Genomic DNA, 144,179 nt, shown 5'->3' with positions numbered 1-144,179 from the left:
AAATTCAAATTAAGAGATAAAAGGTTAATACTGGCAGCCCAAGATAATGGGCTGCATACATGCTGGTTTCCAAAGTCCATTGAACATGTGGGAGAAACAGACAAATGTAGGTTTTGTAAAACCAAATTGGAAACAGTTTCACACCTCATTGCTGGTTGTGACATACTAATGGCAGAAGGACTGTATACTGAAAGGCATAATAATGTACCAAGACTGTTGCACTGGGGATTGTGTAAACATTATGGTATTGAAGTGACTGAAAAATACTGGAAACGAGCCTCAAAGCATCATAGAAAATGATGAAGTTTACATCACATGGAATCATCTATTACCAACAGTTCAAAAGATAGATGCTAGAAAACCGGATATAGTGGTCCATGAAAAGAAGACAAAAATAGCATTGACCATTGAAATCGCCACACCCGGTGACTACAGTGTCTTGAATACAGAGGGACACAAAGTCATAAAATATCAGGATTTGCAGGCAGAAATGAGAGCAATGTGGAAGAAAGATATCCAGACAGTCCCAATAGTAGTAGGAGCAATGGGTCTTATAAAAAAGAATCTACAATCATATTTAGATATGTTACCAATACATGTAACTCCGTACGAATTGCAGAAGGAGTCATTACTGGACACATTCCGGGTGCTGCGAACAGCACTTCTAGATTACATCAAAGATTGAAACAATACTAATTTCATGAACTTTAATTGTACTTTGACTTAGGAATGCGGTCCATTCCCAGCATGGTATTAGAAACCCAAAAGATTAGGAAAATTAAAAAAGAGAGATACCATTACATCTATTATTTACTTAAGCAATAACCCATGCCTGGGTGTGGGTAATGCTGGATTTACCCACGGTTGGTGTGGTTTGGTCACGAGGGCAAAGCCCAAGTGGCCAAACAAAGACAACCATGGGTAAATCCAGCATTATCCACACCCAGAAGTGGGTTATTGCTATTATACAATGACATTATTTAAGAAAAAAAATACTTACTTTTCTTAAATAATGGCATTGAATAATGCCCCTTTGCTGGCCTTCCTCAGCTGTCCAGTATTCTGTGGCAGTTGTGATGTATGGTTATGCAGTACATCAGAACTGTGTGTGTGGAAGCAATGGAGAAAGGAAGATCTCCGTTGCTTTTAAAGACTTGTCTTGCCATGTTAAGAAAGTTTAACATAACGAGATAGCTTTAAAAAAGCAACAGAGAAAGGAAGATCTCCGTTGCTTTTTTTAAGATATCTTGCTATGTTAAACTCATTTAACATAGCGAGATAACAGCAACTCCCCATATTCAAAAAAATTCTTGAAATTCAAATCACGTCTATAAGTGAACTGCAAAGGCCCCACTAATGTTGAATCAATATCAGTTATTTGTTGGAATTTTTCACATTCACGGTTCACAACCCTTCTTATAACATTCGAATCCCCATTGTAGTCCAGTATATATGAATCTTTCCTTTCTTTTAGCTCATTACTTGAACTCAACGTTCCAGTTTGTGGGGCATCCACCTGGTCTTGACCTCAAATGGGTGCAAACCTACCATTTCTCCCTTCACTAACCTCCCTTATGATTCGAATTTCAAGAATTTTTTTGAATATGGGGGTTCAAAAGGGTACACTGGTTCCAGCTTGAGAAATGGTACATATAAGTGTGGGGCATGTTCCCAATGCAATTATATTGTTAATGCTCCTTCTATTGAGATTCCTAGTAGGAAAAGAGAAATTAGGAGTAAGGTTTATGCCAATTGTAATAGTAAGGGTCTAGTTTACTTAGCCATATGTGAAGAATGTAGTTCTTTTTACATTGGGAAAACTGAACGTAAACTTAAGACCAGGATCTATGAACACTATTATGAGATCAGTAGGGCTAATTCTAGGAATGCATTATTCCGTCACAAGTTAATATGTTCACAAGCTAATTATTCCTTTTTTGTTCTTGAAATTGTGCCAAAAGAAATTCAGGGGGTATGTGGGAGGCAAAATTAGAGTACCGGGAACTGTTTTGGCAAATCATTTTAGAAGCCAACAGGGAACCCGGTTTAAATGATATGTTGTCCATCACATCAGTTTTAAAACTGAGATCAGCTAAGCTGTAAGGGCAGCTTTGAATGTCATTTTGTGTAATTCCACTAGAGGGCAGTGGTATATTTGTGAATTAATTTATTTTAAAATCATTTTATTTATCATATTTTTTATAACATATGTATTTCATATTCAAGTTTCATGTTTTTTAATGATTTTATATATTGGTATTGGACAGGAATTAAATATTAAAATTGATGTTATTCAGTTTATGTCTAATATACAGATTACAATAAGTATTTTGAGTTTTTTTATATACACATTAGTATTTTAATGACTGGATCATCCAATAGTATTCCGTTTTGGAATAGTGTCATAGTATTTAAATGGAATTTGTGTTTTGCAGTAGTATCTGAGGAAGTGATTTATACGAAAACGCAAACGTGTATTAGCAGCGTTAATTTGTATTAATAAACTGTGTCTGGTGATTTTCCGGCTCTCATTTGGCTGCTCGAGTAGATTGTGGCTGTTTTAAGTATTATACAGCAATTGGGCAGGTAAAAATCTTGGTTATAGTCAGGGTGTCCAACAGGGCTCTCTCCTAGGCCCTTACTTGTTTAGCTTATCCCCTGGATTCAGCAAACCCTGCATGGTGTGCAGGACTAGTGCAGGAGCTCCAGCAGGCAATATGTCTGCTGTGCGATCCAGGAATAAGCTATAGGGACGTGCATGAGCGCTCCTGCACTAGTCCTGCATGGACTCAGGCCCTGTATGCAAATTACCCCATTTGCAGGTGAAATCCATGCAAATGAGGTGAATTTGCGATGCTGGAAGCCGGCTATGCAGGACTAGTGTAATCTGCAGAAATGTACTCGGCCAGTAACCAAGTACATTTCTGCAAACTACAAAATGGAGCCATGACAGCTCCAAATAAAGGTGGATATTAAGTAGAAAGCATGCCAATGGCCAAATATATGGCCACCGGCATGGAAAACAGTTGCAAAAATAAAAAAATTAACTTTTGATTTTTTTAGTCGGTTTCGGCTGTTTAAGTGTAGGGCAGTGGCGGCCAAATGGGATCGGGCGAAAAATTAAAAAAAAAAACTAAAATAAGCATTCTAACCAAAATCACTATTTTGCCATTATACTCAATGGCCGGCAGAAGACAACATGGCCATTGAATAGTGGTTACTTAGGGGAGAGTCTCGGTGTGGGACCTATAACTATGCATCAACAGGCAATCCTATGCAAATGAGTGGAATGATACTGAATCCTAGATTTCCCCTGCATGCTAGTCAGCACCCAACAGTGTAAGAGCAGGAATAGCTTGGTGCAAGCCTAGGAGTTAGCTGACATCATAGGGGGGTTTGTCAGGTATACTGTAAGCGGACTGGAGCCCTGTGGCTCGGGTTTGCCCTTAGCATAGCAGAGCTAAGCAAGGGGGTATGTCTGAGGCTGCCTAGCACTCTTTACATTGCCTAAGTGGGTGTGCGTGCTGCGCACCGGGTTTTAAAGGAAAAAAAAAGTAAACCAGAAAATAGCAGCTCTGTGAACATTTGAGCACTGTGTTTGCGCGGCAAGCCCCAGGCTTAAACAGGAAGGCAATGGGAAGGGAAAGCAGTAGGAAGGTAATCAAGGAGAACTAGTATAGCTGGCAGGTGAAATGTATCAGAATCAGCCAATTACACAGGCAGCAGACCAGCCCGGCCCAGCCCAGAACACTACTATAAACTATGCAAACACCTTTCCATCTGTTTTTTCCCACATACTCTACACCACCGGTGTATACAAGTGGGGAATTTTTAACAAACAAAAGCAACAAAGCAATAGGGGCTGCAGTAGTTATCATACAACAACATGTGGAAGAGGCTGAGGGTGATGAGGATGAGAATGCTGTCGACCAACCCACAGTGAGGAGACGGAGAAGAGTGTACAGACCCAGGGTAACCTACCAGGGGCTGCATGAGCTGGAGATATTGGAGCACTATAGGGTGGACAGGGACCTCCTACAGCAAATTGTTAAGCTGTGTCGGCCATGCCTCACACACAGAACTAACAGAGGGAACTCATCCCAGTGGATACCAAGGTATGTGTAAGCCTAAGAATACTAGCTACAGGTACCTTCCAAAGGCCAACTGGGGATATCATGGGGATCTCACAGGCATCAGCATCCAGGGTATTCCACCAGTTCCTGGATGCCATGTCAGCACATGCCGGTAAGCACATATATTTCCCCAACACCAGTGAGGCATTGGCCAGCAATATGCATCTCTTCCACCAAATAGCAGAATACCCTGAGGTAGTGGGTGCTATAGACTGCATGCACATACACATCAAAGCACCACCCAGTGAGCAAGGTAGGGTCTACATCAACCACAAGGGCTTCCCCTCCATCAACTGCCAGGTCGTGTGCAATGCCCAAGGCATTATAATGAATGTGTGTGCTGGCTGCCCTGGAATCTATCACGGTTCCCACATCTGGCATCTGACACAGCTGTACCAGAAATTTTCCAGTGGGGACATCCCTTATGGTCACCTAGTGGGGGGTGCTGGTTACGCACTGAAGCCGTGGCTGATGACACCCATCAGAAATGCACACACACCTGAACAAGAACTCCATAATGAGGCAAACGCACAGACCAGAGTTATAATAGAGCATGTGTTTGGGATGCTCAAGTCACAGTTCCGGTGCCTGGACACATCCGGTGGAGCCTTGCAGTACTCCCCAGCTACATGTACTCAAATTGTCATCATATGTGCCATGCTACACAATATGGTCCTGCAGAAACAGCTAAAGTAGGAACAGCACGGGGCACGGCCACACAGCCCCCAACCATTGCCAAGGCCTGCAGAGGCACAGAGTGACTCGGAGGAGGAACAACCAGAACCTGCCCCAGTAGGCAGAAGGTGGTGTGCCCAGTATGCCCTGGCCTTGGCAAAGAGGCAACGCAAAGCACATATACTGACAAAGGAGGGACCAAGGGAATGACACCTCTCTCTGACTCGCACATACAGTAAAAGGGATGCCAAACATGACACTACCTGTGCTCAACCATGTATAGGGAGTTTTCTATGTGCATCCAACATAGGCAGCCCTCCAGCACCATCTTCAATACTGGCACACCCACAAGATAAGTCACTCTCCTTCCCAATTGCCGACTGGAATAGTATGTGTTGTTACCTGTATCTATGGTATGGATGTGAGCATGCACTGGAATCGGGTGACTGAATGGGATGCCAGCAGATAGTAGACACCTATAGTGGCAGCATGAGATCTGTAACAAATACTGGTGTCACCATAGTAGCCAGTACTACACATGGTGACAAAACCCACTGCAGGAAATGTCCTGGGCCACATATGTGTCCATATGACACACACATGCCAGTCAGGGAGGTTCACAGACCCAACAACAGTCTCAGCCAGCAGGACAGGTGTAGACAAACACAAACAAAGGCTGTGTTAAGGCCTCTGAATGATGTCTATGGGTAACCCCCCCCCCAGGCCTACACAAACAGACTACATCAGGTCAGGCAGTGGGATGTTAGTTCTGAAGGGTAGGAAGTCAGAAACTAATATGTAGGTCAATCAAACCTAAGACTTGTAGTACACTGATATGCCTCTAGTCAGCATGATAGGTTAGAAAACAGAAAGAAATGGAGTACCTGACATACAGTACAGTCATAGCAAATGAGTACAAGTGTCAGGTGTGCCCCCCAATCCTATGTAGAAATGCAGAAACAGTCAGGTGTGCCCCCCCACAATCCTATGTAGAAATGTAGTAACAGTCAGGTGTGCCCCCACAATCTGGTGTAGCAATGTAGTAACAGGCAGGTGTGCCCCCCAAATCCTATGTAGACGTGCAGTAACAGTCAGGTGTGCCCCCCAATCCTATGTAGAAATGTAGTAATGGTCTGGTGTGCCCCCCCAATCTGATGTACACACGTTGCAACAGTCAGGTGAGCCCCCCCAAATCCTATGTAGAAATGTAGTAACAGTCAGGTGTGCCCCCCAATCCAATGTAGACATGTAGTAACATGTATGTGTAGGTATAATACCAGTGGAGCACAGATGACCAGAGGTGGCCAAGGTAGCAGGATAGATTGTAGCATTTGTACAATATGCAGGTATGTGTGTGTTAGGTTGGTGTGTGTTTCATATTGTGTCAGAGTGGTCAGTATGGATGCATGTTGAGGTTTGACCTGGTGGCCATTGCTCACTACTGACGATGACAGGGCCAAGTCCTTACCACTGCAGTGCCAAAGACATTTCTCCCCAGTAGAACACATGCTAGCAGTGAGCCACTGTAAATGTATGGTTGTAATATGTCTCAACATCTGAAAGATGGACATGACATGACTGTTGGGCCAGATATATAAGCAGTACACAGGGAAAAGTACCCTAGACATACAGTATATAATGTGTAACCGTGTAATGGACACACCCTTGAAATTGTACATACTGGTATGCATCACATTATCTGGGCTTGTAATAGGGAATACCGATGTCATCTGGCCGAACACTTGCAGATCACAAAGGTGATAGGACTGATGTATTGGGAAACAGCTGATGTCCCTGCACAAGCCATCATAACTGGAATGCCCCATGCATGAATTCAACCACGGAATGTTGAAGCAATCCAAACACTTGGACCCACACGATGACAATTAGTCCCTTTTAGTGTATAAATCGACTTTATTAGAATTAATGTAAAAAAGTCAAATATAACCCCTGAGCATGGGATGTTGCACCAGCAGGAAAAATAAAAAATAATCAAAACGGCAACTGATGCTGGTGTCGAACGGCCTTAAACAAAATACTTCACTGGTAAACACCAACAGATTAAAATAGTGGAAAGAAACCTTCCACAAAGTCACTCCAACTAACCAGACTTCCAAAAATTCCAAGTAGAAATCACCACGCTAATGCTAGCAATGTGGAGCAGTAAATCCTTTAATCACAGTGAGCGCTTTCGCCATGCGGCTTCTTCAGACTGTTATAACATAACAAAGTGCAATGTGCCTACATCTATCATACTATTATGTATAACATTTTTTTTTTAAAAAAGATGTATATACACATATATACTTACTATGTATATTGCCCCATGCATATCTGTGAGTCAGATGCAAGTAGTGTCCATAGCACACATGCACCCAGCTCACCCAAATACCACCCACAGGTACCTCTGTGGTTGTTTCCCTGCTGTTGGGAATGGGTACAATATGACCCCCACCTGTGTATAGCAATATGAAAGAATGCAGCATGCAGTGCAGGTGTCCCATGCAAGTGTGTCCCTATCTGTAAATAGCACCCTGCCAGCATCCACACCACCTGATCAATACTGATAGAAAGTATTGGCATGAACACCTAGCACACCTATGCTGTCACCCCAACGGAATATACTGTATGGCAGTCTAGGACTGTAGGACTGACAGAATGCAATGACCTGCTACAGCTAGCCTGCATCACCACCAAATGGCCTACAGGCCTCTGCCAAAGGCCTGTGTCTCACCCGTACTGCCAATGTATGTTATGTCATGGACACCCAAATAACATCATAACACACTCCACATAAGCCATATACAAGGCCGTGTGGACAAACCAACAGTAACATGTCCACCATGCCCCACTGCATGAACTGTGGACCAACACCAAAACACAGCTGTGATGAGGTGACAACTTTAGGGAAAGTATCAGAGAATGTATGCATAATGTATGGAAGAGGATAGAATAATAGAGGGGGGGTGGGAGCATGGGCAGCATGGAATGTGCAAGGTCCGACACACAGCCATGTGCACATACTATCCCTGGCTGCAAACACAAAAATGGGTGGCTGCAAACCTGCCCATACACCACAATAGGGGTAATGTCCTGACTTATGACCCCTGCCTCTGGGTAACCTGTATGAATCTGTATAGCTATGAGGTATTGCCACAGCAAGATAAAGGCATATTGTCATGTCGATGGATGTACAGGTGTGGGATCCTCTGCCAGCACTGTACCAAGGTGCTGAACTGGATACACAGACCCAGCAGCAAGTGTCTGCAGCTCCCCCTCCAGAATGGCATAACTTTCCATGAATATGTAGGTGTTTGCCCACAATACTGGACACAGCTGCATTCACCCTGTGTTCCCCAGGACATCACTGTGAGCAAGAATGTCCACCTGACAGTACTTGAGGACATAAAACATCACAGTGTATAACAGTACACATGTCTGAATATCTCTGCTAATGCCAGTACCACATAGCAGAAGCAGCACAGACAGAATCAGCTACAGCACACACTATCCCTTGCACATGTTGACTCCATATTGCCAACTGATCTACAGATATCCTGCAGAAACAGTTTGCTACCTGTAGGTGTAGAACACAAGGTCTGCACTGGAGTACAAACTACTTGGAATGGATCCACGCATTCAATACAGAAGGGCATACTGGGCATCCTCACATATTTAGAGAAATGAAGGCAATGTCAGACAACAACATACTGAAAGGTCATAATGGGCATGCTTACACACTTAAAGAAATGGAGCCCATGTCTGCCAACAACAGTGGACCATACATATCTGAGAGTTGCAGATGTTAGTACATACACTCCTCAGTATGCACCAGTCATGCTTTGCACACACATTGGATAGGAATACAGACATATATCCAAGGACAACACACTATAATATGCCAAAAGTAGACATACATAGATATGTGGAAGAGAGTGACAGTGACAAAGAGCTTCCCATCATGTGGCCTGTCCCACCCAGCACACAGCCAAATGGCTACAACCACATGATGTGTAAATGTCACTCACTGTAGAAATTAGCCACTGGTATCCATCAGCATTACAGACTATGTGGTGCAAGTGCTAGCTGTGCAACATGACTGTACAAGGCAGTGATCATCTAGCAGTTGTATACATATACCTGCTGAATATAAAGCTGCGTGTGCCTGCGTGTGTTGTGTCTACCCCTAGATGAATGGGTTATGGCCCATGCACACACACTGCCCTCCCCATAGCCCTACTATGACAAGCCTGCTGATGTCATCCACTTTGAAATACACCTTTGGGAAAGGAGTAGCCCAATAATCTCTGTGGTGTGTCCTATAAATGTGTAATGCTGTAGTGTGAGAAACTAGCTAGGTAGGAGTTCTAATCCCAGACATGGCAACTGTGTGTGGGGGGGGGGGCAATGCTTTTCAGGCTAGTCACACTCACTACAATTCAAATGCCCTACTTTGGCAAGCCTGCTGATGTCAATCACTGTGAAATACACCTTTGTGAAAGGAGTAACCCAGTAATATCCATGGAGTGTCCTATAATTGTGTAATGCTGTAGTGTGATAAACTAGTTAGGTAGGAGTTCTAATCTCAGACATGGCAACTGTGTGTGTTTGTCTCTGTGTAGGGGCCAATGCTTTTTAGGCTAGTCACACTCACTACAATTCAAATGCCCTACTTTGGCAAGGCTGTTGATGTCATTCACTGTGAAATACACCTTTGTGAAAGGAGTAGCCTAGTAATCTCCGTGGCATGTCCTATAACTGCGTAATGCTGTAGTGTGATAAAGTAGTTAGGTTGGAGTTCTAATCCCAGACATGGCAAGTGTGTGTGTGTGTGTGTGTGTGTGTGTGTGTGTGTGTGTGTGTGTGTGTCTGTCTGTGTAGGGAGCAATGTTTTCTAGGCAAGTCACACTCACTTACAATTCAAATGCCTTACTTTGGCAAGGCTGCTGATGTCATTCACTGTGAAATACACCTTTGGGAAAGGAGTAGAATAGTAATCTTTGTGACATGTCCTATAAATGCGTAATGCTGTAGTGTGATAAACTAGTTAGGTAGGAGTTCTAATTCCAGACATGGCAACTGTATGTGTGTGTGTGTGTGTGTGTGTGTGTGTGTGTGTGTGTGTGTGTGTGTGTGTGTGTGTGTGTGTGTGTGTGTGTGCGTTTGTGTGTGTCTCTATCTGTGTAGGGACAATGCTTTTTAGGCTAGTCACACTCACAATTCAAATGCCCTACTTTGGCAAGCCTGCTGATGTCATTCACTGTGAAATACACCTTTGGGAAAGAAGTAGCCCAGTAATCTCTGTGGTGCATCCTATAACAGCGTATTGCTGTAGTGTGATATAGTACTTTGGTAGGGGTTCTATTCTCACACATGGCAAGTGTGGATGTTTGTGTGTGTGTGTTTCTTTGTGTAGGGAGCAATGCTTTTTAGGCTAGTCACACTCACTACAATTCAAATGCCCTACTTTGGCAAGGCTGCTGATGTCATTCACTGTGAACTACACCTTTGGGAAAGGAGTAGCCAAGTAATCTCCATCCCGTGTCCTATAACAGCGCAATGCTGCAGTGTCATAAACTAGTTAGGTAGAGTTCTAATCCTAGACATGGCAACTGCGGGTGTTTGTCTCTGTTTAGGGACCAATGCTTTTTAGGTTAGTCACACTCACTACAATTCAAATGCCCTACTTTGGCAAGGCTGTTGATGTCATTCACTTTGAAATACACCTTTGGGAAAGGAGTAGCCTAGTAATCTCCGTGGTATGTCCTATAACTGCGTAATGCTTTTGTTTGATAAACTAGTTAGGTAGGAGTTCTAATCCCAGACATGACAACTGTGTGTGTGTGTCTGTCTGTGTAGGGAGCAATGTTTTTAGGCTAGTCATACACACTACAATTCAAATGCCCTACTTTTTCAAGGCTGCTGACATCATTCACTGTGAAATACACCATTGGGAAAAGAGGAGCCTAGTAATCTCTGTGGTGTGTTCTGTAACTGTGTAATGCTGTAGTGTGATAAACTAGTTAGGTAGGAGTTCTAATCCCAGACATGGCAAGTGTGTGTGTGTGTGTGTGTGTGTGTGTGTGTGTGTGTGTGTGTGTGTGTGTCTATGTAGGGGGCAATGCTTTTTAGGCTAGTCACACTCACTACAATTCAAATGCCCTACGTTGGCAAGCCTGCTGATGTCATTCACTGTGAAATACACCTTTTGGAAAGAAGTAGCCCAGTAATCTCAGTGGTGCATCCTATAACAGAGTAATGCTGTAGTGTGATATAGTACTTTGTTAGAGGCTCTATTCCCACACATGGTAAGTGTAGATGTTTGTGTGTGTGTTCCTTTGTGTAGTGAGCAATGCTTTTTAGGCTAGTCACACTCACTAAAATCCAAATGCCCTACTTTGGCAAGGCTGCTGATGTCATTCACTGTGAAATACACCTTTGGGAAAGGAGTAGTCCAGTAATCTCTGTTGCGCATCCTATAACAGCTTAATGCTGTAGTGTGATAAACTAGTTAGGTAGGAATTCTAATCCCAGACATGACAACTGTGTGTGTGTGTGTGTGTGTGTGTGTGTGTGTGTGTGTTTCTGTGTGTGTGTCCCTGCCTGTGTAGGGGGCAATTCTTTTTAGGCTAGTCACACTCACTGCAATGCAAATGCCCTACTTTGGCAAGCCTGCTGATTTCATTCACTGTGAAATACACCTTTGGGAAAGAAGTAGCTCAATAATCTCTGTGGTGCATCCTCTAACAGCGTAATGCTGTAGTGTGATATAGTACTTTGGTAGGGGTTCTATTCCCACACATGGCAAGTGTGGATGTTTGTGTGTGTGTTTGTCTGTGTAGGGAGCAATGCTTTTTAGGTTAGTCACACTCACTACAGTTTAAATGCCCTACTTTGGCAAGCCTGCTGATGTAATTCACTTTGAAATACACCTTTGGGAAAGGAGTAGCCTAGTAATCTCCGTGGCATGTCCTATAACTGCATAATGCTGTAGTGTGATAAACTAGTTAGGTAGGAGTTCTAATCCCAGACATGGCAAATCTGTGTGTGTGTGTCTCTGTCTGTGTAGGGAGCAACGCTTTTTAGGCTAGTCACACTCACTACAATTCAAATGCCCTACTTTGGCAAGGCTGCTGATGTCATTCACTGTGAAATACACCTTTGGGAAAGGAGTAGCCTAGTAATCTCCGTGGCATGTCCTATAACTGTGTAATGCTGTAATGTGATAAACTAGTTAGGTAGGAGTTCAAATCCTAGACATGGCAAGTGTGTGTGTGTGTGTGTGTGTGTGTGTGTGTGTGTGTGTGTGTGTGTGTGTGTGTGTGTGTCTATGTAGGGGCAATGCTTTTTAGGCTGGTCACACTCACTACTATTCAAATGCCCTACTTTGGCAAGCCTGCTGATTTCATTCACTGTGAAATACACCTTTGGGAAATAAGTAGCTCAGTAATCTCTGTGGTGCGTCCTATAACAGTGTAATGTTGTAGTGTGATAAACTAGCTAGGTAGGAGTTCTAATCCCAGACACGGCAACGCTGTGTGTGTGTGTGTGTGTGTGTGTGTGTGTGTGTGTGTGTGTGTGTGTGTGTGTGTCTGTCTGTCTTTGTGGGGGGCAATTCTTTTTAGGCTAGTCACACTCACTACAATTCAAATGCCCTACTTTGGCAAGCCTGCTGATTTCATTCACTGTGAAATACACCTTTGGGAAAGAAGTAGCTCAGTAATCTCTGTGGTGCGTTCTATAACAGCATAATGCTGTAGTGTGATATACTACTTTAGTAGGGGTTTTATTCCCACACATGGCAAGTGTGGATGTTTGTGTGTGTGTGTTTGTGTAGGGAGCAATGCTTTTTAGGCTAGTTACACTCACTACAGTTCAAATGCCCTACTTTGGCAAGCCTGCTGATGTCATTCACTTTGAAATACACCTTTGGGAAAGGAGTAGCCCAGTAATCTCCATGGCTTATCCTATAACTGCTTAATGCTGTAGTGTGATAAACTAGTTAGGTAGGAGTTCTAATCCCAGACATGGTAAATCTGTGTGTGTGTCCCTGTCTGTGTAGGGAGCAATGCTTTTTAGGTTAGTCACACTCACTACAATTCAAATGCCCTACTTTGGCAAGGCTGCTGATGTCATTCACTATGAAATACACCTTTGGGAAAGGAGTAGCCTAGTAATCTCCATGGCATGTCCTATAACTGTGTAATGCTGTTGTGTGATAAACTAGTTAGGTAGGAATTCAAATCCCAGACATGGCAAGTGTGTGTGTGTGTGTGTGTGTGTGTGTGTGTGTGTGTGTGTGTGTGTGTGTGTGTGTGTGTGTGTGTGTGTGTGTGCATGCGTGTGTGTGTCTATGTAGGGGCAATGCTTTTTAGGCTAGTCACACTCCTTACAATTCAAATGCCCTACTTTGCCAAACCTGCTGATGTCATTCACTGTAAAATACACCTTTGGGGAAGAAGTAGCCCAGTAATCACTGTGGTGCATCCTATAACAGCATAATGCGGTAGTGTGATATAGTACTTTGTTAGGGGCTCTATCCCCACACATGGTAAGTGTGGATGTTTGTGTGTGTGTTTCTTGGTGTAGGGAGCAATGCTTTTTAGGCTAGTCACACTCACTAAAATTCAAATGTCCTACTTTGGCAAGGCTGCTGATGTCATTTACTATGAAATACACCTTTGGGAAAGGAGTATCCCAGTAATCTCCATTGCTCATCCTATAACAGCATAATGCTGTAGTGTGATAAACTAGTTAGGTAGGAGTTCTAATCCCAGACATGGCAACTGAGTGTGTGTGTTTGTGTGTGTCCCTGTCTGTGTAGGGGCAATGCTTTTTAGGCTAGTCACACTCACTACAATTCAAATGCACTACTTTGGCAAGCCTGCTGATTTCATTCACTGTGAAATACACCTTTGGGAAAGAAGTAGCCAAGAAAGAAGTAGTAGTGTGTCCTGTAACAGCGTAATGCTGTAGTGTGATATAGTGCTTTGGTAGGGGTTCTATTCCCACCCATGGCAAGTGTGGATGTTTGTGTGTGTGTTTTTTTTTGTCTGTGTAGGGAGCAATGCTTTTTAGGCTAGTCACACTCATTACAGTTCAAATGCCCTACTTTGGCAAGCCTGCTGATGTCATTCACTGTGAAATACACCTTTGGGAAAGAAGTAGCCCAGTAATCTCTGTGGTGCATCCTATAACAGCGTAATGCTGTAGTGTGATATAGTACTTTGGTAGGGGTTCTATTCCCACACATGGCAAGTGTGGATGTGTGTGTTTTGTTGTCTGTGTAAGGGTGCAATGCTTTTGAGGCCATTCACAGTCACTACTAACCCTAATGACCTTCTTTGCCAAGCCTGCTGATATTATACCCAGTGAAATACACCTTTGGGGAAGGAGTACTCCAGTAATCTCCGTGGCACATCCTATAACTTCGTAATGCTGTAGTGTAATAAACTAGTTAGGTAGGAGTTCTAATCCCAGACATGGCAAGTGTGTGCCTGTGTTTGTCATTAGTATTCAGTGTGGAGGTGGCTGTGAGTGTGTAACAACTGGACTCATTGTGGAGTGGGTACTTCTTATATGGTGGCCCTATTATATGTCACAATGTCCACCTTACAAGGATAACAGATGTGAAATTGCCGAGAGGCTGGGGTGGCAATCCATACCCCTACATGTGACATCAAGGCCTGGTGAACAAAGTTAGTAACCCTTGTATTACACAGAGAACACTCTCAACCCATGTCTCATACACAAACACACTTGCCTAGGCAACAACTGCTATGTTTGTAGTAGCCTGCATATCGCCCACAGATAGTAGCCAATGGTGTGATTGCCAAGGGAGCCCGCAGGATTTTTTGCTGGGGGGTGCAAACCCAGAGCCCGCCCATGCAGCCCCACCCCCTCCACTCACGAAGTCTCCCACGTACCCATCACAGGTCCCATTACTTGGCTATTTATCCCCATTTGCCATAAACACTTTTCAACATTCTCAGTGTGCATACTGTTTTATGCTTTACTTCTACAATGATTACAGATATCTGGATTTAATTAAGAATCCATGATAAGTTTTTTTTACATACCCCATGTTACAATGTAAATTGCAACTACCTCAATGGAACTTTCAGCTGGCAGCCCTTTTGAATTCTGATCAAGAAGGCTTGGCTGTTCAGTTCTCTATACTGGAATAATTTCTCATTCATTGCTAATAATCATTTTATTTACTTGGGTACTAACAGAGTTTTCCTTTTTACCTACCATAAAGACAAGGTATTTGTTTTACCTCAAAATACTTCCCCTTGTTTTATTTATTTATTTATTTATAAGTGACTTAGAAACAACTACTGGGGAATAGTGTTCATTAGCTCAGTATTTCTCATGTAGGACACTAAACTGAGTCCCATGAGCCTGTTCAGATCATACAGATTTAAACATATTAGTATATAACACTAGTGTTCTTTGGCTTCCAAGATTAGCTCTCAGTAACACAAGTTGCTGTTTAAATAAAAACTGGCATTCTGTGCTCTGAATGCACAACACATTATAGCTGTATTTAACATAAACTGTGGGTAGTCACTAAATTATGTATATCTTTTAATTAATGGTTAATCAAGCATTTTTTCATAATCCCAACATTGACACAGCTGCAAATCATCACTTCATCTTTTTAAAGATAATTCCAGTAGCCCTAATATATGCACATTTTTTATTCTTTTTTCAAGATTAGTTTTACTGAGTGGGCGAGGGAAATTCTGGGTGTTTTCTGCTTTTGTGTGGTTGACCCTTAGTTATATGAAACTGGGTCTGCATTATCAGTGATGTGAACAACTTCATTATATACTTAACTAAAAACTTTAGACATTTTTTCTTGACACAGCCATTACAGTATCCTTCTTGTTACTGTGATAAACAAGAGTAGCCATGCATAAGAAGTGTACAGATTTATACATATGATTATAATATATACATATTGTATTAATTATAATATAAAATAATTTAATTATATCCCTTCTATAATATAGCACCACTTGTTAGACTATGTTTTAAATTTATAGTTTTGAATGTTTTTCCAGCAAGCAATGAAACAAAACATATGAACCAATAATGACAAACTGCCCAATTCAGAACATTTCAACCATAAAAGGCCACTTAAACATCTGTCATTACAACCCACCAATGTCAGTCAGTATGCACAATCTCTGCAGAAGTAAAAGTCATCTGAATAATTCCACATTAAAGAGATCTGAAACTAATGAAGAGGCTGTTGCTAGAAAACAACTTTATATTTCAGGGTTTCATCTACAAATTCAGTGCCTACTGCCATTAAATAATAAATTGCCCATGCTACATTAAAAAAATGGTAAGCTGGTATATTGCAATAGGGAATGGGTGGCAAGCTGAAAAACTGGTTCATAGTTACTAGGCATTTCCTTCAAATGAGGACATACTCAGGACTGCAGTACCCCATCTCCTTAAAATACAAATCTACATGCTGTGGTAGTAGAACCTATAGCCCTCTACATCAAGATGCAAGCATGCTACCTGCTGTGCTACTAACATTGCTTTAAAATTCTATATGACAATAATGATACCATTTGCTGAACAAAACAGTTGTACATTTTAAGCAAACTTAGCATGAGCAGCAGTAAATTTATCTTCCCTTGAAGCTCACAATTCCTTAAAAACGCACTTGAAAATAAATTCCACCTGCCAACTCTAACTAGGGCATTTCACTCTTTGTCACACACACACACCTCATCGTCTTAGTGCAAGAAATCTGGACAAAGCCTAAAATAAATAGGGACAGATTATAAATATTGCCCTCATGAACTTAGAAAATTGGTAAAACTAACAGAATTTGTTAGTATGCATTTTTCTAAAGGATATGACATCTAAAACTCAAATGTCTTACTATTTAGCAACTTCAATCCTTTTAGGAGGAATATGGGGCAAAAATCTGGACATTCTGCAAAAACCTGGACAGCTGTGGGGTATGCTACCTCACTCTTTTACATAAATACACACACTCACAAAGGCCCCAAACTAGGGACACATTTAGAAAGTAGCTAGAACAGAATTTGTGTTAATATCCTTCAGAAAATCCATTCTAAGTCTGAAACTCAAATGCATGTCATTATTTAGTAACTTTAATCCTTAGCTCATCTCAGTGATTTGTCAAAAACAGAATGTTTATGATGAACAGACCAAAAATATAAGGCAAAAATCTAGACATTTTAAGGATACTAAAAAAAAACAGAGACAAATATAAATGACCGCAATCTTTGGTTTTGCTTTCGAATTGAGACAATTTATCATGCATGCAGAACAGGCCCTGTTCTGCTGATGGAAGACAAGATTTGCTGTAGTAGAAATGGTGATTGAAATCTATGCTCTTGAGCATTACTCACTGGGAGAGCTGTTATGAAAGTCTTTTTTTTTCACACCATCCCCACGTTTGCTATGTAATTCAACAAACATGTGTTTTGTGTGCATTTTCAGTTTCGTATAGCTGTTTTAACAAGTTGCCTAACGAAGGAAATGAGGCTTTAAAAGCCTATTTAAGATATCTGTCTTTGTCAAATAAAAAGATTAATCACCACATTTTTACTCTGAACTGACAAGAACAAATAAAAATATTGCACATAATTGTCACACCACACCTAATTTTACCCCATTTTTAGAACAAATAGTGGCCTATGTTTCATTGGTTTGAGAAGCGGTGAATCATCACTTTCTGCAGATTTTTTTCCCTTTACTAAGTGCTAGTGAAATAAATAGATACATCCCAAAAGCTGCATATGACTTAAAGGAAACTAGGGCTGCCTATTTCATCCCAGTTTTAACTTTGGGTCATTAAGGAACATTCACTATGTACTGATTTTTCAGGGATCTCTTTCAAATTCCTTCAGGTAAAAGAAATGAGGAATTTTATAGCATGCAATTAGTTATCAGTTCTTCATAAATGTTAATGTGGTCTTGAGTATGTATGAGTGTGACCACATCATTACATGAACATCTGAGTGGTGACTGGTGCATATATATATATATATATATATATATATATATATATATATATATATATATATATATAAATAATATATATGTTTGTGGATAAATGTGTGTGTGGGTGTGTGTCTGTGCATCTGTGAGTGGATTTGTAGGTATGTATATGGAAAAGTATGTGTCTGTTTGCCTGTCTTGTCTACGTGATGATTGTTTCTGTAGGTATGATTGTGACTCTGTGAGTGTATTTGCCAATGTGTGAGTAGCAATGAAGTAGAGCAAATACATTATGACATAGTGATGTTTGTAAACAAATCTTCAGAACAGTGGAAAAATGCACTTGACGTTTATATAGTTTGGTGGGAAAAGCATGCATTTTGCTTTGTAAGGTCATTACAGAAAAATTCAAATGATCTACAGAATGTAGCAAACCATTACATGCTCTTAACAGTAATAGCAGCATGGTTTGAAAAGTCACTTTTTTTTGCTGGATAATTGAGACACCCACCCTTCCATAGATTGCTATTGGAATTTAGCACCTATTTTCATTTAGAAAACCTATAAATCTAATTATATACGTCTTAAAATGCACAAACGTAGACTTTTTAATGTTCTTTCTTATCAGTAAACATTTATGTAACAAAGCATTCATGTTATATCGGTAAGCTCTACACACACACACACACACACACACACACACACACACACACACACACACACACACACCTACCTACTTCTTACATCCACACACCCCTACCTATTTCTTACACATACCTCTTAAACACTTAAAACACACAAGCATACACCTACCTCTCACTTGTACATTCAACCTTAATAAATGCCAATAGCATCTCCTCCCACTTCTCTGAAACATAAATCATGGCTTAAAACAATTATCCTAATTTACACACCTTCTCCCTACCTGCAATCTCTCCTATGATCCCAGGACAGACAACAGAGTAGGGAGTGGAACAATGCCAATCTTAATCCTAAGATTATTGTCAAAGACAATGCCACCATGGACTCCAGTCTCAACTGGATACTTTTAAAGTTCTACTGATTTAAAAACAAGCCACTCTTACTTGCCATCACTTATGTTCTGCCCCCTTCTCTCAACAGTTCAAACCTGACATCATAATTTCAGCCTCACCAAAGCATAACTCATTCTTAAAAGTCATTTCAACCTCTCTTAAGCATAAATAACATGCCCAGATTCCTTCCTGATCTTGGTCTCATTCAATTACTTGCTGAGACAACACAACTTAATCTATATTCTAACCACCACTCCCTCCTCGATTTTCTAATTATCAACAATTCCACCATAACCATTCATTCCCACTTTCAATGATTGTCTGCCTTCAAACCTGGTAATAAAACTCTAAAAAAATAATCAGTTAAGTAAAACTCATTCAGACCAAATTAAAATCACATCTCTTCTCTATAAACAGATCTCTCTCACTTTTTTTCTCAACACCCCAACAAGACAGCCACACCCTAACTCATCTTCAGCTTCAAGAGAAATTATTTTCTCTAACTAATATTATCCAAACACAGAAAACTGTCTGGCTGACAAATGAGCTTAAGCACCTTCTGAAGTTCAGATATGGATTGTAGCACAACTAGAATCACAACGTAATCCTCTAGACTAAGGAACAGTTTGTCACATTACATAATCTTTCCAAGCAATATTTATGCAGGCATAAAACCAGGCAACCTAATTTTAAACAGTTTTCCACACTGCGGAAACTTAAATGTTTTTGGCAGGAGCTAAATCATCATATTACAAAATGTCTCCTGATAATCTATACTGTTTTGAATGCCAATCTACCTCAACTCAACTCAGACTATTCTACTCCTTCCATTCAGTTACCTCCCACCCTCACACATTCATAGCACCCATTCTGCTTTAAATAGGTAAGCTGCAAACAAGTTGAACCCCTGCTGGACCAGATTCATCTGAATGCCACCACAGGACCTGACCATCTTAATCATAGATTTATATGCTACTGCAAATATTACCTTACCATTCCTCTACTTGAACTATATAATGTCTATATAACTAAAAATATTCTCCATCTGGAAAACAGCATTAGTGAAACTGCTGCCAAACAAACAAAGCCTGTAAATGCCTCGCAACCATGTCCTATTTTACATATTTTTAGTAAAATTTGGGAAAAGATTATACAACCTTCTCTCCTTAAAGCAACATGGCTTTTGGAGAGGCAGAGCTAGCCAACCAGTGGTGTAAACTATGGCTCTAGATGATTGTCACTGTGTTGAAGTGACATCCCAACCCCATGTGCAAAATAGGAAAAAAGGCAATGTGGATGGATGAAAGGAACACTACCATGATCCTCTATGAACCTTAACAGATTGGAAATTTCCAATCATCAACAAAGGCAAGCTTACTTCCTTGCCTACTCACTTTTCTCTGTTTGATGAGTGTCTGTGACAATCTTAAAAACTACTTACACAAAATTTCTAACCTAGTCAAAAAAAAAATCAGGAATAAAATACTGCATACTTCACATAATAGTGTTTCACATAATAAAACATAGGTTTACAGATGCCTTATTATCATTGTGTTCAGATCAAATCTTATAGACTTCCTTATTACACCACTTCCTAATGATTCAAGAACATTAATGTTAGGAATGAAAAATATTTTTTAGAAGAAAGTTAGTTAGTAAACTTACAACTGACAACAAGTGCAGCATTAATCAAAAGGGCTGAGGAAAAAACATAAAACAAAATAAAACACAGCACCTTAGAAAACATTCTCAAACAGATTTCACCCTACTAGCCCCCCCAAAAAATGAAACTACATTACCGCAGTCCAAACGTGACATCTCGTCTCCTGAAATTCAAATTCCATGTGGAAGATAATGTAATCCATCGGTTGCACAGACAGAGAAGATGTAAACAGGTCGCAAACACCTGCTCCATCTGTGCGACTATACGTAAAGGGTGTTCTTAAAGAAGAACGCCCTTTAAAAAAAAAAAATGAAAATTAATCTCCCGGCCAGCCGGTTACAGGGGGGTGCAAGTGCACCCCCTTGCACCTGCCTGCAGGTGCCCATGGTGATTGCAGTGGACTACAGATGGCATGGCACCCTGTCCATCAGTACAATAGGCACATACATGCAGACAGTGTGCCTTCACTATGTTCCCCACTGGGTGCCTGCAACACCTGTGGTGCCATCAAATGTGACCCACAAAGGACATACCATAACTTAAACACATGCCCTGTATGGACAGATGCCACTGACACCAGGGAATACCTGTATCATGCTATCAATGTAGGTGCAGGGTCAACCTGCTGTCCATTACGAGTTCCCGGCACATGAGGCCAAGACAGGCACATCTGATGATAACAATCTATGTACACAACATGGGCCAGACAACCCAGGTACTGTTCCAGATGTCACTGTACATGCATGTTGGACCTGTGTACATCCCAGATAGCGTCCATGTCATGGACTAAAGAACACATACATGGCAAGCATTGCATAGCAATGGCCACACACAATAGTTACCCAGGTGACTGGATGGTGACTACAATACCAACCTGTGTGGGCCAATCCAGACATTACACCCCTGAGCCACACTGCAGACCATTGTCGTGTGGCCTGATGCCAAGGTATACCCTTCACTTAGCCTTGTATAGCCTTCTGCCACAGTCAACCACTACATACTCATGAAGCAATGCACACATGCATGTCAGTACTGGCACTCTGTGTCTGTGTGTGTGGTGTATGATGCTTTTGACCACATTCATACTCACTACAACCCCCATTGGCATACTGAAGCATGCTGTCTGATGTCAGACACCTTCACATACCCTTTGCCCATATAACCTCTGGATAACCCCTGTGGTGCATGTGATACCTGCACAGTACTGTATTGTGGCAAACTAACTTGTTAAGAAGTGTATTCCTGACCCTGCCAAATGTGTAAATGTGTGTGAGTCCCTGAGAGAGTGTGGCTGTGTTGATGCTGACACCTGTTCATGTAGACAGGCACGTGTACTACACCAACCGTATCACTACCATATCACTGTTGCAGATGTCACTCACCATCACATATACGTTTGGACAGCTCAACATGTAAGCTATGTGGTGTACGCAATAACTGCATAGACATGTGATAGCAATACATAGTCAGTCAGGGGTTTGAGACCCTGTACAGGTAGGTGTGTGACATAAACATGCTTAGGTTTTACTCTCCCACCCCCTCCCTGACTTACTTTGTCTGTGTCTGTCTCCCTCACTCCCTCTCTGGTGGATGTGGAGAACTACACCTGCTTTGCTTAGGCAGCAGCATGTGTTTTGTAAGTGATGCTCATGATCAGCTGATGGCATCTGCACAAATTGCAGCCCTCCTCTAGCTGATTGCATGTGGAACAGCTGTGGTAACATTCCCATAGCCAATTGCATGGAAACACACTCCAGTATCTAGGAACATCATGTTAGTGTTGGGCCTTTTTATTCACTGTGAGCAGGAACTAGAGCTGGTGTTTGGCAAACAGTATCACAGATGGATTTGGGATTTACCTCTAACAACATACACTGTGGAAACAGGCCAACACACAGGAGGGGGATATGCCTGACATGACTACAGAATGAAAGTGTTACTATTCTGTATTTGGAGCAATGTTGGTTTAACAGGGTGTGTGTGGATATGGCTGGTCTGCATGTTTTAATACCTGTCATGACAGTGCTATGTTTTTGAGGACCCCCCCCCCCATCTGTAGGGTCATCTGCATTCTGGGCAGTGTGTGGTGCCTTTTGTTTCTTGTGTTGCTCAAAGAGTACCTATCTGAGAACTGCAGAAGCATAGTGTGAGGATTGCAGTCAGTACATTGTGACAGCCATGAGAGTTACTGACTTCATATCCCTCATAGCACATATGTTACAACAAACCCTGTTCACAACAGTAAATGTATGTGGTTATCACAGCAACATGTCGATATTGGCCCTGTATTTGTGCCTCCAGCCACAACTCTGTCAACCTTTGTACATATGTAATGCAGTAAGAGGTGCATATGTTCTGTACACCATTATTTATTGACGTCATATCTGATAACAAGCCAGTGAGATATCAGACTGCTACACATGTTATGTATAGTAGGTGTTATATTTGAGGACATAACCTGGGCATTCTGTGATTGTGTGTAGAGTACTGAGGTCTGTGTACTTATGGTGACTGTTGACAGTGTGTGTATTGCGAATATATACCTTGGCCTGTGTACAGACTGTGGTAGATGTCATTGTTCTTGGTCCTGTTCTATCTGATGTTAAATGCTGCTCCAGTGTATGGTACCCTATCGGCTTACATGTTTGTAGGGCCAAACACACACATGTCCCATACCACAGACAGGCATCGGACCACACTGTGTAGTGGCCCAGTATATGTAGGGTTACTGTGTGGGTGGCACATATGAGGATGGTGTTGATCAGACAGTCCCATATACTGTAATATTAAGCTAGCTTACCATATGTGGCTGTGGCTGTGTTCACATTGGTTGTGGTTATGCACTTTCACACAGGTATCTATTACTCTGTGCTGTGACATGCCTGTAGAGCCTGCTATATTTGCAGGTACATGTGTATTCCCCCATAAGAAATGTAAGCCAGTGTGGTGGCAGTCTGCCTGTAGCTTGCACAGTGCTTTGTTACATGTCTAGCAGCTTAGTATACTTACCCAGTGTGATGTTATGTCCAGATATTTGGCAGATGTACTGCTGCCAGGCCACCATAACTGTCATGTATTTCTGACAAACCAATGGGATGCTGTACATATGTATGCCACAAACTAGTGGGTAGTATGTGGCCATGTGACCTCTGCACCAGCGGTTATTATGTGTCAGGACAGACAGGAGTGTGTGAATGCATAACCTATGAGATCAAATGTATCCCAGTATTTATGTGATATACCCATCCACATAGCTGTTAACATCCACATTGTCAGGCTTGGTCCACATGTCTTGCACTAAGGGGTTCTGTATATACCTCTGGACTGACCAGAGTATGTCAGGCTGTCCACATTTATTGGCCATATCTCTGCTGTAGTCCGCAGGATTATTACTGTGTTAGCAGTGGTACTGTACTATGATGTCCATAGGATGTCTGTCAGTTGCCAATGGCACACATGTTAAAAGCAGATGTGACCTCCCACACACAACATGTCTGTTACGTCAACCCCTATTACAGTAGCAACAGTCTGCATATATACCTGCAGTACATACCTGACATCCCCTTGCATTAAGAGGTTGGGACTATTGGGGCTGAGGTAGGACTCCACTCCATGTTCTGGACATATGGTGAATATATATGTATATATAATTATCCATATATCTATATAGATATATACACATATACATATCGACATACATAGATGGATATGTATATGTATATATATATATATATATATATATATATATATATATATATATATACATATAAACACTCAAATATATACATATACACAGCAATATATGTCTACACATATACAGATAGAGATCCATATGCACGTATATTTATGGATATCTACATATATATTGACAGTAATAGGTATATCAGGATAGATATGTATACACATATAGTTATAGATATCTACATATATATCTACAAAAATAGGCATATCTGTACACATAGGATGTGCATACATATATAGCTATATATTTGTATATCTATATATAATCTCTCTTTCTCCCTCTCTCTCTCTCTATATATATATATATGTATATACAAAGAGATCTACATATGGCCATATATATGATGCACTATACAGATGTGTATACAGACATATGTATGAATAAACATGTGTATGCACATGTATATGTATATATCCATATTCCTGTCATGTGTAAACATCACAGTTGTATATACCTTCCCAGCTGTATCTCACCGTATGTATCTGATATGTGTACATTATGATAAAACAACACATGTGATGCAACAGTCATATTAATAACAAGTACTACACAATTGTGGAAGTAAAGGCAATCAATATGTGTATTGACAGATATATTGGAAAAAGAACAGCTGCCTTCACAGTGGTCATGGTGTAGTGGTTATGTGCTGTGACTATAGTGTACAGGGTCCTGGGTTCAAGACCTGCAAGGGCTGTTCATTTTGTTGCTGGGCAGAACAAGGGCTGTCAGATACAGAGTGGTTAAGGCAGTTTTGAGCAGCTTTAAGCATGTTTGTGCAGGTTTGTGTGAAACTAAGTGGTGCTAAGCTACGGGTAAACATAAGGGTGCCTACACAGTATAGGCTTCGCTTACCAGTGTGCAAATCAGCTTAGGTGTTATATTGGAGCAATGTTGATACCTGCTAAGCATGGCTTAGCCCTGGTAACCAGTTCACACCACCCAGTCCAGTAATATAGCAGGGTAATGACATCTGTAATAAGTGTATGTAATGCCATGTACAATACATGCACCTATGTGCTGTCATTACAGTAGCAAGGGGTGTGAGTGTCATGTCAGGGACACAGAAGTATATGAGGCCTGTACAGCACTGTTATCCATGTGAATGTGTTACGTACAGGGGTAGTAGCCCAGGGTATGTACTGTCACACTGGAATGTAGTGTATCATGGCAGTACTACTGTTGGCAGTGCTTTCCCAGGCAAGAGTAGAGTGCTAAATGTAGTACTGACAACAGGCACACCTGCAGGCATCGCTGGACTCTGAGGCCTCCCTGTTGTATCCCTGGTGTGTGAGCTGTGTTACAGTATATATCCCCTACTGGATAATGATCTGACATAAAGCGTTCTTTAGCTATGTCAAGAACCTAAGTGGGAACTCTCAGATCTGCTGTGAGTTGGTGCAGAATGGCACAAAATACACTAAACTGACTGATATTGCCAACATTTTGGCAGACAGATTCAGTGCAAACTTCACACCCCTCTCACCCTCTAAAGGGCCCATAACCATACCAGAAGAATGTAAGGCCCCGGCAATCACTGACACACAGGTTAAAACAGCCCTATCCAAAGCCAAATACACAGCCTCAATGAGACCGGACGGTGTCCCAGGCTGTGTCTTACAAGAGCTCCAAAATGAACTAACCCCTCACCTAAACACACTGTTCAAACTCAGCCTCTCTACAGGCTACATACCTACAGAGTGGTGCACAGCAGCAGTTATCCCACTCCACAAAGGTGGCACCACAACGAACCCCGGGAACTATCGCCCTATAAGCCTGACTAGCCTGGTCTGCAAGGCTATGGAGCGCATCATCATGGAACTCATTAACAGAGACATTGGGTACCTCCAAACTTTGGACCCCACCCAGTTTGGCTTTGTTAAGAGCAGATCATGCCTCCTAAACCTGGTGGACTTTCTTGAGACAGTTACCAAGGCATTAGATGAGGGTAAGGAGGTCCACACAGCCTACCTAGACCTCGCAAAGGCTTTCAACACCATTCCCCATTCTGATATTATAGACAAACTCACCAACCTGAACATTAACCCTTATGTCATGAGATGGGTTGCAAATTGGCTCACGGACAGAACCCACATGGTGAGAGTTGCAGACTCTAAGTCTGACACTAAACTGGTTACAAGTGCCATCCCCCAGGGCTCAGTCCTAAGACCCCTCCTGTTCGGTATATACTTCTCAGAGGTACAGGCAAGCACAGGAAGACTTTGGCTGACCAAGTTCACAGACAACTGCAAACTAGGGGCCATAATTGATTCCCCAGCTGATACAGACACCCTCCAGAAGGGTCTCACTGAGACAGATACCTGGTGTCAAAATCATGACCTCAAGCTGAATGCCAAAAAGTGCATAGTCATCCCCTTTGGAAAAAACAAAGTACCCATGAACTACCACATAGGTGGTAGTCCCCTAAATACAGAAAAGGTACTGAGGGATCTGGGGACCCAAGTAGATAGCAATCACTCCTTTGATAATCATATTGCCAAGGTGGTTCGAAAATCCTTCTACGTGGCCCACCTAATCTCAAAATGGCTCTCATCTAGAACAAAAGAGGTTATTGTGCCTCTCTACTCATCACTTATTAGACCCATTATAGAATACAATGCCCCATTTGGGATGTACCTTCCAAGACACCTGCAACAGCTGGAAAGACCACAAAAGTACCTCACCAAGAGGATTACTGGCCTCAAACAGATTACCTATGCAGCCCGACTAAAGAAACTCCAGCTGTACTCGGTTGCATACTGCTTACTCAGAGGTGATCTCTGCTTGACATACAAGACCATGTCCAACCCAGAATTAATGGATATGCTCCACCTAAAAAAAAAAAACAATCCCTCAGAGCTACATGCTCTATAGATATAAACCTTACCACAACAATATATAGGACATGCTGGAGGGATAGATTCCTGACCCAGAGACTCCCCATGCTTTGGAACAAGATTCCAATATACATCAGGCAGAGCCCCTCACTAGCACTCTTCAAGAGGAACCTTGACGGGTGGATAGGAAACAGAAAATTTACCCTGGGGATCACTGCAGTGGCTCTGCTGGACAGAGGTGCAGGGAACTAATGGCTCTGCTGGTCAGAGGCACAAGGAACTAATCTAAGGGGTTGGCTAAAGCTAACACACTCTGGCTAGGCTTATAAATGCCCTTGGGTAGATAGCCTAGTACTTACCTATGAACCTATGTGGAATGTAACTGTAGACTACCGTCTGTACAGCACATGTTAGTGAGGGCTTCCAACATGTAGTTAATGGTATACATAGTGTTGTCAAATGTCTGTCTGTCAACACATTCATCCTACTGCATAGCTACTTGCCAAGCTGATGACTGTCAGTCCCTGTACAGATGTGCAGATGGCAGGTATCCAGCTGGGATATGTACAGGCAACCTATGCTTGATTTACACTTACATGTCTGCCCAGCTGTGTAAGAACTGGCACATATAGGAGACAACACCCTGTATGCACCATGTGCCATGGGTACCTTCACTATACTACCACAGTCAACAGAACATGCTTGGGTACAGGTTTCCATCACAGACACTAACCATGTGCTGTAATACATGTTACATACATGTCAACTTGATCACCTCAGTAACCATGTGTAGGAGGCACCCAGAGGATTGGCTGATGCATGTCACTCTCACCCTGGGAGTTACCACAGTGGTGTCTGTCGATAGATTGCCTGCTGCCACATAGTAGGTGGCAGGATACCACTGTACACACATCCTCTACACAACCCATCTCTCCATGAACAATAGCTAGGTACACAGCAATGACCACCTGCAGCAATGCACCCCAGTACTGAGACATGTGTACATGTGCATTACTGAGTATAGCAGTGTCTGTGTGTTAGCACACCTGTACTTGGGAATTCCATGAGAGCCTTCACAACCACCGCAACACCTATTGCCTTAGTCAGTTGTGGCTGCTGCTCTATGGGACATTACATGTACCCTGTTACGGTCCTCTCCATACCAGCTACATGAGCCTTGCAGTACCAGCACAAAAGTGTTGTACAAATGTGTCGATAGGCATGGGATAGCCATTGAGTTCTGGCAAGTGTGTGCATGTGTGCATGTCCGTATATCTGTAGGGTACAGCATTCTGAGGCCACATACTCCTATTACGCTACCCATTGCCACACAGTAGTACAGATAGTGTTGTTGCTGCCCATAGGTGAGGCATGACAATGCAACACCCTACTATGCCTGTGGCATGGGAATTAGATGTACATCCCTGTAGTACCACTGTTGGGATATACAATGGATTTTATTGCAGTCATAGGCAATGTGTGATGGTGGGTATGTCAGAGTGTCATCATGGGTTTCAGGGAGTACAATATCCACTGGGGGATGTGGGTGCTGTATGCACTGTCATTACACTGAGGTATACCCAGTATATGTCCCATGTACCACTTTATGGTTACCACTGTCACCATCAACCATACAGGTAACTGTTATGCATGTACTGTGTGCAGCTTGCCTGTAACACACTGGGCACACGGTCAAGTTAGTTAGCAGCGATAGGCCCAGGTTTCTTGGATGTGTATCTGTCTGTTATGTGTCTGTTAATGTATATATGAAGGTATTTCACACTATGTATTGTCCATATACACCCATTACATCCCCCATTAGCATACTGTACATGTCTGGGGATGTTCTGCATGTAACATGTAACCTGGAAAACACCTCATTCTAAACCCTGTGTGGTGTGTGCAATGAAAGCCACACACTTTAGTAGCACTACATACCTAGGTAGGGGTCTAGTCCCAGTGTTGCCAAGTAAGAGTGTGCATGTATGTGAATGTGTCTACATTAGGTTGCAGATTATACATGTCCCAGTGGATCACCTGTCCATGTGGCACAGTCAATAACTGTTATACAAACCTGTGACGTGTTCAACTGTACCCCAGATATGTCACAGCCATGGTGTCACAACAGTGCCATACCCCGTTGTGGAATATGACTGCAGACCATCCTCATGCTGACACATATATACCTACAACACAAATGGAAAACATTATGGAGACCACAATCAACCATTATTACTAACAGCTATAATGCATCATTGCTGGATGGCTACACTACCTAACATGTATGCATCAAACTTTACTCCTGACAACATGTTACACTGCAGTACTTTGGTACGCTGTAGTACAGTCACATGTGCATCAGAACCATATCAGCCTGTCCCTGCATCGATGTTATGAATGACAGCGATGTGGCACAGGTATCATCATATGCACAGGGTGTGTTGTTGGTTTGCCAGAGGCCAAGGGTGGGCCATACATTTGACACCATGTGTGTGGGTGAGGGGTGTAATGAGGTGAACTGGGTGTGGTGATGTGGTGTGTGTAGGTATGGGGTTGCCCTAGGTGTATTCATATAGTGTGTGGGTATGCATGCACACAGTTCTGCCATGTGGCTGCCCTACAAAGGTGTTTATGGACAGCTGCAGACCATACCTGGCAGGGTGTGCAGTTCACTGCCTCTGGCCATGGACATGTGGACTGTGCCTGCCAGGGGTTCCATGGGCACATTCAGGTACAGGCCTCAATGTGCTACTCTCCCCTGATGATGACAGATGTCCGCTGGAACCAGGTCCCTCCTGGAACCAGCCAAGACCACTTGCTCATGGCCTGCTGTGGTGTGGTGTGGACAGCACCCCTCCCACAGTGCCGGGGCTGGTACTGCCACTATGGGAGCCCCTTGGTGTCCTAGCACATCCACATTGACTGTCAGCTGTTGGGGCTGCTGGCCTACATCCACGCAGCTGTCACAGCACTCCCACCACACGTTCAAGCATGGACAAACCACAGTCGATGAGGGCCATCATCTCACCAGACCATCTATCAATGAGCTCGGTATAGGCACGGATGGCACCAGACAGTTCATGGAAGTTGTCACCTGAAGATGTGAGAGCAGCCCTCTGCAGCCTCAGACCATGTCTGGTGTAATGTTCTATACATGTCTGTGCCACCATGACAGCCTGAAACATGTACCTGGTGGTACCAGTTGTGGTGTGTCTGCCAGGGGCATGATGACCAGTGGCCCTACCATGAGCACCCTGGGACATCTGCCTATGTGGTTTTCTGCCGGACATCTGGCTATGCCTGCTGTGACCAGACATTTTAGGCATGGTTACCACACTCTCCTGTGTACTGCCACCAAACGCCAGCTGTCCCTCCTCTATGGCCACTGGTGATGGGGTATGTATAGGCACTGAAACTGTGTGCAGGGTTGGGGTGGCTAAAAGGGGGATGTCAAATGATGGCACTGTTTTGGCCCCTGCCTATATGAGAGGGGCTAATATGTTCACTCCATAATATCACGCATTGGAGTGTCATGTGTAAGTATTGCTCAGTACATGCCAGATATGCTGCTCAATCAACCTATCATGTGACAACTGTAATATATGGATACACTCCCTAGTGTTGTCTAGTAATTCCCCAATGCATCTGTAGAGCTGCATATGTGGGTTGTCAGTCACCTCTCTACTAAATGTGATATTAAGGGTATACCTGGTATCTACCTTCCCTCCCAATGCATGTTCCATGCTACAGGCCTTATTATACTATCAGCTGTCCTGTGATTACATACATGACAAGTATTCCTGGTGTGTCATGTGTTAGTCCATGTCCATGTACTGCATGATCCCAAAGGGAAGTACTGCTGTATGAACAACCCCACAATCACACATGTGCATATATGGATACCCACACAAACACACACACATGCATGCACGCATCCTACATGCATCACCCTCCCTCCACTTCACCAGAGTGACCCTACAGACAAAATAACCACCCACCAAGACACACACATACACATACAGGTGAGGACGCATAATGATAGTACACACAGTCCTCCTGTATCTGTCAACATGCATAACATCTGGTACACAACAGCATGCAGTGCAGCTATAGTCAATCCATGATAGCAACAGTATACATGTGTGTGATGCATGTGCTGTGTTAGTAGGTGATGCTCCTTCCCCTGGAAACCACTGCACCCATGTACACAGTATTGCTGTGCACCTGTTCTGCATCCTGCCATGTACTGTCCACCAAACCTCACAGGTGTACAACCCATTGCTGAATGTGTAGTACTGTGTCAGTTATGCCAGCTCTAATGCTCACAGCCCCTATGTTTTTCAGCAACACATACCTGGGATGATATGTGGATGGATGTAATTTGTGAATGCCTGATGTCTGGTTTACAGATTTCAACATCAGCAGACCATGTATGACCAATCCAGTACTATTACACTGACAACCGTCAGAGCATACCGTGGCTATGGGGAGTGTGCACACCCTTTTTGATATGGCGCACCCTTCCTTGATCTGTGATGGGAGCACATCATAGCATATATTAATAGTACATGAGCCCGATATGTGACATATGTCCTGTACATTCACATGCAGTGTCTACGGAATGTGTTAGGTGTGTGGATACTTACTGCGATGCATACACTCCGTGTGTACATATGTGTGCACACCATTATCATGATGGCTTGGTGCACCTATTGTTATGTGTACTACAGCAGTCACTACTTCTGGCAGGGATATACTAGCATGGGCCATCTGCATTTGCCAATGTATGTTCAGTCTGCCCTACACATGTCCCCCAAATCTGCATGATTGCAAGGTCTACTCATGTGCACATCCCTTGGTGTTCACACACTGCCATCACTATTGCTGTGGGGATAGGGTTATGTCTGCCACCGTTCCTGAACCTTACTGTGTGCAGATACAGCCATTCTTAGCATCCTTAGGATCCCTGCTGCAGTGCACTGGTGTGTCATGCTGACACCCCCTCCCCACCTTCAGCCTTTTTGCAGATGCTTGACAAGTAAGGCCTACACATGTGTGTCAGTTTACAGTGTCCCATACACTGCACGCCACTTACAGCCTAGTCCCAGCTGATAATGTGGATCACAGTAATGTTATGCCATAATGTAACTCTGTAACAGTTGCCATTGTAATACTGGTATATACACTGTTGCTGCACTGTATACATGTGATGTTTCACACATGTCCCTACTATAGGCCATGTCTCCCACCATTATGTTACTCCCTGTGGACACATTCCACAATGGCAGGATGTTAGTTATCTTCAAGGTGTCTGATATACCCTTCCAATATCCCATCATGGTCACCACTGTGATCCCATGCATTTAACAGCAAGAATACGTGCAGATGTACAGCATGCATTCTGGGTAGGTGTGTTAGATGTTTGCATGGAATATACCATAGCCATTACATGCCTGGTGTATTGGCAAGCATCAACATAAACCATACTCACCAGCTACAGGCTGCTGCCTTGGTGGTATACCAGAGGGACCTACATAAGAGGGTGAGAGATGTAAAGTCAGTGGCCACACCTGTGGCATTGCTACAGGGTGGGTGCAGCATTACAGTACATCAGCAGTACATATCCACAATACTACCATGTATGCACATCTGTTTATCACTACTATGCAGCAACAAACTATAGCTATGACATGTCAGATATGCATGTTCTACCTGTACAGATGTGGATGCATACGCAACAGTGGTCTATGGATGTGCCCTGTGGCCTTGCCTGCAGGCTCCTCAGCTGGTGTGTGGGTAGCACCCACCTCCACAATGGTGTCCGGCAGTTGTTGGCTATGCGGATGGGCAGGTGCCACGAGGCTGGTGAGGAGCTCCTCAAGATGTGTCAGGGGGATGGATGGCATGTCCCCCCCCTGTTGAGAGGTGATCCCCCTGGACTGCAGTAGCATGCTGGGCATTGAGAAGCAGGTCAGAACAATGATGCTGGACCCTCTCATAACTGCGGTTGTGCAGTCCGACATCATTGACCCTGTGGATTAGGTCGTTCCACAGGGCGGTCCGCCCCTGCTGCTCATGGGTGGCCCAGCCAAACAGGACAGGGTAGTGCTGGATTACATGGTTTATCACTATTTCGTTCTCAGCAGCTGAGTAAGCCAGGAGCTGTCCATGTGACATCTTGCCTGAAAGACATAACAATGGAAACAGGTCTGAGCAAATCATACAGCAAGGTTACCACAGTTCTTAATACACATCTCTGACACCCCCCCCCCACCATATCAGCAACAACAAACTGTACACACAACTCAATAGGTAAGGCTACAGCTTACCTACCAGTGGGATAGATATTGTATTGTACCACACTTTGTGCTATGTGTTTGTAGCCATGTTCCCTGTGTGGACACTATAATTGCTGGCCTGTTACAGACTATTCACCTGCATGCCACTGTCAGGGCCACTATGGTTCCATATATGCCTGTGGTATGCTTGCTATGTGATTGCTCCACATCTGACATTCTGTGTCATTGGGGATATCTATGCAAGTTGTTGGACATGTTCTGGAATTGTGTAGACTATTACTACCCACATATGTTCTATATCAGTGACACAATAGCAGGTTTAGGGAATATTTGCCAGCAGAACCACCTCTCCAAACTCATCTGCCCATGTTACCAGGCCACATCACATGTGGGACCCACCCTGGGGCCTCCTCATGTACTGGTCCAGCAATACCTTCAGGTGGAACCAACTCAGGGGATGTTGTCCCCCCCACTGGGGGCACACACAGACATGATCTTGTCCCCCGAGGTCAGGTCCAGGGTCTGTTCCATAATGGGCTCCACAGACACATGTGGGATGTGCTACATCACCTTGAGGCACCCAGTACACATTCACAGGGTCCACATGCTCCTCCTGCTTAGCCTCCAGGCCAGGCACCTTCGGAACATGGACTGCTGTTGTAAGTAGCAGTGGGTGGGAGGCTTGTTCCCATTGTGTCCATATTGGAGCCCATGGGGCTTCCACATCACAGACCACACACACCATCCAGAGTGTTTACCCACCATATGTGTCACATACCACCCCTGTAGGCTGTCCTCTATATCTACCAACTCGGACCACCTCCACAACTATACCTGCCATACTTCCCCATATTCCCATTCTATACTTCACAGACAAGGACAATGTGGTCCCAACAAGGAATTCACATGTGACATACCTGTCCATGTTGCACACACACTGACAGCTGTATATATCTGTGTGTATTGCTATGTGTGTTGTTTCCTCGCACATAGCATGCAACACTGTGGTGGTAATGTAGGGGACATGTATTTACATACATGTGTGTGTGTGTGTGTGTGTGTGTGTGTGTGTGTGTGTGTGTGTGTGTGTGTGTGTGTGTGTGTGTTTGTATATATGTAGACATGTGCATATAAGTATATATCTATATATGTGTAGATATATATGATTATATATGTGTTTATATATATGTCTACATATGAGTATCTGTATATTTGTGGACATACATGTGTGTGTGTGTATATATATATATATATATATGTATATATATATATATATATATATATACACATATATATATATATATATATATATATACATATATATATATATATATATGTGTGTGTGTGTGTGTGTGTGTACACATATACATACCTATATATGGGGTACATTCAGCTATCTGGTCCTCAATCTCACAACACCTTCCAGCACAGCTGCGCTGTTCTGCCTTGCTGCAACACAGACAGGTACCACATATGGATACAGCCTAACATTACGGGGGTATATGTAGGGCCAGATTGCAGGTAACCTTATTACACACCTATGGCATTCCAGCTTGCTACAATACAGGTTAACCTGAGTATCCTGCAGGTGGTGGGCTGTGGAACCCACATGTCCGTCATTATGGCATTAATTCCCCCACCAGCTATTGGCCACAGTAATATACATGCTTCCTATTACACAACAGACACTATGATGGCTTACATCTTATCAGTCAGTGCTGCTCTGCACAGTTGACGGGTATGGCCCACTACCCACAGGTACAGACTCTATTGTTCTTAGCAGTTGTTCAGCTGAACATCATCACAACAACAACACCCGATGGCACATATAAATCATTCCACATCATCTATCCCCTTATTATGGACCAGTTGCTACAGTCAATTACATGCATATATACTTCACATACCTGTTGTGGGAATGATGTCTCTTCTGGATAGTTTGCTGGATGGATGTTTTTTTTTTGTTGTTGTTGTTTTTGCCTTTCACTCTCTCTCTCTCTCTCTCTCTCTCTCTCTCTATCTATGTTGGTCTCTCTCCAGTAAATGGATTGATCTACTTTGAATAGATTGCAGCATGGATTTTGTAGGTGATGCACATGATCAGGTGATGGCCTCTGCACCAATCAGTGTCCTCCACTTGCTACCTGCATGCAGCATGCTGTGTAGTACTTCTAATTACCACTGTCATGGCAACCCACTACTATAAATCCCTATATCATGTGGGCATGGTCCCTTTACCTTTCCTGTATGGCGGACACCCTTCCTGTGTGTGGACAGCAGTGTTACAGACAACAGGTAGCAATACCTCTTACAAGAGAGCTTGCACACTCAGGCCAGCTGCATATTTGTATGCGGTTGCAGAACTACAGACATAGTCTGAGTAGTGTTGTTGTATGCATTGTATAGCACCAGTGTTACAGGGTTTGTGTGTACATACTAGTTTAACATAGAATGCAGTCTGTCTGCATAGCTCTCAACTGTGGGCCTTTCCACTTGATGGCCAAAGGTGTGCCTATTATGTCTTGTCTATCCACCACACAGGTCTTGTGTCAGATATATCACTGGCAGTGTGTGTGTTGAGTGCTATCAGTACATGACTACATCCATTTCTGTTTCTAACTTCATATTCCTGACTAAGGGTATGTTGCAGACTATCAACACCAGCGACTTGCTTAGTGTATGACAACAGTATTTCACATATAGGCCTGTGTTCCAGCCTCTGTCCTCCACCTACATACCAGGCTTTGTCTATATGACATGCTGCCAGGGGTTGTTATGTAGTGGGCTGTGAGTATGTTATGCTGCCATTCCTGCCATCAGTCCACTGCTGTTGTGGCCCCCACACATATTGTGGGGTTGGGTCCATATATGTGTGGGCTTCATCTACACAATACATGTGTGCCCTTATGCACTCCACAGGCCAGTGTATGTAACAGTGGTATATGGCCCTGTATGTCAGTCTATGGGGGGGATGCACCATAACTAACCTAGGCTGTTACAACATGTGGGGGTATCAGGGGTAAGCTGCCTTAAGGTATCTGGATGTACACTACCATACAATTCACCTTGGGTAAATGCAGGCCTACTGCTTCCTGCCATAGACTGTTCTGTTTTTCAGCATGATTGTGATGGTGTCGGTTATGCCTTGTTATGTAACAGATACATCCCATTATGTCAACTGAGGTCTTTACCCCCTAGGGATTGTGTATAGAGTGTCGATAGAGGCTGCTGGACTATACATCTGCATTACTTACTGTTGATTGATTGTTATCCTGTGGCCCAGTCTGTCTTTACTATTGTACTACTTGAAGGACTCGGCCCGGACAGCAACATATGTAAACCTTTCCAGACTACTGTATTAATATAACTGTTTCACAGTTGCATTAGTCTGTTTATATGTATGTCAGAGTCTAAACAGATATATGACATGGCATATACAGCTGTAATAGCACACAAATAAAGCTTTCCCATGTATGCAAACCTGTGTGTGGTGTTATATCATTTGACCTCTGTGTCATTTGTATGGGTGGCTCATACAGTGTCCAGTTGGTAAGGTGGCAACTGTAGGCATAGTGGCTGTTGGCTGTTCCGTATTGTGTGCACCTACTACATATTTATCTTCTTATACATATCTGTGTGTGTATGTGTAGTTACATATATATCTATCTATATATATATATATATATATATATATATATATATATATATATATCTGTATCTGCATATATGTGTCTGTGTATATGTATCTTAGGAATGTTGATTGCTTAAACATTGTACATTCCCTGTGGTAGCCAGACTGTACTGCATGATCTGTTACTGATACCAGCCTGACATCATGCAGGTGGGATGGAGTACTGTTAACATCTTGTGCCCATGTTGTGTCAGGTCCTGGTTATGGGATTTGCAACAGTTGGTATTGTATTGCAGGGCAGACATGTTTGGCTGTGGGGGGATATCTATACGTACAATATGTATGTTGTTTGGGCCCCCTCACCCCCATTAACGGTGCATGTGGGCATATATGTTTTTGTTATGCTCTCTTTTATATCTATAAATATATGTCTGTATATACACATATAGATATATATTTATATATATATATATATATATATATATATATATGTATGTATCTATAGATAGTGAGACTCAAACCCTGCACCTTGTGTATGTAAGGTAAACATCTTAACCATTATGCTAACCTCCCACCTTGCATAGCAAACAGAACACATGCACAGTGGTAATTACAACAGCATGCAGGTACATTGATGGCACCATGCCACCAATGTTGGAGTATTTCAACATAGCACATGCATAGAAACAGATTTAAATAATTAGCAAACAATAGGACATATGTCCCAACATTACAGTGATGTCATCACGTACCAATTGAGTTGGGTATTTGGTTTATTGTTGCAGATATGGTGGGGGGATGTCAATTAATAACAAGTATATTCCTGTAGTTCGCATTACTTTCCTAGTCAGTGCTATTATCTGTACCTTACAAGTATTACTACACTACCCTATTGCCTTAGTGTGGACAGTGATATGGCTGTCAACAACTATATACATGAACTGGTTTTACCTGCAGTATACACCTCTTACCTGGTATACCTGTGGAGGAATTGTTTGTAAACACTAACTGTTTCTACACATACTTCCAGATTCCAGGTTGATGTTATGCAGATACTTGTCCATCTCTTTTTGCACAGACTCTGGCCATGTCTTGACCGCATGCAGGTGAACTGGGACATATGTAGACTATCGCCCTCTTCAACCTTTAGTGACTTACAACAGTGTTATACAGGATTTCCTAGACAGTTATATTATGTAGCACAGTGTGGGTGACAGTGATGAGTGATCCTTTATTATTCAGAGCAACTGCAACACTCACAATGCCATACAATACCAAAGTAAACAGTACCAGTACAGGGTATCAATCTTTTATTTCTAGGCAGAGTGTTCATATCTGACGGACCTGTGGGAGCAATGTTTGTTAGCACTACCTGAATGTTGCCACACATATTATCAGAATCCACATTAGTATTATGCACATACATCTCACTCTGTTACTGTACACACTCTGGTCACAGCTTGACAACATGGGGGTGTAGCTGGGACATACTTGGCTTATTACTCTCATAACATTTTGGGGAGTTGCTAGTGTGACAGGTTTGTTCTTATAGATGTGTGACAAGCAGTTGTATTTCCTGCTTGCTGTCTAAACATCTGGGATCATCCCACTTATTTCCCAGGGGAACAGGGTGACAGGCAGCAGATATGGGCCAATATACTGGACATTCTGGACATATCTGTACAATTGTGGGGTATTATTCTGTATGCAGCCTACTTCCACTCCCAGGATTCAGACCATGGCTGTGTCTGCTAACACTAAAACACTGTCCATCACAGTTGTGTCTGCAATATAGATATTGCTGTATATCTCTTATCTGATTTCTGTGTATAATTCTCCTGTGGTTTTACATTCTGACCTTGTATTACATCACTCTTATACAGGATTTCCTAGACAGTTATATTATGTAGCAGAGTGTGGGTGACAGTGATGAGTAATACCTTATTATTCAGAGTAACTGCAACAATAGTAATGCCATATAATACCAAAGTAAACAGTACCAGTACAGGGTATCAATCTTTTATTTCTGGGCACAGTGTTTGTATCTGATGGACCTGTTGGAGAAATGTTTGTTAGCACTACCTGAATGTTGCCACACAAAGTACCAGATTTCACATTAGTATTATGCACTCACATCTCACTCTGTTACTGTACACACTCTGGTCACAACTTGACAACATGGGGGTGTAGATAGGACATACTTGGCTTATTACTTTCAGAAGAGTTTGGGGAGTTGCTAGAGTGACAAGTTTGTTCTTATAGATGTGTGACAATCAGTTGTATTTCTTGTTTGCAGCCTATACATCTGGGATCATCCCACTGATTTCCCAGGGGGACAGAATGACAGGCAGCAGATATGGGCCAATTTACTGGACATTCTGGACATATCTATACAGTTGTGGGGTATGATTCTGTATGCAGACTACTACCACTCCCAGGATTCGAACCATGGCTGTGTGTGCTAATAATACAATAGTTCACATCTTAGTTGCATGTGCTATTTGGATTTTGTTGTCTGTCTTTTCACTGTTTTCTGTCTATGTCTCTCTCAGTTTTACTAAATGACCTCTGGGGATTACACCAGTCATATACAGACATTCCTACACATTTTATTTATGTTGCACAGTTTGGGTAACAGTGCTTAATACAACAGTACTATTACGTGATTGCAAATCTACATTACCATATGATACCAGAGTAAACACATGCAGTTTAGCAGTTAGACCTTTATTGTCAGGCTATTATGCTTTTATTTACATACAACCTATATGAGACTCTTCCTGCCATATTCTCTGGTGTATGCAGTACTTGTCTTAAACAATACAGGTTTTATACAGGCAATTAACTTACTAATACTTTTAGATTTATTTCCTATGACAGTACATGCAAGAATATTACTAACCTGCCTTGCATTGCAACCTCTCCAAGTGACATCCATGGATCTCCTGGTTCGCAATCCATTCACTTGCCTCTGTGAAGGACATAAGAGGAATATTTAGCCATACCTATCCATAATATACATGAGCTGACAATTATTAAACAGGTAGTGGAGTGTTACTTACACACAGCTGGGACCTTCCCTGTCCTCCTAGCCTCTTGGATCCACTAATCCAAGAGATCCCCCTTTCGCCGCTTCAGTTTGGCATAGTGATGCCTGACCTGCTCACCAGTTTGGGGTATGCCAGTGGCACTGGTGAGGTCACAGGCGAGACAGTCCCAGGCTTCTGCTTTATATTGGGAACCCTGGTACTGGTCCTGCAGCAGTCTTTGCTCATGGTATTTGACAAGGAGTCCTGCCATGACTCTGGACTCCTGGATGCCCCAGCGCTGTGTCCAAAAGCGCACACCCTCTCCCATTCCAGACATGGTGCCTGCAAGGGGAAACCTACAACCAATTATGAGATGTATTCCCATCTGTTGGGTTTAAATAGGGCTGATTTCCCACACTTTGCTGTGATTGGACAGTTTTGAAAATATTGAGCTATGAGCAAACCTGCTTACCTAAGGTTGGCATTGTTTAAAGGGGTATACCAATGGGCAAATTGAGTTAGCTGGCCTACACATTGCTTACACCTACTAAACTGGCCTGTGCAATGCTTAGCATTGCTTAATATTTAATTTGCATTCTGTTTGCTTTTTGGCTTTGATTTATTATTCATTACATGTTATATATGTGTCTGGTATCCATGATTCATGTGTACGTATACTATATGGGGTCCTTGTGTTTATTAGGGGACTTCAACACTTTATTACAATTACACCTCATATCTGGGCTTACTGCAGTACTCCAGTTCACATATTTATGTTATGTAGTAGGTTATAGAATATAAGACTGTATATATATTCCTTTCAGATGTTCAGTTTGATTTTACTATAGCGAGGATTTGTTTGGTGATATCTCAATCTTATGTACTGCTGTGATGGCTTAGTGGTTAACTACTGTGACTGTAGTGTACAGGGTCCTGGGTTCAAGACCTGCAAAGGCTGTTTATTTTGTTTCTGGCCAGAACAGCATGTGTTGCAAAGAGAGATTAAGGCACTTTTAAGCACTTGTAAGCGGGTTTGCACAAGAGTAAGCAATGCTAACCTCTGGTTAAATATGCTTACAGAGTTAGCTTCAATATTGCTTAACCTGTGTGCGCATTGCTTACCCCCACGTAAATGGGCTTAAACTCGCTTACTAGTGCTTACATATGCTTACTCCCACTTACTACTGCCTCATAGTGCCCACACTTGCTTACTAGTGCTTACTCCCGCTTACCACTGCACTAATTTAGACAGTAATGTCTAATGGCTCTTGGGAAGGTGGGGGATTTGGAAGCTGTATGGAGTTATCATTCATTACACATTTTACCTTCCATTTGTATCCCTGATTCCTGTGTACATATACTGTATGGGGCACATGTGATTATCTGTGGACTTTGCAACATTATGACACTGACACCTCACATCTGCATTTAATGCAGTACTCCAGTTTACAAATATATGTTATTTAGTAGGTTATGCAAATAAAAATATTGGTCATAAAGTGATTTGACATGGAAAATGGAATGTGCTGCAGTGGGACTTGAACCGGGAATGACTGATCAAAAGGCGAATGCTCTGCCCATTACACTATTGCTATACTGCTTCATTTGCATATATCTTGCTTTTTATCCTCTTCTGCCATTTAAGCTGCATTAACTGTAGCTAAGTGAGGGGCAAACCCATGCACCAATGGTTAAATTTAATCTGTTTCATAAAAAAATAAAGTATCTTTATATTTTTTGTGTTAACTATTGCTCTTGTACATGTGGGGGGATGTTGCTGGAGGTATGTGTATACCTACGAGTGGTCTTGCTCATTCTTTTAGGACTTTCTGCTGTTCTTCATTGCAGGGGCATTTATATTTTGAGAGCTCTGCTCTCAGACATGCCCACTGCACTCTTACACTCCGTGTAAGATTAGGAGCTCAGGCAGCACGCTTTCATTAATATGCATGGCGCACTGCCATCCTGCTTTTAAATGGCTGCTTCTGTGCAGGACTAAGCTAGTCCTGCATGGAAGAATAGTAAATCTGGGGGTATATCTTTCAGACCTATCTTTTTCATCTGAGGTATTTTACAGTCTGTATGCAGATTACTTGAAATTGAGTAAACTGATTACATGAGTCGCAGACATAGGGTATTTCTGCAAAAGAACTTGACTAAATTGATAATTTGGACACAGGAAAATAACATGCTGATAAATGCATCAAAAACCAAGCATATGAGATTTGGGAGACAAATTGAAAGGGGAATATTTAAAACAGCACACAGTGATTGAAACTGTAGATTAATTTAAGGACCTGTGTATATGGGTACAGCCAACTTTGAGTTTTTCTAATCATATCAACCAATTAGTTAATGCTAGTTATAGAACTATATGATGTATAAAACGATTTATAAAGTCTTGGAAATCAGAAATTATGAGGTTGCCATTTATTAATTACATTAGACCCAGTCTTGAGTTTGGAATAAAAATATGGAAGCCTTATAAGAAAACAAGCATGAGTAAATTGGAAAGAGTACAGACCAGTGGAAATATAGCAAGGCCATCCATGGATGTGAAAATTTAAGTTACTATGAAAGAATAAAATATCTGAACTTGTACAGTGTCTATTATAGATATTTAAGAGGAGATCTTATTCAGATATATAAGGCATTTAGAGGCAACTACCTCTGGAATATTTGGGGTTGTCAAAATTAGTAGAGAATCATCAAACAACATATATAGAAAAATTTGTAAGAATGAGAAGTGTAGTAACTGGTTCTCTGAGAGAGCAGCTGATGCATGGAACAGACTAACAAATTACATTAAAGCAAGCACTGATTTAGATATTTTAAGGACAGCCTGAACACTTATTATGGAAACAACTGTTTTGGTATATTGGCAGGCTAGAAGGGCATTAATGCCCATGCTTGAAATATTAGTAAGTATTTATATATGTATGTATGTACACTGCCTGGATGCCAGCAAAAAGAAATTTAGAGAACCTGAACGAACATCAGCTAGAAAAGGTGAAGAGAAAGCAGTGACTGGGAAAAATCCTGCAGCTGTTTATGAAAAAGCAGCTCAAGCTCCATCTTTGTTACAAGAGATGGCGTCCAGTTATTTACAGGAAACATAAATAAATCAAATGTACTCAGAGCTGATTAAAATAAATGAAACAATTAATGACTATATCAACTCAAATAACAAATGTTTAGAAAAACTAAAAGAAGCATTAATTAGCTATTCATATGAGCTGATAAAACTACAAAAATCTGATGCTGAAATCAAGAAAATTCTGGCTGAGTACGAGACTTGTCAAGAACTGTTTCAAAAAATGGTAGAGTTAGAGGAAAGAACATCCAGAGAAAAACTTGAAATTTTCTATTGTACCAAAGAAACTGAGAGGAACAGATTGTATTAATTTTATAAAAACACAAATAAGCAACTGGACGGTATTCCACAGCATAAATTGTTAATTGAAAGGGCACATTGAGCATATGCCCCACACCTGGCCATGAGAAAACAGCTAATAGCTGTATTAGTAAAGATGCACCCATACCAACAAAAAGAGTTGACCCTGACAAAATTGCGGCAGAAGGGCAGAGTACTAAAAATTGGAGACAGTAGAGTATTTGTGGAGAATGATTATTCACTCTATACCAGGAAGAAGAGAAGCAAATTTATCCTAACAATCTGGGAATGTTAAGAGGCAAGTATGAGACTGAAGCTGCTGTATCCAGCTATACTCAGAACATTTTTTCTTGGAGAATCAGAATTTGTGTTGCAGAGCAGATTAAGGAGGAAATACAAAAGTTTATCCAACATAAAGTGAGCCATCAAACAGAAGGGATTGCTATTTCTCATTCTTCTGACAAAGAGGTTCATAGAGAGACTTTGCAAGTGAAACCTCTTCCAATGTTCCATAGGAAAATGCTTGAGAGACAGAAAAAAGCACAGGAGTTGACTAGAAGAATCAGGTGTTCCTTGGACTTATACCAGAGTCTGATGTTGGCAGATGGAGATGAACATGAACAGCAACACTGAAATTAGTGAATACTTGTTATATTATAAAGTATCAGTCACATTTGTGAAATATGGTGTTGCAAGAAAAACTGGATGAGAAAGATTGGACTTTTGTTGACTTTGTTAAACTTGTGGGTAGACTGTAAAGCACATACCCCACTTTTTATCATTAAGGGCTAGAAGGACACTAAAAGGAAAAAAGTAACTATAAGTAAAACAATTTTGTTCCCAATATTTTGTATAAAACATTTAATGATATAAACTGCATGTTATATAGTAAAGCAGATGTATGTGGTATGTATTCACATGTATCTTAATTATGGGAGTGAGGGTGAGTCTTTTCAGTGATTGTTGTATGTGATAAAGATATTAAAGTACTTTTAGTTTTAAGAAATATAAACATTGCAATGTAGAAAGAAAAGAAAGGTTAGACAAAAGCAAGTTTAAGTTAATATGATGTAATTGTAGGCTGTTGGGATGGGGAATGGGGTATAAAAATGCACTGATTATATTATATGTGGAGATGAAATGTTTTCTCTTATTTCTGCATAGGTGAATGCCTGGAGTAATTCCATTAGCTTAATCTAAAGAGAAGTGATTTCTGTAAGCAGGTAGCCTTGAGAAATAAGGCAGAATAATGAATGCCATGAGAAATACTAAGTTTCTTTCATATGCAGTGATACTAGATTTTTTCTGTAGCAAATGTTCAGTAGTATGAAAACTCTACAACTGAAGGCAGTTGTACATTCTGTTCTTATGCTTCCATAGAAACAAGATGCCTGCAGATGCGAGCAATTAATTTTGAGAGTTCTGAACATTCTTTGTTGATGAAAATATAAAATTTAAAGGTACAAGGGCAAATAGTTCTGTAAAAAAATAAAGTTTGAAATTATTGGAAGTGAATACAAGGTAGCAGCTTCCCTAATAGCAGCCTTAATACTTCAATGCATTTAATGGAATGTGTATAATTTAGTTTTATTTAGAGATAGCTTGTGAAAATTTTCTTAAGACTAAAAATTAGTGTTTTCTGAAAGCATATAAGCTGATTTTCACATATGAGAGGGGAGCAGAGATAAGAAAAGAACAGACAGCAATTTGTTTAACTGGGAGCACAGATACAAAAAAATACAATCAGCAGAAAACTTCACTTCTAAAACCAAGTCATCTGAGGCACAGGATACTACAAAAAAGTTTAATAAAAAACATCAATAAAAAAGGTTTAGCACTTTCATCTACTTCAGTATTAGTGGACTTCCTCAAAACTAAAAACAAAACCAACCCCCCTTATTTTAAACATAAGATGAACCTACATCATCCAGGAAGTCTGTTCTTAAAGGTGTATTACCTTAAACTGTACCATTAATCTCATTATTAACTTATTATCATGGCACAGTCCATATATCTAAATCACCACTTCATGATCAATAATTAATAGCACTCTTCAAGAAAAATCTTGATGATTGGATGGGAGATAGGAAATTCACCTCGGGGATCACTTATGTGGCTCTGCTTGACAGGGGCACATGAAAATAATTTTCTTGGGTGGCAAAAGCCAGGGTACCGTTTGGCTAGGCTTATATAGGCCCTAGGGCCAATAGCCTAGTACCTACCTATGAACCTATGAACAACACTAAATGATTATAAAGTTAGTCCAAAACTGTGTAATAGGTTGTATAAATTGTTTCCAATAATATACTTAAAAATACAAAACATATGTATATTCAACTGATCCCTGTTGAGATTACATCCATATACTATTCCAATAAAAATTATATTTATAACTCCTTTACTGTTGTTGTATCCCCCAAAGAAAGTGGTTTTATAAGTGGGAGCACAGGCTGTAACATGCGCTTTATCATGGATAACCTTAATTTTAGGTTAGGTAATGCCTGTTGGTGCAGCTGTCAATTTGGGGGAATTATTCCTATTGGGAGGGTTGAACTTAATTTTTTGAAGATATACATAGTTTTGTGAGTTTGTTCTAAGTTAATAGGTTATGGAGGTGTATAAAAATTTATTTTTTTTGTTTGAGGGTTTTCATTAAAACAAGAAGTCTTAAAAAATGTGACAGTAGTTCAAATGAGAGGGTAAGAGACAACTCTATAAAATATAAATCTGAATCAAAACCAAAAGGTGGATTACCAGAACACAGTTGTAAGCAACAAAAAAACCTCACAAATAATTCACCAAAGTAAACCAGGCTGCCAACTCCAGAAAGTAAGTACTAATTCCACACTTGGAATAGTAAATGTAGTGCTACCTTTCTGGAGTTGGCAGCCAGGTTTATTTTGGTGGATTATTTGCGTTTTTTTCTTGCTTACAAAAATATCACCCTGCCAAGCATCAGTATGTGCATGTAACACAAAAGATGCAAATACACATTCAAAACACTGCCATGCATAATAGGTGAGAACAGTAACTTCTTATCATAATGGCTATGATCTCCATATTATTTTGGAATGTAAATAGCCTTATAGGTATAGAGAAAAAGGTAAGAGTATTAAATTATATTAAGAAATGCACAATGCAAATAGCAGTGCTGTATGAGACACAATTAGAAAGAAATAAGCATGTGAATTTGATAAAGAAAGGATTTCAGGATGGATATTCAACAGAATATCAGGGACAAAGGCAAAGGGGAATCATTATATATTAATTGCTAGAGGAGCTCCAATGGTGATAACAGAGGGGGAAAATGGAAATAATGGTAGATTTTTGGTATTAATGAGCTACTGGCAAGGGAGGAGGATTCTGCTGTTATGTATTTATATTCCACCAAATACTGATATTATGGAGATTAAGAAATTTTTGAGAGAAGTAATAGCTTTCAGCAGGTAATACTGCTTATACGTAGGGAATGAACTTTGATTTCCAACAGTGAGGATATATCTGTGGGACCTAGAAGGGAAAATATAATCAAAGATGGTAGATTCTGAAGAAATGTATCAAAATATTTGGTATGGAAGATGTGAATTCAATAGTAGGAACTCAGTGAGAATTTATACATTATTCATCAGGATACAATAATGGGCATAGACTGGAGAGAAATTATATTTCACAGAAACAAGAGCATTTATTTGAAAGCTTTGATACAGATCCAATAAGTATTTCAGATCATACACCAATAAAAATTAAGATAAAAATGCAGGGTATGAAGTCAAAATGAGACATTGGTGCTTTCCCATCTACTCATTAAAAAGAGAGGAATTTAAGGAATAGGTAGTGGAAATTATTCAAGAAATATTAAGGGAGTTAGAAATTTCTTCAGAAATTATAGCTAGTGAGAGGGATAAAAATTAAAATGGAGTTTAAAAACGGTAGAAATAAAAGAAAACTAGATATGGTTAAGAAGGAAAAGAAATTATTAAGAGGGGCTGACAAAGTACATTTTGTACATGGGGGTGGGTTGTCACATCTACAGTGACCATCACCTAGAACCAGTGTTCACAGCACCAGGTGGGACTAGCCCTGCCACAGTTGTTCTCCTGTAACAAACACACTCACACACACACACACACACACACACACACACACACACACACACACACACACACACAGTCATGCTAGCAATCACACTCACACATATGGCTATGTTAGAGTGTCCAACAGAGCAACTTACATGTCTTTAGAATATCTTAATTTCTCTCCATTTATTCTGTTATACATTTTCATAATGACTGTACTGTTACACCTCACCTTTGAAATTCTATTTTTGTCCATTTTCTAGCAAAACTCAACTTACTGTGATGTTTCTTTAAAATATATACTTGTATTCTTCCTCACATCCCACTTTCAGCATATAGGCCATCATGCCTGACCTATTGCTCTTAGACAATATAAAGTTGCTGACTCTTCCATATTACCCTGCTGCTTCTTTCCACTATACAATCAGTCTACACACCATTAAAAGCTTAGACAACCCCCCTACTCAAAATCTCCCTCTAGCCTCAAGGAGGTCAGGAAAAGACAGACTGGGAAGAATTTGAGAATGCCCATCCTATTATCTAGGTTTACCATGAAGATGGCAGAGGGGTGTTACTCTGCTTGAAGAGGAAGTTTGTTCCACAGCTGGGGAATGTGTTGGGATATGACTTCTTTACCAACATGTCCTATTTATCTGTTGATAAAGGCTTTGTTCCTTTATCCATGTACTTGGTATTTGAGGAACCATTTCTTCTGTAAAGGAAAAGGAGGTCAAGAAGGGTCAAATCTTTCATGGCTTGAAAGGCTAGACATAGATCACCAGGAGGAGTATTTAGGGAATTGAGTATAGAGATACGGCTACTAGTCTCTCCAGATAACTGAATCCTTAAGGCCACTGATCTTTTTAGTTAGGAATCTCTGAGGTCTTTCAGGCTTGGTAAAATGTTTAGACAAATACATGCCAAAAGGGGTATTGTATTCAATATTAGGTCTGATGAGATATGAGTAAAGGGGAATTAAGACTTCTTTGGATGTAGAGGAGATGCCTTTAGAAATTAAATAAGTCAGACATAAGTCTTTCTGAGATACTTTGGATATACGATGATCAAAAGATAAGGACTTATCAACAAGAGACCTAGATCCCAGTGACAACCAGAGGCATGTGGCAACCAGAACTATGTAATAACATAATTGTAAAATAGCAATCACTAAACATTATACAGTGACTACATTCATGCAGGACCTAAAACTGCATACACATAACAGACCAAAAATGTATACATAATAAACAATTTTATATATAAGTATATAATACTCAGTTTTGTATATATTCCTGTTAAGTGAATGTTGTAAAAGAGAATCACTGAGTGAAATGTAGTCCACCATCTGTTAAATTGTGCTGTGCAATATATCAGAATACTGACCAATGCACACTTTTAAGCTGCATCATTAAAATACTGGTATCTATAGATTTTTTTCTAAAAAATATATGTTTTTCAATAACTTCTATTTTTTTTCTTATTTCATGTGGCAACTTGTTCTAACTAGCTGGTAAGATTTTGGAAAATGAGTTTTCTCCCAAAATTATATTGAAGGTGTCCCTAAATAGTAGTGTTCCTTTTGATTTCTTAGTGATTAGTAGGAATGCTTTGTTTTTAAATGCATTAGCCGTGGAAGGGCAATATCCATTTTTTAATGGTAAAGAATTTAGCACAAAGTAGGATGTTGTAGTTACTATAATTTTCTTCACAGTTATTATTAATGTACAATAAGGTTCTTTAATAGTTGTAAATAATATAAATCTAAATGCTTTATTTTCAGTGATTTGAAGTGAAGTACTGTAACTAAAGCTGAATTCAGTTATAGGTTCATAGGTAGATACTAGGCTATCTGCCCGACGGCATTTATAAGCCTAGCCAAAGTGTGTCGGCTTTCGCCACCCCATTGATTAATTAATTGATCCTTTGTCAAGCAGAGCCAATGAAGTGATCCCAGGGGTGTATTTTCTGTTACCCATCCACTTGTCAAGGTTTCTCTTGAAGAGTGTGAGTGAGGTTCTCTGCCTGATGTAATTTGGAATTTTGTTCCAAAGCATGGGGAGTCTCTGTGACAGGAATCTATCCCTCCAGCATGTTCTATTTATTGTTGTGGTGAGGTTTAGCTCACTAGAGCGTGTGGCTCGCAGTGACTTGGATTTCTTTAGGTGCAGCATGTCCATCAATGCTGAGTTGGACATGGCTTTGTAAGTCAGGCAGAGATCACCTCTGAGTAAGCGATATGCCACTGAGTACAGCCAGAGTTTTTTCAGTCGGGCTGCATAGGACATATGTTTGAGACCAATAATCCTCTTGGTGAGGTACTTTTGTGGTCTTTCCAGCTGTTGGAAGTGTCTTGTGAGGTACATCCCAAATGGGGCATTGTACTCTATGATGGGTCTAATGAGTGACAAGTAGAGGGGCACAATAACCTCTTTATTTCAAGATGTGAACCCTTTAGTAATTAGATGGTCCACATAGAAGGATTTCCTAACTACTTTGGTAATATGATTGTCAAAGGAGAGATTACTATCTACCTGGGTCCCCAGATCTCTTATTACCTCTTCTGTGTTAAGGGGGCTGCCACCTATGTGGTAATTCGTGGGTGTTTTGTTTTTCCCAAACGGGATGACTATGCATATTTTGGCATTTAGCTTGAGGCCATGACTTTGACACCAGGTGTCCGTCTCAGTAAGGCGCTTTTGGAGGATGTCCGTGTCAGCCGGAGAGTCAATTATGGCTCCCAGTTTGCAGTCATCGGCAAACTTGGTTAGCCATAGTCCTCCTGTGTTTGCCTGTACTTCTGAGAAATATATGCTGAACAGTAGGGGTCCCAGGACTGAGCCTTGCGGGACACCACTTGTGACTGGTTTAGAGTCGAACCTGGAGACCGCTATTCTTACCATGTGAGTTCTGTCTGTAAGCCAGTTGGCAACCCATCTCGTGATGTAGGAGTTTATGTTCAGGCTGGTGAGTTTTTCTGTAATACCCGAGTGGGGAATGGTGTCAAAAGCTTTGGCGAGGACAAGGTAGGCTGTGTGAACCACCTTTCCCTCATCTATGGCCTTCGTGACTGTCTCAAAGAAGTCAACCAGGTTTAGTAGGCATGATCTGCCCTTAACAAAGCCGAACTGGGTCGGGTCAAGTGTTTGGAGGTTCCCAATGTCTTTGTTAATGAGTTTCATGATAATGCGCTCCATAGCCTTGTAGACCAGGCTAGCTTATGGGACAATAGTTACCAGGGTCAGTTATGGCCCCTCCTTTGTGGAGAAGAATAACCATTGCTGTGCACCATTCTATGGGCACATAGCCTGTGGAGAGGCTGAGGGTGAACAGTGTGTTTAGGTGGGGGGTTAGTTCGTTCTGTAGTTCGTGCAAGACGCAGCCTGGGACACCATCTGGTCCCATTGAAGCTGTGTTTTTGGCTTTTGAAAGGGCTGTTTTCATCTGTGATTCTGTGATTTTTGGGACACTACACTTTTCCGGTATTGTTGTGGGCCCTTTTGGAGGTGAGGGGGGGGCGGTGAAGTTTGCACTGAATCTATCTGCCAGGATGTTGGCAATATCAGTAGGTTCAGTATATTTTCTGCTATTTTGCACTAGTTCAGTGCATATCTGTGAGCTGCCACTTAGGTTCTTAACATAGCTAAAGAAGACTTTGTAGTTATCTTTGAATCCCTGGCTATTTTTCATTCGAAGTTAGCCTTGGATGATTTCATGAGGGACCTCAGTTTCTTACTGATACTGATCAGGGATGTCTTTCCTTTTTGGGATTTGCTTTTTTTCTGAACTAGTTTCCTCCTTCTATTGTATAGCCTGTTTATTGCAGGGGTTCACCAAACTGGTTTCCTTCTCTTAGAGGAGTGAGTCTTGGTTTTGCTAGGGATGGCATGATCCATTAATCGTGTAGGTGCTCATAGAGTGCATTTGTAAAGGTTTCTGCATCTTGGTTAGCATTATCCTTTAGCGTGGGGGCGGTGAAACTTACCACCTCTGTCTTAAGTAAGGTGAAGTTTGCTCTAGAAAAGTTTTTTACTGTGGTTTCCTTAGTTGGGGGTGGTGGTGGGGTGTGGACATCCAGAGTGATTAGTTTATGGTCTGATCTAACCAGTAACGGGTTGACCTCTGGTGTGGAACACCTGTCACCCATGTTGGTGATGACCAGGTCCAATATGTTTTCACCTCTGGTAGGGGAGTTTACCAGCTGATCCAGGGCATTTGAGTTGATGAATTCCAGGAAGCGCTGGGCCTGGGAATTTGTACTCGAGTAGTTTTCCCAGTGAATGGTAGGGTAATTGAAATCACCCAATATCAGGGTGTTTGGTAGGACCTTCATGTTTCCCAGTGTCTCCAGAAAGGTGGAGTTGTGGTCCTGGGTCATGGAGGGTGATCTGTAGTAGGCCACAATTTGCATTGGAGATTTGCCCAATGTTAGTTGCACATGGATGATCTCAGAGGTATCATGCTGTGCCACTAACCTGGAGGTGTAGGTATCCTTGATGAATATGGATACACCCCCTCCTTTTGTGTTTCGGTCCGTGTTCTGTGGCCAAAACGTGTGGTATGAGTTGTAGCCCGGTAGTGCTGGGGTGCTCTCTGGAGCCTTGAACCAGGTTTCAGTTACTGCACAGATGTCGGCATTCTCCATATTGAGGAGTGCTTCAAGTGTGTGCATTTTGAGATTTAAGCTCCTGGCGTTGAGTAGCATAACCCTCAGTTTTTTGTCAATTGTGCTGTTTATGGAGGTGGGTTTGACTTTTGAGCCTTGCCTAAAAAAGGCACTATGGGGGCAGCAAGAGCCCTGGCCAGTATTCGAAAGCCTAGGGGTGACAGGTGCAAGCCGTCTCTTGTGAAGCAATGTGGCTTGTCGAGCATGTTGTCCCAGGCTGAATGACACCAGAAGCTTAGCCAATTGTTGAAATTGATCATTTTTTCTTTATACTGCTGTATCATTCTTGGTGAGGGCAGGATGCTACTCAGGGTCAGGGTCATATCAGCCTGGGCTACATGATCAGAGAGCTCTTCCATGTCTCTTTTCATGTAGTCCAGGGAGGTATGTCTCAGGTCATTCACACCAACAGGAACAATGACAGAGTCATATTTGTACTTGCTCTGGAGTGACCTGATTGCTTGTGTTATGTGGCGGATTCTGGCTCCCGACAGGCAGCTAACAGTAACCTTCTGCTTGTCCAGCCTAGTGAGTGGGACGTCAGTGTGCCTGACTATAGAGTCACCTATTACTAGTGTGTTAGGTATGTTATTTCGCCTTAAGGGCTGTGATTGTGCGGCACACTGATTTTGTGTTTTATGTGTTGTCTGGTTTGTGACGGGAAGTGCAGGTTGTTTGGGTGTCTGCTTTGGTGGTCTCTGATGCTTTTGCAGGTTTTTATTTAGAGCCTCTGAGTATGATTTTGTGTATTTATGTGTATTTTTAGCCAGTGCTGTTTTAGTAGGTCTGTGTGCGGCTGGAGTTGTGGTGCAAGTGTTAACCATCTCCTCTTGACTGTGTGTTCCAGTCTTGGGTGGAGACAGCTTAGCTTCCAGTTTGGCTGTATAATTGCATCTCTCGCATATGTTAGTGTTTTGTGGTAGGAGGAGAGGGTTGTCTGTGTACATGAGGCAGTTGTAACATTGCCTCAGGATACCCAGATTCACCAGCTGGACTGGAGAGTGCACCTGAAGTTGCCCTTTGGTCATGCCTGAATAGTAGGGTGAGCTGCTTAGTCACTTGGTTGGTGAGGGGTGAATAAAGAGCCTTGCCCTACTGGGCAATCAGTGTCAGGGTATATTAGTGCTTGCTATTAGATCTGAGCAAGTGCTGGGCTGTAAGATGCTTTTTGAGTGCTTAGGTTGAGAGTTAGTTATTGTCAAGGATATTCTAAGCAAGGAATAAGTACACTGAGAACTATTGCCCTTTTGGTTTCAACATCTAGGAGATATGAGGCACTATAAAGATTTTTTTTCTCATCTGATATGCTTTCTGTACTACAGCTTCAGTATCATATTGAAAATTAATAAGATGATCTACACATAGGTATTCCTGGGTATTTACATCTGGTATGGATCTTAAATTGATAACGTTCCACTGTTTTGGAGATGGTGGGGTTACCTAAGACTTGCTGCAGTTTATTACTAGATTGTTAAGAATTAGCCAATTCCAGAGTTACTGAAAGTCTTTTTGGAGAGTAGACTATAGCCCCATTTACTGTGTTGTTTGAGTTCAGTATTAAAATGATGTACATAATTGGTAGATAGCGCACTAGGTAATATCTTGTTTGCATTTAAAAGTCCTCATCACCTGGATAGCATTCCTAAACAATTACAAAGTTTGCTAACCTATTATGGTCAATCTCTCTCCCTCTAGATGCAAGTAATTTGCAAAAAATTAGAATTTGTTGTTTGTTTTGAGTGATGGTTAAAACTTTGCATGAAATACTAAGGCTGTATATAGTGTATACATATTCATATTGCTGATTACATCTTTGTTTTTTTTATAAAAATTGTGTCACGTTAATTTACTGGTTGTTTAAAATCTTTTTCCATTGTTTTTTACATGTTAAAACTGTTAAAATCAATACAATTAAAAATGCCATACATATGTTTAGACTTGGCTGATTGTGGGGCAGATTGATAATAAATAATGCAAATAACCAAATGATTGGGTGGATTATAAGTAATATATAATGTTTGCAACTGGGAGTGTGTCAGTATGGTTTGTGATGTAAAATGCTTGCAACTAGGATTGTGTCGGTGTGGTTTGTTTTCATTAATATAAATGTATGATTGCTTATGTCATAAGTGATGGTTTAATAGAGATGTTTCTTGCTTAAAAAGGGGAAGGAATTGAATAGTTTATGTAATGTTGTTTAGGTTATATGATAATAGCAATATATGTGAAGTATGTTTGTTAATGTTAATGTAATACAGTTTGATTACTTTTGTATAAATGTAAATATACCTATGTCACAAGTGATAAAAAAGGTGTTTAAAAAATAAAATAAATAAATCAAATAACTGAGGAAATACTCAGAGTTTTGGGAGACACAAAAAAGTATCAATGTGGGTGTGATGCCCCACCACTAGCCCAGTAATCAAAGAGCCTCACCACTAGCACCAGTGGGGGACGTGCATTGGGAGGATGACAAATACACACACAGTATTTCCCGATGCAGCTCTCTGCATTAAGTGCAATTTCTTTTAAGAGCACACAGAGACCACAGTCAATCCGGGGATGGTTTCTCCTTCATTCTCCAGATCCCCTGGAAGACTCCCCACTGGTACAGCTATAGAGTTGATATCTCAGCTGAGTGGCCAAGCCAAGACCTCCAGCACCCTCTCTGTCCAACCAGTGCTTCATGTCCCTGCCCAAGTAGCTGACACACACACACACACTTTGAGGTTTGATTTATACACAGACACACACACCTGGGAAAGGCTGGCACAGGTTTACTAGCTATGCCCCCTTCTGCCCAGATTGTAAGGTAGTTTTCACTGCCACCAGCCACCTCCTTAAAAGCTACTTTGAGGCCCTTAACAAAGGATGTCCTATCTTACTGTGTAATGTTACTGTTAATTCAAACGGTAGCTTGACCAACAGCAAGACTATTAGGAGTGGCCCACAGTGTCACCAAATAAATATGCAAGTACTCTCAGAACTTAAATATGTCTCACAAATATCAGCCGCAATGAAAGGTTTAAATATATTTAATAATAAATAATAAAAGAATGAGAAAATAGTATGTAATCACAGTAATATCAGAGTTCAAAATCACAGGAAATATTTAAAACAACATTGCAGGACAGTCTCAAATAAATAAAGAAAACATCTAAACTATACTTCACTATATTCCTGACTGAATCTATGAAAATTACTACACCCTAATTAACTTACTTCCACAGTAATAAGGCAGATGTGGTGAGTGGGGCTTGATGCTGTCAGACCAAACACAGAATACAGAATACTCTCAGAGAATGCTTAAATTAAGATCTCAAATATTACTGCTGGGATAGCTTGCAGGATGACATCACTTCTTGTCATCTGACTCTATCCCAAGTAAAACCCCCATTGATGGAGGTGGAAGCTTTTAGCATCTACCTGTGAAAATACATAGACAAGGCTTTTCTTAGATCTAAGGCAGATCCTGGAAGTCATAAAACAATAGAAACACTTCCAAGACAATACTAAACAGTTACAATAGTGCAGGTACATTTCTGTTCTAATCCAGCAGGGTACACCATGGTTACATTTTTAAACTCAGTACTTTACAAACCCTTTTCAATACACACTTCTGTACCAGCAGTTTGATATACATATAACATGCAGTTCTAATACATTTGTAACACAAGTATATGAATCATGTTGATATTCACAAATTACATATAATTATTTACAAAATTCCAGATAGCTGGGCTGGCAGTATCTTTTTTCATGACAGTGGGATCTATTGTTACCAGAAATCACTTGGAATGATCTATTATTTAAGCATAGTTACATTTTCAGCAAACCCATGATCTGGCAGACTTTGATTATGTTTCAAATGCATTTAAGGCTTCTGTGAGCTGGCTTTCTTACTGTTTTACAGAACATTGTCTATAAAAGAGTGGGCATCCTGTAATGTGCTGTATTTTGTGTGGAAACCATGTTGTTTATCAGAAAGAAGGTCTTGTGTATTTGTATAGTCTATTACATTACTCAGTTGTGAATATTTTTTTAGTACTGCAGCAACAGAATCAATATTTGTAACTGGTTTGCATTTTGTGAGTGGTCCTGGCATGCAGAGTTGAGACCTCATTAAGTGTTATTTTAGGAACCATCAGCCCTATTTTTGTCAGTTTTATAAAGATTAATCAGTTATATATACCCCCCCCCCCACACACACACACACACACACACGCACACACATACAGAAGATACACAGTAGGAAGGACTGGACATAGACTTGCCTTCCCTCCTAAGACATGCATCTGTGCTTGACAAATGCATTACTAAAGATTGTACACTAAAAGAAACTTACCTTGTAATGGTATAAAGATGTTTTAAGATGAATAGCTGTTATTAGACATTGCACAGTGCACATATTAGCCAAAACGTAAACCCTATCAGCAGTCTTAAGCCTCCCCCTACAAAAAGATTTATGCATTACTTTAATTTAATGTTAGGGTAGACATTCTTGTACTGTATTATATTTGCACCAAAACAGTGTAAAGAACAGTTGTGAAACTCACGAACCTTAGTAAATGATTCATACACAACACAGCCAAAAGTGCAAGACAGGCATAGAAAGAAAGTGGTCTTACAACACTAAATCAGTTGGTTTAAAATAAAAATAAGCTATTGTTAAAGATCACACAGTGAACATGTCAGCCAAAAATATAAAGCTTTACAGCAATCTTAAGACAGACTGCCTCACCCTTAACCCCCCATTAAATATGTATGCACACTTTAATTTTAAAGTTAGGGTATATGTTCTTATATTTTACTGTATTTGTAACCAATTTACTACACAAAGTTATAATATGTTTCCAGTATCACAGGATGTGCAAGGCAAATGACGGTTTGCCACTGTCCACCCTTAGACTTCTCCCTCCTCTCTCTAGGAGGGCTAGGCAGGTCAAGTCAGAGTGAATTTGTGAATAGCCTTCCAGTCATCCAGGTCCCATTTGAAGGAAGATAGTGCGTTAAATTGCTTAATATGCCGTTTGAGTCTTGTCCAGAGGTAAGGTAGGCACTGTGTGATTAGCCTGTCTGTCCACCCTGTTTTATTTATCTGCTGGTATAACTGTAGATCCCCACTTTCTCCCCGGGCCTCCACTGAAAATGGGCTCCCTGAGCCCAGTGGACATCCCTGGTCATCAAACTGGAATAAATAAATAAAATTGTGTAATATGGCAAAACTGCATATAACTCACTTCAGTACATAACTGAGTATTCTGTTTTAAACAACCCACATAGAAAGCCCTTATGGACACTTTATTTTTTTTTATTTTTTTATTTTTTAAACAAATCAAAGAACCCTATATTGAACCATATAAAACTTATCTAAGCAGCAAATAAGCACAACAAAAAAAATCCTATTTCTTAGACCTCCAAAACTCACATCAAAACAATGACACTTTCTTCTGGTCATCCTTTAAAAACTGTTACACTCAGGACAACCTCCACTTCCTCTTCAACAATCAATAAGAATTCAGACAACATTCCAACTCAGTTTAACCTCCATTTCATTAACTCAGTCCTAGCAATCACTAAACATAACTCCAGCCTACCTTCTACCTTCCCAGAAACCCACAATACTGCACAGCAATTCATGCCCACACCTCTAATGCAACAATAATAAAATATGTACTAAAACTAAAGCTGACAACCACGGCAGCTGATGACCTTCCAACAGAGTGCTTAAAAATTGCAGCCTCATCCATTGCATTCCTTGTCTCCATCCTAATCAACAGATCTATACATGAAAACTATGTCCTAACAATCTGGAAAAAAAAATCATTCCTAATCCCCCTTCATAAAGGCAGCAACTAAACAGACCAGACTAATTACTGACCAGTAGCGATCCTGTCACCCCTATCCAAAATTATGGAAAGATGTATACACTTGCAACTAATCAAATTCCTCAATGACCATAGCTTACTTTCTCCCACACAACATGGCTTCTGGCCAAATCACAGCAACACAACCTCCCTCCTAGGCTTTACCAAGACCGACAATCAACAAAGAAACAATGGGGACCTAGTCTCATCTATTTTTCTCAACCTGCCAAAAGTCTTTGACATGGTATCACATCAAAAGCTATTACATGAAGTAGCATCTCTTGGTCTAAACACATCATCTCTAACCTGTTTCCATAGTGATCTGTCAACTAGGCAGCAAGCAGTTATAGTCAAAGTTTCTCAAGGTTCAATACTTGGGCCTCTCCTTTTTAACATATTAATCAAACTCCATACTACTTCAAAACAAGCAATCCTTGTTCAGTATGCAGAGGATGCAACACTATCACAATCACTATGTGCACTATAAGATATCACTCAACAGGCTTTCCTATTCAAAGAATCTTGGTTCACCAATGCAGACCTACTCCTCAACCCCAAAAAGATAAAATTAATCCTCTTTTACCCTCAAAAGTCTCATAGAACAAAAACACAAATTCCATATCCTGGCCTCCGGCAACACAAAAATTGAATGTGTACCACAAACAAAACTACTCGGAGTCTTTCTTGATAAGAACCTTAAATAAGACCACCACCTGCTCCAGGCCATCAGAAAGACCCACTGGAAACAACGTTCACTATATAGAGCAAAATATTTTCCCACGGAGTCTGGAAGAAAATCCATAGCCACCAACTCCCTACGTCTATCCCCTCTATATGCATCTCCCCATCTTTACAAATCTCAATACCACCCTTAAAACTAAACAACATATTTTACAATAAAATAGCCAAATATGCAGCAAATACACCACTAAAAAATACTGCATAGCCCTTAGAGATTTACATTGGCTAGAACTCCCCCACTATCTTACATACTTACAACTCAAGATAGTCCACAGCTTTATTCATTTCCCTGAAAAATGCCCATCATTGAAAAATATGTTCAAACAATACTCCAGTTCTAGACAACTACAGTCAAGTAGCTAATCTCTCCTCTCCATGTCCAAAGCAAGCAAGTCACCTGGGGAATCTCTATACTCCTACCAAGTCACTAACAATTGGAGTCCTATCTCACTGCAAATAAAGCTGACAGACAAGACACATACTTTCAAGTTACTACTACTACTACAACAGTGTCTAAGCAAAGATTGGCTCTGCTCCTGCTCAGCTCATGGCTAGAATAAATTTTGTGGCCATGCCTGCCAATTTTTCTGTAAATACTTGTCTTTTCCACTTCCCCCTTTTTCTCATCCAGCCCCAAAACAGATACTCACTAAACCACAAGAAGTAACTTTGTTTACATAAATTATATTAATTATAGGCTCTAAGTGACAAAACTGATTTTCTTCACAGTTTCAATTCTCTCTCTCTCTCCTCATCTATCCAAAACTAATACTCCATGTTGTTGTTGTATCTTTCTGCTTTTCCCAGCTAGGGGTCGCCACAGTGGAACTCCGGTCCGCTAATGGTTGGCAGTAGATTTTTACGTACCGAGTTGCCAGCCCTGACGTACAACCTTCAACGAAGGCACACCCACTCACGCATATCTCCACACAGAAGACGCTTTAGCTGAGAATCGAATAGGACAACATCTTACTGTGAGGCTGCAACGCTACCGCAGCACCACCACCGCATAGTCCAAATATCCCCAACCATTCTCACTTTTCTCATTACTTTACTTCTCAGTCTTAAATGTAAAAACACATTCATAGTTGTTGTACTAGTAACATCTCATACTATATCACACTATCAACTACCTTAACCCCTTTCTAATACTTCCACAGTAAAGCTACCCCTTCTTTTCAGTATTTTAATTGCTAGAAATTGCAGGTGATATTATCTTTGCAATGTTCTATCTATATACACACCTGTGTTTATTTCTAATGAATGATGAGCACAGCATATACCCATGCAATCTATGTACATTGCTCTGTTTCTAAATAATATTTATGTAAAGCTATTGTAAAGAGTTTTCTCTCATGTATGTAAACTTAATTATATTTTGTATTTCTTCTTATATAATTTAACTGTATGTTATGTATATGTAAACAATGGTTTTAAATGTGGAGCTTTTCTCATGGGCCACCGCTGAAAAAGGACTTTATCCCAGTTGGAGTTTCCCGGTAAACAAAGGCAAATAAATAATAAATGTAATGGTACACTACCCTTTTATTTTATTTTACTGTAGACACTTTAATATATAGGCTTATAAGTTGGAGTACTTGTGGCTGTGTATGCAACATAGTGTTATACTTTACAACAGTTGCAAAGCCATGGAACTCTATGCTTCTGGAGTTATACTCTGAGTCTAAAACTAAAAGCTTAAAACTGAAGTTATCATGTACTAATTATGCTGCACTGCCAATGTGCTTCTCATTTATAAATTGCTCCAAACCTTTTTATTACACTACATATCAATCCTACACATCACAAACTAATAGAAATTTTCATCCCATTCCTCAAACAAGATCTCATCTTCATGCCTTCCCACTACACTTTCCATCATATCTTACTCCACCTTTGTCTCACCCCAACCACCTTCCCTTGCTATCTTCTTTCATACTAATATACAATATTATTTTCCCCACAAATCTAGGTTCTTGTCACTAAACATTATCTCTTCTTTCCTCTTCCCACACCTACCTCTAGGGTTGGCCTTAGGCTAATTCGACCTGTTTGGCCCAATAGGGCCCCGGTCCCCTCAGGGGGTTCAAACAAGGCTGTGTCAGAGATATTATGCATTGTGTGGTCCAGACAGTTGCCTGAGAGATACTCAAACAAAGCATAAGGCATTTTTCTACTGGTAGTATTGTTCCCTAGTAGTTACAAGTCTTGTTAAAGTAGCATACATTTCCCATCATACATTGCATTAGTGGCCAGACTGGTATTATTAGTAACTGCAGCTTCACACCTTTTGTATGACTCACACTGTTACTCAGTCTCTCATAGTATTCAGTTGCTGTTGCTGAGTTCTCAGTAGGGTTGTCAACCCAAATCTGATCAGATTACCCATCTGTTTTTTTTTAATGTACTGCACCAGTTATTGTCTTAGTAGATAATAAGACCAGGCTTAATTTGAAAACTGTTAGAGAGATACTCTGTTTTATTTTGCTTCTCTGGCTGACATGGGTTTATAACTGGCTGCTAATGAATGCAATTAAAAGAAATAACAGTGTGATAATCAGTCTTAAACAATGAAAACAAACCCTAGTAAGCAAAAAAAAAAAAAAAAGAGAGATGTAAATAATAGATATAGGTTCATAGGTTCATACTAGGCAATCTGCCCTAGGGCATTTATAAGCCTAGCCAGAGTGTGTTTGGCTTTCGCCACCCATTTTAAATTAATTTTGCTATGCCCTTTTTCGAGGTTAGTATACTGTGCCTCTGTCTAACAGTGACACAGACGTGATTCCCGGGGTAAACCTACGATCTCCCATCCACTCATCAAGATTCCTCTTGAAGAGAGTCAGTGAGGGTCTCTGCCTAACCTGGACTGGGATTTTATTCCAGAGTGAAGGGAGCCTCTGGGTTATGAATCTGTCCCTCCAGCATGTCCTATTTATTTCAGTGCTGAGGTTCAAGTCTCTCGGCCAGAGCTCGATGGGATTTGGATTTTCTGAGGTGCAGCATGTCCATTAATTCCGGGTTGGACATGGCTTTATACGTCAGGCACAGATCGCCCCTGAGCAGGCAGTATGCCACTGTGTAGAGCTGGAGTTTCTTTAACCGGGCAGCATATGGCATCTGTTTGAGCCCTTTGATCCTCTTGGTGAGGTACTTTTGGGGTCTTTCCAGTTGCTGCAGGTGTCTGGTAAGGTACATCCCACAAAAATATTGTGAAGTAACTTCCGCACACTTAGACTTGTGACAGTTACCAAGTCAACAGTATGACAGAGAAATGCATGTTGTAGTCATAGAAATGAGGAAAATAGTCCCAGACATGTCAAACACAAATGTGTGCGTGTGCTGAGGGGTAGGAGGCAGAGACAGGTAGAAAAATAATTCACTTTACTGAACAAAAGACTGTAACAGAAACATTTTGACTCATAAATGTACTGCAGCCCTTTGTACTGTTGTTTGAGTCACATGCAAAACGGAACAAGCAGAAACTTATACACAGAAAATGGTTGGAATGGATTGGAAAGGAGTTTGGTGGGAAGTGCATTATAGAAAGCTGAACAAACTGTAAGGGTTTTTTGTGTCCTGCCTACATCCATGTGTGGTTCCTCAAGTCATTCTGATTTCCTTGCGCCTGCTACTAAAACATGACACAGTGATTACTCTGAATTATCCCTGTATGTACTCTGTACTGTTGCCCTTGCGACACATGCAATATAGATGGAAAACATCAGTAAGCATTAGTCCACTTGCCTAATTTAACAATTAGATAAATAAAAATAAACTTTCAGAAATTGTTTCAAGTGGGGTGATGTGTGAACACTGTTGTTTTTAAAGCGAGACATGAGATTATTACTATCATAGAACATTCCGAGGAAGCTCAACAACTTTAAGCGGTTTTATAGAAACATATTGACTATAACAAGGTATGAAAATTAACTGGGCAAGGAACTCCAACCATTCAGAGCAAGTACAGGAGGTGATTGAAAGCTCATGAAGGAAGAAAAGGATAATATGAAATGAAAATGTATCATGGAGGCTCGAAATATTTTGGCCAACCAGTCTTCCTACAGTTACTAAGCGCAGCCCCACCAACTCATTTGCTAATACTTTCTGGCATCCAAGGACATTGAGCATGGGGGAAGAGCTGGGGACTGTGATGAATCACTAGACTTAACCAGGTTTCATGATTCAAGTGTGCCTGCTTCTTGGTATCATGGTGTGCTTTTTGCTGTCTGCAGTACTTCCCAAAGACACTGACGTGCATGGACTACTTAACTTACAAAGGTGGGTTCTTTTGTTATTTTTTTAAAGAATGTTAGCCAAAATAGAGCACTGATCCACCTAGAGTATTTTCAGACAGGTGGTACATACTGGTGGAAATACAGACAAAGAAACAAACTCTAATTAATATTAATTCAGTAGTAATAATGTAAGAGCCCGCTTGCAGAGAGGTGTAACTTACGACTGTATGCAACATAAATCAACACAATCATAAGTAGATGGATACAAGAAGGTAATCTGTAAAATTAGTAAAAAGAGTAACTGTGCACCGTCGTAGCATCATTTAATATAATGTTTCTATGGAGAAAAGGTACAAAGAACAACATATTGACAGTATGTACTGTTTTTTGGCATGAGATGTAAATGAGTGTTAAGGAACATGACATGAAGAAGAGTAAGAAAGGAGAGAGAAAACACACGTTCCATACATGTCAAGCAGAGCACCTCACTGGCCCTTTTCAAGAGAAATCTTGATGAGTGGATGGGAAATAGTTCACCCCGGGGATCACTCCAGTGGCTCTACTTCATAGAGGCACCGGGAACTAATGGTGGCATGATGCCAGGGCACTTCTATGGACTAGGCTTGTAAAGGCTCCAGAGCTATTGGCCTTGTACACACCTATGAGAGAGAGAGAGAGAGAGAGAGAGAGACAGAAATAAAGAAGACATGAAGAATACAATCAATATATCAATTTATTCCTAGAAACCCTTAACACCATGGCTCCCAGTAGAAAAATTAGGCTAAACTGTAATTATGCACCATGGCTAAACCAGGCAACTCGATCACTTATGAACAAGAGAGAGAGTGCCTGGACAGCATGGAAAAAAAATAACAACTCAACTTTCCACCTGAACTTATATAAACAGCTTTGCAATCAAACAAAAAAGCAGGTCTTACTAGACAAAAAAAAATGTTATCAAAAATCTCTGAGAACCCACATACCAACCCAAAGAAATTCAGGCACTCAGTAAACAAACTACTATCTCCAGGGAACCCCTCTTCACCAAACCCTTTCCCTAACAAATCTTCTAATGAAACTGCAAGCCTACTTAACAACTTTTTCTTTGAAACAATAGAAACTAGAGAACTTTTTCACAGAGACTATCCAGTCTCTAGCCAGCCAACTCTCTCCCAATGGCTCTAATTCTAATGCAGCCACACCCAGTACCCAAACACACTTTACCTTCCAACCTGTTCCTACTCAACTTATTCATGCCCTACTTAAGAAACTAAGACCCACCACCCTGGCTGCCAAACTCCTCCCAGCAGACTATCTCCAAAAGTCTGCTCCCACCATAGCATACCCCATCTCAATCTTGATCAACAGAGCTATATCTGAAGCTACTGTACCCACTATATGGAAAAATCTCCCATGTCATATCTCTCCATAAAGGAGGCAGTTCCACTGAGCTGTCAAACTTTAGACCCATAGCTATTCTGTCACCTCTAGCTAAAATTATGGAGAAGTGTGTACACATACAGCTCATGCACTACCTCACACAGAACAAGCTGTGGTCCAACTTTCAGCATGGCTTTAAGCCACACCACAGTACTACTTCTGCCCTCCTCTCTTTCTCTAACATCATTAACCACAACCACAATAATAACAAACTATCCTCAGCACTCTTTCTAGCTCTATCCAAGGCTTTTGACATGGTTGACCACAAAATGCTTATAAATACCTTAAAGGCCTTCTCCTTAAACAATCATGCAATCCAATGGTTTCAATCCCACATGCAGAGCAGGCAACAGGCAGTCATATGGCAGGACAAGTTATCATCTCACACACCCATCAAATTAGGAGTCCCCCAGGGCTTGATATTAGGACCCCTTCTTTTCTCCATCTTTATCAGTGACCTTCATTCAGTCATCCCAGATGCTACCTGCATTCAATATGTGGATGACTCCACCTTGATTTGTTCTGACACCTCACCAGATACTTTATTCACATTAACCCAAAATACCTTCAATACAGTGGAAAAATGGCTCTCCAATCAACATCTAATCCTAAACCTCAACAAAACTAAGCTGCTCCTCTTTTCTCCCACATGCATGACCCCCCTGCCATCCTTCAACATAACCACTAAAAATGGCACTATCATCTCCCCAGAAGCCCAAACTAAACTACTGGGTGTCATAGTTGATAACAACCTGAAGTTTGATACACATATCAATCAAACTATCAAAACCATTAATAAAAAACTTGGCTCTCTTTACAGAATCAAACCATTCCTTAACCCCACTTGCTAGAACTGCAATTGCCCGTTCCCATCTACTATCAACTCTTCTCTACACCTCACCTCTATTCTCCAACTTAAACAAAACAGATCTTAATAAACTATCATCCTGCTATAACCACATTGCCAGATTTGCTACTGGCACAGCCTACAGTACACACCACTGTCACAACCTAAATCACCTAGGATGGTTTGAACTGCCTAGCCTACTGCAGTTCAACCAGCTAATAGTGGCACATACAGTTCTTTACCAACCAGAAAATACACCTGCACTAAAAATATTATCAGCCCCTACACCAGCACCTGGCCACTGCAATCATCCACTAGACTCCTAGTTCAAACATGCAAATCCAACTACTCAGCTGAAGACTCTCTGTTTGCCAACTCTGTTGGAAAAACATGGAACAGACTCCCAGCTTACTTGACCCTAGAACCCTTACTAACTCGATTCAAAAACAAACTCAAGAAATACTTCAAAACTCATTGGTTCTGTCCTTGCACTAATCCCGACTAGAGACCTCTCTATTACTTAGATGCCTTACCTTCAACTACTACTAACGTTTTTCTACCACATAATTTCAGGAAGGGTCAGTTGTATAACTGCTGCTCAATGTGTCTTAAACCTGAATGTAATGTTATGTACATATAAATTTGAAAATAATGTTATGTTTTGTAAAGTGTTTTATAATAAGTTAGTACTATATGTGCTAAATGCTAGTATTGCTTATGACTGTAATCTGCTTGAAACTAGCATTTACAAAATGTTCAGTGTGTATTTTTATCTTGGAGCTTTTCTCCCCGGGCCTCCACTGAAAATGGACATATATCCAGTCAGACTATCCTGGTCAACAAATGTAAAATAAATAAAAATAAATAAAATAGATAAAAGTTTACTAAACCAGAAACTCTTGATATAAAGACTCCACCTCCCACCTCATCTCTTCCATCATTCTCCCTAGCACCTGTAGCAACTTCCTTCATCATATCACTTCTTAACAAACTCAAACCCTGTTCCCCATCAGCTGACAAACTCCCTCCATTATTTCTCAAACATGAAGCCGCATGCGTAGCATACCCTGTACCATAGATCCATCCAAGAAAATACAGTACCAGATATCTGGAAAAAATTCTTCATAATATCCCTCCACAAGGGGTGAAATTCTACAGAACCCTCAAATTACAGGTCTATTGCTATATTATCCCCCTTATCCAAGATACTGGAAAAATGTATACATAGAAAAATGCTAAACCACCTCTTACAGGCAAACCTAATTACACACACAGCACGGTTTATGACCTTCGCACAGTACTACCACTGCCCTCCTGTCTTTCACACACAACATTGCCCAAGCCAGAGATAATATCTATCCAAAGCATTTGATACCATTTTGCATCCCATCCTCCTAAACAAACTTTCCAACCTACAATCCTATCCTGGGCCCCCTACTTTTTAATATATTTACAACTAAACTCCATATCCCCTGCCCCCACTCTACATTAATACAGTATTCAGACAATTCCACAACTATTAACACCTCCAACAATATACAACATCTCCACACTGTCACTCAATGATCTCTGCACCTAGTAGAACAATGGCTAACTGAAAACAACCTTCTTTTCAACCCCAGAAAGACCAAGCTTCTCCTTTTCCTTCCAAAAAAACTCCAGTTAAAGACAACTTCACAATCTCCTCCTTAGATAATACAATTATCCCCACTGACTCAAACACCAAATTGCCTGGCGTTACTATAGATGACCAATTAAAATTTGACCTACATATCTGAAACTGTATCAAAAAGTCCAATCAAAAACTAGGTCTTCTATACCGCAATAACAAATATATACTTAACAAATCTAGACCTTTACTGGCTCAAACATTTATTCTACCATCCCTGCTGTATGCTGCTCCCATACTTACTAACCTCCAAAATAATCTGTTAACCAAACTAGAAATCACCTGCAACAAGATAGCAAGATCTGCAGTCAGTAATAACTACAAATCCCATCATTGTATATCCCTGAAAAGCTTAAGATTGCCTGAGCTCCCCCTCATGCTTCAAATATCACAACTACAAATTGCACACAGCATCCTAAATAGCCCCAACTCTTGTCCTGCCCTTGCATCCATAATTACACCCTACACACCCAAGTGTGACCTCAGAAGCACACAAAAAAACCTTCTGCAGGTGACCAAGCCAAACAAAAATATTGGAAAAATACTTTACAGTCATTCAATTGCATACTCATGGAACAAACTTCCATTGTCCCTTCGCTCCACTACCAAAAGTGGTGAATTCAAAAAGCAACTAAAAATTAATTTCCAATATGCATGGATATGTACTTGTCAGGAAATTAATTGCTCTTCTCTCAATTAACATATTTGCCTGGTATCTACCTAAACTGTCTATACATATTACTCTCTCAGCAGTTAGTACCTATGCTATTAAATGCATCTTTGTTGTACTATGCCATGATGTTACTCTGATTTTTTTTTTATTTTAGGCATTGCTACATTCCATGTAAATAACTTAATGCTAACCAAATTTCTCAAACATATTGTTACTGCATTCTCAAAATACTGTACTTTTGCCTTGTATATGATTGTATTGTATATTTCTCTCTGTTTTTGTATTGTTAAGTATCTTACAACTTGAACTGGTAGTTTTTTTTATTTTTTAATTACTTTCCTGGAGCTTTACTCCTTGGATCTCTGCTGAAAAAGGCCTCTCTGGGCCCAGTTGGATTAACCTGGTTAACAAATGTAAAAATAAAAATAAATAAAATAAAATACAAGGGAGAAGTGTACAGCTATCTTCTAGCCGTGTTCATGAGATCCTGGCACCGCTACAGACGTTTGGGAACATGTTTATTGGCAAGCCAGGGAGCACCCACCTAATGAATTATTATAGAGGCACAGGGCCTTGGTGGCCCATCAGACAGGCCTCGTATACTGTACTTGAGTGAGTTAAACAGACCTTGAGTGAGGCACTACAGTAAATGTTGGATATGGGGGAACTGATGAAATCCATAGTTTTACTTCTGTGTTAACATGTTTTCTGACAAAATGTAAGCCAATAAATTAACATTTTATTTTTAATATGACGTAATAGCACATATTCCTAATACCTAATCTGAAATAGTCTTAAATCCATGAAGTTAGCATGGAGGGATGGTTGGGATGGTGGTGGGGTCAACTGACAGGCCCCACCAAAATGGTCCAAATTGGGCCCTTTAGTTGCTATGCTGGCCCTGGCTACCTCAATATACTATCGTCCTTCTTTTTATTTTTACATTTCTTACCTTACCCATATACCTACAACTAGTTCACATAATTTATATAAATAAATAAATAATTTCATTCTGTTCCATCACTTATCTCTCTATACTACCTCCTTTTCCCTGTATTCTTTAATATCCTGCCTTACCATCTACATAGAACGTATTCACATCTTCACTACATTTTCTTCTTGTTTAACAAGAATTAATCCACACACACACACACACACATTTTCTCAGTTACAGACACTATTTCCTATATCACTCCTAAACTCCACTTAATACTTCTCATCTGCTGTCTGTTTCTGAGGAGCATTACTGTATGTTTTATTTATATACATTTTCCAGTTTTCATTTCATTCTGTGTTATTTCTTACCCAATATTCATTTCATTCATTGTTATTTCAGAAAACTATAATGATATAAATGTGTCACTTCTTTTTTTAACATACGTGTTTATTTTCATGCTCGTTCTAGTCATATTAGCTTATCGTTTTACAATACTTGAAGCTTTTCTCCATGGGCTTCCACTGAAAATTGTCTCCTGGTCGAGTTTGTTTGCCCTCGTCAACAAATGTGCATGTGTAAATGACTAGACATATAAATAAAAATAAATTTAATTTTTAACTGTTTTATTTATACTTAACATTTAATATTTCATCATATTTTATATGACTCGGTTTTTTATTGTAATACTTCATGAGCTGAGCAACAGGCTGGTTCCATCATAAATTATATGTAAATTCAAATCGTGTATACATTTACAAAAAAAATTATACAATAATTATGATGGCAAGTGTTCCAACTAATGTAGTTACATTATTACACAACCAAACTTCGTTTTAAGAAGGGGAGATTCTCTCTAATGAGCCATTACCCGTCCAAGTGCTGCCAGTGCTTTAATTATACTTAAATAAGATTTGAATCACCAATTGAAAGCACATGGAAACAAAAATATTGGGCTTACTACTGTAGTTTAGACCCATAAGACTTTACTTGCTTTCATAATTTAACTGTGCCTGCTTCTTGGTAGCATGATGTGCTTGTTGCGGTCTGCAGCACTTACCAGAGACACTGGAATGTACATACTGCTAAATTTACAAAGGTTGGTTCTTTATTTACATTTCTAAAGAATGTTAGCCAAAAAAAAACACACTGATCCACCTAAAGTATTTTCAGACACAGCATAGCAGAAATAAGTGTCTGTTAAAGCGGTCGGTAATAATAAACCTTACGCACATACTAGAGAAAGAAATAATCGTTGTAATCTAAGACAAGTAACAATTTCAATACTATGACCAGGACTAACTGACATTACATTAGTAACCCACAGGGCAAATATATGATTGTGTAAACTATATAGTGGTTCTCCTTAACGTAAAAAATTGGACAGTTTACAATAACATACAACCTAACTAGAACGCTATCAAAGAAAAAAACATATGTACACCGTAGTTCAGGGATTGCTTTTCGCTCTCGCGAGTTTTCACGGAGTACGTGAAAGTGTCAGCGGGATATCCGGTCTCTTTTTATGTGGCGGATTGGGTTGGAGGCTGTATTATTACAATGAAGGTGAGAATAATTTCAATTGGCAAGTTAAATAGCTGATATTTCATGTTCATATATGTTTCCATTTTTAGTGGTTATGAAAGGGAATATATAATTAATACAATTCTGTTCAACTGATGCAGCGTGCTCTCCGATGGAACTTGATTTAACAAACGGAAACTGTATTCGTAATAAATTGTCAACATGGCTGCGTCCTAGGACTCTTCTTCAGAATTGGTGTTCGCAAGCATGCTAGCTAGTTACCAGTTGAACTGTCAAAAACGTATGCAGTTTCTACTCATTTTTTGTTGCCTTGTTTGTGAGATTAAGCATTTGCTTTGGTGTAGTTATTCGCGAATCTGCTATTTGTTATGTTGTGCCGAAACTGTGTGTGTCTTTGGATGTGTTAACTACGAAGAACTGTAGACATGTTTTTATCAACAAGTTGAATGTGGTTCGTGTTCTGTTTTGTGTGTCTTACGCTTGTATTTATTTTCTGTGTGAGCAGGTCGTAGGTAAAAAAGTTATGTACAAGTAAGTACATGGAACTAGAATTCCCGCATCTACGTAGTGTTTGGGTGGTCTGCTTAGTTTGTATACGTTTAAGTAATTGCTTAAAGGCTATGAAATTTTTCATAAATTTTGATATTTGCTTCTCCATTTGAATTCTTGGTGAATATGTCTTCAGCGTAGAATTCTGTGTCCTAACGTGATCTGGTTTCTTTCCACATCCCCGACATGCTGAAGAACTGCACGAAGTTGCTGTTTTGCATTAGGTGTTATGCTGTTTGTGCCCTAGAACGGGTTGCTGTTTTATCATGAATTTGTCTGACTTCTGTGTCCTAACGTGATTTGGTTTCTTTCCACATCCCCGACATGCTGTTGAAGAACTGCACGAAGTTGCTGTTTTGCATTAGGTGTTATGCTGTTTGTGCCCTAGAACGGGTTGCTGTTTTATCATGAATTTGTCTGACATTTTGCCTAAGCTTAGAATTGTGTCTCCTTTATTTTTGAATACAATAAAGCAAACAGTGGAAAACTACAGTACTGGGAGAAATGGCCATTTAGATAGTGGCAGATGGATTCACTTTCAGGATATCTGTTTCACACACTAAAGGATGATAGTAGGCTATCTACCTGGAGATCATTTTAAGTCTGGCCGTTTCAACCCAAGGTAATGCTGTAGAAATACTAGTTAGTACCCAGGATTGCATTTAATGATGATTATCCATATTCAAGAGGGTTGTGGGCACAATCCCCGGTAAGAATTTATGGTGTCCCGTCCACACATCTAGGTTCCTCTTTAGCAGTGTCATACAGGTGCTCTGCTTCATCTGAATTGGTAGCCAGTTCCAAAGATGTGGCAGTTGCTGGGAGACCAATATGTGACCCCCCCCCCCCAGAGTGTCCTATTTAAGGCATAGATAAGTCCCTGGAATGGGTAGCTCTAGATCTATTTACTTTACAGCGATGCAGTACATTCATTAGGTTTGGGTCTTGGGTTGCTTTGTAGGCCAGGCACAGGTCTCCCCTAAGAAGTCTATATGATACAGAATACAGTGACGGAGACTTTAGTCATGCGGTGTAAGGTACATACTGGAGGCACTTGATCTTCTTTGTTAGAAATCTTTGAGGTCTCGTTGCTGCAGGTGCTTAGTATGATGCATGCCGAATGGGGCATTATACTCCATTATGGGCTGGATAAGTGACGAATATGGTGGGAGGTTATAATTTCATTTGCTGTCTGTGTGATACCTTCACTAATCAAGTCAGCTACGTGGAAAGCTTTTCTTACAACGGTAGAGACGTGGTCGAAGTTAAGGTCGTGGTCTACTTGTCATCCCAGGTCCTTAAGCACTTCTTGGGTACTTGGGGATTTGTTCTTGATTTTATAGTGTGAAGGGACTGATGATGCATAGTTTGAGACCATTGTTGCGTGAGACCCTCCTGGAGGGTACTGACATTATTTGGGGATTCAGTGATTGTACCTAAGTTTTCAGTTGTCTGCAAACTTGGTCAGCCGCAACCCTTTCGTTTTGACCTTAGCGGGCCCAGCACTGACCCGTGTGGCACTCCGCTGTTAACAGGTCTGCTGGTTGATGTGGAGTATCCCATCAGGTTTGTGAGCTATTTGACAACCCATGTTGCAACAAAGGGGGTTACGTTCAGTTTGCATAGTTTATTGGTAATGCTTGAATGTGGGATTGTGTTGAAAGCTTTTGCCTAGTTTGAGGTATGTTGTGTGCACAGGTTTGTCCTCATCGGTAGCCTCAAAGAATTCCAGCAGATTTGACAGGCAGGATCTTCTCTTCACGAAGCCGAATTGGATAGGGTCCAGGGCTTGCAGATCACGTATGTCTTTATTTATGAGGTCCGTAATGATACGTTCCGTGGCCTTACAAATGAGGCTGGTTAAGCTTGTGAGTCTGCAATTCCCTGGTTGTGTTGCTAGGCCACCTCTGTGGAGGGGAATAATTGTAATTTGTTCTCCGTTCCGCAGGAACAAAGCCTGTGGTTAGGATGTGATTGTAAAGGGTACTTATTGGTGGTAGTTCATGTTTTAGCCTGTTTTAAGACAGCCTGAGATGTCATCAATCAGAACTTCAAGGCCAGATCCCCTTTAACATTCTGCTGGGGCACCTTAACACAGTGTAGTGGTGCCACATGAATTGATTAGACAATGTACAGTTTTTCTTAAGCTGTAAAATCAGGCTGTCTAGGCAGTCCTGTTCGGCTTCAGACAGTACACTACTACACTGTGCTCATGCCACTTATGTTGGCATATTCTGTGCAAATTTTAGTGTTTGGGTTTGTCTCCGAGTTAGTGTAAGGTGTGCCAAAGGTAGCATGTTGCTAGATCTGAAAATGCATTACTGTTGTTGCTAATCATCAAATGGATGTAAGGTAAACTTCAAAATATACAAAGCATTGTAGTTCACACTGATTGTAGTAGAAGCTGACACATCGTGCATGCTTTTTCAATTGCTGGTTGTAAGATGCATGCTAAAATACTGTAAAGAATGAATGGTGTAACGTATTTTTATTATTTATATGTGCATTGACTCAGTAGTGCAGTTGGTTTTTTTTTTTTTTTTTTGATCCTTTGGCTGTGAAGTTTTGAAAGGAATGCTGTGATTCTCTAAATTACTTTTCTGAATGGTTCTGCAAACTTTTGCAGTATGCCTACTTTATCTCTAGTAAAAAGCTCCTCTCTAGTTTTGACCTGGAAAGTAAAAAGTTTAATATGACTTGTACAAATAAAACCCTGATTTGGCAAGTATTACCCAAGTCTTATGTCCTATGTTCTTCATAGTAGTGAAATAACATGCAAGGTCATATTTTGGCAAGCAAGTCTTGAAAATGTGTAGGAATGTTGTTTTGGGGCACTTGTCTCTTGCCTCTGACATTCCCCAAGCTTATTCGCCCTTAATTTGACTAGGTTAGAGTCGCAACTTTGACCGCTGTTGATTGTAACTGCAACCTGTTTTATTGACAGTAATGTTATATGTTTGTTTTTTAAGTAGGGGGAGTATCATCTTGTAAAGATGTTGCATATTTCTGATTACAGCTCTGTACTCCATTAGAATAGATGCAGATAAATTATTCTGTTTTATTTCTTTACTTGGGTAGAGAATTGATTACCATGGACCTTTTTCGACTCAGCATGGGAGCAGGTGTATGGTTAGGTGATTTGTTTTGTGTGTCACAGGCAGTAGAAGCATCCTGAACATTTATCGAAAGGTCTTAAATACACCAGTTTATTCCAAAATTGACTCTTAATGTCTCCTGGGTAATTGGGTTCACAAGTACAAGCCATTTGTATTTATAAAAAAAAAAAAAAATTATATTACAGATTGAACCATTAAAGCACACAATCTTTCAAACAGCATAGTAGAAAATTGGATTCAAAACTATAAACATTGCATGCAGGTAGGTAGTAAGTTACGTGGCAAAGTGTCTGTGAACTATTCTTACCTCCCTCTTGCAAAGTTTGACTCATCCTGATACAAATTGCGTACACAGTAAAACTCTGAAAGACTAAATCTGGCCATACTGAGAAAGAAAATGTATGCCACTAAAGCAGTGGGTCAATTTCATACAACTCGGTACTATTAATATTATACCAGTTCTCAAAATATTGCTTTCCACAGTGGTTATAGGATTGAAATTTTGGTAGCACAGAGTAATTGGGAATGTTCTAAAAATCTTATTTTGTGGTGGTTTCCCCAGATTGGTAAAACAGTTATCCTTGATCTACCAACACACCCTCCTAGCAAATCCATAGTCAGGTTTGTGTAATTGGGACCAGATTTAGATGCAGTAGCTGTATCTTCAGTCTGCTGAAGGCACTTGCCAGTAAAATAGACTATTAATTTTTTTCGCGTATAAGCAAAATCTCATTCTCTGTCCTTTGGAAGGAAATAATGGGCTTCATTTCCAATTCTCGTCTTATTGAATCCTAGTCTGTTCACTGCCTGTGGTAATCAAAAAAAAAAATAGTCCATAGTGGTTATTTGTAGTGAGGAAGGGGATGCTCATGCACATGCAGCATAGTTACTGTTTAATGTTTGAAATGATAAAGCAGACTATTGGAGATTAAACCATCGCCCCACCAATGGTGCTAGTTTGATTTTTGTGTTTTGACTCCTAGTGGGATGTGTGGATGCTTTTTGAAAAATGAAGTTATGGCCTTGTAGTTCAAACATGTGATCTCTAGAATGAAGTGTTACTAGAAAAATGAGAATTGCAACCTATTCAACACAAAGCCGTCTTTACCATAGTTGCATTCCTTCAGTTTCAGGTCTTAAGCTGTGTGTTTTTTTTTTTTAATAAGTTCTACTTGAATAACTGTAAAAAATGTTTATGGAATGTTTATGGTGTATAACAGCTTGCAATCTTAGTAACCATTCAAGCAACACACATACACTGCCAGCAGCATTTTCTTCTTACAGTTGTAAGCTTTCATATGAGGCAAAGCAGTTCGGTTTTGCACCGCTTGGTAGTATTTACAGAAATATGATTACAAATAGTGTGCGCATAATATTTTGATATCTCTTTAACCTGTGTTCGACAGAGCTGTAATATCAATACAGATGTTTGTCATTGTGTAACCTTCAATATGAAATGGCGTTTATACACTGCTTGTTCATGTTTGCATTATGTGTAGAGGCATAAGATGCAAGTGCAGAAACACCTGGTGGCATCATGTAGAATGTAGGAATAGGTATTTTGTTTTTTAGGGTAACTTGGCTGCTTAACATTTCTTGTTGGGTGCATGTACTGAAATGCACCACGATGGATAGACCATTAGACAAGTTTGATAAGAGTTCATGGGTATAAGGTTTTAATTACATGTAGTGATTTGTATTATGCTTTGTAACAGAAGCTTGTGTTTGTTGAGTACATTCCAGCTTTATGGTCAATGCAGGTATTGTGACATTTGTTAGTCTTTTCCTTTTTAAGTGGTATTTCTCATTGGCTTTCTTAATTGATATACTTTTCTAGTTTGCTTTTTGATTGGCTATTTTTATACTTTTTTATACCTTCTTGGGTATCTGTTTTGTATATTTGCAAAAAGAGAAATCCGTGGTATCTCTAAGTCTCAGAAAAACCCAGTATGCAACCTGTACTGGGTCGAAAACAAACCAAGAAGAAACTTTGCAGTGTGGAGGGTGTAATGTTCACTTCCCAAGTTATGTTATGCACTTTACAGTGGATATAGAAAGTGTACACACCCCAAATGTCAGGTTTTTGTGATATAAAAAATGAGACCACAATAAATCATTTCAAAACTTTTCCCACCTTTAATGCAACGTATAACCTGTACAGTTCAATTGAAAAACAAACAAAACCTAGCCATAACCATTCCTGGATATTTCTTCCCACAGTATTTACTTCCCTGGACCCCTGTCTAGCAGGGTGACTGATATGATCCCCGGGGTGAATTTCCTGTGTAGCAGGGTGATGTGATCCACGGGGTGAATTTCCTGTCTAGCAGGGTGACGTGATCCACGGGGTGAATTTCCTATCTCCCATCCAATCGTCAAGGTTCTTTTTGAAGGGTGCCAAGGAGGCGCATTGTTTGACATGTATGGGGAGTCTCTGGGTCAGGAACCTATCCCTCCAGCATGTTTTGTTCGTTGTGGTAAGGTTTGGATCCCTAGAGCGTGTGGCTGTGAGGGATTGGGATTTCTTTAAGTGGAGCGTGTCCAACAGCTCAGGGTTTGACATGGCCTTGGATGTTAAGCAGAGATCGCCTCTGAGTAGATGATATGCCACGGAGTATAGCTGTAGTTTTTTTTTTTTTAGACTGTCAGTATAGGGCATCTGCTTTAGGCCTGTGCTTCTTTTAGTTGGGTGTTTCTGCGGCCTTTCCAGCCGTTGCAGATGTCTTGTGAGGAACATACCAAACAGGCCGTTGTACTCTGTAATGGGTCAAATGAGGGATGAGTACAGTGGGACAATAACCTCCTTTTTTTCTGGATGCAAAGCCCCTGATGATGTGTGCCACATAGAAGGATTTCCTGATTGTTGTGGCGATGTATTGATCGAAGGTGAGACCACTGTCCACCTGTGTCCCCAAGCCTCTCATCACACTTTCAGTGTTAGTGTATTGTCACCTATGCGTTAATTCATGGGTACATGGTTTTTCCCAAAGGAGAATAACTATATACATTTCATGGCATTAAGCTTGAGCCTATGGTTCTGGCACCAAGCATCTGTTTCTGTAAGGCCCTTTTGTAGAATATCCACATAATTTTGAGGATTCAGTAATGGCTCCCAGTTTGCAGTCAACTGCGACCTTGGTTAGCCAGAGTCCCTTAGTGTTGGCCTGTACTTCAGAGAAGTAGATGCCAAACAAGAGTGGTCCCAGGACTGAACCCTGAGGTTCTCCACTTATCTGGACCTGTATTTGGAGTCTGCTACTTTTTACAGTCTGGTTTCTGTCAGTAAGCCAGTTGGCAATCCGTCGAGTGACAGAGATTTATGCCCAGCTTAGTACGTGATTCCAGAGTGAGGGGTGGTGTCGAAGGCCTTGGCGAGGTCCAGATAGGCTGTGTGGGACTGCCTTACCCTCGTCCACAGCTCTGTAGACTTGATTCGAATAAGTCAGTCAGGTTCAGGAGACAAGAAACAAGATCGTCCCTTCACGAACCTAAACTGGGTGGGGTCCAGTGTTTGAAGGTTGCCAATGTCTTTGTTTATAAGTTCCATGATAATGTGTTCATGCCCTTGCAGATCAGGCTTGTCAGACTGATGGTACAGTAGTTCCCGGGATCCAAGGTGGGTCCCCCCCCTTGTGGAGTGGGATAACTGTAGCTGTGCGCCACTCGGTGGGGACGAAGCCTGAGGTGAGGCTATGATTAAACATGACACTTGGGGTGAGGTGCCACTTAATTTTGTAGTACACAGCCCGGGATGTCATCTGGTCCCATGGATGCTGTATTCTTAGCTTAGGAGAGTGCGGTTTCTACCTGTGTGGCTGTGATTACTGGAATTTCTCAATATTTTGGTATTGAGATGGGCCCTTTAGGGGATGAGAGGAGGGTGAAGTTGGCACTAAATCGATCAGGATATTGGCAGTATCCTTGGGATCAGTATATTTAATGCCATTCTGTTGTAGCTCGCAGTATATCTGAGCATTGCCATTTAGATTCTTGACGTAACTATAGAATGCCTTGTGGTTGTCTTTGGAATCTTTGGCAATTTTATAGCTTTGAAGGATTTTATGAGGGTTCTCGGCTTCTTACTGAAGCTGGTAAGGGAGTTTTTTGCATCCTGGGATTTTCCTCTTTTCTGCAATAGTTTCTTTCTTCTGTTGTATAGTTTGTGGCAGGGGACCACCAGATTGGCTTCTTTTTTTTTTTTTTTTTTTTTTTTTTTGGGAGGAGAGTGTCTTAGTTCTATTTGGAATGGCACGATTCGTGCAGGAGTGGATGTGCTAGTACAGTGTAGGATTCAGCAGTCGAACTTTCAGCTCCCGTTTGCTTGGGTGTCATTAAGTTTGTCACTTCTGATTTGAGTAGCATGAAGTTGGCTTTGGAGAAGTTGTTTTTTACGGAGGTTTCCTTACTGGGGGGTGGGATGTGGATGTCAAGGATGATTTGCTTATGGTCAGACCTGACCAATGAGAGGGTGACCACTGGTGTGGCGCATCTATCTCTTATGTTGGTAATATCCAGGTCAATGATATTGGAGCCCTTGGTGGGACAACGGATTAGTTGATCCAGGGTGTTGGAATTTATGAATTCCAAGAACCGTTGGGGAAAAGGTGTTGGTACCCGGGTAGTTTTCCCAGTTAATGGCAGGGTAGTTGAAATCGCCCAGTATTAGGGTGTTGGTTGTATCGTAATATTTTCCAGTATGTTTTTAAAAAGGTGTAGTGAGAATCTTGGGGCATGGTGGGGGATCTGTAGCAGTCTACAATTTGGATTGCAGTCTTACCTAGTGTTAGTTGCAACTGGAGAATTTCAGATGCGTTGTGCTGGGCAACTAGCCTGGCGGTGTGAATATCCTTGGTGAATATGGACACTCCTCCACCTTTAGTTTTTCGGTCTTGGTTTGGTGGCCTTAAAGTGTGGTAAGAGTTGTAGCCTGGTATTGCAGGGGTGCTCTCTGGAGCCTTGAACCAGGTCTCAGTTACTGCACAGATATCAATGTTTCTCCAATTTTAGGAGTGCCTTGAGTGCATTTTGAGGTTTAGACTTGTAGCATTACCTTCAGATTTTGCATGCTTGTATCGGTTACAGTGGTGGTTTTGTTTTGAATCTTGCCAAAAAAGGCACTAGGGGGTTCTTGGGTACGAGTTTCAACATGGTACATCTTGGCTTGGCAATATTTGCCCACTCATCCTTGCAAAAGCTCTCCAAATCTGTCAGATTGCAAAGGCATCTCTTGTGCACAGCCTTCTATTTTCTATTGGCTTTAAGTCTGGGCTCTGGCTGGGCCATTCCAAAACTTTAATTTTCTTTTGGTGAAGCCATTCTTTTGTTGATTTGGGTGTATACTTTGGGTCATTGTCGTGTTGAAAGGTAAAGTTCCTCTTCAGCTTTCTAGCAGATGCTTGAAGGTTTTGGGCCAAAAGTGACTGGTATTTGGAACTGTTAATAATTCCCTCCACCTTGACTAAAGCCCCAGTTCTTGTTTAAGAAAAGCAATCCCAAAGCATGATACTGCCACCACCATGTTTCACCGTGGGGTTGGTGTTCTTTTGGTGATGCAAAGTGTTTTTGTGCCAAACGTACCTTTTGGAATTGTGGCCAAAAAGTTCAACCTTGGTGTCATATCGACATTTTCCCACATGCTTTTGGGAGACTTGATGTATTGTTTCGCAGATTTTAGGCGGGCTTGGGTGTTTTTCTGTGGAAGAAAATGCTTCCGCCTTGCAACATTACCCCTTAGTCCAGACATGTGGAGAATACGGGAGATTTGTCACATGTAGTACACAACCAGTAACTTGCCAGAAATTCCTGCAGCCCCTTCAGTTTTGCTGTAGGTCTCTTGGCGGCCTCCCTGGTCAGTTTTCATCATGTCTTTTCATAAATTTTGGAGGGACGTCCAGTTCTTTGCGACGTCACTGTTGGCCCATATTTTCTCCATTTTGATTGTCTTCACTGTGTTCTATGGTATATCCAATGCTGTGAATTTTTTTTTGTACCCTTCTGACACCTTTCAACAATGAGATCCCTTTGATGCTTTGTAGGCTGTCTGCGAACCATTGCTTTTGCTGTAACGGGCAACTGAGTAAATGTCAGGAAAATCCTACTAGGACAGCTGAACTTTATTTGAGGTTAATCAGTGTCACTTTAATTGATGGCAGGTGTGTACCCCAGAAGACTGAATGCTGTAATTAAATCCAAAATGTGCTTCAACAAAGTATGAGTTTAAGGGTGTGCACACTTAACCAGCTTATTGTACCCCCCCCCCCAACAGATTTGTTTGTTTTTCAAGACAATTGTACAGGTTATAGGTCACGTTTAAAGGTGGGAAAAGATTTTGAAATAGATTTATTGTGGTGTCATTTTTATATCGCAAAAACCTGGCATGTTAATAGGGGTGTGTACACTTTTTTTTTTTTTTATATATCAACTGTAGTTCACTAAATAAAATATAACTAAAATACATGCTAAAAAATCAAATAGAAATTGGTAAGTAGTCCACAGTGGAGTTAAAAATGGATAACCCAATTGTGGACTACTTACTATTTTCCATTTGAACTGTAAAATATGGACTAAACTTCAATCTTTTAAGTGAACTAAGTGCATAACATAATTTAGGAAGTGAACATCATGCCCTCCACACTGCAGAGTTTTTTCTTGGTTTGTCTTGTATATTTGTGTATGCCTAATGTCCCATTATTTGCATTGAGTTTTACCAATACTTCAGAAGAAAGAATGCTGTCTTTTTATTGAAAGATCATGTGTAAGGGGGAAAACATTTCAAGTCCACTTAAGTAAATAGACTTTAAAAAAAAAATCTTACGAGCACGGCCATGTTAGATGTGCAGTATTTACTGTATTAATATGGTGAGGGGGGGTGTACATCACTTTGGTGGGGGCAGTGTAATACGAGTGGATCAGCTTTGGTAAATGCATGTGAAACAGTTTAATTGCCAACCTATCAAATTACTAATTGGCAGAAAAACTCAGGTTGACAAAAGTCAGTGCATGTGAACACGTTATGTAAAAATGAAGCTTTGCTTCACCACTTTAAACAGTATCTTTAACTTTTATTACACACTATGTGTAATGGTTGCCTAAAGCACTATATTTTTATGACCATGGAAATGTTGAATTGTCATCAGCTTTCCCAAATTAATAAAGCTTTCTAAGTACAGCACGTTATGTTTTGTGAATATTATCCAGTCTTCAAGATGCTGTTTAATTAGCCCCCCTGTACTAAGAAGGCTAAGTCAGTGGCTTTACTTTGTAAAAATGTCTTTTTCAAAACTGACTACTCCTGGGTCTTAATTGCGAGAGGGTTTTTATTGTAGGGTAGTCCTGTAACCGGAAATCCTTAAGCCTGCTGTGCTTTTCTGTTTGGTCTGAATGTTGTGCCCTTCAATAACACAGTTGTCTCTATTCCATTCTTCCCATCAGAAAGAAACTGTCCTGGTGGTATCCCAAATTAAATGGAACAAAAGGGAGAGGGTGGTGCAAAGCAGGAAGGGTAATTCCCGCCAAGATAAAAACTTTCAAACTAATTAGGCAACTAAGAGGGCTAATTAGGTGAAGCTAAACCAACTTTGAGGTGAGAGAACCATAAGGCCTTTAGCTATGTCAGAAATCTCATGGGTAGCACACAACACTGTGCTGAACTGATTATTTAAAATTGCACTGTTCAAGCCTGACAATATAGCGAGCCCATTAGCGGACAGATTCAGTTCCAACTTTTACTCCCAACCATCCCCAAAAATACCCTCAAACATAAGCCTCCCAGCTATAACTAGGGAGCTTGTACTAGTGCTTGCTGAAGCCAAGAACATGGCCTTGGTGGGGCATAACATTCCATGATGTATCCTGAACAGCCAAGTACATATCAGGACCCTTGAAGTCATTTAACTAAGTGTTTTAAAAATTACCTTTGTGCCATGTGAATGGAGGATTGTGACTTTCATCCGTCTTTATAAGGGAGTCCATTTTCTTCATGGACATTATCTCCAGACATTGGATCCATCCCAGTTTGGCTTTGTCAAAGGAAGGTCTTGCCTTCTGAATCCAGTGAACAGCTTTGAATGGGTCACTAAGGCAATGGATTAGGAGGAAATAGTGCATACTTCCTATCTAGATCTGGCTAAAGCATTTCATAGGATCATATGAGGTTACTGGGTTAATGGCTCTGGGGCCCCTTACTAGTGGGTGGAACCCCTGTGACAGATTTGTTTCCTATTGACTCATCAAGGTCGCGCTTGAGGATCAGTGAGGTAATCTGTTTAACGTGTATGGGAAGTTTTATTCCAGAGACTGGGCAGCGTCTGGGAGACGAACCTGTCTGCAGCAGTTTTTTTATGCATATTAGATTCTGGCCTTTTGTGCAGGTAATACACGAATAGTTAAACTTACGGATATGGAGCGTCTCTAGTACGGTAGGGGCTGAGATTTCCTTGTAGGCAAGATACAGGTCACCTCTGAGTGATCTGTATGATGCCAAGTAGAGTGGTAGTGATTTGAGGCTGTCCTCATAGGACAAGTGTTGGAGACTATGGTATTTCTGTGGCCTTTCCAGTTGGTGTAGATGTTTTGAGAGGCGCTTTCCAAATGGGGCGTTGTACTCCATTATTGTTCTAATGAGGAAGGAGTATAGAGAGGTAATAACCTCCTTTATTTCTGGATGCAGTTCCTTTACTTATGAGAAGAACCAAGTAAAAGGCTTTTTTGACCACAGCTGCTACATAATGGTAGAATGTGAGATTGTCAACCTGAGTACCCAGGTCTCTGACCTCAGGTTGTGTGCTTAGGGGGTTGCCGTTGATGTGGTAATCAGCAGGGACCATGTTTTTACTAAATTTTTTTTGTGTTTAACTTAAGGCCATGACTTTGGCACCAGTCATTAGTTGCTGTGAGATCCACTTGCAGTATGTAAACATCATTTGGGGAGTCACTGCCAGCACCCAACTTGCAGTCGTCTGCAAACTTGGTCAGCCACAGGCCTTTTGTCTTTGGCTGGACCTCCTGAGAAGTAGATGCCAAACAGTAGGGATCCAGAGACATATCCCTGGAAGAGCTCCACTAGTGACAGGTATGCTATCGGTGGTGTAGGTGCCTATTCTGACCTTGAGGGTCCTGTCGGTGAGTCAGTTGGCCACCCAACTGATGAGATAGGGATTTATGCCAAGTTGTTAGCTTTTCGATGATGCCTGAGTGGAGGATTGTGTCAAAGGCCTTGGCCAAGGTCAAGGTAAGCTATATGTGCAGACATTCCCTCATCCATGACCTTGGTGATAAAATGTTTATATATTTTAACACACCTTTATTTTTATTAATCTTATTTTTTGCATTATTGCTTGCATTGGTTGTTGAATATTTTTGTATAAGGCCATATTGTCTTAAGTGTCATGTGATTTGTGCAGAGTGTATTTAAGTGGTTACATGTTGATTTTTAGAATGTCTGAAGTCTTTTTGACAAAAGCGTTCACTAGTGTTGGTGTCTTGGAATAAATTTGGCTGTAATTTGTGGGTTTTCCTAGTTTTTGTTTTTGTTCTACTTCACTGGTTATTAGTCTCAAAAAAGTCAACCGGGTTCATCGGGCAAGACCTTCCCTTGTCAAATCTGAACTGGGTGGGGTCAAGTGCTTGGAGATTGCCTATGTCCTTGTTTGAGATCGAAAATAATACACTCCCATGTTTTTACAGATCAGACTTGTCAAGCTAATGGGGCGATAGTTTCCATGGTCAGTAGTGGCACCACCTTTGTACAGGGGGATAACAGTGGCAGTTCTCCCATTTGCTGGAATGAAGCCTGTGTTTTAGGCTGTGGTTGAATGGGGTGCTTAATGGCGAAGCTAGTTCTTGCTGGAGATGATGCAGAATACATCCGGTCCCATGGAAGCGGTGTTCTTTGGCTTGGATGGAGCTTTTAATACAGATGTGTGGTGTGTTTTGGCTTGGATGGAGCTTTTAATACAGATGTGTGGTGTGGGACAAGTATCAAGAATGTCAAAGTGCCTTGGGTGGGGGGGTGTTGGAGTTTGCGCTGAAACGTAAGTCAACAGGATCTGTGCAAGTGATACTGTTGAGTACTAAGTTGGAACAAACCTGGGCTTTGCCATGGCGGTGCCTCACATAATTGAAGGCTTTGTGGTCTCCCATTTTTGGAGGCTAGTTTTAATTCATAATTGGCTTTGGAGGTTTTCACTAGTGATCTAAATTTGCATAATGAGGCTTAAGGGGTATTTTTTACTATTTGGAATTTGTTCCTTTTTACTCTTGGACCACAAGGGTACAAAAAACTCTAGCATTGTTGACTAAACATATGGAACTGGGTACAACCCCCTTTTATAATGCTCTGGATAGCTAGCTGGCAATCTGACAAGGTCAGTGAGGTTAGAATCAGAGTGACCACCCCCGCAAAGAGGCCAGTCATTAGTGGAGTCCCCCAGGGCTCTGTACTAGGCTTATTCCTCTTTGTCTGTTCAGAGGCAGTCTGTAAATCCCCTATACAAGTCAAATTTGTTGGTTACACTTGGGTTGTATAGTGGTCATTAGGTTCATATGTGTAGACTAGGCTGAGAGAGCTAAATGTTATCTACTCATTAATCTGTCTCATGGGACAGACAAGAAGAAACTACAATGGGGTCCCAGAAACAATTCAGAAACCCACCAAAACCAACAGGTGAGACTATTTAAAGCATACTTTCTAATGTCCCTTTTCCCTTTCAGAACATCTGAATCTCTGCTTTTCTCTTTGGCAACAGATAGTTTCAGACAAAACCAAATGGGTTTTGAAGGTCATTCATGAAGGTCATAAGGCAACTGGAGGGAATACCTCCTTTTCAAGGGGTAGTTCCTCATCCACCAGGTCAGACTCCTTACTTCTCCTGTGCTTCAGCATACACTCTCAGTGAGTGATGGAACCAGTTCCTCCTTCCCAAGTTGGGAAAGAGTTTTTATTAGAGGCTGTTCTTACTGTCAAAGAAAATGCTTGAAGACCAGTTGTGGATCCTTCTTTCCTAAACCTGTTTTGTGATAGTGCCAAAATTCAAGATGCCACTTAATCTGTTGTCTCTTTTTCCTCGTTCAAGTTTCCTGGTAATACTTTGATTTAAGATGCTTATCACATCCCTATTTTTCAAGGCTTCAGGCATTTCTTAAGGGTTTTGTGTGTCTGGATCATGTTATTGGTTCTGTGCCTTATCCTTTGGACTATTAATTGCACCAAGAGTGTTTTGAAAGTGTCTAGCTCCAGATGTCCATCGTGTTACACTGCTGCAGTCATTACACTTGGGTTATCCTGCCGTCAGGTGGGTCCCCAGTCGGCCTGAGTTCCAAAGTCTTGGTCCGGCGTCGGTTGCTGTCGCTTCTTCCCTGACATCAGTGCGATGGGGGTATATAAGATGCAGCCAACGCCGCTTTCTTCAGTCTTTCTTGTAAACTGCTTTTGCTTCGGGCACCGCGCGGCAAGTGCTGGTCGGCCTACTCCTGAGATTTTCATTCCGAATCCAGAACCGAAGTCTTCTACAAAGCTAAGTACCCCGTTGGGGAAACTTTTTCTTGCCTCAGACCGATGTCAGTAAAAGTTAATAATTGTATTTCTTGTGGGAAGCAAATACCTCATAAGGATTTCAATTCTTATTGTATGCTATGCCTAGGCCCAGACCACGATGTCACTGGTTGTTGGTTTTGTGCTAGGTTTAACAAGCGCACTATTAAACGTCAGTTTGATTTTGCCCGACTTATTTTGGCAGAAAATTCAATTACACCATGCAGTCGGAACTACCGACCAGAATACATAAAGCGCAAAGACAAGGACAGGCATCAGAGGTCCAAAACTGACGGCTAATCCTCTTCTAGGCCAGTCGCCGGTTCTCCGGTTTTCAGCGAGGTGCCTTCGCAGCCCCTGGCGACCGCTTCTTTAGAACCACAGGCCGCCTCTGACTCCCACGTGGAGATGGCTGGGCCTTTAGATGCACAAGATTTTCAGCCTACCGAGACTAACCCTTCAGAGGGATCCGGAGTAGCTGAACAACCCGTAGCTTCAGAGGGTGTTTTCAGACCTACTCAGTTAACCATTAAATCTTCTGCTAAGTCTAAACCTCCTTTAAAAACAAAAACAAATTCAACATTCACCAGGACAGGCCTCCTTGCCTAAGAAACAAATGCTCAAAATGGCCGAAGACCTAATCACTCTGATCAGGGGGTCCCATCCCCCTCCTGAAAAAGGGCCTAGACAGGATGCAGACTATGACTCATCTGACCAGGTATCCATCTCTTCAGATTCATCCTCGGACCTAGGATACTTTTTACCCCCCTTATGAGGATTCTGATGCTGAGTAATCAATTCCATCAGCCTCTCCGCCTGTGGATTACTTCTTTGGAGAAACCTTACATACCATGAGGTAGCATTTCCATTGGGAGGGTCAGGATTACTCAGAATCCAAGAAAATGCTCATAGATTTCCTGTTATTTCCTCAACACAGACCCCTTGCTATTCCGCCAGTGTTAGATATTGTGGATGATGTGTATACTGAATCCAGTTTAAATGCTGATTCTTTACCTCCTGCTGTAGTTGAGCCATACTGATACTACAGAGTCCCTGACTCTCACAAATTTCTTTATAAAAGCCCTTTTGCTGATCCTGAAACTATTTCTCAGGGCCCCGAAGGGGTGAAGGCCTCTTCAGCAAAGAATCCAGTCCCCTCTGACAGATATTCCAGAGCATTAGACAGATGGGGGAAGAGTATATACATCTGCAACTTTAGCAATGAGGGCCTTAAATCGCCCGTTTCACATGCTAAAATATCAGCAATTTTTAATGTCTCGGTTGAAACAAAAAAAAATGCTTCGAAACTGCGATCCTCCTAATTATAAGGAAATGCAGGATTTATTGCATGCAGCTGAACAAGTGGGAAAACATACTTTGCGATGTGGGTGTTCATCGTGTTACCCTGCTGCAGTCATCACACTTGGGTTATCCTGTCATCAGGCGGTCCCGCAGTCGGCCTGAATTCCAAAGTCTTGGTCCGGCGTCGGTTGCTGTCGCTTCTTCCCGGACGCTAGTGCCGGTCGGCCGACACCTGAGATTTTCGAATCGAATTTCAGTCCGAAGTCTTCAAAGGTAAGTACCCCGTTGGGGAACCTTTTCTTGCCTCAGTCCGATGCCAGAAAAAGTTAACAATTGCATTTCTTGTGGGAAGCAAATACCTCATAAGGACTTTCATTCTTATTGTATACCTTGCCTAGGCCCAGACCACGACGTCATTGGTTGTCGGTTTTGTGCTAGGTTCAATAAGCGAACTATAAAGTGACGCTTTGATTTCGCACGACACTACTTTGATAGGAAATTTAATTACATTATGCCGTCGGAGCAACCGACTACCGGCGTGCATAAAAACCAGACTCCGAGGCCTCGGCTGGGCTGGTCACCGGTTCTCCGGTTTTCAGTGAGGTGCCTACGCAGCCCCTGGCGACTGCAGAGTCGGAGCCCCAGACCGCTTTGGATTCTCAAGCGGAGAGTTCTAGGCTGACGCAGCCATTTTCTTTAGGCCCTACCGACCAATATTGCAGAAGGAGAAGCCGGTGCTGCGGAAACACCTTCGGTTACAGAAGGTGTCTTCAGACCGACTACTCTCGCCATAAAATCTTATGCTAAGCTTAAGACTCCTCTAAAACCAAAAAAGACTGCACATCAGTCTCCAGTTCAAGGCCCCATGCCTAAGAAACAGATGCTTTAACATGGCTGAAGATTTGATTTCTTTAATCAGGGCCCCCGACAAAAGGCCTTGACAAGAGGAGGATTATGCCTCCTCTGATCGTGAAATTTCCTCAGGCTCCTCTGAGGAACAGGATTACTCCTTTCCCCCTTATGAAGATTCTGATGCTGAAGATTCCATTCCCTCAGCTTCTCCCCCTGAAGACTATCCCTTTGGGGAAACCTTACATACCATGAGGGAACACTTGCACTGGGAAAGTCAGGACTACTCCGACTCGAAGAAAAGGCTCAGGTTTCTTTTACTCCCCCAGCACAGACCACTTGCTATCCCTCCAGTTTTAGACATTGTGGATGATGTTTACTTAGAATCTAGTCTAAATCCAGATTCTCTGCCTCCTGCTCCAGCCAAACCAGATAGAGTGCCTGACTCGCACAAATTCCTTTACAAAAGCCCTGTTGCTGACCCAGAGACAATCTCCCAGGGTCCTAAAGGGGCTAAGGCTTCTATGGCTAAAAATCCTGTACCCTCTGAAAGGGACTCCAGAGCACTAGATAGGTGGGGGAAGGTTTACACCTCAGCTACTCTAGCTATGAGAGCACTAAAATTGTCAATTTCACATGCTGAAATGCCAGCAATTCCTAATGTCTCAAATAAAACAAAAGAATAGCACGCACCCTCAACAGTCTGAATTCAAGGAAATGCAAGATCTGTTGCATGCAGCTGAACAGGTGGGCAAACATACTTTACAATGTGGATTTGATTCCTTGGAAGCTTCGTGTAGAGCAGCTGTTACTGGGTCTGTTATACGTAGGCATGCTTGGTTAAAGGAACAAACTTTGCCTGATCATGTTAAAGCAAAGTTACTAGATGCACCCTTACAGCAGGATGTCTTATTTGGGGTTAAACCAGAAGAGGTTTTAAAGAAAAATGGAGGATAAGGCAAAATCTATGCAGACGGTCAAAGATTTCTTACAGGTACAACCCCCACGCTTCAGCAGAAATTGGCCAGCAAAAAATTGGTCCTTTCCAGCTTCTGACAGACCACAGAGGGGTAAATACAGGCGCCCAAGGGGCAGAGGACAAGCACAAGTCCCTTACAAACCTCGCCAGTGGGGCACTGCAATACAGAAGGGAGGTGAAGACAGGTCCCAAACTACTAGAAGACAAACGCAATGACTTAAACCTCAAACTGCCAAGCAAAAATCTCTTGGTAGCTCCCTTGGGAGGAAAATTAGCATTTTTTTTTTTTTACAGACAACTGGCGCATCGTCACAAAGGACAAATGGGTCCTATCTCACAAGGGTACAGATTCCATTTCCACACCTTGCCAAGGATAAAAGGAATGCCAAACTTGCCACAAAATCAATGGGCAGAGGCACAAAAACAAATTACAGCTCTCATGGACATAGCCATTCAACTCGTACCTACACAAGAGCAAGGCCAAGGATTTTACTCAAGGCTCTTTCTAGTCCCCAGAAAGGACAATGCTTGGAGACCCATTCTGGACCTTTCAATTCTAAACACCTTCTTGCAAGTACCCAAATTCAAGATGCTAACACTACAGCAGCTTCTTCCCATGTTGAGCAAGAAAGCTTGGCTAGTAACGTTGGACCTCAAGGAGGCATACCTGCATGTCCCTATCAGACAAAATTGCAGGAGATATCTCCGTTTCATTGCAGGTTCAACCCATTTCCAATTCTCTGCACTGCCCTTTGGCTTGTCTACTGCACCCAGGGTCTTCACAAAATGCCTGGCACCAGTAATTGCATACTGCAGACAGAGGAATTCAAATATACCCATACCTGGACGACTGCCTCATCCAAGCAGAAAGCAAGGGCATTCTCTTACAACATCTGACTTTTGTAAAACACCTTCTGAGTTGCCTAGGGTACACAGTAAACAAAAAGAAATAAAAACTAGTGCCCTCTCAAAATGACATTCCTGGGTGCCCGCTTGAATACAATGGCCCAGATGACTTATCTGATGCCAGACGAACAACTACAACTAACTCAATACTTCAAAATAATGGCAACAAAGACGCAACTCCCTGCAAGAAAAATTCTGCAGGCCTTGGGCTTCATGGCATCTTGCATACTACTAATACCATTTGCAAAACTGCATATGAGGAAATTACAGTGGTACCTGAAAAGCGTATGGACTCAACACAGCCACAGCTTGGAAACAATGATGCCTCTCATTCCCTGCCTTCAACAGGAGTTTCTATGGTGGTCACAGGCATGTCACCTCAACAAGGGTCAGCCTTTCCCCTTGACCCCAGCCAGGCAAACTATGACAACAGATGCATCGGACTATGCCTGGGGGGCACACATGGCAGGACAGTGCGTTCAAGGCATATGGACTGCAGATCAAAGGAATCTGCACATCAAACAAAAAGAAATGCTAGCTGTACGGAATTCTCTGACAGCCTTCAAGGACCTCTTACATCCAGGACAGCTTATAATAAGGACAGACAACACCACAGTAATGTGGTACATAAACAAGGGGGTACATACTCCTACCCTCTATGCAGGCAAGCAATGACCTTGTGGAACACAGCACTGGCTTACCAAGTTCAATTACAAGCTCAATTCCTGCCAGGAAAAAAGAACACATTGGCAGACTACCTAAGCAGAAACATCATGGATCCCCACGAGTGGAAACTGGATCCACAAGTATTTGCAGTGATAACTCAGTTTTGGGGGTTAGACCTGTTTGCCAACCCCCAAAACTATCAGCTATCAAAATTCTGCACAAGGACATTTTCATCATCAAGCTTGGAAAGTGGACACGCACTCATTCATTTGGAAAATGCTGACAGTATATGCCTTTCCTCCATTGCTCCTTCTCACTAAGGTGCTGCTGAAAGTCAGGATGGAGAGACCTCGAATGATGCTTATTGCCCCGGACTGGCCACGCCAGCACTGGTACCCACTACTAAGGAACATGGTCCAGGGCCCACCATGGACAAATTCCTCATCTGCTCACACAGCAAGGCAGTCCGATTCTACACAGCCAGCTCAAAACCTTAAATTTGGCTGCATGGCAAATCACCTAAGCAACCAGCCAGCCCCTCTTTCACAAGCTGTTATGAATGTCATTATGGAGGCCAGGAGGCCCAGCACCAGGAAAGCCTACTCAGACAAATGGAAAAGATTTTGCGCCTGGAGCCAAGCTAAAGGCCAAAATACCCTTCAGCCGGACATCTCAGATTCTACAATATTTAACTGAGATGTTACACAAAGGACTTTTTCATCTATTAAAATCCACGCCTCAGCTATTTCAGCTCACTACAACACGGATCCTCCCTTATTTTCACATCCACTTCTAAGGCAGTATCTCGGAGGGGCAAAAAACATTAGGCCTCCCAGGAGAGTGCCAACACCAACTTGGGACCTCAGTCTTGTTCTGGAAAAACTTGCGCTGCCAGCTTTCTCAGCTGACTTAGTTTATATCATGGAAGACTGCCCTGCTGCTAGCAATTACTTCAGCCAGAAGAGTCTCAGAACTACAGGCACTAATGGCAGTAGAGCCTTTCCTCATTTTTCATCAAGACAGTTTCTCTACGAACTAACCCCTCCTTTATGCCAAAGGTGGTATCCAGTGTGGCTCTAAATCAAACCATCCACTTACCCACCACCTTTCCAAATCCACAGAACAAAGGAGAAAGACTCCTGCATTCCTTGGACATTCACAGGCAACTACGTTGCTACTTGGATAAAACCTAAGGCTTTCAGAAAATCTGACCAACTTCTTGTATCCTACGCTACAGCATCACAAGGAAAGGCTATCTTAAAACAGACCATTTCCAAATGGATGGGGCATTGCATACGTTTTTGCTACACCCATCATGGAAAACCAGTTCCTGCTAGCATAAGGCCCCACTCCACCAGGGCAGCAGCTACATCTACAGCCTTCCTCAGGGGGGTGCCAACCAAGGATATTCTGGAAGCTGCAACTTGGGGAGTTCAGTACACCAAGCACTGTCACTTACCACTTTTCTCTAAGACTAGAGCTGGCTTCGCCACTGCAGTTTTGCAGGGCCTTCTAGCCTCCTCTAACCCTGTTTGACTCCACCTCCCATCCTTAGCTTTGGGATTCTACCAAAGTGTGATGACTGCAGCAGGGCAACACGATGAACATAGTACAGTTTTGTACCTACCATAAATGTAGATGTTCGAGTGTATACCCTGCTGCAGTCCAGGTTACCCTCCCTCCATCCCCTCTGACCTAACTAAAACCTTTCAATACCCTAAAATCTGATACAACCTTTGTGGTGTATTTGCTTATAGCTGGAGGGATGTTTTGTTTGTGCTAAACTTTTATTATTGGTACTATCTACTGACCATCTTTTGGGGGGGGGGCACCTGACATCTGGGGCAAGGAAAAACTGAAGAAAATAGCGTCAGATGCCTCTTGTATACCCCTGAAGCACTGATGTCAGGGAAGAAGCGACAGCAACCGACGCCGGACCAAGACTTTAGAATTCTGGCAGACTGTGGGACCGCCTGACTACAGGATAACCCAAGTGTGATGACTGCAGCAGGGTATACACTCTAACATCTACATTTTATGGTAGGTACAAAACTGTACTTTTTGATTCATTAGAGGCCTCTTGTAGAGCAGCAGTTACAGGATCTGTCATTAGAAGACATGCTTGGTTAAAAGAGCATACGTTACCAGATCATGTTAAAGCAAAACTATTGGATGCACCTTTGCAGCAGGATGTGTTATTTGGAGTTAAGGCAGAAGAGGTATTAAAGAAAATGGAGGATAAAGCAAAATCTATGCAAACAGAAGAGGTATTAAAGAAAATGGAGGATAAGGCAAAATCTATGCAAACAGTGAAGGATTTCTTACAGGTTCAGCCTCCTCGATTTAGCAAAGATTGGCCAATGAAGATTTGGTCCTTTCCAATTACAGACCGACCTCAAAGGGGCAGATACAGACATCAACCACAAGGTCCTTACAGGCCTCGACAATGGGGTGCATCAACCCAGAAAGAAGGGGAAGACTGGTCCCAACCTTATAAAAAACAGCCCCAATGACTTCCCACTACAGCTGCCAAACAGTTCGGTCTTGGCAGCCCCCTTGGGAGGAAAACTGGCACTTTTCTATCACAATTGGCATATGATCACCAAAGACAAATGGGTTCTCAACATTGTATCTCAAGGTTACAGGTTCTACTTTCACACTCTGCCAAGGTTAAAAGGAATGCCAAATCTGCCATCAAATCAATGGGCAGAAGCTCAAAGACAAATTACAGCACTCATGGACATGAGAGCTATTCAAAAGGTACCAACACAGGAGCAAGTACAAGGATTCTACTCAAGACTCTTTCTGGTTCCCAGAAAGGACAAAGCCTGGAGGCCCATTCTGGATCTTTCTTCTCTAAACACTTACTTAGATGTTCCAAAATTCAAAATGTTGACACTACAGCAGCTTCTTCCCAAGCTGGGCAAGAAAGCTTGGCTCGTAACTTTGGACCTCAAGTAGGCATACCTGCATGTCCCTATCAGACAAAACTGCAGAAGATACCTCAGATTCATAGCTGGTTCAATGCACTACCAATTCTCTGCACTGCCCTTTGGCTTATCTACTGCGCCCAGGGTCTTCACAAAGTGCCTGGCACCAGTAATTGCATTTTGCAGACAGGAATTCAAATTTATCTGTACCTGGACGACTGCCTGATTCAAGCAGAGAGCAAGGATATTCTTCTAAAGCATCTGGCGTTTGTAAAAAATTTAAGTTGCCTAGGGTACACAGTAAACAAAAATAAATCAAAACTAGTGCCCTCGCAACAGATAATATTCCTGGGTGCCAGCTTGAATACAACGGCCAAGATGGCTTATCTCACTCCAGACAAGCAAGGACAACTGACTCACTATTTTCATTTAATGGCAACAAAGACCCAACTCCCTGCAAGAACAATTCTGCAGGCCTTGGGCTACATGGCATCTTGCATACTACTAATTCCATACACCAGACTGCATATGAGGAAGCTACAATGGTACCTAAAGAGTGTCTGGTCTCAACACTGTCAAAGTTTGGAAACAGTAATACCACTAATTCCTTGCCTTCAACAGGAGTTTCGATGGTGGGCTCAAGCTTGTCACCTCAACAAGGGACAACCTTTCACTCAACCCACAGCCAGGCAAACACTGACAACAGATGCATCGGATTACGCCTGGGGAGCACACGTGGCAGGAAAATTTATTCGGGGCAAGTGGCCCACAGTACAAAGGCATCTTCACATCAATCAAAAAGAGATGCTAGCTGTACAAAATGCCCTTGTAGCTTTCAAGAACCTTCTGCATCCAGGACAACTACTACTAAAGACAGACAACACCACATTTATGTGGTACATAAACGAGCAAGGGGGCACTCCATTCTTATCCCCTCTGCAGACCAGCCATAACCTTGTGGAACACAGCTCTAACCTATTCATCTGCAAGCACAATTCCTGCCAGGAGAGAAAAACACACTGGCAGACGACTTGCAGAAACATCATGGACCCGCACGAATGGAAATTACATCCACAAATATTCAGACTGATGACACAAAAAATGGTGGAGCCCGGACATAGATCTGTTTGCATCCCTAATGAACTGCCAGCTACCGAAATTCTCCACAAGGACTTGCCACCCACAAGCATGGAAAGTGGATGCCCTCTCATTCAGCTGGAAAAACCTACAAGTATATGCTTTCCCACCACTACCTCTCCTTCCAAAGGTACTCAAAAGCCAGGCAAGAAGAGCCAAAGATGATCCTGATTGCCCCCAGACTGGCCACGCCAGCACTGGTACCCAAATCTTAAAGAACTTAGCACAAGGCCCATCCTGGATTTTGCCTCAAATCCCACATTTTCTGACTCAGCACAACAATCGGATACTTCACAGCCAGCTAAGGACTTTAAACCTGGCTGCATGGAAGATTACTTAGTCAAGCAAGCAATGCCTCTCTCCAAAGCTGTTATGGATGTCATACTGGAGGCCAGAAGGCCTAGCACCAGGAAAGCCTATTTGGATAAATGGAAGAGATTCTGTGCCTGGAACCAGGCTCACAGCCTTGACCCTCTTGTCCCAAATATTCCTCAGATACTACAATATTTAACTGAGATGCTGGACAAAGGCCTCTCCTTTTCATCCTTAAAGATCCATGCCTCTGCCATCTCTGCTCATTACAACACAGATCCACCAATTTTTTCTAATCCCTTGCTAAAACAGTACCTCAGAGGGGCTTAAAACATAAGACCGCCCTGTAGAGCACCTACTCCAACTTGGGACCTCAATTTCGTGTTGGAAAAATTAACTTTACCACCTTTTGAGCCAGTTAACACAGCAGATTTAAAATAGGTCTCTTGGAAAACTGCTCTGCTCCTGGCAATAACATCAGTACGAAGAGTTTCAGAATTACAGGCACTAATGGCAGTGGAACCTTTCATCATTTTCCACCAAGACGAGGTGTCTTTAATAACAAACCCTACTTTTTATGCCAAAGGTGGTATCAAGTGTGGCTCTAAAATATTCACTTGCCAACTTTTTATCCAAATCCACAGAATAAAGGGGAGAGACTTCTGCGTTCTTTGGACATACACAGGCAGTTACGCTTCTACTTGGACAAAACCAAAGCTTTCAGAAAAACTGAGCAGTTGTTGGTAGCATATGCTGCAGGAGCACAGGGAAAAGCCATTTCAAAACAGACCATTTCAAAATGGATAGGACACTGTATATGTTTCTGCTATATACACTATGGGAAACCTGTACCTAACAGCATTAGGTCTCATCCCACCAGGGCAACAGCCACTTCAACTGCCTACCTCAGAGGAGCATCTACCAAGGACATTTTGGAAACGGCAACTTGGAGTTCTGTACATACCTTCACCAAGCATTACCATCTGCCTCTATACTCTAAATCCAGAGCTGGCTTTGCCACTGCAGTGCTGCAGGGCCTTAGCCATCCCTAATTCCTTATAGAACCAGCCACCGTACCTCAGTTTTGGGATTCTACCAAAGTGTAATGACTGCAGCAGTGTAACACTATGAACATAGTACAGTTTTGTACTTGCCATAAATGTAGATGTTGGAGTGTAGACACTGCTGCAGTCCAGATTACCTTCCCTCCTTCCCCTCTTACTTGCTGGCACGTACCTACGTCTTCTACCCTTTACTACCTATGGGGAGTATTTGCTGGTAACTGAAAGTTGTCGATTTGCTTTTCTTATGTATATTTTATTAGTAATTTGCATTGCCTACCTTTTTGGGGGCACCTGACATCTGGGGCAAGAAAAACTGAAGAAAATGGCGTCTGCTGCATCTTGTATACCCCTGTCGCACTGACGTAAGGGAAGAAGCAATGGCAACTGACGCCGGACCAAGACTTTAACTCAGGCCGACTGGGGGGACCGCCTGACGGCAGGATAACCCAAGTGTAATGACTGCAGCAGTGTATACACTCTCTAACCTCTACATTTATGGTGGGTACAAAACTGTACTTTATAGTTCGTCACGTGCTGCAGGGTATCATTTTTCCATAGTTGGGTGACTTCATCATCTTTGCAGAATCAAGTGTCGGGAGTCTCTCACTTGGGTGAGAGAGTTATCCAAGCTGGATTCAAAGTGAGCATTCGAAGTATTTTTTTTTTTTTTTTTTTTTTTTTTTTTTTTTTACTCTTTCAGGCAGGGTTGTGTTCCTGGGGTGTCGTGCCTAGGTCTGTTTCTAATGTTACTGTGTGAGGGAATACCTCAGGAGTTTGAGTCTCATGGCATGTATGATTCTCTTGATGCACATGGAGACTCCACATAAGGAAATTATGGTATCCAAAGTGTCTTTCTGGTCCCAGCACTGACATCCTTTGTCTCATGGTGTGATTTGTTAGAAGAGAAGTCAGTTGGTGGAGACAGCAGATTTCCCTAAACCCAGATTTCCCCTTCTCCTTTCCTGCTCAGAAGCAGTAGGTCACCACAGACAACTCAGCCTTTGCTTGGAGAACCTTTTTAAGGCGGAATGTGTGTGTGCAAGGTGTGTGGGACAACAAAGACAGATAAAAGGATTTAAATATGAAGTGCTTGCCCTGATCAATGCAGTTAACTGTCCAAATTATCTTTGGTCTCCTGGACCTCTTCAAGTTGTTATACCATAATGTGGTACCTCACCCAAACAATGGGTTGCCAGGTTGTTCCCCTTCGCAGACTTGCCATGTTAGCTTGGGATGTAGCTAGCGCAGTCTTTCTACAGGCATCCTACGTGCTGTCAGAGCAGAACAAGCCGAGCAGGTCAGGGGCAGACCCTCATGAATGGAAACTATATCAGGGAAGTCTTTCAAGATTTGAGCTGTCTGTTGAAAGTTCAAATTGACCTACAATCAGCTGAAAAGATTCCTCTTTAGGACTCCATGCAAGAATGCCTTGAAGATGGATGCCTTTTCCTTTCCTTTTACAGGAATGTTCTTCTACGCTTTTCTGGTCTTTCCACTGATGTCCAGGGTACATATAAATATTCATAAGGAATCCCCCCAATATCATTGTGATGATGACTCCTGATCTAGGCAGCAGCTCTCCCTTTTAGAGGCTGCCTGTGTAACCGGGTCTTAATTACTTTCAGGGACCTCTTTACTAGTACCTGCTGCATACCCTCAGTAAAGGCAAGAATGCCTGCTGTTAGGTTTCTAGTTGGTGACTACAACATAACCAGCACCCCCATTCAAGGCTTGTTTTCACTGGTTTAATATCTGTGCGATTTATTGTCCTGAGGGCTTTTTACTCCTCCAAGGTTCATTTATTGGCCATTTCAGTGTGTCCGTGGATCCTCTTTCAAGTTAATCTTGTATCAAAATTGTGTGTGTGTGTGTGTGTGTGTGTGTGTAACATACAGTGGATGTATAAAAAGTGTACACACCCCTGTTAAAATGCCAAGTTTTTGGGATGATAAAATGAGACCACAATAAATCCACTTCACTGCAAAACTTTTCCCACCTTTTAATGTGACCCATAACCTGTATGATTCAATTGAAAAACAAATCTGTTTGGGGGAAAAATATAAAAAAATAAAAAAGCATAAGCTGGTTGCATAAGTGTGCACACTCTTAAACTAATACTTTGTTGAACCACGTTTTGCTTAAATTACAGCATTCAGTCTTCTTGGGTACACACCTGCCATAGATTTAAAGAGACTTTGATTAAACCCAAATAAAGTTCAGCTGTCCTAGTAGGATTTTGCAGACCTTGACTCAGTTGCCTGCTACAGCAAAAGCCATGGTCTGTAGACAGCATACAAAGCATCAAAGGTATCGGTCAGGCGAAGGGTACAAAAAATATTTCCACAGCATTGAATATACCATGGAACACATTGAAGACGGTGATCAAAAAGTGGAGAAAATATGGGAGAGCAGTGACCTTGGAAAGAACTGGACATCCCTCCAAAATTGAAAAGACCAGACGTAAACTGGTCAGAGAGGCTGCCAATAGGCCTACAGCAACACTGAAGGAGCTGCAGGAATTTCTGGCAAGTACGGTCACATCTTCTGTATTCTCCATATGTCTGGGCTATGGAGTAATGTTGCAAGGCGGAAGCCTTTTCTTATACACACAAACATCCAAGCCAGCCTAAAATTTGCAAAACTACATAGTCTCCCAAAAACATGTGGGGAAAATGTGTTATGGTCTGATGAGACCAAGGTTGAACGTTTTGGCCACAATTCCAAAAGGTACGTTTGGTGCAAAAACACTCGCGTCACCAGAAGAACACCATCCCCATGGTGAAGCGTGGTGGTAGTATCAGCTTTGGGGTTGTTGTGTGTTTTTAGTCAAGGTGGAGGGAATTATGAGCAGTTCCAAATACCAATCACTTTTGGCCCAAAACCTTCAGGCATCTGCTAGAAAGCTGAAGATGTTGAAGGAATTTCACCTTTCAACACAACAGTGACCCCAAGCATATATCCAAATCGACAAAAGAATGGCCTCACCAGAAGAAAATTAAAGTTTTGGAATGGCCCAGCTAGAGCCTAGACCTAAATCCAAAAGAAAATCTGTGGGGTGACCTGAAGAGAGGGCTGTGCACAAGGGATGCCCTTGCAATCTGGCAGATTGGAGATCTTTTGCAAGGAAGAGTGGGCAAATATTGCCAAGTCAAGGTGTGGCATGCTGATGGATTCGTACCCAAGAAGACTGAATGTTGTAATTGAATCAACAGATGTTTCAACAAAGTATTAGTTTAAGGGTGTGCACACTTATGCAACCACCTTTTGTACGTCGTTTGTTTTTTATATATTTTTTTACCGTAACAGATTTGTTTTTCAATTTTACAGGTTATAGGTCACATTATAGGTGGAAAAAGCTTTGAAATTTATTGTGGTCTCATTTTTCTATATCACAAAAACCTGGCATTTTTTTTTTTTTTTTTTTTTTTTTTTTTTTGTGTGTGAATTGGATTAAAATCTTTCAATTGTTTTACAGATGTGTGTATTTTTGGGGGATATTACTTTCCACTTGTCAGCACCGTGTAATTTGCAGAGTCATTTCAGTTTCTCCCGAGTCACATTATATTTACCAGCTCCGTTTGTGTAGAGGGATGAAGCTCTGCTACAACCCGGCTGACTGGGGTTCACCTAACTGCTTGCTGCCTTGTTGGATCTGACATGGGAGGGGGGCAGGAGTTGTGTGGCTTTGAGAGAACACATGCCTGGGACGCAATGTTCCCATGGTTGATTACCCTAGTGGAGGAGACTTGGAGACCTCGTGGGAGCATTGTCTTCAAAGGGAGAGAGTTTTGTCGTTCTGTAAAGTGAGTGTCTTTGCTGATGCATGTTGACATGTGGAACATTGGGCATGTTCTGTGAATGTGCTATGGGGCGGAGGCTTTATCCTTCATGGCTGTGTGACGGCATTTCTCTGCATCTTTAGTGCTATTAGCATAAAAATCTAAACTGCCCTTGCATGTTCACTCTTCCCTTGTTAGTGTAATCGGGAAAGAAGACTAGTTGGTTGAATGCCCAATTTAGATTGATCTGAATGCCACTTTAGGTGTGAAAGTGGAATTAGCGGAGAGCAAAACTCCCAACTAGAACATAAAGCCTAGACCGTATTCTAATCGAGGTGGCTTGGTCCATGGAGAAGATGTGAGAACTGGAGGAGTTTTTGGGGTCTGGGCATATGTGGATTGTAGTTCAGGGGTTAATAGTAGGCATGCTGATTAGGAGGCCATGGAGAATGTAGCTCAGTTTCTCCAAATCGCTGGTTGTCCCTTGAGGCTAGGGGGCCCGAACTGTGGTTCACAGAAATAGTCTCTTTACTGGCTCATAGCTTTAATTCTCTTTGCCAGTTTAATGGGGGTGGGGGAGAAGTTGCATTTTGCATTTATCAGGGTATGAACTTGTGTAGAGGCTCACTTTATAAACAGAATCTTTGAATTGCAGGATGACTGACGGGCCACTTCTGTGGCACCAGTAGGGAACATCAGGGCCTGTTTGCAAAGGAATTGGCCTCTTGTGGAATGTGACTGGTCTCCAAGAATGGTAGGGTTGGATGACCCCCGCATATGGTGTAATACGACTCCCCCTGTTTGTGTGCTGCATCATCAGCAACGTTTGTTGTAGCGAATGACTCGCTGTTTGAGAAGTCTTTAACAACTGGGTAAGACTGACTGCCAGTGTCTCCCAAGAGACTACTGTAGTGTTTGGAATGCTGAGATGTTGAGGCACTTTGGATTTGTCTGTCTGCCATGGTCTGCAGATCATTGTGTATTTTCATGGTGGGAATTTAGCTGGAATGTTAACAATTTTTAAATGTTTTTGTGAATTAGTCTTTATTCTGTATCATGTGATAGACTTTTGCACTGTGTGTGCATTTTTTAACCGTAGCTTTCTTTTCCCCTTAGCTGAATATCTCTTTTCCAGCCACGGGCTGCCAGAAGCTCATAGAAGTTGATGATGAACGCAAACTGCGTAGCTTCTATGAGAAGCGTATGGCAACAGAAGTGCCTGCTGATCCTCTGGGAGAGGAATGGAAGGTAGGTAACTTTGAACAGTTAAATACCCACATGATTATTTCTGGTTGCAGATGTCCAGAATACTCGCAGCTAAGAAACCTGGATAATGGTACATTGGTCTTTCCTAGCTTGTTAACTGGCAGGTCCCTTTTTTTGCAGAAAGCTGCAATTTGCAGGTGATATTACTCTGAGTGTTTATGCTTATCTGCAAGTATTGGTGGACTGTAGTTCATCTATATTTGTGGGGGATGACTGTGGGTAGCCATCTTCAGATGCTTTATGTCTGAGGTAGTAATGGAAATGTGAAACCATTTTCAGCTGGTGTTGTGCATCACTACTTTGAAATACAACTTTAGGAAATGTAGAGTGGAGTTGCAGCTTTTGACAGAACAAGTGTTTATCACTGGCAGTGTACAGATTTAGTGCCGTTTTCACTTTGACCCTTCACAGGACCGACCTTTAATAACTGTTATTGTGCCATGTGCTGTCTACTTTTGGCATGTTTACTATAGTCTTGTTTCATCTCAGCTTGTATAAAGTGTCACACTGAGCTGTAATTCAGTAGAAACTATATATCCTTAACAGGGACTGTCTTCAGGCAGTCTGTGGAGCATGTAGTTTTTAAAAGCATAGAAGTGTTAGTGCAAGAAAACCTTTACTGCTTGTTAAAAGAAGGATTTTCTCCTTTTTGCTGCGGTGGTGCAGCGGTAGCATTGTCGCCTCACAGCAAGAGGTTCTCCTGTTCAATTCTCGGCTGGAGCGCCTTCTGTGTGGAGTTTGCATGTCTTCCCCTCGGTTGAGTGGCGTTCGAAAGACATGCGTAAATGGGCGTGCCTTTGTTGAAGGTTGGGCGTCTATATGACACCTTGGCACTGTAAAGATCTACTGCCAATCATTAGCGGGCCGGAGTTCCCCTGTGGCGACCCCTAACCGGGAAAAGCCGAAAGAACAGCCTCTTTTTTTTTTTTTTTCTCTGCTTTCTTCTTTCTCTAGGCTGTACTGTAATCATAATGTGTGTGGTATTTTAACTTGATAGCAGGAGGTTCTCAAGAGCCCCTTCCTGTTAATTCTGTAGTTGAAACTTTTTATTGGTGAAAAGTTGGATTAATCACTGTACGTGGAATATTTTTTTAAAAACAAGGTAGTGGGTTCAAAAATTGAAAGAATTCAAGAGTGCATAGGGGGTTGTACAGCATGCTTCTAAATTGTACAGATTTGTGCCTCATTGGTCTGGTTCCTATTTGTAGTTTTCTGGAAAATTTGAGGATTGAAGTTGCTAAATGAGACATTTTGAGTTTCACACTTCATACACTTCAGAAAATGTTCACTAATACAACGCTTGTTCTAGTGACTTTACAAGTTTATAAAATCAAGATTTAAAAATTCTTAATTTTGGGCCTTTGTCTCACATTATTTTTGGCTTTGTCCACAGTTATTCTGTTCAGAAGTTGAGAGGTATGAATTTTGTACAGCCACATTTTGTTTTACAAAATTGCCGACCGTAATGTATTCATCATTAGGTGCATTTTAGAATTTGGGTGGTCTGTGTACCTCTTCTTCACCTTGTACTCTTGTTTTAAATTGGTAGACATTTATGGTGTTGGCTAGCTGAATTGTAACCTATTTTTTCTTTCCATTTTGATAGGGCTACATTGTACGAATCAGTGGTGGTAATGACAAGCAGGGTTTCCCAATGAAGCAGGGTGTACTGACCAATGGTCGTGTTCGTTTGCTGCTCTACAAAGGTCACAGCTGCTTTCGTCCAAGAAGGACAGGGGAACGCAAACGTAAATCTGTTCGTGGCTGCATTGTTGATGCGAACCTTAGTGTGCTGAACTTGGTCATAATTAAAAAAGGTGAGTGTGTAAAGCAAAGTGGTAGCTAACAACTGAAATGCTTGATATAGAGCATGAGCTTTCTTATGCTCACTAGGCTTAATGTTATAATCTAATGTGTGGTCATGCATTGTAGATTGGGTCAGCATCTTGTGTGGATTCTTTTGGGGAGATTAAGTCCCAGAGTAGTATGAGAATGAGAAAGGCAGTGACTGGTGGCTCAGTAGCTCAGTTTGCAGAGCATTTAACAATCTACATGGCCCACCTCATTAGTAAGGGTATCTCATCCAGGGACAAGGTGGTCATGACATCCCCTGTATTCTTCCCTTTATAAGACCCATTATTGAGTGTACAAGTACCCCTTTCGGCATGTACCTCACAAAGCACATGCAGCAGCTGGAGAGACCACTTTCGGCATGTACCTCACAAAGCACATGCAGCAGCTGGAGAGACCACAGAGGTTCCAAACCAGGAGAATCTAGGGCCTAAAAACATCTACCATACGTAGGCTACAGGGCCTGTCCCTCTACTCTGTCTCCTACAGACTCCTCAGAGGTAACCTCTGTCATGCAAGGCAATCTCAGACCCTGTCCTGACGGGACTGCTGCATATCTGGAAGTCCCAAGTTCCACTCTACTAACCCGCACATGCAACCTCAACCTGGTGTCTGTGATATCAATATGACTTGTTAGCGGGACAGATTTGTGTCCCAGAGACTCCCCTTTTGTGGAATAGTCTCTCTCCATGTCGAGCAGAGAATCTCCTTAAACCTTTTTAAGCGCAAACTGGGTGGGAAACGGAAAATACACCCCTGGGATTCCACCTCTTTCCCTGCTGGACAGTGGCATAGGGTGCTGACTTGATGGAACATGGACCCAAATTCTTGGCTAGGCTTTAAGGGCCTCGGGGCTAATAGCCTAGTAGCCTCTGTGATCCTATGCTAATCTAGTATTGCTGCTTTAAGTTGAGATGAACTAGAAGAGTGCAGGATTTTGCAACATCACTTACGAAAACACATTTACATTTTTATTTTTGCATATTTATTTTCATGGTTATTGCGTCTTTTGGCTTTCCCCGGTTAGGGGTCACCACAGTGGAACTCCACTCCGCTGTTGATTTTTACATGCAGAGTTACCAACCCTGACTCGCAACCTTCAACGAAGGTACACCCATTCACACATGTCTCCACACGCAAGACGCTGTAGCTGAGAATCGAACCGGACAGTGTCTTACTGTGAGGTGACAACGCTACCGCAGCACCACCACCACGGGTATATTTTCTTTCATGGTATTTTCTGATATTGTATTAATTTCATCGTATCTTAAAGGGCACCCCCCCATCTGCTTTGTCTTCCATGTGGCCTTCCTTACACAGTAACAATACACCTCAGCTAAACTGTGGTAAAGCACACATATAACTCTAGATTTGTCCATCTGTCATAAACAGTTTTAGACTTCTTACTTTTGAAGAGAAATTGTTATATAGTGTTTAGCCCAGGAAGTTTGCCAGGTCTTGATCATCTGGGCTTTTTAGTCACTGAACAGGTCAGACAGGGTAACGCGACTTCTATCTTGGTATGCAACAAAAACATGCAACTTGGCAAGCTGTCTGGAAGCTTTTCAGTGCACTGTCAGAGGTGATTTCAACAGCTTCTGGGGTGAACAAATACCACAGTGAGTTAAAGCTGACAGATTTTCGCAGCCAGAAAATCGAGCGATGACAGCGTTTCCCATTTGAAAGTGAGTGTCTGAAATGGTAGCTTTTAGGATGTTCTTCATCTCACATTGCTGCAGTCCTTACATATGGGTAGTCCGCTGTCCTCGGTCGGCCCGAATACCAAAGTATTAGGCTGACGTCGGTCATGGGTGCTCAGAACTGACATCAGAGCGTCAGGGTATAAAAGCGCATGACCGACGTCATATCCTCAGTCTTTTTTGCCGCATGGTCCAATGCAGAAGCAGCGTTGCAAGTGCCGTTCGGCGTTCTGAAATTTTCGAATTCCGAGTTTCAGACCGAAACCAAACCAAGTTGGGCTAAGTACCCCGTTGGGGAATATTTTTGTTTTTTCTTGCCTCAGTTATTTACCGGATGTCAGAAAAAGTGAATAATTGTATTTCTTGTGGGAAACAGATACCGCATAGGGATTATCACTCTCTTTGCATTCCTTGTTTGGGACCGGACCACGACGTAGTCGGGTGTCGGTTTTGTGCTAGGTTTAATAAGCGCACTATAAAAAGGAGGTTAGATTGTGCCAGGTTAGTCTTTGGTAAGCGGTGTAATTATAGTATGCCGTCGGATCCTCCGGCCCGCTCCAAAGAAGCGCAAAGACAAATCCTTGAAACCTAGACAGGTTGATTCGTCCGTTTCGGACGCCGGTCCTACAGAAGCTACAGTAGAGCAGGTGGATCCGGCTGAAGTTTCTGTTGAGTCTCAGGGGGAAACCTTGATTTTGCAGGATGTGGCCTCCCAGGAATCAGGTCAGGCTGAAGGGGCCTCTCAAGTTACTGTTCTCCCTTCTATACCTAAGGTGGTTAGGCCTTCTGCTTCTATTTCTAAGGCTTCTTCTAAGGGCAGGTCTGTTTTGCCTTCCCTGCAGGTACTTCAGGGTCTGTGCCTAAAAAGCACATGCTTAAAATGGCAGAAGATTTGATTACTTTAATTAGAGGTTCTATGCCCCCTCCTGATAAGAGGCCTAGGGTGGAGCCAGAGTTGGAAAGTTTGGATCAGGCCTCAGATGGAGTCTTCTGCTGAAGATATTCTAGATTTTCATCCTTATTCGGATTCTGATGCAGAGGATTCCACTCCTTCTGCTTCTCCTCCAGAGGATTTTTCATTTTCAGAAACTCTGCATTCCATGAGGGAGCATTTTAAGTGGGAAGGACAGGATTTCTCTGATTCACGGAAGAGGCTTAGGGAATTCTTGTTTTTACCACAGCATAGACCCTTGGCTATACCCCCTGTTTTGGATGTTCAAGATGTTTTCTCGGAGGCTTCCCTTAATCCAGATTCTTTGCCTCCTGCCAGTTAAACCGGACAGATATTACAGGGTGCCTGAGGCTCATAAATATCTGTATAAGAGTCCTAGGGCGGACCCAGAAACTATTAGTCAGGGGCCTAAGGGTGTTAGAGCCTCTGTTGTAAAGAATCCGGTTCCTCTAGATAAGGAAGCTAGAGCTTTGGATAGATGGGGTAAGAAGGTGTATACCTCTTCTACTTTAGCAATGAGGGCTTTAAATTGCCAGTTTCATATGTTGAAGTATCAGAATTTTCTCCTTTCTCAGCTAAAATCTAAAGTGGATGCTTTGGCAGAGGGTATAGAGTGTAAAGAATTGCAGGATTTAGTACATGTCTCTGAACAGGTGGGTAAGCATTCTTTGCAATGTGGTTTTGATGCTGTACAGGCCTCTTCTAGGGTGGCTGCCACTGGTTCAGTTCTTCGTAGGCACGCCTGGCTTAAGGATCAGAATTTGTCCGAGCATGTTAAGACTAGAATTCTGGATGACCCTTTACAGTCTGAAGTTTTGTTTGGTCCCCCTGTGGAGTCGGTTTTGAAGAAAATGGAAGACAAGGCTAAGTCTATGCAGACTGTTAAAGATTTTTTGCAGGTGCAACCGCCAAAGTTTAGTAGAAATTGGCCTGCTAAGGGGTGGACGTACCCTTCTTCTGATTCTCAGTCTAGGGGTAGATCTAGACGTGGCAGGGGCAGAGCTCACAGTACATTCAGGCCTAGAACTTGGAGTTCGCCTGCACAATCTGCAGGTGAGGGCAGGGGCCAGTCCTTTCATAAACAGGCCCAATGACCTGCATTTTCCGCTGCCAGATTCTTCTTGCCTGGCAGCTCCTTTGGGAGGAAAGTTAGCACTTTTCAAGCAAAACTGGCTTTTAGTCACCCAGGACAAATGGGTATTGGACATTATAAACCGAGGCTACAAGTTCTATTTCCATACATTGCCTCCTTTCAAAGGCATGCCAGACGTTCCTCCTCAGCAAAGGATAGAGGCTCACAAGCAGATTTCTTTACTTCTTCAAATAAGAGCTATACAGCCAGTTCCTCTGTCAGAAGTGGGCCTAGGATTTTACTCTTGCCTGTTTCCAGTACCAAAGAAAGGGAACACGTGGAGAAAGGGAACACGTGGAGACCAATTTTGGATTTATCTATCCTCAACACTTATCTGGACATTCCAAAGTTCAAAATGCTGACGTTACAACAGCTTTTACCTCTGTTGGGAAAAGATCACTGGATGGTAACTCTGGATCTCAAAGAGGCTTATCTTCATGTTCCCATCAGGCCCCAGTTGCAGGAGGTATCTGCGTTTTCGGGCTGGAAATTTACATTATCAGTTCTCTGCATTGCCCTTTGGCTTATCTACTGCGCCCAGTGTGTTCACAAAGTTTCTGGCTCCAGTGATAGCCTTTTTCAGGTTAAGAGGCATACAGATTTATCCTTATTTGGACGATTGCCTGATTATTGCACAAGACAAGGACGAACTTCTTCATCATCTACAGTATGTGATGGTAGTGTTAAGATGCCTAGGGTATTCTGTGAACGAAACAAAGTCCAGTCTAGTACCCTCTCAGGACATGTGCTTTCTGGGTGTGAGACTGAATACAGCTTCCCAGATGGCTTTTTTGACCCCGGACAAACAAAGAAGCCTTTCTCTTTATTTCCATCAAATGTCTCTACAGTCCAGGCTGACTGCAAGGACAGTCCTTCAAGCCTTGGGGTTCATGGCATCTTGTATTCTGGTGCTTCCCAATGCCAAACTGCATATGAGGAAGCTTCAATGGTATCTCAAAAATGTATGGACACAACACTGCCAAGATCTGGACACTGTCATTCAGATAATACCTTGCATTCAGAAGGAATTTTTGTGGTGGGCTCAGGAATGTCACCTAAACAAGGGACTATCTGTGACCCGACCAGAGGCGAGTCAGATTCTAACGACAGATGCCTCGGACAAGGCTTGGGGAGCACACCTCAATGGAAAATGGGTGCAAGACACGTGGCCTGTCAGACTTCAACATTTGCATATCAACTTGAAGGAGATGTTAGCCAATTTGCATTGATGGCTTTCAAGGATTTACTTCTCCCAGGGCAGGTGTTGATTCAAACAGACAACACTACTGTCATGTGGTACATCAACAAGCAAGGGGGAACCCATTCGTACCCTCTTTGCAGGCAAGCGATGATTTTGTGGGAGACTGCTCTCAGTTTACACCTCAATCTTCAGGCAAGGTTTCTACCAGGAGCACAGAACTCCTTAGCAGATGTGTTGAGCAGACAAATAGTGGATCCTCACGAGTGGAAACTGGATCCTCATGTATTTCAAAAGTTGGCAGTGTTATGGGGGACTCCAGACATAGATCTGTTCGCTTCTCCACTAAATTACCAGTTGCCAAAGTTTTGCACAAAAATGTTTCACTCCATAGCTTGGAAGGTGGATGCTCTATCATTCAGTTGGAGCAATCTTCATGTCTACGCCTTTCCACCTCTCCCTCTCATTCCCAAGGTACTCTTGAAGGCCAGAGAAGACAAGCCATCCATGATTCTGATAGCGCCGGATTGGCCTCGACAGCACTGGTACCCACTACTGAGGAGTTTAGTACGGGAGCCTCCATGGCCTCTGCCTTTGATTCCGCATCTTTTGTCTCGGGAGGGCAATCACTTCCTCAATGTCAAGATTCAGTCTCTGCATCTAACAGCCTGGCATATTCTGTTTTAGACCCTGGAGGGTCTCAGCTTCCACAACAAGTTTTGAATGTTATTTTGGAGGCCGGAAGGCCTAGTACAAGGAAGGTTTACGCTGATAAATGGAGGAGATTTTTTATTTGGAGCAAAGCAAAGGACTTTGATGTTTCCAAGCCTGATTTAAGTGTTTCTCTTCAATATCTTACTGAGTTATTGGACAAGGGTTTGCCTTTCTCCTCGATAAAGGTTCATGCTGCAGCCATTTCTGCTCACTATGACTGTGACCCTCCTTTATTTTCTCATCCTTTGTTTAAGCAATTTCTTAGAGGGGCAAAGAACATAAGACCCCCACGTAGAGCTCCTACTCCTGCTTGGGATCTCAATTTTGTGTTGGAAAAACTTACTCTACAACCTTTTGAGCCTGCAGCTACTGCCGAGTTAAAGTATTTATCATGGAAGACTGCTTTTTTGTTGGCCATTACCTCTGCAAGAAGGGTTTCTGAATTGCAGGCCCTTATGGCAGTGGATCCTTTCCTGATTTTCCATAAGGATAGGGTATCTTTGCGTACTAATCCTTCCTTTATGCCTAAAGTGGTTTCTAGTGTGGCCTTGAACCAAACTATTCATTTGCCTACTTTCTATGCAAACCCCCAAAATAAAGGGGAGAAGATTTTGCATATCTTGGATATTCACAGGCAGTTGCGTTATTATTTGAGCAGAACCAAGGGGTTCAGGCAGTCTCAGCAGTTGTTTGTTTCTTTTGCTTTGGGTTCTCAGGGAAAACCTGTGTCAAAACAAACTATTTCTAAGTGGATTGGTTTTTGTATTTCTTTCTGTTATTCCCATCATGGTAAGGAGATTCCGGCTGAAATCAGACCTCATTCCACTAGAGCTACTGCCACTTCTACTGCCTTTCTAAGAGGGGTAGCTACAAAGGATATTTTGGAAGCAGCCACTTGGAGTTCAGTACATACTTTTTCTAAACATTACCACCTTCCTCTTTATTCTAAGTCTAGGGCTGGATTTGCCACTGCAATATTGCAAGGCATTTTAGCAGCCCCTAATGCTTTATGATTTTGCCATCCTCCCTTTACCTCTGCTTTGGGATTCTACCCATATGTAAGGACTGCAGCAATGTGAGATGAAGAACATAGTACAGTTTTGTACCTACCATAAATGTAGATGTTCGAAGATCCACATTGCTGCAGTCCAATTTACCCTCCCTCCTTCCCTGCTGTACTTTGGCATGGTTATATGGTTTGGGTGATGGTTGTTGTTGGGCAGGTTTTTGGGAGGTATCCTGTTTTTGGGCTGTGGCCTTTCTTTTAGGGCCTTCTGACATCTGGGGCAAGAAAAGACTGAGGATATGACGTCGGTCGTGCGCTTTTATACCCTGACGCTCTGATGTCAGTTCTGAGTGCCCATGACCGACGTCAGCCTAATACTTTGGTATTCGGGCCGACCGAGGACAGCGGACTACCCATATGTAAGGACTGCAGCAATGTGGATCTTCGAACATCTACATTTATGGTAGGTACAAAACTGTACTTTTTGTCTTGCTGTACAGTAGAGGAAGCTGACACATTTCCAAACAAAATTATGGGAACCCCCAAGACCATTTTGGTATACAACACACCACTTTGAAAATTTTTTTTTTTTTTTGTAGTGATGCTATCCTTTTATGGTGCTTCAGTTGTGGAAAGGGAGTAGAAACGAGCTTCATAATTTACGGTGGATTCATAGTGAGATGGGGGGAGTTGGGGGGAGTTGGAGTTTTGGTTAAAGTGTTTATTTCACTACATGGTTTGATTTTCACCTTTGAAAGTGGAATTGTCTAGGCTTAAGATGGGCACGCAAGTGCAGCTAACCTTGTACTTGCCTATGAATCCTTTACTAAGCTTGATTGATAAGCTTAACTTTAATAAACGTGTGACCTCTGTTAGAAGTGTACTTCATACCTCCTATCTGTAGTCGTCCCCCCCCCCCCCCCAAAAAAAAGTCTTAAGGTCAGTCTTACTGCTGCTCTGTTTGAATTCTTAATTTATTTCCTAATGGATGCTTTTTTTTCCTGCTGCTCAGTTTGAATTCTTAATTTATTTCCTAATGGATGCTTTTTTTCCTGTAATAGTAGGGAGCAGTTTTAACTAATTTTATCTTTCCTGAGTGATGTTCATTCCTTTCATGTATCAGTATGCTGTTATGGCATATACTTTTGCAGTTTTGTAAACTCTGCAGAAGTTTTTTCTGAGATAACATTGTTCTTTAATAGAACTGCAGAGTTAATGGAGACTTGGACCTCAGTAAGCCTTATTTCTTGAGCTGTGTATCAAATTAGCCCAGGCCATAAAAAAATGCAAGGGTGGTGTTTTCTTGGCGCTTGATAAGTAGCTGTATTTTCAGAGCAATTTTTTTCCTGTATATATCCCAAACCCAGTGCCAGAATACATTGTAGGTTGCCCAGCAGTAAACCCTCAGTTGTCTAGGAATCTAATTCTTAATGACATGCTGGTGTTTGTGAACTGCACAACAAATGATTAGCTGTCTTAACTATGTGGAAGTCTTTATACAATTTGTAGGGTGGAAGTGATGGTGGTTTGGCATTTGGGCTTGTCATTTGAGTCCAGCTGTTATGTAGCCATATCAAAAGCTATCTAAGCCATATTTTTAGATGGAGACTGTACTATATGGTTTGGTACCAACTTCTATTAAATTTCTGCAGTAATACAAGCCTTGCATTAATAAAACCAAACACTTCAAATCTTAAGCATGTACCAGTAGCAACCTTGATAACTAGTTCAGCATGTCTCTTAATGAGTCAACCCATCCTATGAGACCCTATAGAAACAATTTAAAAGCTTTATTGAGCGTAAGGTTTTAGCAGGTGGCATAGTTGTTGCATCCCATTAAAATTATTGCAGTAATTCATACTTGTGATATGAAGTCTGTCATGAAATTTTCAAGTTAAAGTACCCACGCACTATATATATATATATATATATATATATATATATATATATATATATATATATATATAGACATACGTGCGTAAATACATTAATAACATGTGCAAGTAAAAACAGACTTGCTTTGATCCATACATGTGCAGAAGCCAGTGCAGATCACCTGGAACTGTGAAAGGATGCAAGATCTCTTCTTCACAACCTTCAAAGCATCACTGCCAGCTTTTTTTTTTTTTTTTTTTTTTTGTTTTTTTTTTTTGTTTGTTTGTTTTGGTTATCAGTAATTTTGACCTGCAGTGGAAGATTCTGGTTGAACTTCCACATGTTTAATATGCCATCATAAAACAAAATACACTGGGGGTGGGGTAACTGATCCTCATAGCATTGTCAAAACTAAGAACCAGAACTGTGCCAAAAAACAAAACCAGTGACCTCCCAGTATTTTCTCAAAATATACCAGTAACAACCTCATGTTCCTGAGTAAAAGAACCAAGATTCATTGGTTCCTAGTGTAACCTGCTCCATAACGGAGTTCGAGCAGTGCCTAAAAGTGGAAACAACTTGCCACCCTCTCTCATTTGTAACGTTTCCTGGTGTACCTCACAAATTAGGGACCTAGGGTATCCCCTAGCCATAAATATAGCCTTCAATTTATTAAATTCCTCCACCAACAAATAGTCGGCAGATACATACGGGTCAACCTAATATATTGCTCCATAACAATACCCCTCTTCTGCTTGTTAGGATGGTTACTGTCATAGTGGAAGTGGCTGTTAAAATAGGTAGGTTTTCTATAAATATTGCTAACTAGCCTATGCCTACAATAATCCTTACTTGGACAAACATCCAAATAGTTGGTAGCAGCCCTTTTGTGATAACTCCAAAAACTAGTGGTGGTCAAATCAATAAACTCATATCCCTTTAAAGTTTTAAAAGGTTATGTTTTCCTTTAAAAATGGGTGGTGGTTAATTGGGGGTTTTAAAAGCCTGCTTTTGTATGTTGTAAGATTCTGATGAAAAGCACTTAATCAAGTTTTATTAAGTAACGTTTTGGTGACTGCAGCCTGTTACCTTCATTCCTGAGTGCTGGTTTTGTTTTTTTTCCTTTTTGTTTTGTTTTTCAAAAAGTTATAATCTGCTGCATGGCATTTGACCTCAGTGGGAGGAGAAGCTACTTTATTACTTAAAACTTTTACTGTAACAAAGTGTGGTAAGGTATTTGTGGATCTGCATGGTGCTGATATTACCTCATGCACAGTGAAGACCACAGTTCTCTCAGGCTCATGACATCCCTGTAGTGTGCACACCCCTTTCTACACTCACTCCACATGTGAACACATGTATGTATAAAATATGTACTTGTGTATATATTTCTAGTTAGTTTTGCTTTATAAAATTGTATTGAGGTGTATGTAAATGCATATGTAATGTGTGTTCATAATATGTAATTGCATGTATAGATATAAACACGTACACCGCCACATACTGTAATGCCTTTATACTGTACTACATACTGTGCACTTTATCAGAATAGCACGGTTGAACTTCAACACATCAGACCTCTGGGGCTGGCTTTAACTTGGTTTGGGGGGGGGTTTTGGGGTCCTTCCAGGAAGTGCTTGGTGTGGGTCCTGGGAGGAGCAAGTCTAACACCACAAATGCTGACATAATGCTCAAAACAGTTGGATTCAGCATTTTGTACCCTGACTGGGTCAATTACCTGGATATTATTGAAGGTATGATTGATGGAAGATAAAAACAAAAATATTCAGAAAGTTTGGTCATCGGAATCAAATGCTACATGCCACTAGTTGTCATCCTGAGCACACTTTAGCATCTATCCCTTATGGGTAGATGCTTGGGATCAGTAGATTGTGTAGTGACAAATAGGAATGTGAGACAGAGGAACAGAAGGCAGTTACCATGTTTTTGAACAGGGGTTATAATGAACATCTTGAGAGAAGGTTATGATAAGGTTAAAAACTGGAAGTGCAATTTTAAAAGGTTAAAAACAGGAAGTGCAATTTTAAAAGGTGCAGTAGGAAAAATAGTAGAGTGTTTAATAAGCAGAGTTCAGATAAAAAAAATTGTTTTAAGTATACTGTGTTCTCTGCTAAATTGGAAAAAATTGAAAAACTACTGGAATGTAGTGAAGAGAGGTTACATTTTTTAGAGATGTTAAACTTGGTCTCTCCTATCAGAGGGGGCGAAGTCTTAGAGACTTCTTAGTACATGGTGTCTGTAGAAGACCACTTGAAGAAAGGATAGAGGAGATCAGTGTGAGAGGCACCTTGCCCTGTGGGGGATGCTCCATTTGCAAATGTGTGGTTGGAACTTTTCCAAGTATAAATGGCAAATTTCATGAAAAAGGGCCCTTTTCCATGTATAAGTGTAGGTATTCTTTATAGTTTAAAGTGCCCTTGTGGCAAACATTATATTGGTGAAAGTAAAAGAAGTTTAGCCGAGAGGATTAAGGAGCATGTGAGAGATGTTAAGAAGTCCAGTAGCAGGACATTTTAATAAATTTCATGAAGGAGATCTGGATGGTCTAAAAGTTAGTTTAGGAGCAAATTGAGCCTTTTTTTGTCCGAGATATATAATCAAATACTATTTGAGAAAAAAAAGTCTCTCTTTTTATATTAAAATACAATGCACTCCATCCAAGGGGCATGAGTAGAGAGAGTAATTGGAAATCCCTTCTAATCTGTTAATTGTCTTCTTAACTGTGTAATTGAGTGGTCTATCTAAAAGGAATCTGTTTTAGTATAGGGATTACTCCTAAAGGCTATTTGTTAGCTGAGGCACTAGGATAATTCTCTGTATGAATAAAATAGAACCTTGTGTTTTTTAAGCAACTTGATCCCTGGCTATCTTGGTTGTGGATTATAGTTTTTCATTTGGTGTTTTTTTGACCAAAAAAAGTAGATTTTTGCAGTACTTCATATCCTCAAATCTTTATCACTCACTTGTGCAAAGTTACACCAAGCATTCTTTACATCACTTGCATACGCCCCCACCCACCCCACAGAAATTCTTGTGAAGAGCTAGAAATCTCCACCATGGTGATTATGCAGTTGTGGCAGCGTTCTGCATGCTGTGGATGTCTGAAGTGCAGTGTCTTGTTTACTGAACAGTTTCTGAATTAGCCACACCTTGGTATCATTGTACATTTCATAAATGTGTTTTAATATGACTGAATATGTGTTGATAGACATAATTCATTTTGTAATGGGAGGGTGATGTGAACCATGGGATAAGGGTCCATTGGAGTTGTTTGGCTGCGGACCCAAGAGTGTGTTAACAAATTGGTAATGGCCCACTTCGGGTGTACCTCAGATTTGGATAATGGTAAGAATTTACCAAATCTCTTTTAGACACGGACACGCTCGAAATAATTTGTTTCACTGTATTTGTGTGTTTAGAATTGATCTGAGCATTTCTGCTGATGTTAGCTGCGTGGAGGGGGGATAAAGATTGCAAGACCTATTTTTTGTGATTACATTTTTTTTTTTTAAATAGGAGAGAAGGACATTCCTGGACTCACTGACCGTACGGTGCCTCGTCGACTTGGTCCAAAGAGAGCTAGCAAAATCCGCAAGTTGTTCAACTTGTCTAAAGAAGATGATGTACGTCAATATGTAGTGAGACGGCCATTGACCAAAGAAGGTGAGATGCTCTCCTCTTAAGAAATTATATTTGTGGATATGGACTCTTGGTTACAGAACATTTTCTTCTGGGAAAAATCTGTTGATTCAGGTAAATGCTGTGGGAGATCCAGGTTCCTAACTGGAATGGACTCCTGCTCATTTAGATGGACCTGTAGTGGTGGTGCTGCACATTGGGGGTAGAATATTAAAATCTGCAGTCCATGTTATGCCATTCGTTTGTTTAAACCTTGTGAGCAGGGTTGCCAGACGTCCCTGTTTGAGTGGGACTGTCCAAGGATTGGCAGCCCAATCCAGAGTCCCATATGCCGGTATACGAGCCCGTCATAAATTGCAAAGCGGAACCACTTCTGTTCATTGCGGAACAGCAAGCTGTTCCATATTGAACAGTAGAGGCTCTGCTGTGTGAATTTTAAATTCAATCTAAAATCGCGAAGTGGAGCCACTTCTGCTTAATGCAGAACTGCCTGCTGTTCTGCCCAAATGAAAACTTTTTTTTTTTTTAAGCGTGAAAGACTTTGTTCCTACCTGGCCCTTCAGAAGTCTGACAACCCTGCTTGTGGGGTAGGAGACAGTTGCAGTTATATATTTCAGGGTGTCTTCTAAAAGTAATTTTCTGACATTTGAAATTTTCTTTGAAGTAATATGTGGATTTTGTATTTAAATATGGACTTTTGTATTTTAATTGAATGAACTATTAAGCTCCATGAAAGATGTGCGCTTATAATTCTTTAAGGGAACTTGGAGTTGAGGTGAGGTGAATGCAGTCTGTGAAGTGGTGTTGAATAACTCTGTATATTGAAGGAAAGGGGTGTGTGCTGCCTATTGAAGGAGAGGATTAAACTTCTAGTGAAGAATACAGGGTTTGATTCCTTCCCCCTGCGTTTGCCTGCTCTGCGACTGAGCAATTCAGTTGACCTAGAAGAAAGGAGATTGGTTTGTTCTGGTTCATCTTTACCCCTTTTGACCCACTCTGTAGTCTTAAAAGACTTTGTCTTCTGTCTTAGTAGTGCTGATTTACTTCACTGGACCAGAGTTCTTAGGTCTACCATAAGAACAGGCACTTGTGTTTTTTATGGGCTAACAATAAATACGTGATAGTAAGGAAATATTTTTCATCAGGAGTAGGCTATGATGTGTGAATATCACTTTTGAGGAAATTGAGGGCAGTTTTGTGGGGTGAATAATGAGCATGCAAAGTCTTCTCAGTCTGTTAGTGCAGGCTCTGTTGTGGGCACTTACTAAATATGCTTTAATTATTTCTGGTTGATGCAGCATAGTTGTTTACACACTTGTGAAAGAAACCTCAAACTATTTTGTTTTCCTGGTCCAGAAGTGATGAAACATGCAAACCACCCAAGAAATTCAATGTCTTCATCATATTCAGTTTCATCCAGTGCTGTGTATGTCGGACAAAGTTAAAATCACTTTAGGATTTTAACTCTTATCGTTGTGTGTCTGTTTCCTGGCTTAACAGACAAAACCAGTTGCTGCCTGCAGTGATCCTTTGCTGTCGGACTAAGTTTTAAAGCTCTGTCGCCCAAGCCTGACAGAAGATCTGATGTTAATTTTCATTCATCTATCAATTATTGTGTTCAGATCCGATTTTTGGATCCAACTCTGCTGTTACTATAGTTCGTGGTCACCTAAAAGCTCTCGAGCTTCTCCCTACCAACAATGCATCAACCCCTAACGTACCCCAGATCTCCTCTGCTCTCGAGCAATTTTTCAGATAAGTGATTATTTCCCTGTTTTGTGTTTTGCTGTGTACGTTTCCCAGTGTATCCTTGTTTATATGTCATTGTTGGTGTTTTCGTATAATTTCTCTTTCCGTTTTTTTTTTATCCCTTTTAACTTAGTGTACTCTTCCATACCATTGTTGGTACTGCTTTCCTTCCTTGCCCATATTTCCTCTAGAAAAAAAAAATCTTGATGTCTGAAAAAGGCTGTTCAGGGTTTGAAGTGTGGCCATAAGAGATAAGCTTCCACTCTCAAATGCTCATAATCTGTGTGTATTGCCTGGGTCCTGATCACCTGAAAAGATTGTTCTATCTGTAAAAATTTCAAACCGTGAACAATTGCGGAATGTAAAAAGAATTTGATCTTAAAAGGTTTACTACCTACAGGTTTTTCCAGAAACTATTAACCAGAGCTGATCATCTTAAGATAACTTTTAAGGAGACTTCAAAAAACTTCTGCGAACCTTCAAAAAAGAAACTTAGGTTTGATTGGAAGGCTTCTGTATCAAAGCTGGCTCTCTGATCCCCAAAGACCACTTCGGATCCGAGTTTGTCTAATCCAAAGCTCCTTCCAAGGACTCTGTACTCGCTCTCCATTGTCCCTGGTGCCATCTAGGGTCCCATCTCCCTTTTTGGAGACCGTTCAAAATTCCCTTCTATTGCCTCCTGTTTTTCTTCCAGGAGTCTCATTGAAGCCGTTGTGGATAGGATGATAATTTCTCTTTGCACTGATACAGATGTGGGGGGGGGGGGGTCTCTCGGCTCCTACCCTTTCGGGTCAGGAAGCTTTGTTCCACTGTTGGCTCCTTCTCCAGTCTGGCAGTCCATTGCGGAATTCTTGGATCGGAGTTTGCCACGTGGTCTGGGTGGGATCAGAGGATTTCTGCAAGAGCGAGTTCACTGCCAGAAGCTGTAGCGTCCCAGGCAGATCCAAGGTGTTGCAATCCACCCAAAAGTTTTTGGACTGGTGTCTGCCCCTTGGAGCCTTGCTTTTGAACAGCTAGACTCCAGCCTCTGCCTCTGGTGGAATGCCTTCAGAGCAGACTGAGCTGATGGACTGATATTTGAACACAGAGTTGAGGAAAAATGAAAATGGACAACACAGATGGAACATTATGATAACTTTTATTTTTTCTTGCGGCAGTGTTTGGAGCTTTGCCTAACAAGACTAGTTGCTCTGATTTCATCTTACTATATTTCCTCATTGTTTTTCTCGTAGTCTTAGCTTGTCCCATGCATCTCGTAAGCTCAAGTTATGAAGAGGCTAACATTTGGTGTGTGCATGTGTGTACACACTTCCCTTTTCCACATCCCACAACTTAGGTTCTCCCATAGCTTCCATCGGATTGAAATCCTGTATATGCTGTACAGAGAGGTAAGTCCTGTTCTGGTTTTAGATGATTAAAGTTGTACTTCATAAATATGATCGATATCCCAACCTTTCCAAAAAAAAGCTATGCTTGATGAATATTCTTGCAGGATCTGATTTGTGTAATACATTGAAGTAGTAAATTCCATTTGGATACCAAAATCGAGAGCAAAGGAGAAAAGCGAACCAGTTCAACTGTAGCTCACTGCCAAATTTATTCAAAATAAAAGACAAAAAACATATAAGATCAAGCGCTTTCGCCTGGATCAGTACCAGGCTTTTTCGAGATGAGTTTGCACTCAATATCACATGATCAAATGTGTTAACAGCTTAGATAGGCAAATAAATTGATGGGCAAATACATTGTTAATTGGTAACCTAGTGCAAACAGAACCACTGAGCCATGCTTTTAAAAAAATTGTAAGCCATGCAATGATAAAAACACTTCTATAGAACAATAAAATGTTGAAAAACATTAAAAAAAGTTGATAAACATTGAAAAACATTAATGCATCATTAAACAATCCTAAAAATCTTTTTTTTTTTAAATCTAAGCTAAAGTGGGTAAATAAATAAATAGAACCTATAAAATCACAGTGTGTGTGTTCATTACACTTTGTGCAAAAAATGCCTACAAAAAGTGATGAAATTTATTAGATAATAAATAAGTATCTGTTGTATAAAATAGCCATAAAAACTGTAGTTTTATAAATTGTAATTTTATAATTTATAATTTAGCCCTTCTTAATTTAAGGACACTAGCAATGCTGACGCTGTCATTCAGGCCTGGGGGTTTTGTGGCATTCAGTTTGAGTTGCCACAACAGCTCCTTATACTCAAGCTTGGCCTCCCAGTCCCCTCCTCTACTGTCCTGCAGAACTTGCTCTAAAACCATAAATCTCAACTGCATATTAGGACATGTGCCAAGATGTTTGTAGAAAGCATTAGTGTCCTTCTTTTTAGAAATTTCATATAAATGCTCGTAAATCCTTCTTTTAAGGGTTCTCTCGATTTTACACACATAGAAACTGCAGCATTGTATACAAAAACCCAGTGCAATTTCTGACCCAGATCACTAGTCCTTTAATCCCTGTGGACCTTCCAGAGCTAGCTTGCCTGTACGTTCATCTGTCCGTTGAGTGGTTAGTCCCACTAGTCTGGTGGCCTCTCTCTCAGGGGAGACCTGTAAGCTACCACCAAGTTAAGATGGCATCTTTTGTCTGAACATCTCATCTGAAGGATGGCACATTCAGGAGTGCATCACCCCAGAGGATCACATCTGCCCAAACAAGTCTATAGTTATTTTGTCTACTATAGTTAGCGATATTAATTGTGAAGTGTGTGCGCTAAATAACTTTCGTATTTAACTTTCTTTGGTAACTTTTACTATCTGAGGTACATAATTTGTTTATAGCTAGGTTAGAAGTGTATTCTCTAAATTTTAGCTCTGGTGAAGGCTGTCCAGGCAGGAGCCGTTTTATGTAATGGGAAGTTTGAAATTCATCTTAAGCTAGGTGTGAAAGATTTAAGCGTAATGGACCACTACTTGTAGCTCTACAGCTTGTGTAATATGGTGTCAAAAGTAAAAGGCGCACTTTATGCCCTATTATTAATGTGTATTTTTTGCAATCTCAATACGCCCAATTCCCTTCACTTGTATGTTGTAAGTGAAGTGAAAAAAAATTCCACAACTTTTAAATTTATGTAGGAGTTTGTTCTTTAGATATGCTCACTTCCTAGGTGTTGACTGCAGGTTACTCTGACTTAAAAGGAAGAGGGGGGGAATGGTCTGATAAGGAAGGGGGTGAATGAAAGGAAGCTTATTGGGGAGGAGGTGGTAATCTTGGAGAGGGAGGGCAGAGCCGATATTTGCTAAATAAGGCTGGTATTAAAGCCAGAGGGAATACCAGTCGTTCACCTGTGCCTAGAAGTGCTTTTAGATCCAAATGGGAAATGTGCAGTCCATTTCTGTCTAGTTTGAGTTCACTAGTGGCTTACATTGTCAGCCATAATCCTCCACCTTCTGCAGTTGTCACTCTCCAGCACCATTCCCCACTACCTGTGAGTTCTTCCCCACAGGCTGCTCTGTTGTTGCAGAATGAAAGGACAGATGTTCTGGCTGTAATAAACCGATGGCCACTGAGGTTGTATCCTTTGAGATCACCTGACCCCAACGCCTTCACTTCTTCCCAAACTGCATCAAGATCCGATATGACAGCCACTCCATTACTGTCCATAAGCAGAAATGGGTAATGCATCTTGACTTGAAGACACTTTTTTTTTTCCTTACACTGATTATTGGTCTTAAGGTTTTTGTAGTGAAGAAAGAAATTATTGAAAAATAAATGCCAAAAAAAAGTGATTAGTCGTAGTAGAGTACTAAAGGTTTGATAGCCTTCCTCTGTTAACCAGGAAACGGAGTGGAAAGGTGTTTTTTAAAAAAAAAAAAAAAAAAAAAAAAAAAAGGCTTTAATAACCACAAACCGCAGCCACACTGTGAAACACAACACTGAAGAGTTTAGTGCTTTCATCCATCAAGATATCCTCAACTAAGTAAGTGCCCAACCAGAACAGTTAAATATCATTTAAAATTAGTCACATGACAATTATACAATTTAATACTAATTTAACTTGAAACTAACTTCCCTTTGTTCAAGACGCACACACATTCTTAATTCTTCAAAAATAGAGTAGATGAAATAGAACACGCACCATTTAGCCCAGGTTCGTTTAAAGCATTGAGCCTGAGCTGTAAGTTCAATTCTCTAACTAGTATGTTCCTCAGTAATTGGGACACCTGTCGGCCTTTTTAAGTTGGTCAATCACAAAATATCCAAATCTATGTCCAGGATTTTTGTCCGCATGTCTATAAAGTGCATTAGTGTCTTTTCTATTTTTTAATGTCCCTCTCATGTTCGTACACCCTTTCTTTTACCCTTCTAATGGTTTTAGCAATATAATATGCTGAACAGTCAAGGCAGCTGGCGGCATATATGGCCCACTTAGTATTAGCTATATTTTCCTTTTATAATAACCTTATAACCATTAAGAATGAACTGGTCCCCCACTAATATAGGGACACATTTTACAACAGCCACACTTTTATGCATTCCATCCAAAACCCCACCACCACTCCTATTTTCCTGTTTGTTCTCCAGCAGCAGTTTAAAATATTACAGGTGGGGTTGTGTTTAGGGTTGTGTTTAATAATGTGAACTCAAGAGCCTGTTTCAGCACCTTGCAACAGCAGTTAAAGGTCCTTTGAGACTAAAATGTGCCAGTTCAAGAGGTTACAACTTGATGATGTATATTTACGTGAATGTTTGGGGGACAGATGGGGTCCCCAAGGGCCTGTGGTTTTGGCATTTTCCCAGTGGAGTGAAGGGTTCCGGATTTCATAAAACGCTGATTGGGATTTAAGCAAGCTGTGAGCTGATGCAACAGCTGATCAAGTTCAATTATCAGCGTATTAAAACATTATCTAATGAACTGGACAATTTAGATAATCGTATTAAGTCAGATCTATTTATTTCCTCAATATTCTTTCAATTACAATGATGTCTTTACAAAAATAGATACTGATTGCAAAAAGAATATGTTAAGGAAGAAGAAAAATTACAAAGAGATGCTGAAGCATAAGCCAGTGGGCGTGTTTATCCTGACCCTACTGTTTCCAGTGAGGGGCCTGTTGACGAGCCGCCTTTTCAACCAGTGGCAACACAAGATGAGCCTTTTGACAGTAACCACGCCTCCAGGGAGGTGGATGGAGATGGAGGAACGGTTACAGTTAGGCGTTCTGAGCGTCTACAAGCTCAAAGGTCGTCAAATTCTGCTCCCACTGTGGCGTACAGTGAGAATTTTTATCAGAGGCAAGGTGCGAGATCCAAGACTGGTTACAGGAAGAACGGCCCCATATGGAAACGATATAACTGGCAGATGGCAGGGCAGTTGTTACTGATGCCATTTTTGATAAAAGATACTGAATTCAAACATGCATTTTACTATTTTTAACTTTTCTGCCAAAGAGTTCTCTGAACATGCGGATTTGTTAGCTAAGGGATTTGGGTTCATCCCTGCGAACAGAGCTCAAGTTGACCAAACCTTAATAAATTTGAAACTTTTTATATTTTCCAAATTGAACTTGGCCGTGTTTAATTCTAATGAAAGTGGTGCAGACAGTGGATGTTCTAATAATGCTTTAAAAAAGGTCTAGTAAGTTTAATCTCCCAGTGCATGGGGCTTTATTGACATTTGAGCAGGGTTGTTCTAATCAATTTAGGGATGTTCTTCGTAAGCCCGGTAATAATTTTACTAATTTAACTGAAGTTGAAATCGGCTGTTTGAATTTATGTATGATAAAACCATTCGTGTCATGAAATCTAAGGGGGGAGGGGTTGTTATGGGTCTAACTGATTATGAACGAATTGTTACTATCTGATACATATCAGGAAATTTCCAGAAGTGAACTGAATATTGCTTATGCTAGAACTAATATTCAGTTACTTGATATGTTATTTCAAGCCAGATTGATTTGGATGATTGAACAACAAATGGCCGGTGATAGCTGGCATATTCGGGATACCAAAGATCCATAAAAACATACAGAACCCCCCCCCCTCCTTCCACAATAGGTCTAAGACATATTTTGCTACATTTATTGATTATTGGGTAAAGTCTTCTGTGGGATTAGTGCCCCCGATTTTGTAAAGATTCATGGGATTGTCTTAAAAATTGGGAGCCTTTTCAGACTAAATATGTTCTGGTCACTACAGATGTGTGTGACTTCTATTCAGTCATCCCACGTGAGATGGTTTGAAAATGCCTTTGTTGATATTGGTGTTTTGTCCCAGGATTGCCTAAATACCATTAGTGCTTTAATGGAAATGGTGTTGAATAATTTTTTTGTATTTTGAGGGATAGCTTTTCAGACAAATGAGGGGTGTAGCTATGGGGGCAGCATGTGCCACCAGTTTCGCAAATCTTATGAGCTTTTGGGAAAATCAATCTAGTTTTTAATTCTTCCTTTAACTCAGGATTTGCGTTCTACACCCGTTTTTTGGACTATATATTTGTCTGGAAGGGAAGCGGGGAAACACCTGATATTTTTTTTTTCAGTATATTAATTCTACCACACCATTTCTAAAGTTTGTACATGACTATAGTGAGTTAAGCATTTGGATGTTAGGATTACCAAGAACTGTTTTTTGTATCTAATATCTTTCGGAAAAGTACCTTTTCCAAGAGTTACCTACATGTTGATAGCCACCACCCCCTATTGCCAGAAGAAATCAGTGGTGAAAGGCCAATTGGTCAGATTGGCAAAAATGATTTCTGATGAGGTGGCTTTCATTGATGAATGTCAAAATATTATTGAACATGTTCACGAAGCAGGGGTACCCCAAAGAATTCTTAACTTATTTTTGATGAGGTGACCCACAAGAGGAGAAGTGGGTTAAATTTAACTCTTATGTTGTAACAATGGGGTTGTACTGAACAGTGATACTACGAGCAGTAGTTGTGTTCTGAGGGTAATTCTGGTGAAATACATGGGCACAAAAGTACCAATTTTAATAGGGCTTTTAAAAGTACCTTTTCTTTAGATAGTTATGCATTGGCTTCCATTTTGAGATACAATTGGTTGTTGATATCCACCAACCCCCATTTGAGTAAAATATTGGACATACCAACAGTGATTTATAGGAAAGATCTTTGTTTTAAACTGTTGAACAAACAGGAAAATGGTGGTGGGGTTTTGGATGGACTGCATAAGTGTGGCTGTTGTAAAATGTCCCTTTATTTTAGTGGAGGACCAGTCCATTCTTAATGCTTGTAAGGTTATAAAAGGAAAATATAACTATAATTTACAAAGTGGGCCATATATACCGCCAGCTGCCTTGACTGTTCAGCATATTATATTGGTAAAAGAAAGGGTGTACAAACATGAGAGGGACATTTAAAAATAGAAAAGATACTAATACACTTTATAGACGTGAAAAAAAAAATCCTGGGCATAGATTTGGATATTTTGTGATTGACCAACTTAAGGACAACGGGTGTCTTAATTATTTAGTAACATTTTACTACTTGGAGAATTGTAATTGCAGCTCAGGCTCAATGCTTTAAATGAACCTGGGCTAAATGATGTGTGTTCTATTTCATCTATTCTATTTTTTAAAGAATTTAGAATGTTAATGTGCCTTGCAACAAAGGGAAGTTTTTAAGTTTCAGGTAAATATTTGGTAGTGTTAAATACTACTAGGGTAGTATTGAAAATATGCACCTATATTCGTAGGACTTGAGGTAACAATATTGTTCTGAAGAAGCCTTGACATTTGGTTAGGTGAAAGCGCTTTACTTCTGTTTTGTATCTTGTGGATTTATAACTGAATTGGTGTGAATACACTTGTGCCAGAGAATTATTTCTCATGCTCTGTGAGCATTTGTGACTTTTTTTTTTTTATGCTGCTGGAAGTGTTTTATCTTGTTGGAGCTGTGCTGAGTCGAGCGGACTGCACAGATAAATTGCTGCTTTGGAAGCTGTGGTGTCTGTTTTCTGTTTTTGTTTGGGTGCTACACACGACCATACTCTGTAAAGCTTTGGTCCCAAAGACTGTAGTGGTTTGTCATTCCTTTCTTTTTGCTGGTAAACCAGCATTATTGACCCAGGGTACCATGGCCAAATCTGTCTGCCCCAAAGTTCAGCTGCCTCTTAAGAAAAAAGCTAAAAGAGCTCATTCGCAGTCTGCTGCTTTCCAATATCCACTGGACGTCTCTCTCAGGTTGGAAATGTGGTGTTGATGCCAACTGCCACTGTTGGTGACCCAAGTAGAGGCCAACACGCTGTGACCCAACATGGAGCTGTCTACCTGCATGTCTAAGACTATGCATACGTTTGGTACAGTTGTTGATGGGCAGCGAGGGCTGATTACAGTTTGAGGAATTCCCCCAGGCCCTTCAGATATAATCAGTGAAGAGGTGGCTGGTACCACTTGTTTGTAATCAAGGCAGGGCTCTGAACCTCTTAAATTTGTCAAGGCAGATTATTTTTTTCCTTTAAGGAAACAACCAAACCCGTGGCCAAGGATCCTTCTTAAAGAATGGTAGGATGTCACTCGGGGGCTGTTTTAATGATGTAATGGCTGTGAAGCCCCCACAGGGATTGTCTGTCACTGTTGCTGCTCCTTATTAATCCACGCCATCTAAGAGGCCTAGATATTCTGCCGCTTCTGATGGGGAGAGGGACTTTGTAGATTATTTAACTCATTACATCGGCTGACGCCTCCCAGGTGCATCTGCAATTAACTCACACTGATGCCTCTAGGCGTCAAATATTGCTTATTCATATCTGCATCACGAATTCCAAACTCTTGGTTTACACAGTTTCAAACTCAACTACATTAATATTTGACCTCTGTCTAGTGCAGGTAAATGGGTACTATTCTTTTATGATTTTAATTTATATAAATGTAATTATCATTTTTATATGTGTGTATATGTATATATGTGTGTGTATATATATATATATATATATATATATATATATATATATATATATATATATATATATATAATACTCTGTCGGGTAGATGAATAAAATGCTGCTGACATGTAAGTGTGTAACTTGAGTGGTTGCTGATATATTGTAAGTTGGTTAAATATTACACGTGTAATGGTGTTTACTGTGACTTTTTTTTATAAAATTTGGTTTAAGACCAAGAATCTAAAAAATACTACCACTATATAAAATAGTTTGTGCTGAAAATTTTGTCATTTATACTTATTTCATAACCCCTATGGTTTCAGAGCTATGAACATTTGTTTGAAATGTGAGGACATAATTTGATTCTGTCAAAAGGCTTGGGCTGTGTCCATTGGAAGCTACAGTGCAAACTTCCTGAGCTCCATTGGAGTGGAGTTAACTTCATGACCCTTCAGCCAGAGTGCTGTAGTCATTTTTGTGCCTTCACTGTCAGTTGAGAACACTAAATGACCTATGATGTAAAATGCTCTCTGATCAACTTTTTTAGGCCCCTTTTTTGGTAGTTTTGTGGTACTTTCAAAAATTTGCCTATACCCATCAAAATTCCATCTAATGTAAGGCTTTTTCTGACAAAACCTGTCTTACTGCAATCTTTTTTTCCACCAGCTTCAACTGGTGCAGAAAGATAAAGCCTGGACTGTGACCCTGGTTCATCTTATAATTCCATTAGTAAGACTTTATTTGAAATATTCAGCAGTTTGTATCCAACACCAGTACCCCCCACAAGATCTGATGGGGGTGAGGTGATGAAGCCTGCTAGCCTTCCCTCTGTACAGAGGGTGAATAGTGTGCGTCTGCGTACGTTATGTCTGGTAGAAATAGCAGAGGTGCTCTCTACAAGAGATGAGACACAGTTAAGTAGCACATGAAGACATGAATATCTTTTACTTTGCTAGTTGCTTGCCAGCAGTTTGAATACTATGACATGCAGAGGAAGGCAAGGCTGAAACAAACCCATGTCAGTCGCCCACTGGATTGTAGAGGACTGTTGAGTGTCTGGATGGGTGGGGGTGCCTTTTGCTTCTGCTTTACAGCCTTGGGCTTCTTGCTTTCCCTCCCTTTTAAACCTATAAATGTGCCTTTAAACCTAATAAATGTGGTGTTTCACGTTGAAGAAAACTCTCTTGTTTTGACAAACTGAAGCAACACTGAGACTAAGAATCCCAGTGCAGTTAATCTTTGTGTATTATAGGTTCCAGAGACTATAGTGTTTCTGCTTTGCTGCAGGACAAGAAATGTGCAGTTTGACAGGCAAGAAGGTAGTTCTGTTTCTTTTAGATGGTGATCCCATTAACTGGCCATTTCACCTGTCCCTGTCCTCCATTGTATGTCTGCCGCTGAAAAAAAATCAATTCTTTTGATTCTGAGTTTGTTAGCCATTTACAGTGGTCTTTAAAAGTAAAATTTTATTTAGCTTGCCTTAATTTGGGCTGTTATGAGTGCTATGAACAGTAGGCCAGGAAGTGTCTTTGCTGGGTGTTTCTTTCTGGGGAGAAGGTGTCCCATGGTATGAAAGAACAGGAGAGCAGTATCTCGATACTTCCTGTCTTCATCTTGACTTCATTCCATTATTGAACTGCCACGTCTTTACCTCTGTCATATGTACTTTTAGTGGGCATAATTTGGGACATCTGATTTCTTTTTACACTGCTCTGACCTTAAAGGGTGGTTTAAATTTTAATGCTAAGGATTCAGTAGTTAACTAGTGCAGAAAATGGCTCTCTCTCCTTTAAGTGTGAATTATAATGGCTATAGAAAAGTAGAATGCGAGTGCCTTGATCCAATTAAGCGTTTGGGTGGTGGGCAAACACCCCTGCTATTTTATACTAACCCAGTGATTGTACCTTGGAGTTGAAAGAAAGCCGTGTGAAAAAGCAACGTTATATTTGGCATACATTTCCCCATAGTCTCACCTAGTCTCTCATTCTGAGAATCATGAAGTCAGAATGCAACCAATATACAATCAGTTTCTCTCTGTCGTGGAGCATATCCTTTGCATTGTTGTTTGCTTGCCATAATTAGATCATCGTAGACTTATTGATAATGCATTAGAGTAGATTTTCCTGTAAGCTCATGTATGTGATTTTGGGTGGGGGAGGTTGTGCTTACTGGGTGCATGAAGAAGATCAAAACTAGCAAGCTTGGGATTTAGGTGTGCTCCTTGTAGTCTGTTGCATAATGATCAGAAAGGACGCAGGAATAGACATTTTTGTTCTCTTTTTGACCAGAGAGGTTAAAAGTGGTACTGAAATAGTTGGGCCTGTAAGTGGGTGCTTTTGAAAATAATGATTATAATGATTGGTGATCTCTATCCGCATTGGAGGTCTTGAGCAAGTAGGTATTTGCAGAGCTTGCTTAATGTTATGAACACTTGCTTGACAGCTGCTTTTTGAATATGAGCTTGCTTAATGTTATGACCACTTGCTTGACAGCTGCTTTTTTGAGAGAAGCTGCTTTTTGAATATGAAGACAATGTGCTAAAGTTTTCATGTTAGTGATTCCACATCATTTGCTCAGAAAATGTGTGCAGTTGCTGTACTGGCATAGAATGCTGTTGTGGGAGCCATGGAAATGTTGCTGCATTTACTTGTTAGTGACATTTTTTTTAGTTCCTCTTTTACTGGCATGCAATGTTTTTCTTGCTTCCAGGTGTTATGTGCTAAGAATTCTCCCTTTGTAGAAGGGAGAAGAGCTGTGGTGGTTTTAGTTAAGCCCAATGGCTGCACCATCCTGTGTTGAGATGCAATGTGGGGACTTGGTTCTGGCTGAGCTGCTTCCTCAGAACCTGGAATGTGGTGGTAAAACTCATGTGTGGCATTTACTTTGCATTGTCCAACTTGAGCGTTTCTAAAGCATAAAAGTATGAAGAGAAAAAAGATTTCTGTTAAGTGGATAGGATATACTTCTCGGATTACACTTGAATAATTCAGACTTTTTATTTCACACGCTCGTATATATGTGGATAGTCTGATGTGTGCTGTGTGTTTTAAACTCCACCTGAAGTTTTGAAGAGATTCTTATCTGTGAAGTTTTGACTCTGTTTTATGTTTTCTTCTTTAGGCAAGAAGCCTAGGACAAAGGCTCCCAAGATCCAGCGTCTGGTAACTCCCAGAGTTCTACAGCACAAGCGTAGACGTATTGCTCTAAAGAAAAAGCGTACCCTGAAGAATAAGACTGAGGCAGCTGACTATGCAAAACTTCTGGCTAAGAGAATGAAGGTACGCTTTGTAGTAATGCAGTTTTAAGGAGAACAATTCTAAGTTTTATTTACTGGGCTGTTTAACTCCCCTCTCGAGTGATCCTAGGCTGCTTAGCTTGAGACACTGGCTGTAGAAAATATTAGAAATGGGACTTAGTGTCAGGTAGTTCATGCACCTTTATAGATATTTTGATGTTTGATTTAAGTTTGGTAGAGTTTTCCATATGCTTATTTTGAAAAATTATGTCCTTTATTCTTTATTACTGATGATCACTTGTAGCTTCACTCCCAAATGAAGCGGATTGTAGTGGACAGGCAGATCCAAGTGCCTTCTGACATCCAAACCATGTAATGTAGAATGTTTGATGCAGAAATTGGACTTTGTCCAGGCTTATGGCCTGGTGTTGATCAGTATTTGGGATTAGTGTCGGCATGATATCTGAGACTAGTATCAATCTGTACCTCTTCTTGGTTGGGTGCCTTTCAATTAATGTACATTTCATGCTGTTGATTTAACCCGTTTCCTTTGAGGCATTCAGATTCATCCAGGTGACTTGATTTCCTCCACTCATTGCAAGGTCCCCCTTGTAGTGGTCTTCTCTGTTTGTAGAGAAGTGGATTTTTATTTTAGACTGGCTTGTCTGCTTATTTGGAGCAGTCCACCAGTTGTTGGAGCCAACAGTTTTCTCACTGTCTGCTTTCGGCAACAACCAGGCAAGACTTTGTTCTTGAATCACATTTGTAGGCAGGTTTACAGGTTGCCAGCTTCCTCATCCTTTTTAGACAATTGGTTATTCTGTGTGCCTTGTGACTAATTGATAATTGTAGCATTCCTGTGCCATTATTTGTTGAAAGGAGTGCCCCCATGGGCTTTATTCTAAGGAATAAATGAAAGTGTAAGCAACTTCTTATCTGGAGAGAATAAAAGGGACATGCACATAGAGGCCTGAGGAAGTTCTGCCAAAAAGCCCACAGTATTGCCAGTAAGTTTAAAAAAAAAAAAAAAAAGTATTCAGGGAGGTACTGAAGAAGATGCGAGCAAAAGTGGTATCAGTACAGGCTATTCAGTGGAAAAGACTGAGTTGTGTGGGCTCCCTAAATAGTTCTGCTGACAGAGTTCCACTGATGGATATGTCTAAAGGTACAGCTGGATGCACTGAAACATAGGAGTCATTTGTTTCCCATGGAAATTTTAGCTATGGACAGGTTTCTGCTTTGACACCCCCCCCCCTTTCTCCATACCCTCTCTGTGCATGCCAGTGACAGCCCATGGGTTGGGCATGCAGTTGGCATCAGTGCTGTTTTGTTGACATTTTTTCCCTGATCTCTACTGTGGAAATCAGCTTGCATGTGTGTGCCCCCTTTCCGCTCAAGATGGGCGCAGTCATCTTCTACTGTTGCAACCTGAACCACTAGTCTAACTTGGTCACCTGGCTTTGGTTGTGGCTTTTATTCTACTCTGTTGGTACAGGGAGTCACTGCTTTTTGTCAAATTTGCTGAGTTGCTATCTTGGTATGTGGCATTCTTGCATGTTGTTATTTAATGGAACATAACTAATTTCAGAATGCTAAAACTACAAACTGTCCCTTTACTTATGCAAGACAAACTGCTGGTCTTCTGTATTTGAAAGATTTCTAGTTGTGTATTCTTAGTAATAAAAACACAGGTAGTTCTACTTTGTGGTGTGGTAAGAATAACTAAGAGTTTTACCACTTCCACTGTACCTAGAGCTTGAACTCAATACTTGTGAATATGTCTTTTATCTAGTTGATCAATCAGGGGACCTACCATAAAGAAGGTGCCAAAGGGCCTTCTAGTACACCCATTACATAAGCAATTTGTAGTTCTTGATCCTGGCTGAATAATGACTGTTATCGGTAACCCTAAAATGTGCATTAGCAGCTCTGCTAGATAAATAAGCAGACTATTTGCCACAAGAGGAAGTTTTCCAGCTGGTGGCTCTAGGCCCACATAATCAGGAGGATGGACATGGTGGTCTAAATATCCCTTTAAGTACCTGATTCATTCTCATTTCTGATGAAGATAATGGCATATTCCAGGTGAGGAAGATGTAGTTCTTTAGAAATGTCTGGGAGTAGCACCAGTACCATTTTGAGAGAGGTTAGATTTCCTTAATAAAGGAGTTGGAACAAGTTACGTAACCCAGAAATGGCCACCGGTATCCCAAATGGTGCTTTGATTTCTGTCCATCTCAAATGTAACTTTGTGTGGATATATGCTGTCTACATGAAGTGGGTTTACCTTCTTAATTGTGGGTAAATGGTGTAAAGGAAAGATTGCCCTCCAGGCATTTAAATATACCACAGTAGCGCACTGTTTTAATGTGGTTACAGACAAACAGCACAGTTACGCAGTACTTAAATAAGTGTGGGGTACCCATTGGACTTCTTCCAATGCCAGTATCTTTGTCGGGTGAGTCCATTCACAACAGACCTCCCTGGATGGACATGGCAGGTTTTTTTGTAGCTTCTGCACCTGGAGTTGAGACCTAAGCGCAAGACCTTTGTTTTTCAGGAGAATTCTCAGCTGGAGAAGTTCTGTGCCAGGTTTACCCTACAAGGGAACATAGACCTAGAGAGATGGAAAAGTATGATTCATGCTGATAGCTGAGGCTTCTGTGGCTCTCACTTTGAGAGGTCACTTTAAGCTTTGCATCCCCCTGTCACTAGAAAACAAGTAAATTGTGCCCCTTTTGAACCTTTAGTAGTGTATAATTGTCCGTAAATATGAAATGCACGCCTTCCCAGTCTTCAAAGGGACATTTCCTCTCTCTTACCTGAAGTGGCCTTGAAATCTGCTTTACGTCAAGTCTTTCAGTTGCCATGTATTATTTCTAAGCTTAAAATAAAATGTAGAGGATATTTAATGGAACTGTATAGGCAGCGTAGATTACAATGAAGACTTCACACTGAGACCAAGTTATCAGTCATGCCAGGTAAGCACAGCTAACCATTGTCAAAATAGACACTTGAGCGGCTGATTTGTTTTGTGTGCTTTGTTAGCGGTATGGGGAGAAATAAAAACTATGGATGGGCAGGTAAGGTCCTCTGCACAAAAGCAGTTTCTACAACATCCTATTTTAAAATTTGTATGTGTAAGGCTGCCATTTACCACTTTTTCCTTAACTCCTGTTAAGCGTTGCAAATTGAGGTGTGTCCATGTGCAGGGCATACTGTGACAACCCCCCCCCCCCCCCAAAAAAAAAAGGTAGCTTACTGTTCTAGTACTCTTGGCTATGGAATGAAAATGCAACAGTGGTCTTTATGATGAAAATGGTACAGTTGTGCGAGTATTGTCACAGTGAATGTTAATCACTGATGTTTTTAGGCTTTATATTTACATCCTTCAGGGTTTCACTTAAGCCAGAAAGGAGTCAGAGCACCATATGGGATATTATTGGACTTCGAGTGAGGAATGGAAAGAAAATGTTGGATTACTTACTTAACATTTTAAGGCGAGTACAGAGGTCTCTTGTATCCTAACCACTCTTTAGTATTCCAGTTACAGTGATTTGGGGAAAGGAGTGGTGTCCTGTTCTGCCTCTTCATCAGAAGAAGAGACTTTATGAATATTCTTCCCTCCCACACTGTGCTGACTTTCGGGGATTACAGTATTCTTTCAGACCCCCTCCCCCATTCTTGGGTCTGAAGAGATTGATCCCGAAGTTATCACGGAGGGGATACTCTGAAGATCTCCCCATGTATACGATCTGCACTGTGCAGAGTTTAGTTCTTTTAAGGCAAACCATATCACTGTGGGTGTTGCTGCTATTTCTCTTGTTTAAGGGCCGATGGTGTAGCAATGATCTTTCAATTAAAATATCTACAGTTACCAAAATGTTCTTACACAACCACTTTAATCCAGATGTAATGCTGAATGCAGCGATTGGGACATCCAAACACCTGCACACTGCACTGGGGAATCCCATAACCTTTGATGTTAAGTTGTCTATCTCGCCTTCATTCTTGCTGGATGGGTTCGGAGCCGATCCTCTGCTCCGACTCTGCCAATACTAAAGCTTGAGAGCTAATTCCACCGGCTCGAGGCTCCCCTATATCCCACAATGCTAGGCGGTAACTACTCTGATCTCGTTTGCTGCTTAGCTGACGAGCTGCTTTTCTACCGGCTCTGGCAAGTTAGTGAAGAATTTAATTCTAAATTTTTCAATTCTTAGACCCCTAGTACCCTTTTTTTTTACTAAAACCTTTAGTTTTAAATTCCCTTTTTCCTGGTTCGACAACTTTGTTGCCATTAATTCCTTCATTTATTCCCCTTTAGTTTTAGGCCTTAGGCCCCTTCTAGTCCCCTTGTGTGACTGGTAATTTATTTTTAATTAAGGTGTGTGTGTGTTTTTTCTTGGACCTTTTATTATGTCTAAGGTCTCAGGCTTCAAGTGTGACTCGTGCTGTCAGAAAATGTCTCTGACAGACGGTCACACCACTTGTGTGTATTGCCTGGGACCTTTGCACCTGCAGGACTCTTGTGCTGTTTGCCATGGTTTTAGCGCTAGAGTCCTGCAGGAACGCAAGAATAAATTTTGCGTGGCTTATTAAAGCCTGAAGGCCCCCCGACTCGGTCTGTGTCGGGGAAGCCTTCTAAAACTTCCAAACAGTCGGCTCTGGTTTCTGAGTCGACTTCTGGAAATGTAAAGTCTGCTTCGACATCGGCTCCGGCCGGAGCCGATGTTTCCAAGCCTCCTACTGTTACCTCTGCTCCGGCTGGAGCCGAGGTTGATAAAACTCCGTTGGCTCTGATACTCTTATCAGAGCAACCTTCTAGGAAGAGATCTAGATCCCCCTCTATCGGCTCCGTGCACTCGGCACCAGGATCCCCTCGTCTTTCTGAACGGAGCCATAGAACACATTCCTCACGGTCTTCCAGGCTATCTGACTACGATTTGCAAAGGGTAGTGAGTAGACTTCTCAAGTCCGAGGCACTGGCCCAAATGCTGCATAGCCCGACTCAGCAGTCAGTGGCTATTTCCATTCCCCAATGTATTCCTCCTCCGACTCCTTTGAGTTCGGAGCCAGGGCTTGTCGGAGCCATGACTGTCGGTGCGTCGGATCCGATACCTTCCCTTTCGGCTCCGTCGTCTGCTCCAATCTCCTCCTTGGAGGGATCTCGGCGCCGAGCTTCCCTCGTCGGCTCCGAGGGGGCGAGTGGCATCGGACCCTTGTCCGACCCCGCTCTCCCTCTCGGGGCTTCGGCGCTGGTGAGTTCGGCTCCGACATCGGCCTCGGAGCCGTCCCTGTCGGTGCTGAGGGGGTCCTTGTCTCTCCGGAGCGGGGACCTCCGGCCTTGCCTGATAAGGGTGCCTTCGAGGTCATGCGGAGCGTGCTAGAACCAGGGTCTGCCCCACAGTCAGCCCCTCCATCTTCAGTGCATGCGGTGATTTCTACCCACCCCCTTGCATTAGACCGCAGAGAGCCAACTCCAAGTTTCCCCATTGGGAATTTTCTCCTTCCGAGGCCTCTCCTGACCCGGTAGGAGACCCCCCTAGGAAAAGGCAGTGCAAAAGGAAGCACATTGACTCCCCGGAGTCTATCACCTCTGACACTGACTTAGAGGAATCTGAAGGTTCCCCTCGATCCCCCTCTGAGGATGTCTCCTTTGCTGACATCCTTGAGATCCTGAAACAGAGGGGGAACTGGCCAGCCCTTAACCCTTCGGAGGATGAGTCAGTGTATCTTGAGGTGTTTGGCTCTCGCCCTTCTACCTCCTGGGTGTGTCCTCCCTTTGACCCCCTTATGGAAGTGGTGGCAAGGAAGGCCTGGACTGCTCCTGATTCAGTGGAACCCACCCCGAGGAGGCCATCTAAGTTTATTACTGCCCCTAGAGATAAAGATTTTTATCCAAAGGTGTCCCCGTTGATGCCATGGTGGTGGCTGCGGCCACTAAGAAGGAGTTAGCCGATCCTTCGGTTCATGTCCATCCTCCTAATAAGGAATCTAGGACCATGGACAGGTACGGTAAGCGGATGTTCTTATCAGCGACCTTTTCAATGCGGTCGCTGAACTACTTATGCCACTTCACTCGTCTCCAGAGAGATTTACTCAAGGATATGAGTGAAGTGATAAAGGATCCTACAGCTGAGGGGTTCCAAGACCGAATGAACTCCCAGTTGGCAACCCTGAATTCCATCGTTAACTCCTCCATGCAGCTTATCTCATATGCTGCGGATGGGGCGAGTAGAGCCGCAGGCACAGGTGTTGCCTTACGACGTCACGCCTGGATGCGGCTGTGCAAGTTTGCAGACCCTTTCAAGGCGTCCTTCAATTCTCCCTTTGGATCATCCTTTTGGTCCACAGATGAAGGATACATTGACCAGGTGTGAGGTAGAAGGTAAGACTCTCTCTGCCGTAGGAGTCCATTTTTCTACCCCTTCTAGACCCTATCCCAAAGGTCAGAGGGGAGGAAAGATGAAGGGGAGGAAAGATGTTTCCGTAAACAATCCCAGGGAGTCTCATCTGACGCACAAGGTCGATTCCCCTCTAGAGGCAGAGGGGGGAATAATAATAGACGCCGCCCTAGAGGCAGAGGAGGTCCGCAAAACCAGGGTAGCAGAGAAACGTTCTCTGATCCTTTCAGCATCCCTGAGGGGCTGCCCGGCTGGCCACCTTCGGAGGCAGTCGGGGGAAGGTTATCCCTGTACCCAAAAGCCTGGCTTTCCCTTACTCAAGACAAATGGGTACAGTCGATCATATCCGAGGATTACAAAATTCCCTTTATTCACATCCCATCCCAACCCAAAGGATCCCTTCCAGACGTTCCACCCAGTCTAAGGGAACAAGCAGCATTAGAAATTTCAAAGCTGCTATCAAAAAGAGCTATCCAATCAGTCCCAGCAGACCAGCAAGGATCCAGAATCTATTCCAAATTCTTTTTGGTACCAAAGAAAACAGGGGACTGGAGACCCATACTGGATCTCAGCAACTTAAACAAGTATGTCAGGAAAACAAAATTCCGGATGGTCACGCTACAGTCCATTCTACCCTTCTTGGGTCAGGACAATTGGATGTGCTCGATAGATCTTCAGGACGCGTACTACCATATCAAGATGAACAGACGCTCCAGAAGATTTCTCCGCTTCAGGCTGGGAGCCGGTCACTACCAGTTCAGAGCCCTGCCCTTTGGTCTCACTACAGCCCCCCGTGTGTTTACCAAATGCATGGCAGTGGTCGCGGCTCACTTCAGACGTCAAGGATTCCAGGTGTTTCCATATTTAGACGACTGGCTCCTTACCGCCACCACCAGACATCAACTTCTATCCAGGGACTTCACCATCCAAACTTGCCAAGCTCTAGGCATTTCAATAAATTTAGAAAAATCTGCCTTGTCGCCTTGTCAGTCTATTACCTTTATAGGCGCCACCTTAGACACACTCAATCTTTCAGCCAGACTCACAGAGCAGAGAGTGTCAGACATTCGAAAACAAGTTTCCTTTCTCTTACAGTGCAACAAAGTCAAAGCCAGACTAGTTTTGAAGGTGTTAGGACTCATGGCAGCAGCTATTCCCCTTCTCCCCTTAGCTCGCTTCCACATGAGGATCCTCCAATGGATGCTGTTTACTCAATGGTCCTTCCAACAGCTCCCGATGTCCCATACCATATTGGTAACTCAATCATGCAAGAATCAACTGTCTTGGTGGATCACATCACCTCAGGTTCTCCGAGGAAGACCCTTCGCCCCCCCCCCCCAGTCGCCGCGTTGACAACAGACGCCTCCCTGATCGGGTAGGGGGGGCATTATCAGGGCAGGACAGTCCAAGGCACGTGGCAACCTTTAAGAGTGCCACTTGCACATAAATGTCTTAGAGATGAGAGCAGTGCTTTTAGCGTTGCAAGCCCTTCACGACTCTCTTCCCACTGGGACTATTGCAATTCAGATGGACAACATGTCCGTAGTGTGGTACATCAACAAACAAGGCGGAACCAGATCATACCCTTTGTCAAGAGGCACTCAGACTTTGGCAATGGGCGATCTCGTCTCAGCGTTTTCTGATAGCAACGCACATTCCCGGGAAATCCAACGTGATTGCAGACAAGTTGAGCAGGGCAATTCTCATGCCTCACGAGTGGTCTCTGAAGAAATCAGTTCTAGAAGAAGTATTCCTAAGATGGGACCACCCTTGCTGCGATCTTTTTGCTACTCCCCAAAACAACAAGTGTCACGACTTCTTCACTCTCTTCCCGTTACCAGGCCTTCCCACCAGAGACGCTCTAGTCCACGATTGGCCCCGGGGACTTCTATATGCCTTTCCTCCTTTTCCACTGATATCTCAACTAATTCAGAAAGCCATCGCTTTGAGAGTGACAATGATCCTCATTGCCCCTTACTGGCTTCGACAGATATGGTTTCCGTTTCTTCATTGTAACCTTTTGGAGCAGCCTTGGCATCTGGACCCAGTACTAGATCTGTTAACCCACCAATCGGGGCAGCTGCACCAATCTTTGCATTCTCTAAACCTCACAGCGTGGTTTCTCCGATTCCGACCTTAGCCAGGCTTCCCTCAATATCTCGCTCGGTCTGAGATATCTTGATAGCCTCTCATAAATCTTCTACCCGGAAGATTTATAGTAGCAAATGGAAACGCTTCTCTTTTTGGGCAACATCAAAAAACATAGATCCCTTTTACTGCACCTATCCAGTCTATTCTAGACTTTCTAGCAGAGCTCTTTCATTTAGGATCATCTGCATCTACCATTAGAGTTCAACTGGCTGCCATATCTAATTTTCATGTAGGTGTCTCGGAGTCTAGCATCATGGCTCACAAACTCTGTAAAGCCTTTTTAAGGGGCGTATTTCTTCTCAAACCTCCAATCAAAGATCCCCCGCCTCAATGGGATTTGAACTTGGTTCTGGCATCCTTAATCCTTCCCCCCCTTCGAACCGGCGGCTTCATGTTCTCTGAAGTTGCTTTCTTGGAAGACACTTTTTCTGGTAGCTATAACTTCAGCGAGAAGGGTATCTGAACTCCATGCTCTGTGCAGTCGTCCTCCTTACTTAGTGTTTCATAAAGATAGGGTATCCCTCCGTACTAATCCATCCTTTTTACCTAAGGTTTCCTCTCAAGCAAACCTAAACCAAATTATTGATCTCCCCGTCTTTTTCCCTAACTATTCAAACAGGTCAGAACAAAAGCTACATTTTTCTGGATGTTCATCGCCAACTTAGATATTACTTAGGACTAAACAATTCAGGAAATCTGATCAACTGTTTGTCATATGCGGAAGGGAAATTAGGCCTTCCTGTTACTAAAGTATCCCCCTCTAGATGGCTCGCCTCTACAATTACCTTCATCTATGAGATCAGACATCAAAAACTGCCTTCAAGACCTAGAGCTCATTCAACTAGGGCATTAGCTACATCTGTAGCTTTTCAGGATAGGCTGCCAATAGATTCCATTTGTGCAGCAGCCACCTGGGCTTCTCCTCATACCTTCATTTCACATTACAAATTGGACATGGTCTCCAGAAACCGTGCCAACTTCGGTTCCACTGTTCTCAAGAGTCTGTTCCGATAGGCCACCCGGGATAAGGTGCTAGGGACGCGGTCCCATCCAGCAAGAATGAAGGCGAGATAGACAACTTAACATTAAGAAGTTATGTCCATGTTAGTTGTCTTCTTCTCGCCGCCTTTCTTGCGTCCCACCCTCCTTCCCCCAAGCCTGGACAGACCGATAGGAATTCAGTTTGTGATCTTCCTCTGGAAGTCGTCATTCCCGCACGTTCTTCCACCTCCTTTTCTCCTTTCTTAGGTCTACGATACCTTTCACGCAGGTCGTTATTGAGGTGGGTTTCCCTTCTCCGTTCTATGGAGACTAGGGTTGCTTGGTATAGCTATCAAACGAGATCTGAGTAGTTACCACCTAGCATTGTGGGATATAGGGGAGCCTCGAGCCGGTAGAATTAGCTCTCGAGCTTTAGTATTGGCCGAGTCGGAGCAGAGGATTGGCTCCGAACCCATCCAGCAAGAAAGAAGGCGAGAAGAAGACCACTAACATGGAATGTTATGGTAGGTACATAACTTCTTATTTTGCCTGCTAGTTCTGAAGTAATCCTCTACCCTCGGTGGTAAGGCAATATTCCAGTGCAGTACTATTAAGCTTGATTTTATGTTGCAGTTTAATTGTTTAATCCTGAGTTTGATTCCTTTACCTTTTAATTGAAAACTGTCTCTCTGAATAAGTCACTAAATCAAGCATAGCCTTCTCTGTGTTGGCTAATGGGCTTATCTCAAAGAAGGATATTGGAATATAGGGATTATGTAATGCGATCTGAAAAGGAGGTAGAATCTTGAAAGGTATTTATGTTTGAAAAAAAAAAACTGCCTATTAGTCTGCAGGGTGTAAATGAGTAGATGTTCTGTATAAAAATGAGTCACAGCTATGGGCGATTGAAAATCAAAGTTTAATACACTTGTGCCACAGAATACTAAATCATTCTTGATATGCATTTAAAACAATTTTCGTTTTTCTTTCTTTGCAGGAGGCCAAAGAGAAACGTCAGGAACAGCTAGCAAAGAGACGTCGCTTGTCTTCCTTGAGGGCATCCACATCCAAATCTGAATCGAGCCAGAAATAAAAACTCTTGACTGGTGTAATAAAGCTTTTTTCTGAAATCGACCACTTTTGTGCATGTCCATAAATACTGGCCACTTGGTATATGTTTACTCAGTCTGACACACAGTAGAAACGTTCAGATATTCAGATTGTTGAACTGTAGGAACACTTGCAGGCATTTCTCTACAGTCTGCTTGAGTGACATGTTCAGGCTCTTATTACTTTCATGTATTCAAATTAGTTGAGGGAAGCAGTGTTCTATCGCCACCAAGTAATAGGAACAGAATTGTCTGGCCTTGTGTGAAAGCTCAAAACCAGAAGTTTGGAGATGACTCTCACTTGAACTGTTTGGTTTGTATTACAGACATTAATTTTTTTGTGACTTGTAAATTTGTGCTCCGTTTAGCTGTTGTGCACCGTTAACAGTTCTAGGCAAATTAACATTTCCTTAAGCCTAACTGTCATTGTATTAAACAGTAAGACTAATGACATCAGGAGATAGGACAACTTGAGTCCTAAATCTTTCTCGGGTCCCTGGTGCAACATCGTGTGAAAGGGACTCCAGAAGCCTATTGCGCTAGAGCTAATCTAGTAGCCCTTGGCTGCCACGATTATCAATGATTTAATTCCCCTCCTTGGTTGTCCTGTCCTGCACCTGATGTCAAAATGTGTGGGTATAAGGTTATCTGCAAGCACCTCCATATGCCTCTCTCTTGTTTTTTTTTTTTGCTGTTTAGAGTCTGAAGCATCTGTATCCTTTAACTACATTGGTTGGTTCAAAGACCAGAGTACAATGCCTCCAGTGGAGCTTAGTTTGCACTGTAACTTCCAGTGGGCGAAAGCAAAGCTTTTTGATGGAAACAAATGATGTCCTCACATTTTAAACAAATGTTTACATCTCTGGAATCATAATAGTATAAATGGTGAACTCTTCACCAGCGTCTCTGTGTGTAACCTGAGTGGTTGCCGAGATATCGTACGTTGTTTACAAAATATTACAAACTTGAGACTACCTCCACTATTTAATTTGTGGTGAGGATTTCACCATTTATACTTCTGTGGTAACTACTACGGTTCCTGAGATGACAACATTTGATGTTACATTGTCCTATTTTGCCTTCATTCTTACAATGATTGGTTCAGAGCCGATCCTCCGTTCCGATTCTGCTGAATACTTAGCTGGAAGTCTCAAACCTGGCTCGTGGCAATAAGGTATCCCATAATGCAGTCGTGCAATTCCTCGGGTCTCATTTGCTGCTTTACGAGGTTGGATGCACTCATCTTGGCCGTGGCTAAGTTGTCAATTTTTTCTATTACTTTGTCTAAAACTTGTTATATTTGCATAAATATAGCTTTTATCTTAATAGATTTAACTCGCTGTGCCTCTTTGGTGCTCTTTGTTAGGTAGTGATAGTTTTTCCCCTTTAGCATGCTTTGTAAGCCCCTTTTGGAATCCCGTGTAGTGGTTGTTCGTTTTTTGGTCTCTTTATAGCTTGTTTAAGTTAGAGAGCTTTTTGCCCGTTTAACTTGGCGGGCTTGTAGTGTCTTATTGTCTTGTCAAAAAATCGAACCGTTTGATTTAGAGGTTCTGTTTTTATCTCCCCTAGTTGTCACTCCTTGTGTTCTGTAGTGACTTTTGGTGTAGCTTTAGCTATATTAGTCTTGGCTAATTTGTTCTTGTTGTTGCTTACCTTGAAAATGTCTAAAGACCAAAAAGAGAACATAAGCCTAAGGCTTTAAGAAATGTCAGAACTGCTCACAAAGTGTCCATCATGGATGGACATGTTATATGCTTTTATTGCCTTTGTGCCATTCATCTCCAAGAAGACTGCACCTTTTGTCAGTGCTAGAGTACTTCAGGAAAGGAGAAACAAGTTGATTCTAAAGGGGCTCGTAAAGCCTACCTTTGTTGAAGCCATCCATAGTTCTTCCTGCTCTTTGTCTCCATCCTCTAAAAAGGATAAGTCTCAGAAAAGACGTTCACCCGCTTCATTTGCACAGTCGGAGCCGCAAGTCAAACTTCCTAAAATTTCAAAGGCCACTACTCCTCTGCTCCACAGTCATTGGAGCAGTCTGAAGTCCTTTTGGTTGATAGGCCTGGTACTTTTGGCTTCAAAGCCTTCGGAGCCGCAAGATACCTCCACTTGGAGCCGGTCCATTGATATTTTGCTGTTTTCTCTGACGTTGAGATCGCCAATCCTTCATAGGTCTCGCTCTTCTTCCCTTTCTTCCAGGTTTACAAGGAGATTATCAGATGATGACGTGGAACGGGTGGTGCGCAGACTCCTGAAGTTGCTGGCGCTGACTAAATTATTCTCCGCTCCCACCCATTTGGTGTCTGAGCCTACTGTACCCATTGTTCCTTCTCAGAGTCAAGCTGGTCCTTCGGAGCCAGGGTGCTTGGTACCGCTTACTGTGGACCCGTGAGTTCTGGGACTCCCTTTGGTGTTCACGGAGCAGACTTCTGCTCCAATTCTCTCTGCGCCTTGTGGGGAATCTGTGAGCCGGGGTTCCCTGGTCGGCCCGAGGGGATTCTTGGCCCTTATCTTCAGTGCAGAGTCTACCTCTGAAGAGCGTTGGCCTGGGTTAGCTCGGCTTTCACTTCAGCCTCTGCTCTGATCTTGCTGGTTCAGTTGCCTTCGTCTGTCTCCTCTGAGCTGGGAGGGTTTTCTGAGCAGTCGGGATCCACATTTGCGCTGATGTGTGTTGTCTATGCATTCAGCACCACAGAAGAATACCAGTACTTGTCCCCCAAAGGCACCTGTTGTCTCTGCACCACCCATTCCACAGGACAGCAGAGATCCAGAGCCTCAGGATCCCTCATTGGGTGAACCCCTCTTCTCAGAGGCCTCCCCAGAATATCCTTCTGAGGAGCCATCTCGCAAAAGAACGTGCAAGAGGAAGCATGTTGACTCCCCAAATGAGTCCATCACTTCAGACACTGACCTCAGTGAGTCGGAAGGGTCCCCACGGTCGTTCTGTGATTTGCCGATTTTATTCTAGAGATCATCAAGCAAAGGAGGTGGCTGGCAGGCCACCACCCCTTCTAATGAGTCAGGGTACTTGAAGGCTTTTGGGTCTCCACCTTCAACTTTCTGGGTGTCTCCACCTTTTGATGAGCTAATTGACCTGGTTAGTCGAAAGACACAGGAGTCTCCTGACACCTACGGAACCGGTTCCGCGGAGGCCAAACAAATTTTTGTCAACTCCTTTGGGCAAGGATTTTCTACCCAAGGGAGTACCTGTAGATGCTATGGTGGTCGGCAGCAGCCACCAAGAAGGAACTTGTTAAGACTTTCTCATCTGTTCATCCTCCGAATAAAGACTCTCTCTAATGATGGACAGATATGGGAAGTGTGTTTTTTTTCAACGACTTTCTCACTGCGATCACTGAACTACTTATCCCACTTTACAAGGCTACATAGAGATCTCCTTTAAAGAGTTAGGAGATATTCTACAAGGTTCATTTAGCTGCGGGGCTGAATGAGAAGGTCTCCTCCCAGCTGTTCACCTTTAAATTCCATTGTCAACCCCTCCATGAGGCTCGTATCCTACGCAGCAGATGGAGCGACCAGGGCAACGGGTTCTGGAGTTTCCCTTCAGAGATGCTCCTGCATGTGCTTGTGCAACTTGTTGCAGAGCTTTTAAGTCTACCTTTACTAACACCCCTTTTGATGGTTCCTCACTCTTTTTGGACCCAAAGTAAAAGACACTTTAACCCGGTGCGAGCAGGAAGGGAAAACTCTCTCTGCCGTTGGAGTACGTTTTTCTGTACCTTCAAGATCTTATTCTAAAGGCCAGAAGAGTGGAAAAATGTGGTTCAGGAGATACCAGAGATTTTTCCAGGACGCACTGGGTGTTAGCTTCCCCAGGGGCAGAGGGGGAGGTAATAACAGTAGATGCCGCCCCAGAGGCAGAGGAGGGGCCCGCAAAACCAGGGAGATCGTGATTCCTTTTGCGGACGCCCTTAGCGCTTTTGAAAGGAGACCTGACTGCTCTACTCTGGAGGCAGTCGGGGATGTTTATCATTGTACCCAGAAGCCTGGCAAAATATCACAAACAACAAATGGGTACTAAATATAATATCCAGAGGATACTCCATCCCTTTTTCCAACCCTGTTCCACTGACCAAAACAATCCCAGATGTTCCACCCAATGTAAGGGAACAAGCAACTATAGAGATTCAAAAGTTGCTCCACAAGAGTCATCCACTAAGTCCCCGCAGACCAAATAGGATTCAGAACTTTAAGATTCTTTTTGGTGCCAAAAAGAACAGGGGACTGGAAGCCCATATTAGACCTAAGCAAGTTAAACGAATCTGTCAAGAAGTCGAACTTCCGAATGGTGACACTGCAGTCTATACTTTACTTTTTTAGGGAAAGACTATTGGATGTGCTCAATAGACCTTCAAGATGCTTTCTACCACAAAAAAATGGACAGGATATCAAGAAGGTACTTATGCTTCCGGCTGAGAGCCAGCCATTACCAGTTCAGAGCTCTGCCCTTTGGTCTCACTACAGCCCCCAGAGTGTTCACCAAATGTATGGCAGTAGTCACAGCTCACCTGAGATGTCTAGAATTCAGTGCGTTTCCCTATCTAGACGACTGGCTGCTATCTGCCACCACCAGGCATCTACTCCTACAAGCCAGTGACCTAACTTTGGACATCTCCAGTCAGCTGGGCATTACAGTAAACTTTAAAAAAAATCTGCCTTGTTGCCCTGTCAACATATTGCATTCATAGGTGCAGATCTAGACACTTAATCTGTGGTAGCACGTCTTCCAACATAAACTACTCTTTCCAATTGGCTTTCAAATTTGTATTACGTTCATCTATAACGCTTAATCGCAAATATTTACCTTTCAGAGTGAAGGCTCATTCCACTAGAGCAATGGCTACGTCACCTGCTTTTCAAGCCAGAATTCCCATGCATAATATTTCTGCAGCAGCTACTTGGTCTACTCCACATTCTTTCATCACTCATTACAAAGTGGATTTGGCGTCCAAGGACAGGGCATCCTTTGATGTTCATCGTGCATACAGCTGCAGTCATAACAGATGGGTTCTCCTGCCGTCAGGCGGGTCCTCTGTCGGCCGAATTCCAAAGTCTAGGTCCGGCGTCGGTTGTC

The 144,179-nt window shown here is 41.6% G+C and overlaps 1 protein-coding gene across 1 annotated transcript; it reads left to right on the top strand.

Moving 5' to 3' along the window:
* The first annotated feature begins 70,057 nt into the window (after nt 1-70,057).
* On the top strand, nt 70,058-139,112 carry RPS6 (ribosomal protein S6). Its single transcript, XM_044061075.1, has 6 exons — nt 70,058-70,144; nt 100,359-100,490; nt 102,115-102,325; nt 114,474-114,620; nt 128,328-128,485; nt 138,976-139,112. The coding sequence occupies exons 1-6, from the start codon at nt 70,139-70,141 to the stop codon at nt 139,069-139,071; spliced, it is 750 nt and encodes a 249-aa protein (XP_043917010.1). The 5' UTR covers nt 70,058-70,138; the 3' UTR covers nt 139,072-139,112.
* The last annotated feature ends 5,067 nt before the right edge of the window (nt 139,113-144,179 follow it).

Source organism: Protopterus annectens, chromosome 2.part0 (assembly GCF_019279795.1).
Source record: "Protopterus annectens isolate FY-2018-M chromosome 2.part0, PAN1.0, whole genome shotgun sequence".
Taxonomy (NCBI): domain Eukaryota; kingdom Metazoa; phylum Chordata; order Ceratodontiformes; family Protopteridae; genus Protopterus; species Protopterus annectens.
Note: the sequence above shows the minus strand (reverse complement) of the source record. Positions and strands in the feature narration are given on the sequence as shown.

What these genes read in the sequence shown, in the direction of transcription:
- RPS6 (XM_044061075.1), top strand. An exon ending in CTTGGTCATAATTAAAAAAG is followed by an intron (nt 102,326 to 114,473) that starts GTGAGTGTGTAA and finishes TTTTTTAAATAG; the next exon opens with GAGAGAAGGACATTCCTGGA. An exon ending in TTCTGGCTAAGAGAATGAAG is followed by an intron (nt 128,486 to 138,975) that starts GTACGCTTTGTA and finishes CTTTCTTTGCAG; the next exon opens with GAGGCCAAAGAGAAACGTCA.